This window comes from Heterodontus francisci, chromosome 22, assembly GCF_036365525.1.
Source record: "Heterodontus francisci isolate sHetFra1 chromosome 22, sHetFra1.hap1, whole genome shotgun sequence".
Classification (NCBI taxonomy): Eukaryota; Metazoa; Chordata; class Chondrichthyes; order Heterodontiformes; family Heterodontidae; genus Heterodontus; species Heterodontus francisci.
In genome coordinates this window covers 34,152,520-34,296,698 of record NC_090392.1, presented here as the reverse complement: position 1 = coordinate 34,296,698, position 144,179 = coordinate 34,152,520, and the positions used below count along the sequence as shown (strand labels likewise).

The following is a 144,179-nucleotide window of genomic DNA, read 5'->3' as shown; positions in this document are numbered from 1 at the left end:
CTCCTGTTAATCACATCCAGGACTGATCCATGTTCATTCTGACAGTTGGAGATTGTTACTGCTGATGTTCATCGCCTGAATAACTGGGCTGGTGTTTAATATTGTGGATAAATGTCAAATAAATCAGCTTTGTTTTAAACACACTGTTGTAGATTTTTGTCTTTCCCACCTAAGTGTTTAGCATCACCTGGCTCGTGCTCAGAAAGGACAATCTGGGGGAGGATCATATGGCAGGAACAGAACTTCAGACCAGACACACACCTTCAGGGTCACACTGAGGGGCAAATGGTACTTTGGTCTTTGTCATCCAACTTCACTGATAGCAAAGTCCCCGTGTGGGTTAATCCTGAGGTGTGTAAGAAATGTGTCCCAGGTGCTCTCCTCCATAGTTCAGAGCTCCTGAGTATGGAACAGAAGGCTCTACAACTGTGTTTAGAGTTAGGAAGAACAATGTTGGAGTGGCGCAGTGGTTAGCACTGCAGCCTCACAGCTCCAGAAACCCGGATTCAGTTCTGGGTACTGCCTGTGTGGAGTTTGCAAGTTCTCCCTGTGTCTGTGTGGGTTTCTGCTGGGTGCTCTGGTTTCCTTCCACAGCCAAATACTTGCAGGTTGATAGGTAAATTGGCCATTGTAAATTGCCCCTAGTGTAGGTAGGAGAATGGTGGGGATGTGGTAGAGAATTATGGGGTTAATGTAGGATCAGTCTAAATGGGTGGTTGTTGGTCAGCACAGACTCATTGGGCCGAAGGGCCTGTTTCAGTGCTGTATCAGTAAGTAAGTAACAGTGAATGCTGGAAACATGCTGTAAAATCAGAGATCGGTGTAGCACTGGGATCTGATCCTGACTGAAAGTGAAATGGCAGGTTTAAGTTTCCAGCCTGAAAATTAGTCTGCTAATTATTCTAGAAAGATTTAACATATTTATGTGACAGTCTTGAGTATAATATTTTAAAACAGGCATTATTTAATTTAAAATAAAGTGTTGAAAATAAATAAATTGAAGTCTAGATTAAAATAGCAGAATGAGGTGTTCACAGGAGTCTGTTAACTGCTGGTACAATTGTACAACAGACATTTGATCTTCAGATTAAAAAAAGGACCTGCAGTGTATTTCAAGGAATTCTTTGTTTATTGATATGTGTCTGTGTGTGTGTTAGACACCAGAATAACAAAAAAATACATGACCTGTAATGTCCACGGGGATGCGATCCTGACAGTGACTCTGGGATCACTCCACTGTGGAACTCCACCATTGACCCTGCTGAAGATTGTAGGCATAGGGAGGGGGGCTTCCAGGAGTGGACTGTAAGAAAAATGGGTTTCAGTATCCTGACAAATATATGGTGAGGAACCAGAGGAATCCTCAGTAAGGAACATTCTGGGGTTTTACCTGCCAGTGCAGGTCGAGGTGTGAATGGAACTTGACTGCTATTTTACCAGCAGCTGATGGGAGCGTCACATGGGGAGGTCATCCAGTGAAACAAGGCTTGAGGTGGAGAGTCCCCAGGGCAAAGGCCGCTCTTCTGTGAACAACCCCCTGCTTTTCATCCCCCCACCCCCCCCCACCCGATGCCTACTGCACTGGCCCTCGCAACTCCTCCACATTTAGAGATCTGGAGACGGGATCTCCATGCTTAAATGTTGTTGCTGTTAAATGGAGCTGGGTGGGGGGGGGGGGGGGGCGTGAGGAGGGGAGGAGTTTCCAAAGGGCCAAGGCAGGGCTCCCTTGCTTTTTGGGTCCAGTGTCAGGACCCCTAACGACTCCATAAAAATCCAAAACAGTAACATAAGAGTTACAAAGAATGACATTAGGTACATAGAGTCACATTGAATCAACAGCAGTGCTTTTTTAAAATTCATTCAGGGGATGTGGGGGTCACTGGCTAGGCCAGCATTTATTGCCCATCCCTAATTGCCATTGAGAAGGTGGTGGTGAGCTGCCTTCGTGAACCGCTGCAGTCCATGTGAGGTAGGTACACCCACAATGCTGTTAGTAAGGGAGTTCCAGGATTTTGACCCAGCGATAAGTCAGGATGGTGTGTGACTTGGAGGGAAACTTGCAGGTGGCGGTATTCCCATGCATTTGCTGCCCTTGTCCTTCTAGTTGGTAGAGGTCGCGGGTTTGGAAGGTGCTGTCTAAGGAGCCTTGGTATGTTGATGAGGTGCATCTTGTAGATGGTACACACTGCTGCCACTGTCGGTGGTGAAGGGAGTGAATGTTTGTGGATGGGGTGCCAATCAAGCGGGCTGCTTTGCCCTGGATGGTGTCGAGCTTCTTGAGTGTCGTTGAAGCTGCACCCATCCAGGCAAGTGGAGAGTATTCCACCACACTCCTGACTTGTGCCTTGTAGATGGTGTACAGGCTTTGGTGAGTGAGGAAGTGAGTTACTCACCACAGGATTCCTAGCCTCTTACCTGCTCTTGTAGCCATGGTATTTATGTGGTTATTCCAGTTCAGTTTCTGGTCAATGGATGTTGATAGTGGGGGATTCAGCGATGGTAATGCCATTGAATGTCAAGAGGAGATGGTTAGATTCTCTCTTGTTGGAGATGGTCATTGCCTGGCAACGTTTTGGTTGAAGGATCCCTTTTCAAATGGACCCCCCCCCCCACCTAAATTATACAATAAACCCCTTGTACATTTACATTTCTGAATGTAAAGTTCATCAGTGTCCTGTTAAAGGGACTTGCAGGAATGTTTGCCAGTGCTGTCCGATATAGTGAACATTGATCTGATTGTTGAAGTGGAAACTTTTATCCTCCCTTCAGCTGGAAGGTAACCGGACAGGTTCAGTCACCTGCCTGTTGAATACTTCAGCACACGGCATCTCCCTGCTCTTCCTGGAGTGGGATTAGGCTCAGTGGCTCCTGTTGGGAGTTTCAGGTGTAATCCTCCAGCACCCTCCTACTCACTGCACAGTTGCTGAGTGTTTCACGGTGTTTTCCTCCCCGCTCTGCTGTTTCCCAGACTGTGTGAGCTGGAATATCACTGACTCACTGCCTGGTGTGCAGCATTCCTGCCATCGGGACTCCACCAGTAACTGGGACCGCAGCTTCAGTCCGGGTCCAGCTGCTGTCCTCAGTAAATGAAGCTCAGCTTGATCGTCATTCCAGGCCCCTGGACAAGGCTGACGTGGCGGCTGCTTCCTAATATCCCCCAGCCCTAGGCCGAGTCCTGCAAGTCCATTCCCGGTGTGTCTCAGACCTCCCATCTCCTCACTCTGGATTCGCAGTCAGTCCGAGGCCTCGCTAATCCGGTTACATGTCCATTTCTAGAGTTGCCTCAGGATCTGTGCTGGCGCAGTGTCTCACTGGAAATGTGTCCCATTCACGTTACTCCACAGACTCCCTGGAGAGTCTGTACGGATCCCCGGCGGGGTGGGGATGGGCACAGACCCCAGTTTGAGAAGCACTGGTTTATAGGAATATTCTCCAGCATCAGTGACATCCTGTCCCAGTTCCAGACTCGCGCTGCCTTCAGATGATAAATCTCTGTTCATGTCCTGATGTAGGTTTTTTCAATGAGAATGAGTCTGAGCAATGATAGAATGTGAAGTAAATCGATGTTAATGCCTGTCTGACAATAATAGTTTAAAATGTGTCTCAATGGACTCAGACCAGCTGCTTCCCGGGTGCACAGAGGGAGAGAGCACTTTCCACCCTCTCCTGCTCTGTAACAGGGCAGCTGCTTCTGAAGATCAGACAGAGGACCAGACAGTGTGACCCAGACGGAGGTGCAGATATTCTCTCCGTGGACAGAGTTCCAGACGTTCTGTTCCTGAACAGAGGACCGGATGGATGTCCATGAACTCAATCCATGTTTTCTTTTTTTTTCTTCTTTGGCCTCGTTGTCTCGAGAGACAATGGGTAAGCACCTGGAGGTGGTCAGTGGTTTGTGAAGCAGCACCTGGAGTGGCTATAAAGGCCAATTCTAGAGTGACAGACTCTTCCACAGGTGCTGCAGATAAAATTGGTTGTTGGGGCTGTTACACAGTTGGCTCTCTCCTTGCGCTTCTGTCTTTTTTCCTGCCAACTGCTAAGTCTCTTCGACTCGCCACGCTTTAGCCCCACCTTTATGGTTGCCCGCCAGCTCTGGCGATCGCTGGCAACTGACTCCCACGACTTGTGATCAATGTCACAGGACTTCATGTCGCGTTTGCAGACGTCTTTAAAGCGGAGACATGGACTGCCGGTGGGTCTGGTACCAGTGACGAGCTCGCTGTACAACGTGTCCTTGGGGATCCTGCCATCTTCCATGCAGCTCACATGGCCAAGCCATCTCAGGCTTAGTATATGCTGGGGATGTTGGCCACCTCAAGGGCTTCTGTGTTGGAGATACGGTCCCGCCACCTGATGTCAAGGATTCTCCGGAGGCAGCAAAGATGGAATGAATTGAGACGTCGCTCTTGGCTGACGTACGTTGTCCAGGCCTCGCTGCCCTCGAGCAAGGTACTGAGGACACAGGCTTGATACACTTGGACTTTTGTGTTCTGTGTCAGTGCGCCATTTACCCACTCTCTCTTGGCCAGTCTGGACATAGCAGAGGAAGCCTTTCCCATGCGCTTGTTTAATTCTGCATCGAGAGACAGGTTACTGGTGATAGTTGAGCCTAGGTAGGTGAACTCTTGAACCACTTCCAGAGTGTGGTCGCCGATATTGATGGATGGGGCATTTCTGACGTCCTGTCCCATGATGTTTGTTTTCTTGAGGCTGATGGTTCGGCCAAATTCATTGCAGGCAGCTGAAAACCTGTCGATGAGTCTCTGCATACGCTCTTCAGTGTGAGATGTTAATGCAGCATCATCAGCAAAGAGGAGTTCCCTGATGAGGACTTTCCGTACTGTGGTCTTCGCTTTTAGACGGGCAAGGTTGAAAAACCTGCCACCTGATCTTGTGTGGAGGAAAATTCCTTCTTCTGAAGACTTGAATGCATGTTTAAAGTTTTATTAAGTGCCTCTATTTCTAACTATTTCATTGAAATTAACAAATGTGTGAATTGATTTGATTTACTGGATGTCTTTAACCAGCACATTTATTGAAGGGACATTTCTGAGTCAGTGAATTGTTGACAATTAGTGAACGATGAGCGGTTTCATTCAAGAAGCTGTACCTTGAACTCCATGGTCTGTTCTCAGTGCCCTGATCCTCAGTCATTGCTTCAATCCACCCACGTTGCTTTACATTCACTGTTCCTACTACTCTTCCTCAAACACCACTCACCTCCTAATAGATCAATCTGTCCACAGGGAACTAGATCACCCTCATCGCGGGGTGTCAGAGGTAAATTATTCTCTAAATGGAGAGAAACTTCAGAGTGCTTCGGTGCAGGGGGATCTGGGTGTCCTCGTGCGTGAATCGCAGAAAACTAGTATGCAGGTACAGCAGGTAATTAGGAAGGCAAATGGAATTTTGGCACTGATTGCTAAAGGAATAGAGTATAAAAGTAGGAACGTGTTGCTGCAACTGCATTAGTGAGACCACACCTGGAGTATTGCATACAGTTTTGGTCCCCTTACTTGAGGAGGGATGTAGTTGCATTGGAGGCAGTTCAGAGGAGGTTCACGAGATTGATTGTTTCGGAGGACCAGGGGACTGCTGGGTAAGGGAAAACTATTTATGTGGGCAGTTTTAAAATCATTTTCTTTTTGCGAGGAGCAGCTTTGACAGAACGAGGTGCGGAGCGAGCTTACAGCTGAGCGGTCAATTTCAGTGTAAGTTACAAGTTAATCCCCTTTTGTTCCGGAGGACCAGGGGACTGCTGGGTAAGGGAAAACTATTTATTTGGGCAGTGGCAGTACCCGAGACACTACACGTGTAGTGTCTCCCAACCACCCTCCTCCTCTAACCAAAAAAAAAAGGACTCTGGTGTGTTGATAAGGTAAGCTTTTTATTTAAAAAGTTCAGTCCGTCGGATTGCTAAGCGAACAAGTTTTGACTTTTGTTTTTTTCGTTTGGTTTTTCAGTAGATTTGTTGGGAATCTAGAATAGTGGGAATGGAGGTAAAGGCAGTTGTATGTTCCTCCTGCAGAATGTGGGAGGTAGGGGTCGCCAAGAGTGTCCCTGCTGACTGCATCTGCGGGAAGTGCACCCAACTCCAGCTCCTCGAGAACCGCGTTAGGGAACTGGAGCTGGAGCTGGATGAACTTCGGATCATTCGGGAGGCGGAGGGGATTATTGACAGGAGTTATAGGGAGGCAGTCACACCTCAGGTAAAAGAAGTAGGTAGATGGGTTACCGTCAGGGGAAGGAAAGGGAACCAGCAGGCAGTGCAGGGATCCCCTGTGGCCGTTTCCCTCAACAACAGGTATACCGTTTTGGATACTGTTGAGGGGGACGACTTACCAGGGGTAAGCAATGGGCTGCAGGTCTCTGGCACAGAGTCTGTCCCTGTTGCTCAGAAGGGAAAGGGGAAGAGGAGCAGAGCATTAGTCATTGGGGACTCCATAGTTAGGGGAACAGATAGGAGGTTCTGTGGGAACGAGAGAGACTCACGGTTGGTGTGTTGCCTCCCAGGTGCCAGGGTACGTGATGTCTCTGATCGTGTTTTTGGGATCCTTAAGGGGGAGGGGAAGCACCCCCAAGTCGTGGTCCACATAGGCACCAACGACATAGGTAGGAAGAGAGATGGGGATTTAAGGCAGAAATTCAGGGAGCTAGGGTGGAAGCTTAGAGCGAGAACAACCAGAGTTGTTATCTCTGGGTTGTTGCCCGTGCCACGTGCTAGCGAAGCGAGAAATAGGGAGAGAGAGGAGTTGAACACGTGGCTGCAGGGATGGTGTAGGAGGGAGGGTTTTGGTTTCCTGGATAATTGGGGCTCTTTTTGGGGTAGGTGGGACCTCTACAAACAGGATGGTCTTCACCTGAACCAGAGGGGTACCAATATCCTGGGGGGGAGATTTGTTAGTGCTCTTCGGGGGGGGTTTAAACTAAATCAGCAGGGGAATGGGAACCTAAATTGTAGTTCCAGTGTACAGGCTGTTGAGAGTAGTGAGGTAAGGGATAAGGTTACAGGGACGCAAGAGGGCACTGGCAAGCAAGAACTTGGTTTAAAGTGTGTCTACTTCAACGCCAGGAGCATCTGGAATAAGGTGGGTGAGCTTGCAGCATGGATTGGTACCTGGGATCCTGATGTTGTGGCCATTTCGGAGACATGGGTAGAGCAGGGGCAAGAATGGATGTTGCAGGTTCCAGGATTTAGATGTTTCAGTAAGAACAGAGAAGAGGGTAAAAGAGGGGGGGTGTGGCATTGTTAATCAAGGAAAGTATTACAGCGGCAGAAAGGACGTTTGAGGACTCGTCTACTGAGGTAGTATGGGCCGAGGTTAGAAACAGGAGAGGAGAGGTCACCCTGTTGGGAGTTTTCTATAGACCTCCGAATAGTTCCAGAGATGTAGAGGAAAGGATAGCGAAGATGATTCTCGACAGGAGCGAGAGTAACAGGGTAGTGGTTATGGGGGACTTTAACTTTCCAAATATTGACTGGAAATACTATAGTTCGAGTGCTTTAGATGGGTCTGTTTTTGTCCAGTGTGTGCAGGAGGGTTTTCTGACACAGTATGTGGACAGGCCAACCAGGGGCGATGCCACATTGGATTTGGTACTGGGTAATGAACCCGGCCAGGTGTTCGATTTAGATGTAGGTGAGCACTTTGGCGATAGTGATCACAATTCGGTTAGGTTTACCTTAGCGATGGGCAGGGACAGATATATACCGCAGGGCAAGAATTATAGCTGGGGGAAAGGAAATTATGACGCGATTAGGCAAGATTTAGGATGTGTAGGATGGGGAAGGAAACTGCAGGGGATGGGCACAAACGAAATGTGGAGCTTATTCAAGGAGCAGCTAATGCGTGTCCTTGATAAGTATGTACCTGTCAGGCAGGGAGGAAGTTGTCGAGCGAGGGAGCCGTGGTTTACTCAAGAAGTTGAAGCGCTTGTCAAGAGGAAGAGGGCGGCTTATGTTAGGATGAGACATGAAGGCTCAGTTAGGGCGCTTGAGAGTTACAAGCTAGCCAGGAAGGATCTAAAGGGAGGGCTAAGAAGAGCAAGGAGAGGACACGAGAAGTCATTGGCGGATCGGATCAAAGAAAACCCTAAGGCTGTCTATAGGTATATCAGGAATAAAAGAATGATAAGAGTTCGAACAGGGCCAATCAAGGATAGTAGTGGGAAGTTGTGTGCGGAATCAGAGGAGATAGGGGAAGCGTTAAATGAATATTTTTCGTCAGTATTTACAGTAGAGAAAGAAAATGTTGTCGAGGAGATTACTGAGATACAGCCTACTAGGCTAGATGGGATTGAGATTCACAAGGAGGAGGTGTTAGCAATTTTGGAAAGAGTGAAAATAGATAGGTCCCCTGGGCCAGATGGGATTTATCCTAGGATTCTCTGGGAAGCCAGGGAGGAGATTGCAGAGCCGTTGTTGTTGATCTTTATGTGGTCATTGTCGACAGGAGTAGTGCCGGAAGACTGGAGGATAGCAAATGTTGTCCCCTTGTTCAAGAAGGGGAGTAGAGACAGCCCTGGTAATTATAGACCTGTGAGCCTTACTTCGGTTGTGGGTAAAATGTTGGAAAAGGTTATAAGAGATAGGATTTATAATCATCTCGAAAAGAATAAGTTCATTTGCGATAGTCAGCACGGTTTTGTGAAAGGTAGGTCGTGCCTCACAAACCTTATTGAGTTTTTCGAGAAGGTAACCAAACAGGTGGATGAGGGTAAAGCCGTGGATGTGGTGTATATGGATTTCAGTAAGGCGTTTGATAAGGTTCCCCACGGTAGGCTATTGCAGAAAATACGGAGGTATGGGGTTGAAGGTGATTTGGAGCTTTGGATCAGAAATTGGCTAGCTGAAAGAAGACAGAGGGTGGTGGTTGATGGCAAATGTTCATCCTGGAGTTTAGTTACTAGTGGTGTACCGCAAGGTTCTGTTTTGGGGCCACTGCTGTTTGTCATTTTTATAAATGACCTGGATGAGGGTGTGGAAGGGTGGTTTAGTAAATTTGCGGATGACACGAAGGTCGGTGGAGTTGTGGATAGTGTCGAAGGGTGTTGTAGGGTACAGAGGGACATAGATAGGCTGCAGAGCTGGGCTGAGAGATGGCAAATGGAGTTTAATGCGGAGAAGTGTGAGGTGATTCACTTTGAAAGGAATGCAGAGTACTGGGCTAATGGGAAGATTCTTGGTAGTGTAGATGAACAGAGAGATCTTGGTGTCCAGGTACATAAATCCCTGAAAGTTGCTACCCAGGTTAATAGGGCTGTTAAGAAGGCATATGGTGTGTTAGCTTTTATTAGTAGGGGGATCGAGTTTCGGAGACACGAGGTCATGCTGCAGCTGCACAAAACTCTGGTGAGGCCGCACCTTGAGTATTGCGTGCAGCTCTGGTCACCGCATTATAGGAAGGATGTGGAAGCTTTGGAAAGGGTGCAGAGGAGATTTACTAGGATGTTGCCTGGTATGGAGGGAAGGTCTTACGAGGAAAGGCTGAGGGACTTGGGGTTGTTTTCGTTAGAGAGAAGGAGGAGGAGAGGTGACTTAATAGAGACATACAAGATAATCAGAGGGTTAGATAGGGTGGATAGTGAGAGTCTTTTTCCTCGGATGATGGCAAACACGAAGGGACATAGCTTTAAGTTGAGGGGTGAAAGATATAGGACAGATGTCAGAGGTAGTTTCTTTACGCAGAGAGTAGTAGGGGCGTGGAACGCCCTGCCTGCAACAGTAGTAGACTCGCCAACTTTAAGGGCATTTAAGTGGTCATTGGATAGACATATGGATGAAAATGGAATAGTGTAGGTCAGATGGTCGGCGCAACATCGAGGGCCGAAGGGCCTGTACTGCGCTGTAATGTTCTAATTCTAATTCTAATTGATTCCAGAGCTGAGGGGTTTATCTTATGAAGAGAGATTGAGCAGTTTAGGCCTTTACTCTCTAGAGTTTAGAAGAATGAGAGGAGATCTAATTGAGGTATAGGAGATGATTAAGGGGATTGACAAATTAGACGTAGAGAGAATGTTTCCTCTGGTGGGGCAATCTAGAACGAGAGGTCATAGTTTCAGGATAAGGGGTATCAAATTTAAAACAGAGATGAGGAGAAATTACTTCTCTCAAAGGGTCGTGAGTCTGTGGAATTCACAACCCCAGAGTGCGGTGAATGAGTAAATTTAAGGAGGAAATAGACAGATTTTTGATTCGTAATGGGTTGAAGGGTTATGGAGAATGGGCAGGAAAGTGGAGTTGAGGCCGAGATGAGATCAGCCATGATCATATTGAATGGCGGAGCAGGCTCGAGGGGCTGAATTGCCTACTCCTGCTCCTAGTTCTTACGTTCTTACTAACGTACTGATCCCATCCTTTATTATCAGCGCAACACCACCTCCTTTTTGCCTGTCCTTCCTAAATGTTGAAAATTCTTGAATATTCAGTTTCTGTTATGGCAATTAGATTATAACCATTTACCTCTATTTGGGCCTTTAAATCATCTACCATGTTGTGAATGCACATGTTGCGAATGTTCAGGACAAGAGCAGGAAACGGCACCGATAGTCATCAATGTATCTGAGAAAAAGGTGAGGGAGGGGGCCTGAGCAGGACTGGAACAAAGAATGTTCCGTATATCCCACAAAAGACAGGAACAACTTGGACCTATCCGGGTATCCATAACAACATCTTTTATTTGGAGGAAGTGAGTGGAGTTAAAGGAGAAGTTGCTCAATGTGCATACCCCGGATTCCTGGAGTGACAGAATGTGCCCCATCAATGGCTGCGGAGCAGAGTGTAAATGCTCAGCACTGGACTTTACTCTGAGCCTGTGCAGTGTGATTCTCACTCTACTCGCATGTGATGTACGACTGAATCCAATTAGAGCAGATGGAGAAGGAAACTGGGAGTGGAGGAAAGAAATGATGGAGATGGTGCAATGCGTTTGGATTTCAGCACAGGGAGGAGGGAGTGTGTGTGGAATGGGGATTTACAGCTTTGGGGGAACAAGAGATGCACGATTGTTCTTTTGGAAAGGTGGCTAAAGTATTGTACAGGGGAATGTCTATGTATTTTATTTATATGGACTTCTGGAAGGTACTTGATAAACTCCCTCAAAAAAGACTTAGATAAAATTGAAGCCCCTGGAATAGAAGACAAATTATTAACCAGGTTAGGAAATTGGCTAAGCAGCAGGAGACAGACAGCATGATCCACTTTAATAGAAAAAATAGAAAGACAGGGTATTTCTTAAATGGTGAGAGGTTGGGAAGTGTTGATGTGCAAAGGGACCTAGGTGTCCTTGTTCATGAGTCACTGAAAGCTAGCATGTAGGTGCAGCAAGCAATTAGGAAGGAAAATGTTATGTTGACCTTCGTTGCAAGGGAATTTGAGTACTGGAGTAAAGATATCTTGCTGCAATTGTATAGAGTCTTGGTGAGACCGCACGTGGAGCGTTGTGTACAGTTTTGGTCTCCTTATCTAAGGAAGGATATACTTGCCATAGAGGGAGTGCAACAAAGGTTCACTAGACTAATCCCTGGGATGTGAGGATTGACTTATCAGGAAAGATTGCAGAAACTGGGCCTGTATATTCTGGAGGTTTGAAGAATGAGAGGTGACCTCATCGAAACTTACAAAATTCTTACAGGGCGTGACAGGGTAGATGTGTATAGGGTGTTTCCTCTGGCTGCTGAGTCGAGAACCAGGGGACACAGTCTCAGAATAAGGGAAAGGCCACTTAAGACTGAGATGAGGAGGAATTTCTTTACACAGAGGGTGGTGAATCTTTGGAATTCTCTACCCCAGAGGGTTGTTGAAGCTCAATCATTGAGCATGTTCAAGACAGAAATCGATAGATTTCTGGATACTAATGACATCAAGGGATATGGGAATAGTGGAGAAAAATGGCATAAATGTAGATGATCACCCATGACCTGTTTGAATGGTGGGGCAGGCTCAATGGGCCGTATAGTCTGCTCCTATTTCCTATGTTCCTATAATGGCAAGTGCTCAAATGAGACTTCCCGCCAGAACCTGTGTTGGGGCTTCAACTATTCACCATATTTATTAATGACATAGATGATGGAATAGAAAGCTATATACACAAGTTTGCCAATGATACAGAAATGGGCGGCATTGTAAGCACTGTGGACGGAAGCAGAAGATTACAAAGATTAAGTCAATGGGCAAAACTGTGGTCAAAGGATTTCAATATAGGCAGATATGAGGTCATCCAATTTGGACCTATAGTGGATAAAACAGAATACTTTCTAAATGGGAAAAAGCTGGAAACTGTGGAGGTCAAAAGAGACCTTGGTGTCCAGGTACATAGATCATTAAAATGTCATCAACAGGTACAGAAAATACTCAAAAACACTAATGGAATGCTGGTCTTTATATCGAGAAGACTAGAATACAAGGGGGTAGATGTCATACTTCAGCTTTACAAAGTCCTGGTTAGATGACACCTGGAATTACTATGAGCACTTCTGGGCACCACACCTTAGGAAGGATATACTGGCTTTGGAGGGAGTGCAGGTAGATTTACCACAATGATACCTGGACTTCAAGGGTTAAATTTCAAGGATATTACACAAACTAGGGTACTCCCTGGGGTGATTTGATAGCAGTTTTCAAGATATTAAGTGTGACAGATAATGTAGAGAAACAGAAACTATTTCTACTATTTGGGAAGCCTCGGACTGGGGGCATAGTCTAAACATTAGAGGCAGACCCCTCAGACGTGAAATTAGGAAACACTTCTACGTGCAAAGAGTGGTAGAAGTTTGGAACTCTCTTCCACGAATGGCTTTGGTGCTAGATCAATTGTTACTTTTAAATCTGAGATCAATGGATTTCTGTTAACCCAAGGTATTAAGGGATATGGGGCAAATGCTGGTATACAGAGTTAGGTCACAGATCAGCCACTCATTGAATGGTGGAACAGGCTGGAGGGGCTAAATGGCCTCTTCCTATGTTCCATAGAAACTAGAATTGTCTGTTCTGAATTTGTACCCTGTACTTAACAGTGATGACTTTTGTAAATTTCTTTTATAGGGAATTCGAAGGAGAGGATTTATTTATTTATTTATTTATTTATTTAGAGATACAGCACTGAAACAGGCCCTTCGGCCCACCGAGTCTGTGCCGACCATCAACCACCCATTTATACTAATCCTACACTAATTCCATATTCCTACCACCTACCTAAATAGGGGCAATTGCTAATGGCCAATTTACCTATCAACCTGCAAGTCTTTGGCATGTGGGAGGAAACCAGAGCACCCGGAGGAAACCCACGCAGACACAGGGAGAACTTGCAAACTCCACACAGGCAGTACCCAGAATTGAACCCGGGTCCCTGGAGTTGTGAGGCTGCGGTGCTAACCACTGCGCCGCCAGATGGGAAACTCAAACTAAACATGACAGTCAAGATCTGAGTGTCACTGGATTAATCAGAACCTGAATATCATTGGATTTTGAGTATGGAAGGCAAAAGCACCATTCACAGCAGGGAGTAACCGTGCATATGCTCAACCTGTGGACGAGGCTTCTGCCAATCATCCGGCCTGTCAAGACACAAATGCAGTCACTCCAGGGGGAAACTGTGGAAATGTGGAGACTGTGGGAAAGGATTAATTTCCCCATCCAAACTGAAAACTCATCACTGCACTCACACCAGGCAAAGGCTGTTTACCTGCTCCGTGTGTGGGAAGGGTTTCAATAATCCAGCCTGCAGTAGCGTGAGATACTTTGCACTGAGAGACAATTTGAGTGCTCTCAATGTGGGAAGAGGTTCAGGCAGTCATTCCACCTGTGAACACACCAATGCACTCACACATAAAAGAGGCCATTCACCTGCTCAGAGTGTGAGACGGGATTCACTCAGTTCACTAACCTGGTGAAACACGAGTGGGTTCACAGGGGAGAGAAACCAATTAAATGTTCCATATATGGGAAGGGTTTCAGTCATTTCTCCTGCTTGTTGGTTCGGCAGTGAGTTCACACTGGGGAGAGGCCATTTAACTGCTCACTCATTCCTCCAACCCAGAGAGACACCAGCTGGTTCACAAGTGACTGCAGGGTTTGGATTCTGCTGTTAATCATATCCAGGACTGAATCATGTTCATTCTGATAGTCAGAGTTTGTTTCTGCTGATATGTATCCAGAATACTAAACTGCAGCCCAGTTAAGGGGTTATTAATATCAAATAAAGGGTGAAGGGTCACTTTTTAAAAAGGCTTACTTCCAGTAATGTAAACTACCGTGAATGTGGTTAATCTGTGTCAAACAATTGGAAAATAAATGTAATGTTTGTAGTTGGACATCGCGTTTGGATTACTGTGGGAAATAACTGGCACAGACACGACTGAGCCTGTAATACGGCCCGTGTCAGAGGGGGCGGTCCCTCCTTGAAATTCCTTCTGAGAGGAGAGTGACCGCCCCCTGGAGCAGGATGAATGCGGGCAACTCGGGATCAAACACTGAACATACTGCACCCCACAAACTGCCCCCTCCCTGGGAAAGCTCAGGATCGGACACTGAACACACTGCACCCCACAGGGACATCACAACCTGCCCCCTCCCTGGGAAAGCTCAGGATCGGACACTGAACACACTGCACCCCACAGGGACATCACAAACTGCCCCCTCCCTGGGAAAGCTCAGGATCAGACACTGAACACACTGCACCTCACAGGGACATCACAAACTGCCCCCTCTCTGGGAAAGCTCAGGATCAGACACTGAACACACTGCACCTCACAGGGACATCACAAACTGCCCCCTCCCTGGGAAAGCTCAGGATCAGATACTTGATATCTGCTAAATAATTCTGACACACAGCAGGTTCTCTTAAATAAGAGATTAATTGATACAAAAACAGAAAATGCTGGAAATACTCAGCAGATCAGGCAGCATCTGTGGGGAGAAAAATATTTAATATTTCCGGTCTGTGACCTTTCATCAGAACAGGCAGAAAGATGCAGGGGGAATATGAGGAAGCACTTTTTTACTGAGCGGGTGGTAATGACCTGGAACTCGCTGCCCGCAAAGGTGGTGGAAGTGGAGACAATCAATGACTTCAAGAGGAATAGACTTGCAAGGCTACGAGGATCGAGCCGGGGACTGTGACTGACTGCATAGCTCTGTGGAGAGCCAGCATGGACTCGATGGACGGACTGGCCTCCTCCTGTACCATAAATGACTCCATGGGGGAAGCACATATCAACAAAACAAGGAATTCATGGAAACGCAAGACAGGTTCTTTATTATCTACAGATCAAATGTCTGTTGTATAATTGTACCACTAATTAACAGGCCCCTGTGAACTGCTCAAACTGCTGTTTTAATGCAGACTTTAACCAATTTATTTTAAAGAAGCGTTAAAATGGTGGACTCAGATCTCTCACACAAATATGTTAAATCTTTGTAGGATTATTGAGTCATTTTCGACTGGAAACTTAAACCTGCCATTTCACTTACAGTCAGGAACAAATCTCTGATTTGACAGCACATTTCCAGCATTCACTGTTGGTCTTCCTGACTCTAAACACACTTGTAAAGGAGCCTTCCTTTCCTTGCCTAGGAGCTCTGAACCATGGAAGAGAGCGGCTGAGAAATTTCTTACACACCTCAGGATTAACTCGCACGGGGACTTTGCTGTCAGAGAGACGAGAAAGACCAAAGTGCCGTTTGTCCCTCTCAGATGTGACTCTGAATGACTGTGTCCGGGCTGAAGTTCTGTTCCTGCCGTACGATCCTCCCCCAGATTGTCCTTTCTCTGCACCAGCCAGGTGATGCTAAACACTCAGGTGGAAAGACAAAAACTGACAACAATGTGTTTCAAACAAAGTTGATTTATTTGACATTTATCCAGAATATTAAACTCCAACCCAGTTATAAGGATTAATATCAGCAAAAACAAACCCTGACTGTCTGACAGGGTGGGAGATGCAGAAACTTTCATAACATTTAAAAGTACTTGGATATGCACTTGAAGTGCCCTAACCTACAAGGCTGCAGACCAACAGCTGGAAACTGGGATTAGGCTGGCCAGCATGGACACGATGGGCCGAATGGCCTCTTCTGTGTAGTAAATTTCCATGATTCCTATGTCAGAATGAACATGGTTCAGTCCTGGATGTGATTAACAATCGCAATAACAGCAGAATCCACCCCTCCAGTCACTTGTGACCTCGCTGGTGTCTCAGCAGGATGAATGACCGAGTAAATCCCTTCCCGCACACAGAGCAAGTAAATGGCCTCTCTCCAGTGTGAATGCGCTGATGTCTCAGAAGGTTGGATGAACAAACAAATCCCTTCCCACACACGGAGCAGGTGAATGGCCTCTCCCCAGTGTGAACTCGCTGGTGTCTCAGAAGGTTGGATGAACAAATGAATCCCTTCCCACACAAGGAGCAGGTGAAAGGCCTCTCCCCAGTGTGAACTCGCTGGTGGATCAACAGGTTCGTTGAATCAGTGAATTCCTTCCCACACAAGGAGCAGCTGAATGGCCTCTCCCCAGTGTGAACTCGTTGGTGTACCAGCAGGTGGGATGAACGGCCAAATCCCTTCCCACAATCAGAGCAGGTGTAAGGCCTCTCCCCAGTGTGAACTCGCTGGTGTGTCACCAGACGCTTTTTGCTTTTAAAGCTTTTCTCACAGTCAGAACAGTTAAATGGTCTCTTATCACTGTGAACAAGTTGGTGTGTTGTGAGCTGGGATGAATGAGCAAACCCCTTCCCACACACAGAGCAGGTGAACGGTCTCTCCCCAGTGTGAATACGCTCATGTACAGTGAGGTCAGCTAATCGCTTGAACCCAGTCCCGCAGTGAGAGCACCTGAATGGTCTCTCGTCAGTGTGAACACGTTGATGACACGTCAGTTCCCCAGAACTTTTATAGCACTTCCCACACTCTGGGCACTTGAAAGGTTTCTCGTCAGTGTGAACTCGCTGGTGCTTCAGCAGGGCAGAGAAATGAGTGCATCCCTTACCACAGACAGAGCAGGTGAATGGCCTCTCCCCAGTGTGAATGCGCTGGTGAATTTCCAGCTCAAATGGGTAACTAAAACCCTTCCCACAGTCCCCACATTTACACGGTTTCTCCCCATTGTGACTGCGCTTGTGTTTTGACAGGCCAGAAGAACGGCTGAAGCCTCGTCCACACACAGTACATGTGTACGGTTTTTCCCCATTGTGAACGGTGCTTTTCCCTTCCATGTTCAAAGACCGATAATATTCACAACCCGATGAAGTGAATGACTGTCAGATCTTGAAGTGATGTTTGGTTTGAGCTCCCCATCTGCAAATCCTCCCCTTCTAATACCTGTAAGTAAATTTAAAACAGAGAAAAGGGAGCATGAGAGAGAATTTTTAAAAACCCACAAAAATATGTTGTGAAATTGAGCTGAATGAATCTGGTAATTTTTGGGGTCGGCACTAGAAAAGTGACCATGAAAACTGCCAGACTGTCGTAAAAATCCAACAGGCTCCCAGCCCTTCAAACCTGATAGAATCACCATCTATTCTGACAATTCCATTGTAATTCTCTCACAAAATATCAACCTCTTTGACAAAAACACAGTTTCTCCACAGCAGAAAGGAAACTGCTCACCCACCACTCCGAATGCCCAATGATCTAGGATATTGCAGCTAAGCGTCCAGGACAAATTGCTATGTGTAAGGTGAAGATACAACAGGAGCAGGAGTTAGTGAAGAGGGTGACAGTAATAATCAGACAGACTTACTCACCAGGAAAGCTGCTATGGAGAGGATTCAATGGGATCCACCCAAAGCACAATCACTGGCACCGGTATAACAGACTCCAGTTATACCTGATTTAAAAACTTGTCAGGACACTGACCCTGATGTGACTATTGTCAAAGAGGCCGTACACCACGGGAAAGACTTTCCCTCGTCTCTCTCACCAAGTAAGGACTCACTCGTCCTACATGAGGGTTTGTGTCACAAGAATGGCTCGAACTTGATTTGGCTCACACTTTATGCCTTAGAAAAGAATTAATTTTGTTTATGCATCAAACTGGGGGCATGTTTCTGTTTCTTGAGTTCTCGATATGTTACATAATTATTACTGGTGGCCGATGATGCACCGGGCTGTGCAGCACCACCTGAACCTATGTCTCATCTGTGCCCAAATGAATCCAGCCCACAACAACTTGTATTTATATAGCGTCTTTAACGTCATAAAGCATCCCAAGGCACTTCACAGAAATGTTATAAAGCAAAATCTGACACCAAGCCACGTAAGGTGACATTAGGTCAGGTGACCAAAAGCTTGGTCAAAAAGGGAGGTTTAAAGGAGCATCTTAAAGGAAGAAAGCAGGGTAGAGAGGCAGAGTGGTTTCGAGAGGGAATTCCAGAGCTTAGGGTCCAGACAGCTGAAAGCACTGCCACAAGTGGTGGAGCAATTAAAATCAGGGATGAACAAGATGCCAGAATTAGATGAGCACAGATACCTACACAAGAACATGAGAAATAGACCACTCGGCCCCTCAAGCCTGCCCCACCATTCAATACGATCACGGCTGATCTTCTGACTCAACTCCACTTTCCCGCCCACTCCCCATATCCCTTGATTCAGTGAAAGACCAAAAATCTGTCTATCTCAGCTTTAAGCTATATTGCACAATGGAGCATCCACAACCCTCTGGGGTAGTGAATTCCAAAGATTCACAACCCTCTGAGTGAAGAAATTTCTCCTCATCTCAGTCTTAAATTATTGGCCTCTTATACAGAGACTGTGGCCCCCTGTTCCAGATTCCCCAGCCAGAGGAAACAACCTGTCAACTTGTCCAGCCCCTTCAGAATCTTGTATGTTTCAATATCACCTCTCACTCTTCTAAACTCCAGCTTATTATCATAGGACAACCCTCTCAACCCAGGGACCAATCTAGCAAACATTTGCTGTACTTCCTTCAAAGCAAGTACATCCTTCCTTAAATGTGGAGACCAAAACTGCGCACAGTACTTTGTAAATTGTAGTCAGACTTCCTTATTCTTGTCTCTGATCCTCTTGTAATAATAGCCAACATGCCATTTGCCTTCAAAATTGCTTTCTGTAGCTGCATGCTAATTTTCTGTGTTCCTTGTACAAGTACACCCAAGTCCCTCTGAACATCAACATTTACAAGTTTCACGCCTTTTAAGAATAGAAAAGCAGAATTTTTGCTACCAAAGTGAATAACCTCACACTTCCCACATTATACTCCATCTGCCACCTTGTTGCCCACTCACTTAACCTGTCTCTATCTCTTTGCAGCCTCTTTCTGTCCTCCTCACAGCTTACATTCCCACCTAGCTTTGTATCGTCAACAAACTTAGATACATTACTATTGGTTTCTTCATCAAAGTCATTAATATAAATTGCAAATATTTGAGGCCCTAACTGGTGCAGTTATTGGATTTTTCTTCCATTTGATGCATATAATTAATTTGAAAAGATTTTGAATTCCAAGCAATTTTGTTAAATATTAAGGCCTTGAGCAGGAATCATACCCTGGCCACTGTAGAGAGAGCATCAAATTGAAAATGGTAGACTACCTGATAACACAGTGCAAGCTGATCAACTTGTTTACATTTCTTACCTTTGCTCCTCTTATTCAGTTCTCAGAGGGTTGTGGGGCTGGAGGAGATTACAGAGATAGCGAGGGCAAGGCCTTGGAGGGAATTGAAAACAAGGATGACAACTTTAAAATCGAAGTGCTATGTAACCATGAACCAGTGTCGGTCAGTGAGCACACGGGTGATGGGTGAACGGGACTTAGCATCAGGAAGGAAACGGGCAGCAGAGTTTTGGATGACCACAAGTTTACAGAGAGTAAATTGTGGGAGGCTGGGCAGGATTGCATTCGAATAGTCAAGGTTTCAGCAGCAGATGTGCTGAGGCAGGAGTGGAGTCGGGCGATGTTACGTAGGTGGAAATAGGTGGTCTCAGTGATGGTGTGGATATGTGGTTGGAAGCTCATCTCAGGGTCAAACGTGTTACAAACAGTCTGATTCAGCCTCAGATAGTTGTCAGGAAGAGAGATGGAGTCAGTAGCAAGGGAGCGGAGTGTGTAGCAGGGACTGAGAAGAACATAAGAAATAGGAGCAGGAATAGGCCATACCACTCTTTGAACCTGCTCAGCCATCCAGTAAGATCATGGCTGATTTAATCTTGGTCAAACCCACTTTTCTGCCTGTTCACCATAACCCTCGACTCCCCTGTAGTTCAAAAATCTGACTATTTCAGGCTTGAATATATTCAATGACAACCTCTACAGCTCTCTGGAGTAGAGAATTCCAAAGATTAATGACCCTCGTCAGCTTCCTCGTAAATAGGCCACTCCTTATTCTGAAGCTATGTCCCCCCACTTGTTCTAGATTCCCCCATGAGGGGAAACATCCTCTCAGCATCGACCCTGTCAAGCCCCCTCAGAATCTTATACATTGCAATAAGATCACCTCTCATTATTCTAAACACCAATGTGTATAGGCCCAACCTGCTCAATCTTTCCTTACAAGACAAAACCCTTCATCCAGAGTTAAAGTTTCAGATCTGTGACCTTTCATCAGAACCTTCAAATACCCTGTCTGTGACCCTTCCCTGAAACGTTAACTCTGTTTCTCTCCACAGATGCTGCGAGACCTGCTGAGTATTTCCAGCAATAAAAACAAGAAATGCTGGAACCACTCAGCAGGTCTGGCAGCATCTGTGGAAAGAGAAGCAGAGTTAACGTTTCGGGTCAGTGACCCTTCATCGGAACGGTCATTTCGAACAAGTATTTCCAGCACTTTCTGTTTTTATTTTTGACAGTTGGGGCTTGTTTCTGCTGATGTCAATAATCCCTATAACCGGGTGGAATTTAGTATTCCGGGACCCGACGACGTGTCAGATTCAGGTTGGGTCGGGTTGCACTTCCGGGTCCAGGATTCCGGCTCAGGTTAGGCAGGGTCAGACACGCTCTATCACAGGTCAGTGGCTCCAAGGTCAATTTAATTTTTGGACTAGAAAAGCAGTTTTGTTAGTTATTTTAAGCTTGTGCAGATCAACAACAAAGTGAAAAACGGAAGGTCAGTTAACTGATGGTTGAGTTGGGTCGGGTCGGGCGCAGGAAAAAATGGAAGGTCTCGGGCCAGGTCACATGTGGTTCTGTTGGGCTCGGGTTGGGGTTTTTTTTGCAGATCCGAGCAGGCCTTTATGTGGGACTAAACACGACTGGTCTTTCAAAGAGCCAACACAAACACGACAGGTTGAATGGCCTCCCTCTGTGCTGTAAGTTTCTATGATTCTAGGAATTAGCTATTTAACCCCTCGAGCCTATTCCACCATGCAATGAGATCATGGCTGATCTGTGACCTAACTCTATATAGCCACCTTCACCCTATATTCCTTAATACCTTGGGTTAACAAACATTTATCAAGCTCAGATTTAAAATTAACAACTGCCCTAAATGATCTGCTGCTTGTAGAAGAGAGTTCCAAACTTCTACCACCCTCTGCCTGTAGAATTGTTTCTTAACTTCACTCCTGAAAGGTCTGGCTCTGAGGTTTAGATTATTCCCTCTTACCCTAGACTCACCAAACAATGGAAATAGTTCCTCTCTATCTACCCTATCTGTTTCAATTAATATACTGAAAACTTAGATCAAATCCCCCACTTCATCTTCCAATTCCTGGGATGACAACCCTAGTTTGTGTAATCTCTCCTTGTAACTTAACCCTTGGAGTCCAGGTATCGTTATGGTAAATCTGCACTGCACCTCCTCCAAGGAAGATATATCCTTCCTGAAGTGTGCGATCTGCAACTGAACACAGTTCTCCAGGTGTGGACTAACCTGGGATGTGTATCCCGGTGATTTCCAGTTATAGTGAGGTTTGAAATCATTTCCAGACAGAATGGACAAACCTTTTTCCTTCCATATTCAAAGGCCGATGATATTCAAGTCCTGATGAATTGAGTGACTCTGTCAGATCTTGATCTATTGCTTGGTTTGAGTTTCCCGTCTCCAAATCTTCCCCTTCTGATCCCCTGTAAAAGGAGTTTACAAGAGCCATCACTGTCAGTCCAGGATAGAAATTCACAACATTCTCTCCTCCTGCTTCCTGCCCAGGATGGCTGCACATGCGCCCTGTTGCACATTGCCCTCCAGGAAGATGGCAGCCATTAACCCAGGCCTGTCACTGGGAGAAGCTGCTGCCCTACTTGGTGCAAACATAGGACCAGTAGTTTCTTGTTCAGGGTTTGAGACCTACACTGGGTGTTTGTAAATTGGATAATGTTCCCTGTTTTATACTGGGATCTGGAACTGCACTCTGCGGGTGTGTGAAGCCCAGTTGCCCTGGGATTTATTAATCCCTCCCTTCAGCCTCCTCCTTCCTGTTCCATTCCATATCCCCCACTTTTTCTCTCAACCCTTCCCCCTCTCCCAGAAACACTACTGGATTCCCCCTGCCTTTACCTTCCACTCCAGCAGCCTCCACATTGAACACATCATCCTCCATCATTTCCCTCTAGTGTGATGCCACCACCAAACAGGTCTTCCCCTCCCACTTCAGTATTCTGGTGGGACATTCCCTCCGCAACAGTCTGGTCCAAACCTCTATCACATCCAACACCCACTTCCCTTTCCATGCAAGCACAGGAGTTGTAACACTGCCTTTTAAGTCCTCCCTTCTCACTGTACAAGGCCCTGAACACACTCTCAAGGTGCAACAGTGATTTACTTGGACTTCTTTGAATTTAATATACTACATTCACTGCCCGCGATGCGGTCTCCTATACAAAAGGGAGACCAAACACAGATTACGCAACCACTTTGTGGAATACCTCCCTTTAGCTCGTGAGCATAACCCTGAGCTTCTGGTCGTCTGTCTTTTAATTCTCTTCCACTCTCACTCTGCCCTCGGCCTCCTACAATGTTCCAATGAAGCTCAAGGACAGCAGCTCATCTTTCAATTTGGCACTTCAATCTTCCGGATACAACAGTGAGGTCAACAATTTCAGTTACAATTCAATGGGATGCAAACAATAACCCCAGCACTTACCCGCACCATCAGGAGAGATGGTGAGAAACCCACGGCGTGCAGAGTGAGAATAAAATCAACGAGTCAATGAGTTTCTCTCCTATAATTAAAGTAAAATACTGCAGATGCTGGAAATACTCAGCAGGTCTGGCAGGATCTGTGGAGAGAAGCAGGTCAAGAACTCCTTTCATCAGAATGTTCTCTTCTGGTCACTGGGAGCCTGAAGCCCCGCCCACTCTGTGCCGTCACCAAGATAGACGCGCATGCGCTCTGCTCCCAGTTCAACAAGATGGCGGCCGTTAACCTGGACCTCTCCCGAATGAAGCCACGGAACAGCAAACCTGGGACCGAGAAGTTTTCATTCGGTGCGCGAGACCTACAGCAGGTGTTTATTGAAGCCTCCCAGTCCACCCGCCGGCTCCATTCCTCCAATGCGCTCTCACCCGCTGCAAAAGCGACTGCAGCACTCCCAGGGCTCTGATCAATGTGACACTGAGCCTGCGCACTAGACTCCATTGGCGTGTGAATCGAATCATAGAAAATTTAAGGCACAGAAAGAGGCCACTTGGCCCATCGTGTCTGTGCCTGCGGTAAAAACAATCCACCTATTCTAATTCTGCCTTCCAGCATTTGGTCCGTAGCCCTGCAGATTACAGCACTTGAGGTGCATATCCAGACTCCTTTTGAATGAGTTGAGGGTTCCTGCCTCAACTACCCTTTCAGGCAGTGAGTTCCAGACCATCTCGCCCTCTGGTGAAAAAGTTTTTCCTCATCTCCCCTCTAATTATTCTACCAATCATTTTAAATCTATGCCCCCTCGTCACTGACCTCTCTGCTAAGATGAATAGACCCTTCACCTCCACTCTATCCAGGCCGCTCAAAATTTTGTACACGTTAATCAGATCTCCCCTCAGCCTTCTCTGTTCCAAGGAGAACAATCCCAAGCTGCATTTTTTCAGTCCCAGCAACAACCTCATAAATCTCCTCTGTACCCTCTCTAGTGCAATTACATCCTTTCTGAAATGAGCTGACCAGAACTGCACACAGTACTCAAGTTGTGGCCGAACCAATGATCTATGCAGTTCCAGCATAATGTTCCTGCTCTTATATTCTAAAGCTAGGCTAATAAAGGAAAGGATTCCATATGCCTTCTTAACTACCTTATTCACTTGTCCTTCTACCTTCAGGGATCTGTGGACATTCACTCCAAGGTCCCTCACCTCCGCTACACTTCTCAGTATTTTCCCATTAATCGTGTATTCCTTTGCCTTGCTTGACTCCCCCAAATACATCGCCTCACATTACTGAGTTAGAGTGACTGGCCTGTAATTATTCAGTTTATCCCTCACTCCCTTTTTAAACAGAGGTTAACAGTCCTCCAATTGGACAGGGAGCCGTGGTTTACTAAAGAAGTTGAAGCGCTTGTCAAGAGGAAGAAGAAGGCTTATGTTAGGATGAGACGTGAAGGCTCAGTTAGGGCGCTTGAGAGTTACAAGCTAGCCAAGAAGGATCGAAAGGGAGAGCTAAGAAGAGCAAGGAGAGGACACGAGAAGTCATTGGCGGATAGGATCAGGGAAAACCCTAAGGCTTTCTATAGGTATATCAGGAATAAAAGAATGACTAGAGTTAGATTAGGGCCAATCAAGGATAGTAGTGAAAAGTTGTGTGTGGAATCAGAGGAGATAGGGGAAGCGTTAAATGAATATTTTGCGTCCGCATTTACAGTACAGAAAGAAAATGTTGTCGAGGAGAAGACTGAGATTCAGGCTACTAGGCTCGATGGGACTGAGGTTCACAAGGAGGCGGTGTTAGCAATTTTGGAAAGTGTGAAAATAGATAAGTCCCCTGGGCCAGATGGGATTTATCCTAGGATTCTCTGGGAAGCCAGGGAGGAGATTGCAGAGCCTTTGTCCTTGATCTTTATGTCGTCATTGTCGACAGGAATAGTACCGGAAGACTGGAGGATAGCAAATGTTGTCCCCTTGTTCAAGAAGGGGAGTAGAGACAGCCCTGGTAATTATAGACCTGTGAGCCTTACTTCGGTTGTGGGTAAAATGTTGGAAAAGGTTATAAGAGACAGGATTTATAATCATCTTGAAAAGAATAAGTTCATTAGCGATAGTCAGCACGGTTTTGTGAAGGGTTGGTCGTGCCTCACAAACCTTATTGAGTTTTTCGAGAAAGTGACCAAACATGTGGATGAGGGTAAAGCAGTGGATGTGGTGTATAAGGATTTCAGTAAGGCGTTTGATAAGGTTCCCCACGGTAGGCTATTGCAGAAAATACGGAAGTATGGGGTTGAAGGTGATTTAGAGCTTTGGATCAGAAATTGGCTAGCTGAAAGAAGACAGAGGGTGGTGGTTGATGGCAAGTGTTCATCCTGGACTTTAGTTACTAGTGGTGTACCGCAAGGATCTGTTTTGGGGCCACTGCTGTTTGTCATTTTTATAAATGACCTGGAAGAGGGTGTAGAAGGGTGGGTTAGTAAATTTGCGGATGACACTAAGGTCTGTGGAGTTGTGGATAGTGCCGAAGGATGTTGTAGGGTACAGAGGGACATAGATAGGCTGCAGAGCTGGGCTGAGAGATGGCAAATGGAGTGTAATGCGGAAAAGTGCGAGGTGATTCACTTTGGAAGGAGTAACAGGAATGCAGAGTACTGGGCTAATGGGAAGATTCTTGGTAGTGTAGATGAACAGAGAGATCTTGGTGTCCAGGTACATAAATCCCTGAAGGTTGCTAACCAGGTTAATAGGGCTGTTAAGAAGGCATATGGTGTGTTAGCTTTTATTAGTAGGGGGATCGAGTTTCGGAGCCACGAGGTCATGCTGCAGCTGTACAAAACTCTGGTGAGACCGCACCTGGAGTATTGCGTGCAGTTCTGGTCACCGCATTATAGGAAGGATGTGGAAGCTTTGGAAAGGGTGCAGAGGAGATTTACTAGGATGTTGCCTGGTATGGAGGGAAGGTCTTACGAGGAAAGGCTGAGGGACTTGAGGTTGTTTTCGTTGGAGAGAAGGAGGAGAGGTGACTTAATAGAGACATATAAGATAACCAGTGGGTTAGATAGGGTGGATAGTGAGAGTCTTTTTCCTCGGATGGTGATGGCAAACACGAGGGGACATAGCTTTAAGTTGAGGGGTGATAGATATAGGACAGATGTCAGAGGTAGTTTCTTTACTCAGAGAGTAGTAGGGGCGTGGCCCTGCCTGCAGCAGTCGTAGACTCGCCAACTTTAAGGGCATTTAAGTGGTCATTGGATAGACATATGGATGAAAATGGAATAGTGTAGGTCAGATGGTTTCACAGGTCGGTGCAACATCGAGGGCCAAAGGGCCTGTACTGCGCTGTAATGTTCTAATTCTAATTCTCCGGCACTGCACCTGTATACAGTGAAGACTGGAAAATGATGGTCAGACCTTCTGCTAATGGCCTGCTCAGGTCTGCAAATGAGACCCAACCCGAGCTCGACAGAACCCCATCCGACCCTGAGTCCTTCCATTGTTTCCCGCGCCCGAGCTGACCATCAGTAAACCTACCTTCCGTTTTTCACTTTGTTCCTTACCTGCACAAGCTTAAAATAACTGTAGTAAATTACCAAAAAGTAAATTAACCTTAAAGTCACTTACCTGAGGTGGTGATAGAGCGTGTCCCATCCGGCCCGAAAGGACCCGAGCCCGAATGCCAGATCTGGAAGTGCGACCCGAGCCCGGCACATGTCGTTGGGGCCTGTCGGGTTCAGGTCTGGTAGCAGGCCTTTACCTTCCGCTATTTCCTCTCTTGCTTCTTTTAACAGCCTGAGGTACATTTCATCCGGCTCTGGTGACTTATCAACTTTGAAGGATGCTAAGCCCGTTAATATTTCCTCTCTCCCTATGTTTATCACATCCAATACTTTACACTCTCTTCCCTAACTATAATATCTGCATTGTCCCCCTCTTTTGTGAAGACAGACTGTTGGAGAATTTTCTGAGCTTTGCTAATTATTTCTTAACTTTGTAGAAATAGAGAAACAGGACGCAGCTTGTAGCGAACCTAACCAATGATCAGGAAATATAGACAGAGCAACTGACCACAATCATCTGGCTTAGGAAGGGACAGAGCTCATGATGGGTTTTGGGGAAGTGAAAGCAGAGTGTTCGTCACTGACTCTTCCGCTTTTATCATGTTTGTGCAACCTAGCCAGAAGTAACGGCCAAATATAGTACCTGGAGTGTGTACGTTAAATAGGGAACAATAGCTTGTTATGCTCGAACTAACGCTCTACTGACCTCGGACATTGCAAAGGGCACAGAGCTGCAGGTGGTCTTGTGGTTGTCCTGTGGTTTATGCTTAATTGTGAAACCGCTAGCTCTGCTTCTTTTATACTATACAAGTCCACGACGATTTGTAGCTCGAGGGAGCAGCACTGGACCGCATTTAGATAAGGTGTGATTCCCCATGATATCATGCAATAAAGTGTTTGATTCTCAACATCTGAGTCTGGAGAATTTGTTCAACAATTGGGCACAATCTGGATTTTCTCCAGCAGTTTGGCGTAGTCGGCAGGATCCCTGAGTTCACGGGATCCAAAAGAACCTAGTGAAGAAATAATTGACAGGATCAGGGATAAGTCAACTTTTCTGCGACCCTTGTGTCTCAATCACCGAGCTGAGCCGGAATTAAGAGGGCGACTGGGCCCCACGTGAAGGCCAGATAACTGGGAGAGGGGGACTAGAGGGGTCAAGGAACAATTGGCTGAAACTTGATCAGAAAAGATCTAAAATTCCGCGAAGGGAAGTTGAAAAGGAGATAAGTAGAAAATCCAGTAAAATGTGGCGAATTCGGTGTAGTAGTAGTACCAAATTCCGGGAATTTGGTGATCCTAATTTGAGTTTGCACGAGCTGTTCCTCCACCGGGTGGAGTAAAGAGGCTGTGGGACAAAAGGAGTTAGGACAACCGTTTGGGACGGTGAATGACTGGGGCTGTAACTAAACTACCAAATTGACCCGACAGGCACGTGATCGTTGCTCCTGAGTCCACGAGCCGGAATCTGGCCCGAGAGAGAGAGGCTGTGGGACGGAGGGAGAACGAAAGAGCGTTGGCCTGAGAAACAGGGGTGTGCCGGTTAGCTGACCTTGAGAATTTAACATTAACTGCGCCTGTTCGTATCCTTGTGTCTATTCGTTTTGTTGTGTCTTGTTTGTTTTCCTTTGTTTTAATGCTACTTGATTCATAGAAAAGAACTCGTAAATTTAGAAGGTTTTGGGAAAGTAGAAGTAAGAGTGGACTAAATGGCTTCCAAGAAGCAAGGGTTGCCCCCGAGGACAAGTAAACCATGTCCTCTGGAGAAAGGCGACCCACGTCCATTTGCCCCCTCGAAGAAGACGCAGAAGCGCCACGGTAAATATGTGTTTTAAAGATAGGTATGTTTTGGAGTAAAAACAAGTAACTGTGTCTTTGATTCGACTGTGAGAATGTCGGACTCACTCATATAACATCGGCAGTTTTGATTTTTTTTTAATATTATTGCAGTGAATTGGAATTGGAATCATCTTTGTTGTAAAAAATCCTTGGATTAGGAACCTCTTACAAGTGATACAAAAAGTTTGGAAACAATTGGAGTTTAATCTAAAATGCTGTCTTTCCTGATGAAGATGCTTTCCTTTGAAGTTGAAAATGTTACACATGATTTTGTTGTTTTTAAACCCCAAGGATACCAAAAGGATTGAAAAGGTTTAAGATGGATAGTCCTTTTCGATCAGAAAAGAAAGGTTTCGTAAAGTGACGAAGCTGAGAATGTTTTGCTCCGCCCCCTTGGAGACAAACAAAGAACTTAACTCGCTGCAGCTTTTTGCATAGCTGAGAGTCAAATTTATACATATTGGACATTGTTAAATTTTACATTTCTAAATAGACAGATAGAATTGGACAAATTAACCCATTGGGCTCAGGGGCAGAGCCACAGTGGATTTTTTAAGCAGGTGACGGCAAGTTCCAAGGCCACATGAGAACTGATGCCACAACAAGAGTTCCAGCAGCTTTGAGAATTTAAAACTTAATTGCAGACATCAAATATCATAGCATCTTTATCAATAAGACAAAATGCTTGAGAAGGAAAGATAGTTGCAAACATTTCTGTCCTTAACGTACAAAAAGTACAACCAAGTTTGGGCATAAGAAATTGAAATCAATAAACAAAATTTAACTGATATGAGTGGTTATTTAAAGCACTAAAAAGGAAATTTATCTCATATTTAAGAGGACAATCAAAGTTTTAGAAAATAACAAATCAGTGGTTTACTGTGTTGGACATTAGCAATGGGTTCTGGTCCATACAGTTGGCACAAGAGTCAATATAAATTTGCGTTTACGTTCAAGGGACAACAGTACATCTGGACATGTCTCTCCCAGGGATTTTATAATAATCCATCGATATTCCACCTTCCTTCAGAAGGTTAGAGTGAAAGTTAAGCTGAAAATGGCACCGATAATGAAGGAAAAGGTTTCTTATTTGGGAATAATAATAACACAGGGAAAGCATGAGACAGAGCAAAAGTGAGTGCAGACAATCCTCGAACTCCCCCTAGCGCTAGATATTAAAGCTCTAAGATAAAAAAAAAGGACAGTTCCTATTTCAGGTTGTGAGATTAAACAGACAAGAAGCACCAACCCCACGGTTAACCCCACATTCTAATTACTGACGAGTAAGGTTACGACCCAACAGCCACAAGTGACTGGTCTCCCTTGCCCGGTCTTGACTACAGGACTAGAAAATGGACTTGCGATAATAAAAACTAATAAAATTGTATATGATAATATAAAGCTTGAGTTGGTACGGTAATATTGATTTTCTCAGATATCCAGCTACCTGACTGGTGCCCTGAGAAGACCCGAGAGTTGTACAAGGTATTACTGTAACAATTGTTGAGACAGGAATTTGGTAATGAGAAAATAATAAAGGGAAAGAGCCATAAACGCAGTTTAGTGAATGACGCAGCCACAGTCCTTAATACAGGAACTTCAATTGTCAATACTGTAGATTTGGAAAATGTGGACCAGAAGGTTAGAACTCTCAGTCAGCTAGTAAAGGATATTTTTTTTAAAAAGGAACAAAAGGCACAGAAGTGGTTGGTATTTGTGGGTTGAAACAAAACGTACTGTTGTTCACCGGACAAGTCCGGTTATGTCCATACTGGTACTCCTTCGTTGTGGTGGTTAAGCAATATCTCCCCTTTCCCATATAGGCCACATGGGTTAGCCCTGACAATGCTTTCCTAGTTTCCATGCTGCAATTTACAGTGGCATTAAACCCACATTTTGATTCTGCCGTTTTATATATAGGATGAGGACATATGACCACCTGGTTTTCCAGACTACACTCAGACAATGTTGTTCCAACTACCTCTTTTCCAATTTCCATAATGTAGGGTAAAATATCATAGTATTTTATATAATCTTTTCCTCTTATCACCCCTATATTTTCTACTTCATGTAATTGTATCCCTAACTTATCTCTCAGAATTACAGGTATTCCCAACACTACTCCAATACTCATAGATCCTATATTTACACATTCCTGACCTTTCCATACCTTAAGCTTTCTGAGTTGGCACCTGATAATTTTATCATTTGTGTGACTAGCTAAGTCCTCCAACTGGGTGTAATTGATCCAAACTGGTACCTGTCCTGCAGCAATTTGCCTCCAATTTTCCTTCGTTTGTTCTAACATCCACGGACCATATGTACTACAAACACTTTCATTATTTGAAATGTCGTGGACCTCCTTTACCTTTTCTATGATATCATTAATAGTATGAGCATGACCTTCCCGTACTCTCACCAGTCCTGTCACTGTTTTTGACTGATCCTGTCCTACTTTAGCTACACCACTTCTGTGCCTTTTGTTCCTTTTTTTAAAATATCCTTTACTAGCTGACTGAGAGTTCTAACCTTCTGGTCCACATTTTCCAAATCTGTAGTATTGACAATTGAAGTTCCTGTATTAAGGACTGTGGCTGCGTTATTCACTAAACTGCGTTTATGTCTCTTTCCCTTTATTATTTTCTCATTACCAAATTCCTGTCTCAACAATTGTTACAGTAATACCTTGTACAACTCTCGGGTCTTCTCAGGGCACCAGTCAGGTAGCTGGATATCTGAGAAAATCAATATTACCGGTACCAACTCAAGCTTTATATTATCATATACAATTTTATTACTTTTTATTATTGCAAGTCCATTTTCTGGTCCTGTAGTCAAGGCAGGGCAAGGGAGACCAGTCACTTGTGGCTGTTGGGTTGTAATCTTACTCGTTAGTAATTCGGATGTGGGGTTAACCATGGTGATTGGAGCTTGTTGTCCGTTTGATAAATTTTGAATGCTGGTTTGATTGTTGGCTCCTTCCCTTGTACACCCCCCAATGATTTTGACACAAAAGGTCCCTGGAGGGCCTTTGCTGTCAAAATCTGACACACCTGGTAGATTAAATTGTCCACTAAAATAAAAGCAAAATACTGCAGATGCTGAAAATCCGAAACAAAAACAAGAAATGCTGGAAATACTCAGCAGATTAAATTGTCCGCCAGGCATATAGTAGTTCTTTTCAGGATATTATATAAAGGGGCTGGCTTTAAGTCAAATCCATCAGTAAGGTTCCTGCAATACCCAACAAGGCCCAAAACTGATCTCAGAGCCTTAGTATCTTGTGGTAGGGGGAGTTGGAAGTTTGAGGATTGTCTGTACTCGCATCTGCTCTGTCTCACGCTTTCCATGTGTTATCACTATTCTCAAATAATAAACCTTTTCTTTCAATATCTGTGCCTTTTCCGGGTTAACTTTCACTCCAACCTTCCAAAGGAGTTGAAGGAGCGCCTCCAGTAGGTCAATTGTCTCATTGATAAAGATGCTGTGACATTTGATGTCTGCAATTAAGTTTTTAAATTCTTAAAGCTGCTGGATCTCTTGCTGTGGCATCAGTTCTCATGTGACCTTATATATAAATTTTACTCTCAGTAATGCAAAATTGTGTGGTGGATTAAATGGAAAAACAGTAGCTGCAGCGGGGTTTTTTTGTCTGCAAGGGGGCGGAGCAAAATCTTCTCAGCTGCGTCACTTTACAAAATCTTTTCTTCTCTGATCGAAAAGAACTACACTCCATTTTAATCTATTTTTTTCTCAATCCTTTTGGTATCCTTAGGGTTGGAAAACAACAAAATCATTTGTAACATTATCAACTTCAAAGGAAAGCATCTCCATCAGGAAAGACAGCATTTTAGATTAAACTCCAATTGTTTCCAAATTTTTTAGCATCTTTTGTAAGAGGTTTCTAATCCAAGGATATATTTATATAACAAAGATGATCCCAAATTCAAATTCACTGCAATAAATATTTAAAAATGAAAACTGCCAATGTAATATGAGTGAGTCTTATGTCCGGAACTTAAGACTCCCCCAAAACTTGACATGCTAAACTTGAAAATTCATTGTGGTCATAAATGAAATTTCCAGGGTTTTTTTCAACTTAACAGGTCAATTAACCTTAATTGTATAAACTTAACTCAGACTTATTAATTTATAATACTTATTAACTACACACAGAACAGAATAGCATGTGCTTTTTTAAAAAAAAGATATATAAATTACGTGATTTTTCTTGTTCTTTCTTCAGGTGCCTTTTCAAATGTCTGTAATAAAACCAAAAACTAAAGAAAAAGTTATTTAACATTCTTAACACAAAAGATTTAACAACAACTCCTTACACAAACTTTAAACAGACAGAATCTTTCCTATCTCTCCTTTGTTTATCCTTCTCTTCCTTAAACCAATATCCAGTTCCTGACATTTGCTACTTAAAACAGTCAGTAAAACATGTCTTTAATTTAAACTCCAAAAAAAAAACTAGAACAAATTTTAAACTGGAACTCCAATTAAAGCAGTGTTTTAAACTTCAAATTGGATTTCTGCCAAACCTCTTCAAACCTTCAAGGCTGAAGCTTATCTCTTACAAAATTGTTCATTGCCTTTTCACAGTTGCAAAACCAACTTTTAAAATCAAAATAAAATTTTAACTTAAAATATAATTCAATTTTATATCCCATTCCTGGGTGCACAATCTTAAATTGAAATAAATACACTCAACTATCACTTTTCACACTCATTCAATTCCAAACAACTTAGAAAATTGATTCCTGTAATGGGTTATGAATTCAAAGTACCAAAATCTCTGTCAAATTCCCTGTCCCGATGTCAAGCTTCAACTAATTCACAACCAAAATAGGTTCCCACAAAATATACACGTGTAAAAATAGAAAAAGTAACAGACTCATTAAGGCCAGACAACAAAGAGTTAACGACAAGTCGGTTCTACAGAACACAAGCTGCACATCCCACATTTATGGAAGCTTCCAACATTCACACATTCGAATCAAAAGACACAGTAACTTGTTTTTACTCACTTGAAATTTCCTCCTCCTGCTCAACAGGAGGTTCAGACTTCTTAGGAGCCGGCCTCTTTTGTGTTTGCGCGACCAGGATCCTGGCTTTGGGTGCCTGTCTCACTTCCTCAGACTTTCGTGCAATTTCCTGACTCTTCCTCCACGACTCATCTAAGTGCTTCTGCATTTCCCTCTGCCAGTTGAGATACGCAGACCAACCTATGTTCATTTTGCCACTTTTCTCTATCTCACCCAAAACACATCCCAAACTCTCAATTCGGTCCTTATTAAAGGTACCGTCGGGCGGGAACATCTTTTCCCTACCCTACGTCCACTTCACCCATCTCAGGACATATAGAATGCTTTCAGGCCCATAATGTATGTACATATATGCATTAGGTGTTCCCTTGGGGGGGGGGGGGGGACCCCAGTCCCCTTTGTTAACGAATTTCCCATAATTACAACAAAAGCTAATCAGACTTTACCTTGCCGGCCGGCTTCCGAATTACCTACCAATCTCGTCAACCTGGTTCTGACGGGGCCTCTAACCACCCTCAAACTTTTCCAGATCCGGACGGGGACTCTAACCCCGAGGGGGACTCTAACCACCCTCTGAGGGGGACTCTAACCTCCCTCAAACTCTTCTGACTTACCCCGGTAGTGCTACACAGGTGAGCGTGTGCGTTTCCTCGGTCAAAACCTCGTATTGCCGAAATCATGCAGCCGCGGTCATCGAGCCGTTGACCCGCGAGGCACCACGCTATTCTCCCGTGCTAGCAGTCCGGGGGTTCATCATCTCGGTGGAACCTCCAAGAAACTGTTGTGGAATAATCAGACTTGGCACGGGGCGTACTCGCAACCGACTTTTATTAACTTGTGCACAAGGAGAACAAACACAGTAGAGCTCACATTGAGACTCAGTGCGATATTCTGAAGAATTTCAGTAAAACAATGGCAATTATACTATTCTGCAACCAATAATCTTACAACAATAGTTCAATCCTTAATTTGCATTCTAAAGCACCAATAATATTACAATTCAGTTTTTGCTCTAAACGAATGAGATACAGTAATATTTCAATCCTTCGTTTACATATCTATCTCACCATTGGCCTTGCAGCTGGTACAGCGCAATAACAGAAAGGTACATAATGCTTCAACAACATTCTTCTTATCTCATCACCCAGACATGACACATTCCTAAGGAACAGTTAGTGTGAGAAATATACTGACCAGGCAAACCCACACCTCAGGATCCACACCATCACTCTCATCAGCATTCAGAACTGAATACCTGTTGGAGAGTGAGATGCCCTCCGGTCTCCGCACTACCTGCCTGTTTCTTTTTGACTTCTTGGTGGTCACCTATTCCTTCTCTCATTGTATACTGTTAAGCTGTGGGGTGACCACATCCATAAACGTGCTATCCACATTGTTCTCATCCTCATCAGTGCACTGCAATCTCACCGGCAGCTGTTAAAGTTCCAAAACCCAGAGCTCAAGCTGCTGCAACTGACGATACTTCCTGCACAAATGGTTCTCAAGGAAACAGGAAGTATCCCGGAGCTACTACATAGCACAGGAGGTGCAGTCTCAAGGTTGAAGCAACTCTGCCATTCCTTTATTTATTCGTTGACCCTTGAATAGGGCACATTCATTTCCACGGGGAATACTGGGTAACAGCTTTGTCATTGGAAGACCTGGTAAGTGATTGAAAATAATTTTCCGTGATCCTATTGAAATGAAATTAACTAAAAAGTCACAGAGAAAACCAACTTCAAACTGTGCTTCAGTCACGGATGTGATTAATAACAGCCAAATCCAATTCCTGCAGTTCACAGATAAACTCATTGGTCTCCCAGCAATTGGGGCGAATTTCTTCCCACACGCAGGATATTTAAAGAGCCTCTCTCCACTGGGAGAATGCGCTGATCGTGCATCAACTGCTTTGAAAATTTGAAGATTTTTCCACAGTCAGAATGTTCAAAGCAACTGTTCTAATGTGGAAAACACTGCCAGGGCAGGTACAGCATCAGTTTGGTACAGAGTAAAGCTCCCTCTACACTATCCCATCAAACACTGCCAGGGCATGTAAAGCACGGGGTTAGATACAGAGTAAAGCTCCCTCTACACTGTCCCCATCAAACACTCCCAGGACAGGTACAGCAAAAAAGAAAAAAAAAAAATGAGGGTTACATACAGAGTAAAACTCCCTCTACACTGTCCCCATCAAACACTACCAGGACAGGTACAGCACAGGGGTTAGATACAGAGTAAAAAAAAAACGGGGTTAGATACAGAGTAAAGCTCCCTCTACACTGTCCCTATCAAATACTCCCAGGGCAGGTACATCACGGGGTTAGATACAGAGTGAAGCTCCCTGTACAAAAAAAAAAATGGGGTTGGCTGCTGCCTAATTGGATTGCAGAGTGCTGATTGCAGCAATTGGAGGAATTGCTGCTGAGGAGAGGAGCTGCCACAGGAGAAGCAAGTGCTACAAGTTTTCAACAACTTTTATATCAAGAGACTTTACAATCAGGCTGTCTTTGGAGATGGGTGAGAAGTACCTGAAGTATTTTTTGTATTGGACTGCTGGGGGAGGTTGCAGAGGCTGGAACGACAAGGGGTGGAGCTGCCAATTCCTGAAGGAGCTGTGCATTTTCACTAAGCACACAGGCAAGCTCATTCCTCACCCCAATTGCCCAGCTTGGGTCAGCAGGAGTTGCCTGGCTAAGGAAAGAACAGAAGAAGGATAGTTACTGGGCAGCTTTGAGCTGACCCAGGTAAAGACGCCTCCCCTAACCAGAAGAACAGAAAACCAGAAAACAGGGAGGTTTTTCACAGACTGTTTGCTATCCTCACCACAGCCAAGCCATCACTCCCAGACTGTCTCTTTCTTGCACTCCAACAGCCTCTCCCCTAATTTGTTTATTTATTATTTAGTTTATAATTATTGCTTTGTTTTGTTTCTTTTGTAAAACTTCGGAATTGGTGGGCCTACTATTGGGGTTGGGCGTGGCTTGTGAACCCATGGCAAGCCCTCCATCACTGGTGGCAGGGTCCTCAAACACTTATGCGGCTGCAGCCTCTGTGGGCGCCCACGTGACCCCGTCACCCTTTAAATGAATAACATCTAGCCATGGGGTAAAGAGCTATGCCCACCCCAACATGTGTATAGAGGCCTGCATTAAGACAATGGCCGAGGTTGTCGGCCCCTTGGCCATTGTCGCAGCCTCAAAGATGTACGGGAAGGCAGTGTTTTTCCTGAAGACCGTGTGGGCAGTGACCCTGGCCCTGGCCCTGAGCAGAGGGCTCACTGTGGGCGGGACATCCCTGCCAGTGGATCCTCTGGAGGACACTGCACAGCGTGTAATTCTATCAAACGTTCCGCCCTTTATTCCCAATGAGCTCCTCCTCCCCCACCTGGGGGAGGTGAGGTCCGGGGATCACCCCAGTCCCGCTCGGTGTTCGAGACAACAGCCTCCGACATGTCTACTCCGTCTGCCGCCAGCTGTTCATGCAGCTGGCATGGGAGGAGGTCACGGAGGGCCATTTTGCTGTTGAGTTCCAGGGGACGGCCTACACTGTTTTTTGGACCTCGGATGTGGTGCCACACCTGCAAGGGGGTGGGGCATGTTTGAAAGATCTGCCCCAACCTCCCGGCTGCCAACTCCACCTCAGCGGCCAAGGATGGCGCCACTGTACCTCCTCTCACTCCTCCTACACCTCTAACAAACACCGTTCAGTCGGTTCCGGAGGCTGTGATTTTTAGTGGAAGGAAGACACGGAGGAAAGATAAACACCGAGAGACGCGTCCCTTGGACACTGTAGCACAACCCGAGCCTGAGCTCAGCCCAAGGCCCGCTCCCGGGAAACCCACCTGCCCCAGGGCTGTAAAGCCTGAGCAGGAGCTCCCTACCCCTCAGGATGGAGGGGAGGGGGAGACCTCCGTACATGCACCCCCTCCTGAAGAAGCAAGTGGAGCCCTGCTTGTGGTGGGAGAGCCTGGGGACGCTCCTGAAGAAGCCTCTCATTCTGCCACTGGGTCGGGTGCCCTGAGTGAAAGGGAGAGCAAGGCCGAAAAGGATCAGCCCTCCCAGCCAAAATCCATTCCCAACCAGGATGTACCCGATCCACTTATGCGTGAAAATGAAGCCCCGTCTGCTGGGCCTGCGGGCGCTGGTGGGGCGGGAGATGGCCTCCTCTCTCCACCTCTGTTCTCAGCTCTGGCTGGATTTCCAGAGTCGGAAACTTCCATCTTCCCTGAGCTGCTCACTGGCCTGGGAATGGAGGTGGAGGGGGTTCCTGAACCGTTGGCGCCCATGGGCTCCAATTCCATTCAAGATCCCAGTGATCACTTCTCCGCCATCGATCCTGGGGGTGAGATCATGATGGAGGGCGGGACCAGCTGGCAAGGCCGGGACGTCTGCCCCACTGTCTGGTAGTTGTGTCGGCCGCTGGCACTGACAATCCGGAGGAGGATGGGGACTCGGTGTGGGGCATGGAGGATGATCTTGAATCCATCGCCAGTGAGGTGGTGGACTCCCTCATGCCTCCCACTGAGTCTCCTCAAATCCTTACGGCGTAACTCCGGGACTTCCTCGCAGCACGCAGGGGTTGTCGCAGTAAAGTTCAGCTGGCCCTCGGCCGATGGTCGAATCTGGCGCTGATCATCCAGTCCATCCGTGCCACCCTCAAGAAAGCGGGGAAGGGCACGGGCACGAAACTGGTTGAGAGGCGCCAATTTAAAGCGTTCCTCAATGGGATGCTGGGGGAGTGGAAGGCCAGGTGCACTTCTGCCTCCGCCTCACAATGAGGTGTTGGTGACGGGTTTCTAAGTACTTTTGACATGATGATAACTATAGCCAGCATCAACATCGACAGCAACAGGGAGTCTCACCGCAGATTTCACAATCTCTCAGTCCTCAGTGAAGGGAGATATGCGGTGAGCTTTCTGCAGGAAACTCACACTGTTCGGGGAGACGAAGCCACCTGGCTCCTGGAGTAGCAGGGTGAGGTCTACATGAGTCACCTCACCCCTATTTTTAGTGGGCTGGCTATCTTGTTGGCCCCGACTTTTCAGCTGAAGATCTTGAGGGTCAAGGAGCTTGTCCGGGCTGCTTGCTCCACCTCGCTGTTCGCCTGGGTAACGTGCCGCTCCACTTTGTGAATGTGTACACGCCCAGGCCGGGAGCGTTGCAAGCGCACTTCTTTGAAGAGGTATCCGTTCTCTTGAGCTCTATCGATAGCTGCGACTGCATCATCCTCAGGGGGATTTTAACTGTACCCTCGAGGTGAGGGATTGCTCCAGTCCCCAACACAGCCAAGTGTCAGTGGAGAAGTTGAGGGAACTGATCAGCTCCCTCAACTTGGTGGATGTCTGGCGAAATCTCCATCCCGACTCCAGCACCTTCACATGGAGGTCTGGAGGAGGAGGGCCCCGAATCGACTGCCTCTACTTTTCGCAGGCATACGTCTGCCGCGTCTCAGCCGCCTCCATGCGGCTGGTGCCGTGCTCGGACCAGCACCTGGTGTGGGCGGAGCTCACTCTGCTCCGCATGCAGGCGGGGTCCGCGTACTGGCACTTTAACAACCAGCTGCTGGAGGACGAGCGATTTCAGGACTCGTTCCATCGATTCTGGGCTGATTGGAGAAGGAAGCAGGGGGCTTCCCCTCCTTGAGGCGGTGGTGGGATATGGGCAAGACTCACATCCGTGTCTTCTGTCAGGAGTAGGTGAAGGGGTCGATCAAGAGGCGGGAAGCCGAGAGCAGGTTCCTAGAGAGGGAGGTGCTTGACTTGGAGTCCCACTTCAGTCATGCTGTCGCGGACCCGGCCCTGTGGCAGGCATACAAAGAGAAGAAGGGTGTGCTGAGGGACCTGCAGCTCATGGGGACCCGAAGCATGTACGTGAGGCTGCGGATCCAGATCCTGGAAGATTTGAACCGTGCCTCACCCTTCTACTAGCTGGAAAAATGGCGTTGGGGGGGGTGGGGGGGGGGTGGTCCATAAGCAGCTCGTTGAGCTGCTGGCTGACGATGGATCCTCCATCACGGATCCGGAAGGAATGGGCCTTTTGGTCCATACCTATTACAGTGCGTTGTTCTCTCCGGATCCGTCCAGCGAGGACCTGCCGAAGGTCAGCCCAGAGGGCACGTTGGTGGATCTGACCGGCGCCCTCCACCACCACTTGAGGGTCAAATCCCCGGGGCTGGACGGGCTGACCGTGGAGTTCCTCAGGGCATTCTGGGACGTCCTGGGGGACGATTACGCGCAGGTCCCGGGGGAAAGCTTGGTGACCGGGGAGATGCCCCTCTCGTGGCGCAGGCCAATCATCGTCCTGCTGCCGAAGAGGAGCGATCTTCGCCTGCTTAAGAACAGGCGTCCGGTCTTCCTCCTAAGAACGGATTATAAGATCTTTGCCAGGCTATGTCTACCCGCCTGGGCTCCATGCTAGCCCACATGATCCACCCCGACCAGTCCAACACGGTCGTGCCGGTCCATCCAGGACAACATCCATCTGGTCTGGGACCTGATCCATCTTTCCCAGAGGACTGGTCTGTCAGTCGCCTTTCTCTCCCTCAGTCAGGAGAAGGCATTCAACAGGGTGGATCACGAATACCTTTTTGGGACTCTGCGCACATTTGGACTCGCGCCACATTTTGTGACCCAGGTCCGACTTTTATAACTATTGCAGAATGTCAGGTCAAAGTTAACGAGTCCTTGACGCCGCCCCTTCACTTTGGTAGAGGCATGCGTCAAAAATGCCCCATGTCTGGCCAATTGTATACCATCTGCTTCGAGCCATTCCTGTGCCTGCTTCGCAGGAGGTTGACAGGTTTGGCTCTGTGTGGGCTGGGCATGCAGGCCGTCCTCTCAGCTTATGCTGATGACGTTGTCCTCACATTCACAGATCCCTTTGACTTCCGGAGGATGCACGAGTGCCAGCAGATCTTTTCTGCCTCATCCTCCATCAGGATCAATTGGGAGAAATGTTCTGGACTCCTGGTGGGTGGACTCTGTGCCGGAGGAGTTAACACCTTCTGTGTAGAGCACCACGCACCTCCTCTATCTGGGAGTCCACCTTAGCCCCGCTGAGGAAGCCTGGCCGGCAAACTGGCAGGAGTTGGAGGTGAAAGTCACCACTCGGCTGGGGCGCTGGACAGGACTGCTCCGAGTGCTCTCCTACAGGGGCCAAGCGCTGGTCATAAACCAACTGGTGGCCCGGCCCCCTGCATTTGGCACCAAGATCCAGAAGAAGCTCCAAAATAAAAGCAAAATACTGCAGATGCTGGAAATCTGAAATAAAAACAAGAAATGCTGGAAATGCACAGCAGGTCTGGCAGCATCTGTGGAGAGAGAAGCAGAGTTAACATTTCAGGTCAGTGACCCTTCTTCAGAACTCCAGAAGAAGCTCGTTGATTTCTTCTGGGGCAAGAGGAAACATTGGGTCACTGCCGCAGTCCTGAGACTCACGATTTAAAAAAATATTTTTAATGCATTCATGGGATGTGGGCATTACTGGCTGGGCTAGCATTTATTGCCCATCCCTAATTTCCCTTGCGGAGGTGGTGGTGAGCTGCCTTCTTGAATCGCTGCAGTCCATGTGAGGTAGGGACACCCACAGTGCTGTTAGGAAGGGAGTTCCAGGATTTTGACCCAGCGACAGCGAAGGAACGTCAATATAGTTCCAAGTCAGGATGATATGTTATTTGGAGGGGAACTTGCAGGTGGTGGTGTTCCCATGCATTTGCTGCCCTTGTCTTTCTAGTTGGCAGAGGTTGCGGGTTTGGAAGGTGCTATCTAAAGAGCCTTGGTGCTTTGCTGCAGTGCATATTGTAGATGGTACACACTGCTGCCACTGTGCGTTGGTGGTGGAGGGAGTGTATGTTTGTGGATGGGGTGCCAATCAAGCGGGCTGCTTTGCCCTGGATGGTGTCGAGCTTCTTGAGTGTTGTCGGAGCTGCACTCATCCAGGCAAGTGGAGAGTATTCCATCACACTCCTGAATTGTGCCTTGTAGATGGTGGGCAGGCTTTGGGGAGTCAGAAGGTAAGTTATTCGTCACAGGATTCCTAGCCTCTGACCTGCTCTTGTAGCCACGGTATTTATATGGCTACTCCAGTTCAGTTTCTGGTCAATGGTAGCCCCTAGGATGTTGATAGTGGGGCATTCAGCAATGGTAATGCCATTGAATGTCATGGGGAGATGGTTAGATTCTCTCTTGTTGGAGACGATCATTGCCTGGCACTTGTATAGCATGAATGTTACTTGCCACTTATCAGCCCAAGCCTGGATATTGTCTAGGTCTTGCTGCATTTCTACATGGACTGCTTCAGTATCTGAGGAGTCGCGAATGGTGCTGAACATTGTGCAATCATCAGCGAACATCCCCACTTCTGACCTTATGATTGAAGGAAGGTCATTGATGAAGCAGCTGAAGATGGTTAGGCCTAGGACACTACCCTGAGGAGCTCCTGCAGTGATGTCCTAGAGCTCAGATGATTGACCGCCAACAACCACAACCATCTTCTTTTGCGTTCGGTATAACTCCAACCAGCGGAGAGTTTCCCCCCTGATTCCCATTAACTTCAGTTTTGCTAGGGCTCCTTGATGCCATACCCAGTCAAATGCTGCCTTGATGTCAAGGGCAGTCACTCTCACCTCATCTCTTGAGTTCAGCTCTTTTGTCCATGTTTGAACTAAGGCTGTAATGAGGTCAGGAGCTGAGTGGTCCTGGCAGAACTCAAACTGAGCGTCACTGAGCAGGTTATTGCTAAGCAAGTGCTGTTTGATAGCACTGTTGATGACACCTTCCATCACCTTCCTGATGATTGACAGTAGACTGATGGGGCGGTAATTGGCCAGGTTGGAATATCCTGCTTTTTGTGTACTGGAGATACTTAGGCAATTTTCCACATTGCCGGGTAGATACCACTGTTGTAACTGTACTGGAACAGCTTGGCTAGGGGCTAGTGTCCTCTGGGGGAGCTGGTTTGATCATGGCTTGATCCACTACACATTCAGGGTCTCTGCAGGGGACCATCTCCTCCCACTGCCCTGACTCTTACCTCCTGTGGTCCTTCTTTCACTAATGAGGGGGCTACCACCTTCACCCCTGCAGATCATTACCGAGGAGCAGGTCAACTCCGTCCACAGGCACTAGGGCCAATCCGTATGGTCACTGGTTCCGAAACTAGGTCGCAGTTCAGGTGCACCTGGTGTACAGGTACAGACATACACTGCCCTCCAATACCATTCACCACCATTTTGATGTTCACTGCACTCTCTGGGGGAAAGGTCAGGCCTTTTCCCAGTAAAGGGGATCTAGTGGCCCCTGTGTCTCTGAGAATCACTATGGGCTTGCTTGCCCCACTCGAGGGGTATGGGGTTACTTTCCCTTCAGACACAAAACCCTGATAACCTTCAGGAATCCTATTAACTTTTCCTGCACTGGCCATAATAAGCTTGCTGGGTTGCACTCTTATTGCAGTTAAAGCCACAGCTTGCTCTGTGTTTTCCAGCAGGGTCCCGTCTTCACTGAGCGGGTGTGCCCTGATTAACCCGACCAGTTTTCCCTTTAGTATCCTACAGTCAGCTTTTAAATGCCCTGCCTTATTACAATGGAAGCACACAGGTCTCCAGGTCTCACTCTTGCTCACAGCACCTTCCTTTTTGGCTGGAGGAGTGCCCCCTGCGTCTCCTGCTTTGCTTTCCCCCCCCAGGACTGCTTGGGCTCCTATCACCTTCCCACCCTTTGGCCTTTTTGGGTTTGTGGGGGTGACTAGGAAAGGTTCTCCCGTGGGAAACCGACTTATAAATTAAAGCAAACTCATTCGCCAGAACGGCCGCTTGCCGGGCTCCCTGAACCCGTTGCTCCTCTACGTGGGTCTTTATGGAGAGTGGGAGAGAGTTTTTAAATTGCTCTAACAGGATTTCTTCTCTGAGAGTCTCAAAGCTGAGCTGTATTTTTAAAGCCCTCACCCACTGGTCAAAAGCCAGCTGCTTGCTTCTTTCAAACTCCAGATAGGTTTGATTGGCTTGCTTTTTGAGGGTTCTACACTTTTGGCGTTAGGCGTCAGGTATTAATTCATATGCCCCGAGGATAGCATTTTTGGTCCGTTCATAATTTGATGAACTCTCCTCTGGCAACAAGGAATAAACCTCCTGGTCTTTTCTGGTTAGTTCGCTTTGCAATAAGAGAGACCAGGTCTCAGCTGGCCATTTTAGCTGCCTTGCCAGTTTCTCAAAAGACACAAAAACGCTTCCACATCTTTTTATTGAATTTTGGAATTAGTTGGGCGAGTTTTAGCAACTTTGTACCCAACCCTCAATTCTGCTCCTCCATATTGGCCATGATTTCACTGAGGTTACTCTGTCACCCCCTAGTTAACTCAAGCCGCTTCAGCTCTCTTTCTTTGGATTCTTTCTGGAATATTCTTTCACTTTCTCTCTCCTCTTTCGTTCCTTTTCCTGTCGTTCTCTTTCTCTCTCCTGCCTTTTATTTGCTTCACGTTCCTTCTAGAAGGCTCTCTCTCTCTCTCCTGCCTCTCTCTCTCTCTTTCTCTAATTCAAGTTTCCTTTGTTCCAATTGTATCTTTGCTAGCAGTACCCTGTCTGGGTCTGCTTCTAACACTGCTTCGGCTTCTTCAGATTCAAGGGAAAAATGGTTGGCCACTAGCCTTAGGAATTCAGACTTCCTAGCCTTGCCACTTACAGTGATCCCACACTGCTCAGCCATTTTTCGCAACTCCTCCTTATTGCTTTTAATTTATCCCAAGTTACTTCACCCTGGCTTGGGGAGCTAGTAGCTTCAGTTGCAGACATGTTAGTATTCAATCACACACAACCACAAGAAAACCTGTATTATTCTTGCTGTTTTTTTTTTTGTTTGGGAACAAATTGGCTTTCCACTTCCAATTTCTCTTGTTTGTTTGTGGATAAAATCCCGGATGCTAGCACCCAAATTTCTGTTACGATCAAGTGATCAATGTGTCTAGGGATTTTTTGCTGTCTTCACCTGGTCTTATTGTAACAGGGTTTAATTTTAAACACACTGTGTTTTGAGCTCCCCCGGGTGAATCCTTGTTCACCACTTTCCAAATATAAGGCAAAGAAATGAGCATAAACAGGCTTTCTTAGGTTTAAAGAAGAAAAGTGACATTTTATTAAACCTTAAACTTAAACTCTAATTCAGTTAACGCCTATGGATACATGCCACGCCCGATGCTAGCATGCATACGCAATACGCACATGCAAATAGAGACAGAAAAGAGCAGAAGAAAAATAAAGTAAAAGGTTTGAGGCAATCTCTGAAGTGGGGGCTTTACTGTGCTTCAAGCTCGCTGTAGTCCTTGATTGTAGGTAATCTTGCTTTTCGTTGGGGCCCAGTATTCTTCTTAAATCTTGTTCATTGTAGGAGACTTTTCTCTCTTGGGGTTCATGTGTCTTCAGTGGATCTTCAGTTCTGTGAGAAAGAGATGGGAGCAGACAGGAGAGAGGTTTTCTCAGTCCAGGAGAAAAAAGCTTTCTGAGTTTCAAACACTCTGTGGCAAGTTCAAATTCAAACAGCCAGTTAGTCATGTGACTAAACTGGCCTGACTAGGTCTTCTATGTATTGGAGAAGCAGGGAATGGATCCTTTGTTCCAACACTGTCTGCTAGTATGCAAATGTCTTTCCAGCCATGGGCTTGGCAATTCCTTGTGATAGGCCCTCTTTTCTTCCCAGCCACAATTTTAAGTTTTAATGTTCATGTGGTGAAATAATGTGTGCCTCAGTCTTGGCAAATGGGCGCCTGCATAGATGGTACAGGGCATAACATACAGGTAAATATTGAATGAAAATGAGTGTGTAAATATGTTATAATTTTTAAATATCTTTTTGGCCATACATTATAATAAAACGCATTTAGAAATGGTGTTTCATTCCTCCAAGGGTGGAGGTGTCATGAAGGTGCTTCCATTATTAATATTTTTTGAGGACTCATGTTTAAAAGATTGTGAAAATTTGTTCATTTGAACGACTGAGGAGATGCCTGGATTTGTTTTTTTTAAAGATTACTGGACGGACACTTTGGATTTTTTTTTTAAACACTTACTGGAAGAGACAATGAAGTAAAATAAACATAAGGAGCCTTGCTGGCTATTGGAGTGTCACATGCCTAGGTTTATGGTTGTCAGAAGATTTTGGTTTTCCAACTTGGGGGCTGGGACTGTTTGAATGTTCAGTTGTGGTATAGCCTGCTAAGAGAGAAGCCACTCAGCTCATCCCTTTCCACCTGTTTTGAAAAATCTTCTGAGAATCCAGTGTGATAGCTAAAACCACTGATGCAGTAATTCTCCCTGCAAGACAACTCCTCAGCGTTCTGAACAGAACTGCTCCAGAAAGATCCCGGTGACATGCACCTGGATGCCAGATCAAAAGGCCATCTGAAACATTCCATATCTTATCCTTTTTCTTCAAGAATTGACAATAACTTGGCCAAAGTATTTTTTTAAAGTTGATCTCTGCAGAGCCAGTTTTTTTTTCATTTTTCTTTATTTTTTTCTTTAACCAGTGTGTGTGTGTCTGTTAGGTCATTTTAGAAGGGTAGATATTTATACTTTCATATTTCAAACTGTTTGTTCATAAGCTTTGCATTTTTATTGATAAATCAATAATTGTGTTGTTTGTTAAAGAAACTTGGTTGGTGGATTTTTATTTTGAAATTAATAGATAAAGTATATAATTGGCCATATCAGTAACTGATAAAACATTTAAATATATGTTGTGATCCATGGAGTAGCGAAACTAGAGAAAGACAGTGCATTGCTCCAACCTCAGTCATAACAATATGCTCCAGAGCAGTGAAAGGCCACTGGATCCCAGCACATGCTCAGCAGAAATCCCAGGTTCGAGACTAACCCAATGTGCCCACTCTAAACCGGGATTGCTGCTTGCTCTGTGCCCAGCATTGCCTGCACCCGTGCCACATAGACATAGAATTTCAGCCTCAGTGTTACAAGCTTCATTGGTTACAGGCTGGAGAGAGGAATAATGGAGCTGGGTGATTGGTTCAGTCTCGTCTCATATTGACAGTCAGAAATGTCCAAGATCCAGTGCTCCCACAGGAACAGGAATTCACAGAACTACCTAGAGTCTGCAACACAGGAACAGGCCATTCGGCCCAACTGCTCTGTGCTGCTGATTATGCTCCACAACAGCCTCCTCCCACCTCTCTTCATCCAACACTATCAGCATATCCTATTCTTTTCTCCCTCCTGTGTTTAACTATTTTTTCCTGACATATATATTCGCCTCAACCACTCCATGTAGTAGCGAGTTCCACATCCTAACTATTCTCTGCCTTATGATGAGAGACTGAGGAAATTGAGTTTCTGGAGTTTACCAGAATGAGAAGTGATCTCATTGAAACATACAGGATCCTGAAGGGGCTTGACAGGGTAGATACTGAGAGGTTGTTTCCCCTGCTGGAGAATCTAGAACATGGGAACACAGTTCCAGGATAAGAAGTCGCTCATTTAGGACTGAGATAAGGAGAAATTTCTTCACTCAAATGGTTGTGAATCTTTGGAATTCTCTACCCCAGAAGGTTGTGGATGCTCCATCATTGAATACATTTAAGTCTGCGATAAACAGATATTTGGTCTCTCACAGAATCAAGGGTTAAGAGGAACTGAAATAATCTGGAGTTAGAAAAGAGAAAAGGCCCAAGAATGAAGCAGTTGGTTACAGAACATCAATTTGTCTCCTCTTACTTATCCTGGAGAAATCAAATACCCAACACACTATGTGTTTGGCACAAAGCTGATTTATTTGACAGGTATCGAAATATTAAACTCCAGCCCAGTTATCGGGATTATTAACATCAGCAGAAACAAACCTCACCTGATGTGATTAACAGTAGCAATAACAGCAGAATCCCTGCACTCTTACATGTGAACTCACTGGTGTCTCAGCAGGGTGGATGACTGAGCGAATCCTTTCCGACAAACAGTGCAGATGAATGGATCCTCCCCATATGAACTCACTGGTGACTCAGAAGGTTGGATGAGCAACAGAATCCCTTTCCACACTTGGAACAGGTGAATAACCTCTCCCCAGTATGAACTCGCTGGTGTGTCAGCAGATCCCTTGTACTTTTAAAGCTGGAATCACAGAACATTGAAAAGGTCACATCAGTATGAACAGGTTGGTGTGATGTGAGGTTGGTTAAACAAGTGAATCCCTTCCCACACACAGAGCAGGTGAGCGGTCTCTCCCCAGTGTGAACACTCTTGTGTTGATAGAAGTTGGATGAACGCCCGAACCTCTTCCCACAGTGAGAGCAAGTGAATGGTCTCTCTCCAGTGTGAACTTGCTGATGTTCAGTGAGGGTGGATGATTTCGCAAATCCATTTCCACAGATGGAGCAGGTGAATGGCCTCTCCCCAGTGTGAACTTGCTGGTGTGTCAGCAGGATGAATGAATTAGCGAATCCCTTCCCACACACAGAGCAGGTGAATGGCCTCTCTCCAGTATGACTGCGTCGATGAGTTTCCAGCTGGGATGGGTAACTAAATCTTTTCCCACTGTCGCCACATTTCCATGGTTTCTCCGAGTTATGGGTGTCCTCATGCCCCTCCAGGTTGGACGATCAGCTGAAGCCTCATCCATACTTGGAACATGTGTACATTTTCTCCTGACTGTGAATGGTACACTGTTTTTTCAGGTTGTGCAACTGGTTAAAGCTCTTTCTACAGTTAATGCACTGGAACACTCTCACTCGGGTGTGTGTGTCTCGGTGCTTTTCCAGTTACACTGATGTCTAAAATCTTTTCCCACAGACAGAACAAACATTTCACATTCAAATGCAGATAACATTCAGCTCCTGATGATTCGAGTGACTCTGCCAAATTTGATTTGAGTCTCCCCTTCTAATATCCTGTAAAAGGAGTTTACAAAAGTCATCACTGTCAGTACAGGATAGAAATTCACAACAGACAATTCTAGTTTCTATGGAACATTTTTTTCCTCTCTTGTTCCCCCAAAGCTGTAAATCTCTGTCCCACACACTCTCCTTCCTCCCTGTGCTGAAATCTAAACCCATGGCACCATCTGCACCATTTCTTTCCTCCACTGCCAGTTTTCTCCCTCCCTCTATTCTGGCTGGGTTTAGTTCTCCAACCCCCGAGTGCAGAGTAAGAATCAAATCAATGAGTCAGTGATTTTCTCTCCTGGTCACTGGAACTTGAAGCCCCGCCCACTCATTGTTCCTGTCCCAGGATGACCACACATGTGCCCTGCTGCACATTGCCCCCTGATAAGGATGGTGGCCATTAACCCGGGTCTGTCACCATGAGAAGCCCTGCAGCTGCCACTCTGGTGGACACACGTGACCCCAGTGGACCAATGGTTTTCTCTCCTAGGCACCAGGAGCAGTTGGGAACAGGAGCCTGAAGCCCTGCTCAATCAATGATCCTGCACCAAGCTGGTGACTGTTAATCTGGGCCTGTTACCGGGAGAAGCCCCGCTCGGTGCAAATTCTGGACCTGCATCTTATTAATGCCCCTCTAGATCCTTCTTCCCCTTCACTTCCCTCTGACCCCTTCTGATCTGACCCCTGGCCGTGTATTCACGATACCCTCTGACCTTCCCCTCTCTGGCACTGAATGTTCTGTACTCAGCAAAGGACTCAGTTTTATCCCCTTATGGCCCCACCTCAATGAATTCCGCACTCGGCATGATGTTGAGCTCTTCTTCCATCGCCTCCACCTCTGGGCTCACTTCTTTGACCAGGAGTCCTCCCCCCGACCAGCAGACCCATTCACCTGCCTCCAGCATTCTCCCTGCACCTGGACCCCTCCCTCTGGCCTCTTACCCGCTATTGATCTCTTCATTGAAAACTGTCGGCAAGACATTGGCTGACTCAATTTCTCTGCCCCCTTAGTCACTCTAACCTGTCTCCCTCTGAGCTTGCTGCACTCCATTCTCTCTGGTCTAACCCCAACATTGTCATCAAACCTGCAGATAAGGGTGGTCCTGTTGTTGTCTGGCTTACTGACCTCTACCTTGCAGAGGCTCAGCGCCAACTCTTAGACACTTCTTCCTACCTCCCCTGGACCATGACCCCACCACTGAACATCCAGCTACTGTGCACAAGACCGCCACTGACCTCATCTCCTCTGGAGATCTTCCATCTAAAGCTTCCAACTTCATAGTCCCACAACCCCAGACAGCCCGCTTCTACCTCCTTCCCAAAATCCATAAACAGGACTGTTCTGGCAGACCCACTGTGTCAGCCTGTTCCTGCCCCACTGAACTTATTTCTTCCTATCTTGACTCTATCTTTTCTCTCCTGGTCCAGTCTCTTCCCAACTACATCCGTGACTCTTCTGACACCCTGCGTAATTTTGACAATTTCCAGTTTCCTGGCCCAAACCACCTCTTCTTCACTATGGAAGTCCAATCTCTCTACACCTCCCTCCCCCACCAGGATGCTTTGAGGGCTCTCCGCTTCTTCCTTAAACAGAGGCCCAACCAGTCCTCATCCACCACCACCCTCCTCCGCTTGGCTGAACCTGTTCTCACATTGAACAACTTCTCCTTCAACTCCACTCACTTCCTTCAAGTAAAAGGTGTTGCTATGGGTACCTGCATGGGTCCTAGTTATGCCTGTCATTTTGTGGGATAAGTCGAGCATTCCTTGTTCCAGTCCTACTCAGGCCCCCTTCCCCAACTCTTTTTCCAGTACATTGATGACTGTATCAGTGCCGTTTCCTGCTCCTGCCCCGAACTGGAAAACTTCATCAACTTTGCTTCCAATTTCCACCCTGCTCTCACCTTTACATGGTCCATCTTCAACACCCCTTCCCTTCCTCAACGTCTCTGTCTCCATCTCTGGGGATAAGCTGTCCACTAATATTCATTATAAGCCCATCAACTTCCACAGCTACCTCGACTACACTTCTTCACACCCTGCCTCCATTCCATTCTCCCAGTTTCTCCATCTCCGATGCATCTGTTCTGACAATGCAACCTTCCATGACAGCACTTCTGATATGTCTTCCTTTTTCCTCAACCAAGGATTCCCCCCCCACTGTGGTTGACAGGGCCCTTAACCGTGACCAGCCCATTTCCCACACATCTACCCTCACCCCTTCCCCTCCCAGAACTTTTATTTATTTTATTATTTTTATTTATTTAGAGATACAGCACCGAAACAGGCCCTTCGGCCCACCGAGTCTGTGCCGACCAAGAACCACCCATTTATACTAACCCTACAGTAATCCCATATTCCCTACCACCTACCTACACTAGGGGCAATTTACTATGGCCAATTTACCTATCACCTGCAAATCTTTGGCAGTGGGAGGAAACTGAAGCTCCCAGCAAAAACCCACGTGGTCACAGGGAGAACTTGCAAACTCCGCACAGGTAGTACCCAGAATTGAACCTGAGTCCCTGGAGCTATGAGGCTGCGGTGCTAACCACTGTGCCACTGTGCCGCCCTAACTGTAACAGGGTTCCCCTTGTCCTCACTTTCCACTCTACCAGCCTCCACATCCAAAGGATCATCCTCCGCCATTTCCGCCACATCCAGCATGATGCCATACCAAATGCATCTTCCCTTCCCCTGTCAGCATTCCGAAGGGATCGTTCCCTCTGTGAAACCCTGGCCCACTCCTCCATTACCCTCAACACCTTGTCCCCTTCCCATGGCACCTTCCCATGCAATCACAAGAGGTGTAATATCTGCACTTTTACTTTCTCTCTCCTCACTATCCAAGGCCCCAAACACTTCTTTCAGGTGAAGCAGTGATTTACTTGTACTTCTTTCAATTTAGTATACTGTATTAGCTGTTCACAATGTGGTCTCCTCTACATTGGGGAGACCAAGCGCAGACTGGGTGACCGCTTTGCGGAGCACCTCCGCTCAGTCCGAAAGCATGACTCCAAGCTTTCAGTTGCTTGCAATTTCAACACACACCGCTGCTCTCATGCTCACATCTCTGTCCTGGGATTGCTGCTGTGTTCCAGTGAACATCAACACAAGCTCGAGGAACAGTATCTCATTTATCGATTAGGCACACTACAGCCTGCCGGACTGAACATTGAGTTCAATAATTTCAGAGCACGACGGGCCCCCCTTTTTATTTTCAGATATTTTTCTCTTTTTTTCTTTTTCTTTTATTTTATTTTAGTTTGTTTCATCATTCATTTTTCTTACCATGTGCCTACCCACTGCTTTTTTCATGTTTGTGCTTTGGGCCAGGGCTGTTCATTTTCCTGTCCATTAACTGTTCATTCCTGTCCACTCTGCACGAACACTGTCTTTCAGCACACCATTAACATACCATTTGCCTTTGCTCCATGACCTTCTGGTCAGTTATTCTCTGTGACCCTCTGTCCTATCAACACCTTTACTTTTGTTATCTCTTGCCCCAACCCCACTTTATTTGCTTAAAACCTATTACATTTCTAACCTTTGCCAGTTCTGATGAAGGGTCACTGACCTGAAACGTTAACTCTGCTTCTCTCTCCACAGATGCTGCCAGATCTGCTGAGTATTTCCAGCATTTCTTGTTTTTATTTCTTATTAATTGGGGTTTGCGGCCTACAACAGGTGTTTCGGAAGCCTCCCCCCGGCCCTCCCACTGGCTCCATCGCTCCCTCCGCCACTTACCAACTGCAAAGGCGACTCTTAACCACCTCCCCATCGTGCATATATTAATATATTAATTACAATAATTGTTTCGATGTAATTTGAAATAGTTTAGTTTATAAACTGAATCCTGTTTCTCTCATTGTATTTCCCATCTCAAATTTATGGCCTTATTTGTTTTCTTCCTCTGAGTCCTTAAACTCCCTCTGGCAGGGTCATGTTGCCGAGAGCTGATTGATTGTCCTGGGAAATAACAGGAAGAAGCTCAGAGGCCGGACGAGCCGAGGGAGCAGCGGCTTCTGTCAGCAACCGTGGGCTTTGAGGGCTGCAACCTGAGGTGAGTCAATGTGAACCCCTGGCAAACAATTTATCCTTTCAAATTTAAATCAGTGTTTCTTTGATCAACAAAACCGTTTCACATTTGTCACTATTTTTTCCTGCAATTCCTATTCTGAGTTTCAGATGCTTGAGTGCCAAGTGGACCAAACGTTTAAAGGTCATTCATTTCCCTCTCCGCTGTCAGTTCGAGATTGATTTCCGCCTCATTATGTATCCCTTTGTGATATTTAGAGGGAGAAACTCTTTCCTTGCTGCGCATTTATTAGTTAAAGAAACATCCTTTTCGTTACCAGTGAGCCACATTCTGTACAGGAGGAGATGCCTAGTGGCTTCAGCCTTTAAAATTCTCATGGTTTTGTTCAATTCCTTCCATGACCTCACCACACCATATCCCTGTGACCTGTTACAGCCCTCTTAATTAGGAAAAGCAGTTTCCAGTGTCAGAAGGATCAGTAAGCAGATGACACAGATTTAAGGTAATTGGCAAAAGAACCAGAGATAACGTGAGGGAAAACATTATGCAGTGAGCTGTTAAGATCTGGAATACACTGGCTGAAAAGGTGCTGGAAATAGATTCAAGAGTAACTTTCAAAAGTTTATTTCCCTCAAGTGCCTATCAAATTCCCTTTTGAAATCATTGAACATCACCAATTCTGCCACCCTGTAGCAGCAAATTCCAGGTCATTACCACTCGCTGTGTTAAAAAAAAAGTTCTTCCTCACATCCCTCCTGTATCTTTTTCTCAAAATTTTATTTCTCTGACCCCTAGTCCTTGTACCATCAGCTCATGGGAACAGCTTTTCCTTATCTAAACCTGTCATTATCTTATACACCTCGATCAGATCTTCCCTCAAAATCCTTTGCTTCAAGGAGAACATGAAGTGATCTATGACTTGAATCCCTTGTTGGGACAAAACCAAATCAGGAACACATCCCCATGAATCTCCTTTAATCGAGTTCAAACCAGACAAATTCTCAGACATTTATTTGAGTCCAAAGAATGGCACGAGCTTTCCCTCAAAGAAAGAAAACCAACAGAGAATTTTACTATCTTTCGGATAGCCAATTTCTAATATTTTTATGGCTAAGTCATAAATAATCCAGATATTGTAAGGATCTGGGAAACTAGCTTCATTACGCATCTCTCCACTTAAAGAGACACAGAGAAGGGGTTCTTGTAGTTGTATACAGAATACTACATGAGATGATTTATTAACTTTTATATATTTATTGAAGAATTTAACATGCAATAAACTTCTTAAGTGGATAAGTATATCACAATATCAAATATTACTAAGAGATGTAACACATATTCTTATTTCTAACATAGAATCCAAAAGCCTTGCTAATGTTGGAGCAAAATTATCTTAGAATATCCAGAATATCCAACAAAATTTAAAGTAAACTTGTACCTTAAATCCCCGAATAAGACATGGATGAGAAGAGTTGTTGAGGATTCAACACTCCTCAGTGTTTGCTGCAAAACCTTGTATTTATATTATTTCGAAGGTGTCATATGACTTTTGCATTAAATGTGACCTTCTTGTGTTCCCTTTTAAAATCTATATCTTTAATTTACTGTTTTACTGGAATTTGAAGTTTGTGAGCTTTTATCTGGTCAAAATGTTCATAATTGTGTTTATTTGACCTCTCTTGTTCCTGTGAGTACATTCCATTTATTGTTAATTTCCCTTTCCATGGTACCCACAGCAACCTCCGGAGCCAACCTGTCTGAACAACATAAACCAATTAAGTTTTATTGCTACCACTTACTGAAGTCACACAGAATATTTCAATGTTTGTGTTTATCTCCCAAGCCCGTGATAACAGCAATTCTGTTCTAACAGAGACCCCTGGTAACAGATTCTATTCTAACAGAGACCTTGAAATGTTTAACTCTACCATCATAAAGGGGAACTTCAGGGAGCTCTGAAAACTAACCACTTATACGATCTTGAACTCGAAAGGCATAATAAACTAACTAGTTCCAAATTCTACTTCATCAAGCCTACTATACCTATTCTGTCTTTGGCCTCCTTGTCTCGAGAAACAATGGGTAAGCGCCTGGAGGTGGTCAGTGGTTTGTGGAACAGCGCCTGGAGTGGCTATATAGGCCAATTCTAGAGTGACAGACTCTTCCACAGGTGCTGCAGATAAAATTGGTTGTCGGGGCTGTTACACAGTTGGTTCTCTCCTTGCACTTCTGTCTTTTTTCCTGCCAACTGCTAAGTCTCTTCGACTCGCCACGCTTTAGCCCCGCCTTTATGGTTGCCCGCCAGCTCTGGCGATCGCTGGCAACTGACTCCCACGACTTGTGATCAATGTCACAGGACTTCATGTCACGTTTGCAGACGTCTTTAAAGCGGAGCCATGGACGGCCGGTGGGTCTGGTACCAGTGATGAGCTCACTGTACAATGTGTCCTTGTGGATCCTGCCATCTTCCATGCGGCTCACATGGCCTGGCCATCTCAGGCGCCGCTGGCTTAGTAGGGTGTATATGCTGGGGATGTTGGCCACCTCGAGGACTTCTGTGTTGGAGATACGGTCCTGCCACCCGATGCCAAGGATTCTCCGGAGGCAGCGAAAATGCAATGAATTGAGGTGTCGCTCTTGGCTGACGTACGTTGTCCAGGCCTCGCTGCCGTAGAGCAAGGTACTGAGGACACAGGCCTGATACACTTGGACTTTTGTGTTCTGTGTCAGTGCACCATTTTCCCACACTCTCTTGGTCAGTCTGGACATAGCAGAGGAAGCCTTTCCCATGCGCTTGTTTAATTCTGCATCGAGAGACAGGTTATTGGTGATAGTTGTGCTCTCGAAGTGGTTCAAGAGTTCACCTACCTAGGCTCAACTATCACCAGTAACTATACCTAGATTCCATCACAAACAATCCCAGCTTCTCCAAACTAACCTTGTAGCTAAATTCCCTCATTCCTGGAACCATTCTGGTAAATCTCCTCTGCACCATCTGAAGGGCCTTCACATTCATCCTAAAGTGTGGTACCCAGAAATGGACACAGTACTTTACTTGTGGCATAACCAGAGATTTATAAAGGTTCAGCATAACTTCCTTGCTTTTGTCCCTGCACCACCATTGCACAGTGGCAGCAGTGTGTACCATTGACAAGATGCACTGCAGAAACTCACCAAGCCTCCTTCAACAGCACCTACCAAACCCACGACCTCCACCACCTAGAAGGACAAGGGCGCCAGAACACCACCATCTGCAAGTTTCTCTCCAAGCTGCACACCATCCTGACTTGGAACTATATCGCTGCTCCTTGGCTGTCGCTGGGTCAAAAACCTGGAACTCCCTCCCTGACAGCACTGTGGGTGTACCTATACCACATGGACTGCAGTGTTTCAATGTTTCAATAAGGTGATTCACTACCACTTTCTCAAGGGCAATTAGGGATGGGTGGCAAATGCTGGCCTTGCCAGCGACACCCAGATCCTTTGGCAGATTAAAATAAGTACTAAATATTTCTATTTATGAAGCCTGAGATCCATATGCTTTGCCCACCACTCCCTTAGTATGTCCTTTCACCCGCAACGATCTATGTGAATGAACCCCCAGGTCCCTCTGTCTCTGCACACTCTTGAGAACTGTGACATTAAGTATATATTGCCTCTTTCTATCCCTTCTGCCAAAATGCATCGTCTCATTGGAATTTAGAAGATTAAGGGGTGATTTGATTAAAGTTTTCAAGATATTAGTTGGAACTGATAGGGTAGTTGGTGAGAAATTATTTCCACTGGTCGACGAATCTAGGACTAGGGGGAATAATCTAAAACCTAGAGGCAGATCCTTCCGGAATGAAGTTAGAAACACTTCAACACACAAAGGGTGATAGAAGTTTGGAACTCTCTTCCACAAAAAACAGTTCATACTAGAACAATGTTAATTTTAAATCTGAGATTGGTAATCTTTTGTTAGCCAAAGGTATTCGGAGATATGGGGCAAAGTCAGGTACAGAGAGTTGGATCACAGATCAGCCATGATCTCAGGCTCGAGGGGCTAAATGTCCAATTCCTCGAATAAAAGAAACTTAGAGCACAGAGGGAGGCCATTCAGTCCTTTGTGCTTATGCTGGCTTTTTGAAAAAGCAAGCGTGCTTAGTCCCACACACTCACCTTTTGTTTGTAATCCTGTCAGTTCCTCATTCTCAAATACCTGTCAATTCCCTTTTCAAATTACTGATAGAAACATAGAAAATAGGAGCAGGAGTAGGCCATTCAGCCCTTCAAGCCTGCTCTGCAATTTATTATGATCATGGCTGATCATCCAACTCAGTAACCTGTTCCTGCTTTCGCCCCATACCCTTTGAACCCTTTAGACCCAACAGCTATATCTAAATCCTTCTTGAAAACATACAATGTTTTGGCCTCAACTGCTTTCTGTGGTAGCAAATTCCACAGGTTCACCACTCTCTGGGTGAAGAAATTTCTCCTCATCTCAGTCCTGAAAGGTTTACCCCGTATCCTTAGACTATGACCCCTGGTTCTGGACTCCCCCACCATCGGAAACATCCTTCCTGCATCTACCCTGTCAAGTCCTGTTAGAGTTTAATAGGTTTCTATGAGATCCCCCCTCACTCTTCTGAGTGCCGGGGCGGCACAGTGGCGCAGTGGTTAGCACCGCAGCCTCACAGCTCCAGCGACCCGGGTTCAATTCTGGGTACTGCCTGTGTGGAGTTTGCAAGTTCTCCCTGTGTCTGCGTGGGTTTTCGCCGGGTACTCCGGTTTCCTCCCACCACCAAAAGACTTGCAGGTTGATAGGTAAATTGGCCATTATAAATTGCCCCGAGTATAGGTAGGTGGTAGGAGAATATAGGAACAGGTGGGGATGTGGTAGGAATATGGGATTAGTGTAGGATTAGTATAAATGGGTGGTTGATGGTCGGCACAGACACGGTGGGCCGAAGGGCCTGTTTCAGTGCTGTATCTCTAAATAAAATAAATAAATAAAAGTCCAGCGAATATAATCCTCCAAAGCACTCTCTCAATAGCAAGAACATCCTTTCTCAGATAAGGAGACCAAAACCGCACACAATATTGCAGGTGTGGCCTCACCAAGGCCCTGTATAATTGCAGCAAGACATCCCTGTTCCTGTACTCGAATCCTCTCGCTATGAAGGCCAACATACCATTTGCCTTTTTTACCGCCTGTTGTACCTGCATGCTTACCTTCAGCAACTGGTGTACGAGAACACCCAGGTCTCGTTGCATATTCCCCTCTCTCAGTTTATAGCCATTCAGATAATAATCTGCCTTCCTGCTTTTGCTACCAAAGTGGATAACCTCACATTTATCCACATTATACTGCATCTGCCATGCATTATCCCACTCACTCAACTTGTCCAAATCACCCTGAAGCCTCTCTGCATCCTCCTCACAACTCACCCTCCCACCTAGTTTTGTGTCATTTGCAAATTTGGATATATTACATTTAATTCCCTCATCTAAATGAGCCAGGCCAGGTGGTTGACGTTTCAGTAGGGGACTACTTTGGGAATAGTGATCACAATTCCGTAAGTTTTAGAATACACATGGACAAAGATGAGAGTGGTCCTAAAGGAAGAGTGCTAAATTGGGGGAAGGCCAACTATACCAAAATTCGGCAGGAGCTGGGGAATGTAGATTGGGAGCAGCTGTTTGAAGGGAAATCCACATTTGATATGTGGAAGGCTTTTAAAGAGAGGTTGATTAGCGTGCAGGAGAGACATGTTCCTGTGAAAATGAGGGGTAGAAATGGCAAGATTAGGGAACCATGGATGACAGGTGAAATTGTGAGACTAGCTAAGAGGAAAAAGGAAGCATACATAAGGTCTAGGCGGCTGAAGAAAGACGAAGCTTTGAAAGAATATCGGGATTGTAGGCACAATCTGAAACGAGGAATTAAGAGGGCGAAAAGGGGTCATGAAATATCTTTAGCAAACAGGGTTAAGGAAAATCCCAAAGCCTTTTATTCATATATAAGGAGCAAGAGGGTAACTGGAGAAAGGATTGGCCCACTCAAGGACAAAGGAGGAAAGTTATGCGTGGAGTCAGAGAAAATGGGTGAGATTCTAAACGAGTACTTTGCATCGGTATTCACCGAGGAGAGGGACATGACGGATGTTGAGGTGAGGGACAGATGTTTGATTACTCTAGGTCAAGTCGGCATAAGGAGGGAGGAAGTGTTGGGTATTTTAAAAGGCATTAAGGTGGACAAGTCCCCAGGTCCGGATGGAATCTATCCCAGGTTTCTGTGGGAAGTGAGAGAGGAAATAGTTGGGGCCTTAACAGATATCTTTGCAACATCCTTAAACACGGGTGAGGTCCCAGAGGACTGGAGAATTGCTAATGTTGTCCCCTTGTTTAAGAAGGGTAGCAGGGATAATCCAGGTAATTATAGACCGGTGAGCCTGACGTCAGTGGTAGGGAAGCTGCTGGAGAAGATACTGAGGGATAGGATCTATTCCCATCTGGAAGAAAATGGGCTTATCAGTGATAGGCAACATGGTTTTGTGCAGGGAAGGTCATGTCTTACCAACTTAATAGAATTTTTTGAGGAAGTGACAAAGTTGATTGATGAGGGAAGGACTGTAGATGTCATATACATGGACTTCAGTAAGGCGTTTGATAAGGTTCCCCATGGTAGGCTGATGGAGAAAGTGAAGTCGCATGGGGTCCAAGGTGTACGAGCTAGATGGATAAAGAACTGGCTGGGCAACAGGAGACAGAGAGTAGCAGTGGAAGGGAGTTTCTCAAAATGGAGACGTGTGACCAGTGGTGTTCCACAGGGATCCGTGCTGGGACCACTGTTGTTTGTGATATACATAAATGATTTGGAGGAAAGTATAGGTGGTCTGATTAGCAAGTTTGCAGACGACACTAAGATTGGTGGAGTAGCAGATACTGAAGGGGACTGTCAGAGAATACAGCAGAATATAGATAGACTGGAGAGTTGGGCAGAGAAATGGCAGATGGAGTTCAATCAGGGCAAATGCGAGGTGATGCATTTTGGAAGATCCAATTCAAGAGTGAACTATACAGTAAATGGAAAAGTCCTGGGGAAAATTGATGTACAGAGAGATTTGGGTGTTCAGGTCCATTGTTCCCTGAAGGTGGCAACGCAGGTCAATAGAGTGGTCAAGAAGGCATACGGCATGCTTTCCTTCATTGGACGGGGTATTGAGTACAAGAGTTGGCAGGTCATGTTACAGTTGTATAGGACTTTGGTTCGGCCACATTTGGAATACTGCGTGCAGTTCTGGTCGCCACATTACCAAAAGGATGTGGATGCTTTGGAGAGGGTGCAGAGGAGATTCACCAGGATGTTGCCTGGTATGGAGGGCACTAGCTATGAAGAGAGGTTGAGTAGATTAGGATTATTTTCATTAGAAAGACGGAGGTTGAGGGGGGACCTGATTGAGGTGTACAAAATCATGAGAGGTATAGACAGGGTGGATAGCAAGAAGCTTTTTCCCAGAGTGGGGGATTCAATTACAAGGGGACACGAGTTCAAAGTGAAAGGGGAAAAGTTTAGGGGGGATATGCGTGGAAATTTCTTTACGCAGAGGGTGGTGGGTGCATGGAACGCTTTGCCAGTGGAGGTGGTAGACGCGGGCACGATAGCGTCTTTTAAGATGTATCTAGACAGATACATGAATGGGCAGGAAGTAAAGAGATACAGACCCTAAGAAAATAGGCGACAGGCTTAGATAGAGGATTTGGATCGGCGTAGGCTTGGAGGGCCGAAGGGCCTGTTCCTGTGCTGTAATTTTCTTTGTTCTTTGTTCTAAATCATTAGCACTGATCCCTGTGGTACCCCACTAGTCACTGCCTGCCATTCGGAAAAAGACCCATTTATCCCGACTCTTTGTTTCCTGTCCACCAACCAATTTTCTATCCATCGCAATACACTACCCCCAATCTCTTATGTGGGACTTTGTCGAAAGCTTTCTGAAAGTCCAAATGAACCACATCCACTGGCTCCCCTCATCAACTCTACTAGTTACAGCCTCGAAGAATTCTAGTCGATTTGTCAACAGTGGCGCAGTGGTTAGCACCGCAGGCTCACAGCTCCAGCGACCCGGGTTCAATTCTGGGTACTCCCTGTGTCTGCGTGGGTTTTCTCCGGGTGCTCCGGTTTCCTCCCACAGCCAAAAGACTTGCAGGTTGGTAGGTAAATTGGCCATTATAAATTACCACTACTATAGCTAGGTGGTAGGGAAATGTAGGGACAGGTGGGGATGTGGTAGGAATGTAGGATTAGTATAAATGGGTGGTTGATGGTCGGCACAGACTTGGTGGGCCGAAGGGCCTGTTTCAGTGATCTGTCTCTAAACTAAACTAAACTAAATCCATGCTGACTCTGTCCAATTCTACCTCTATTCTCTAAGTTCTCTGCTATAAAATCTTTGATAATGGACTCTAGCATTTTCCCCACTACTGACGTCAGGCTGACTGGTCTATAATTCCCTGTTTTCTCTCTACCTCCCTTTTTAAATAGTGGGATTACATTAGCGACCCTCCAATCTGTAGGAAGTGTTCCAGAGTCTATAGAATCTTGGAAGATGACCACCAATGCATCCACTATTTCTAGGGCCACCTCCTTAAGTACTCTGGGATGCATACCATCAGGCCCTGGGGTTTTATCGGCCTTCAATCCCATCAATTTCCCCAACACTATTTCTCGACTAATACTGATTTCCTTCAGTTCCTCCCTCTCACTAAACCCTGTGTTCCCCAAAATTTCTGGTATGATATTTGTGTCCTCCTTTGTGAAGACAGAACCAAAGTATGCATTTAGTTGGTCAGCCATTTCTTTGTTTCCCATAATAAATTACTCTGTTTCTGACTGTGAGGGACCTGCATTTGTTTTCACCAATCTTTTTCTCTTCACATACCTATAGAAACTTTTACAGTCAGTTTTTATGTTCCCCGCAAGCTTGCTCTCGTACTCTATTTTCTCCTTCTTAATCAATCCCTTGGTCCTCCTTTGCTGAATTCTAAACTGCTCCCAATTCTCAGGTCTGTTGTTTTTCCTGGCAAATTTATACGCCTCTTCCTTGGATCTAATGCTATCTCTAATTTCCCTTGTAAGCCATGTTTTGGCTACCTTTCCCGTTTTACTTTTGCGCCAGACAGGGATAAACAATTGTTGCAGTTCATCCGTGCGCTCTTTAAATGTTTGCCATTGCCTATCCACCGTCATCCCTTTAAGTAACATTTCCCAATCCATCATGGCCAATTCGCGCCTCATACCTTCGTAGTTTCCTTTACTAAGATTCAAGACTCTAGTCTCAGAATCAACTCTCCATCTTGATGAAGAATTCTAACATATTATGGTCGCTCATCCCCAAGGGGTCTCACACCACTGGATTGTCAATTATTCTTCTATCATTACACAATACCCAGTCTAGTTGGTTCCTCAACGTATTGGTCCAGAAAACCATCCCGTATACACTCCAAGAATTCTTCCTCTATGGTATTGTGACTAATTTGATTTGCCCAATCTATATGCAAATTTAAGTCACCCATAATTACAGATGTTCCTTTATCGCATGCATCTCTAATTTCCTGTTTAATGCCATTCCCAACATTACCACTACAGTTTGGGGGTCTATATGCAACCCCCACTAACGTTTTTTGCCCCTTAGTGTTTCTCAGCTCTACCCATACAGATTCCACATCGTCAGAGCTAATATCTTTCCTCACTATTGCGTTAATTTCCTCTTTAACCAGCAATGCAACTCCACCGCCTTTTGCTTTTTGTCTGTCCTTCCTCAATACTGAATATCCCTGGATGTTCATTTTCCATCCCTGGTCACCTTGCAGCCATGTCTCCGTAATCTGACTATATCATACCCGTTTACATCTATTTGCATGATTAATTTATCCACTTTATTGCAAATGCTCTGTGCGTCAAGGCACAAAGCCTTAAGGCTTGACTTTTTAACATTACTTGTCCCCTTCCCACTATGTTTCACTGTGGCCCTGTTTCATTCTGGCCCTTGTTTTCTCTGCCTATCACTTTTCTTATTCCCCTTACTGTCTTTTGTTCTTGTCTTTGATCCCCCCTCCTCTGACTCCTTGCAAAAGTTCCCATCCCCCTGCCATTTTAGTTTAAACCCTCCCCAACCACTCTAGCAAATACTCCCCCTAGGACATCAGTCCCGGTCCTGCCCAGGTGTAACTCGTCCAGTTTGTACTGGTCCCACCTCCCCCAGAACCGGTCCCGATGTCCCAGGAATCTGAAACCCTCCCCCTCACACCATCTCTTCAGCCACATATTCATCTGATATATCCTGCTACTTCTATTCTGACTAGCACGTGGCATTGGTAGTAATCCTGAGATCACTACCTTTGAGGTCCTACTTTTCAACTTACTTCCTAGCTCCCTATATTCTGCTTTTAGGAACACATCCTTTTTTTTACCTATGTCGTTTGTACCAATGTGTACCATGACCACTGGCTGTAAACCCTCCCCCTTCGGAATGTCCTGTAACTGCTCTGAGACATCCTTGACCCTAGCACCAGGGAGGCAACATACCATCCTGGAGTCTCTTTTGCGGCCACAGAAACACCTGTCTATTCCCCTTACAATTGAATCCCTATAACTATTGCATTCCCACACTTTTTACTCCTCCCCTGTGCAGCAGAGCCAATTGTGGTGCAACGAGTTGGGTTGTTGCTGCTTCCCCCTGAGAGGCCATTCCCCCCAACAGTATCCAAAGCAGGATATCTGTTTTGCAGGGGAATAGCCACAGGAGATTCCTGAACTGCCTGTCTAGTCCTCTTGCTCTGCCTAGTGGTCACCCACTCCCCTCCTGCCTGTGGGGTCTGAGCCTGTGGTGTGACCACTTCTCTATAGGTGCTATGCACGATACTCTCCGCCACGTGGATGCTCCACAGCATCTCCAGCTGCCGCTCCCCAGCTCCGAAACCCGGGCTTCCAGGAGCTGCAGCTGGATACATTTCCTGGTCCCGGGCACTGGAAATGTTCCCGCCTTCTGACATAGAGCACGAGGAGCACACCATGGCTTTGAACTCTCCTGCCATGACTTAACCCTTTAAATTAAATTAAACCTTCTTGAAGATCTTAATGTCCAACAATATCAGTTATTCTAGAGCCCTTCTTCCAAGGTCCTTGTTACTACAGAACTCCCTAAAAAAAAACACTACTTACTATATTTGAAGCAAACTTTAAACTTTTAAACTTTTCTTGCCTGAGATACTTACCCAGCTATTTAGAGCTATTCCCCAACAGCAGTGACTCACCAACCAATCACCTTGCAGCTCTCCTGTGACGTCACTGTTGGCTTTGTTTTTCAAAACTCTGGTGCGCTCGAGGTCCGACTGCTCTCACACAGTCCGATTGTTCTCCGCTCCTGAAGGTAAGTGAAGGCCCCGAGCCTCACGCTGGATTTATCTGCTCCCGGTTCTGGTTGCTTCCACACAGGTTCGACTGCTCTCCACTCCTGAAGGTAAGTCCTGAAGGATAGAATCAGGGTCCACCACCTTTTCAGGTGAATTGTTCCAGATTCCGTACAGAAACTGCTGAACTCAATGTTTTTATTTATTTTTTATTTTTATTTTTTATTTAGAGATACAGCACTGAAACAGGCCCTTCGGCCCACCGAGTCTGTGCCGACCAACAACCACCCATTTATACTAACCCTGCAGTAATCCCATATTCCCTACCACCTACCTACACTAGGGACAATTTACAATGGCCAATTTACCTTTCACCTGCAAGTCTTTGGCTGTGGGAGGAAACCGGAGCACCCGGCGAAAGCCCACGCGGTCACAGGGAGAACTTGCAAACTCCACACAGGCAGTACCCAGAATCAAACCCGGGTCCCTGGAGTTGAGAGGCTGCGGTGCTAACCACTGCGCCACTGTGCCGCCCCGTTGGGTCTGGAAGGTTGTAGAGTGCCTCATCGAAAGATGAGCTGCTGTTCCTCGAGCTCCCATTGAGCTTCATTAGAACAGTGCAAGAGATTGAGGACAGAGAGTTCAGAGTGGGAATGGGACAGAGAATTAAAATAGCAATCAACCGGAAACTGAGGGTCACGCTTGCAAACTGAACAGAGGTGTTCTGCAAAGTGATCTGTGTTTGGTCTCCCCAGTGGGGAGCAGACTGCATCATGAGCAGTGAATACAATATAATAAATTCAGCAAAGTACATGTAAATCACTGTTTGGTTTCATCCCACAAAACCTTGGGCATAACCCAAAGGGAGAGACTTTTTGAAGAGTAAAGGTTACAAAGTAAAGCAAATAGATTGCCGGAATATTAAATTCCAGTTATAGGGATTATTAATATTAGCAGATATAAACCCCGAATGTCGGAATTAATATGGTTCAGTCCTGGATGTGATTAACAGCAGAATCAGTCCATGCAGTCACTTGTGATATTGCTGGTACAATTAAACCCCTTTCCACACACTGAGCAGGTGAACGGCCTCCCCCAGTGAACTCACTGGGGTTTCAGCAAATCCCTTGTGTTTTTGAAGCGCCTATTACAATTGAAAAATGGTCTCTAATTACTGTGTTTTGAGTGTGACAGAAGGTCACATTCAGTACAGGCGAACAGCCTCTCTCCAGTGTGAACTCTCTGGTAAGTATAGAGGCTGGGTGACTGAGTGAATCCCTTTCCACACACTGAGCAGGTGAACGGCCTCTCTCCGGTGTGACTGCGCCAATGAGTCTCCAGCTCAGACAGGTAACTGAATTCCTTCCCACAATCCCCATATTTCCACTGTCATGAAGACCCCACCTGCCAAGAATGAGGCATATTAATTTCATCATATGAACATTAATTTTAAACTGTTGCTGGACTGAAAAGCTAAATTGTTTAAAGAAATCACTGCAGTAGCTGGAAAACATTTGCACACTAAGAGACCATTGCCTGGAGAGACAATAGAACTGCTCCCTGATCCAGTTAATCTGAATGGATTTTGATCACCAGACATTGAATGTGGCACAAGCCAGCATTCCATTCCCCCCACCCACCCCCAACTGTGGGTGTCTGCCAAGATGAAAGGAATACACAAAAACAAAGGATAATTTGATTTAAAAAAACGAGTCAAATGACTATAATAAAAGCAGGAAATGCTGGAAATACTCAGCAGGTCTGGTAGCATCTGTGAAGAGAGAAGCAGAGTTAACGTTTCAGGTCAGTGACCCTTCATCAGAACACTCTCCACAGATGCTGCCAGACTTGCTGAGTATTTCCAGCATTTCTTGTTTTTATTTCAGATCTCCAGCATTTGCAGTATTTTGCATTTAGTCACATGATTAACATGCTGGCCCAGGTTTGGTTTTGAACTGCTCACTGGACAGTTTGGGACAGATCGCAACTGAACTTGGAAGAAGAGAGCCTCTCTCCTGGCTAGTTCGCTCTCTCTCTCTCACACATGAATCTCTGAATCCACTGAAGTCACTGAAACCTCAAGAGAGAAAAGACTCCCACATCAGAACAAGTTTTAAAGCGTGCACTGGGCCCCAACAAAACAGCAAGACTTACTGGCAATCAAAGACTCTACATCGAACTCAAAGGACCGTAAATAAATCCCAGCTATTGCCTCAAACTTTTCCCCTTTATTCTTTCTACTTCTCTGTCTCTATCTGCGTGTGTTTTTATCGCGTATGCATGCTAACATGGTCGAGTATTCGTAGTCGTTAACCGAATTAGAGCTTAAGGTTCATAAATTTCCACCTTTCTTGTTTAAATCTAAGAAAACCTGTCTGGTTGATTTCTTTGTCTTACAATTGGAGAGCAGTGAACAAGGATTCACTGAGTGGGGGGAGCTAAAAACACGGTGTTTTTAAAATTAAACCCTGTTGCGGTTAAACCAGGAAAAGGCCCACAAGTGCTCTAATAATTGATTCATAAATTTCTCATGGGTTAGGGCAGTTATCTCAGGTTGAGAAAGATCTAACCCCAGCAATGTTTCTATCCCTCGCATTTGTCGTCCCGTCATTAGGGCATGGGGGGTAAGTTCAGTCGAGCTGGATACCGTGTTTCTGATTACCATCAGGATGTAGGGTTGGACCGTATACCAGGTGGAATTATTTTGCTGCACTGACTTTCTCAACATTCCCTTTAAAGTCCTGTTCATTCTTTCTACTATCCCACTTGACTGAGGGCGATAGGCTTTATGGAATTTCTGATCAATCCCCAACATAGCCATCAAACTATGCATCACTTCAGCAGTGAAGTGAGACCCTTGATCCGATTCTATGCTTCGAGGCAACCCCCATCTAGTAAAAACATTCTGCACTAAAATATCAGCAGTTACCCGTGCTGTGTTAGTCTTTGTGGGGAAAACCTCTACCCATTTAGTGAAGGTATCAATGATCCCAAATACATATTTAAATCCTCCCTTGCATGGAGGCAATGGCCCCACATAATCAATCTGCAGATTCATCTACGGCCCTTCTACTCTGGAATACTCTTCTGGCCATTTCTCTCCCTTCTGTATCTGTTTTAGTATGGGATCTTGGCTTTGTGCCTGGACCAGATCTTTAATCTTAAACTGGGAGACTATCACCACACTTATAGGGTTTGTGTCATCTCCCCTCGGATCCCAATATTTCCATGCTTTTGCTCCCATCTTTGCTAACTCATCGACCCTCTTATTTCCTTCGAGGCTCTCTTTGCTATGAGCCTTTACTTTAATGATCCCGTACAGACCTTCCCCTTTTCTTGCTGCATTTACTATCCTCTGCAGTAAGGGGGCAGACGGCAAAGGTTTTCCATCTACCGACACAAAACCTCTCGCTTCCCACAGAGGTAGGCACTCAGTTAAACTGTTACACGCATACATACTGTCAGAATAAATGTCAACTGGTGGGGGAAACATGTATGGTTGTGTCACCACAAAAGTGACCGCAGCTAGTTCTGCACCCTGCGTACTTAAACTCGTTGGTAACTGTAAGGCAATGTCTTTAATAGGTGTTCAATTCTGATCCTGTACATGTAATCCACATCCTGTCTGCCTAATCCTGTCCTCCACGTTCGAGGAACCGTCAACAAAAGTTTTGAGTGCTGGTTTGATTGCTGGCTCCTTCTCTTGTACATCCCCCCAATGATTTTGACACAAAAGGTCCCTTGAGGGCCTTTGCTGTCAAAACCTGACACTCATGGGGTTCACCCTGGTAAATTAAATTGTCTGCCAGGCACATAGTGGTCCTTGCCTTTTTTACTGAAATGTCTGTATCTTGCAAGAGTAAGGTCGACCGAGCAATACAATTCTGACTAACATCACCGTCCTCAGTCGTCCGTCCAGTAACAACTGGATAGTTACAGGGCTGAGGCCGACAATATAAGTAAAATTTTGAATCGCCCAGAAGGTGGCCAGCAAATGTTTTCACACACCATAAAAGCTCGTTCTACTGACGTTAACAAGTGCGATGCGTACGCCACTGGACAAAATCGACCATGTTTTTCCTGAAGCAATACCTCTGATAAGGTAGTATCTGTGGTCGGAACCTTGAGGGCAAAGGGTAGGGATGGGTCCGGCACCTGTAGTGCCGGGGCTGTGGCTAGTGCCTGTTTTAATTCTGCAACTGCTGATGTACACTCTGGTGTCCATACCCACTCGGAGTTCTTTTTCAGGAGGTCATACAAAGGAGCTGCCTTTAAGGCAAATCCATCGATATGGTTCCTGTAATACCCAACAAGGCCCAAAAATGATCTCAGAGCCTTAATATCTTGCAGTAGGGGGAGTTCAAGGGTTGTCTGTACTTTTGCTCTATTTCATGCTTTCCCTGTGTTATCACAATTCCCAAAGAGGAAACCTTTTCTTTCAATATCTGTGCCTTTTTCGGGTTAACTTTCACTCCAACCTCCTGGAGAAGTCAAAGGAATTTCTCCAGTAGCTCTAAATGCTCTTCCTTCCTCTCCGTTTGGAGTAATAGGTCATCCACATATTGGATCAAACATTCTGATCGGGAAAAAGGACTTAACCCCTGTGCCAACCACTGGTGGAATATTGACGGACTATTATGAAATCCCTGGAGGAGACACATCAGGTGTACTGTTATCCCTGGAACGTAAATGCAAATTTATATTGACACTCTTGTGCCAGCAGTATGGACCAGAACCCGTTACTAATATCCAACCCAGTAAACCACTTAGACTGTGGGAACTGCTTCATTATCATTGCAGGGCTCAGAGCAACAGTAGGTGCTGTCAAGGGTGCGATCTTATTTAATTCTCGATAGTAGTAAATCGCCATGATCCATCTGGTTTACAGACTCACCAAATAGGAGAGTTATTGGTGGTTGCCACTGGTCTTAACAGCCCCTGTTGTAGGAGGCTGTACCTCTATCTCCGCCTGTTTGGGGAACCCATACTGTTTCTGGGGTCGATGATCCGGCCCCTCAACTGGGATGTCCCCTGTCATCGGTCCGCAATCATGCTTGTAAGTTGCAAACACCGAATGGTGCTGCTCAATAAGTTGTTGCGCTGCCGTGTCAGCAGTCATATCCTCCGGTTTTAACTACAATTCTGCCATCGCGCAGATTCTCTCTGTGTATTGACCCGTTTGGATCATACCAGAGAAACCCTGCACGTTCGGCATGTTCCAGATGCAACAATTCACCGGATCAAAAGACAAGCCTTGTTCTCTCATTACATCTGATCCCAAAATGTTCTTCGTCGATCATCCCAACTTGACGATTGCACATGCATGCTTAAACCAATAGTATTCAAATCTGAATAGTCATGGTTTAGTTTCAATCCCTGTCTGAACATGGCCTATAAAGCCACTTAACATCACTTTATTCTGGGTATGCCAAGAGGGGTCTGTTCCTTTAGATTGGTTCAGGACCATCCGGGAACCACTGATATCCCACAAAAACATAGTGAGGTGGCCTCCTACCTCATTTTTCACCACTGGTAGCCCAAACGGATCCCACCCCACCTTTGCAAACCCACTCCACTCAGGCCTGAACCATCAATCTTCCCAGTTGGTATCTAGATCAGAATTTCAGGTGACCGACTTGGTTGACACTTCCTTCTGTCCAGCCCTTCTCCGGATTTCACCAACAGGAGCCTGTTGCTCGTGCTCCTGCTGCTGAGCCACCGGTCTCCTGGCCCCTTCCAAAGGCAACGGAGGGTACAGGGTTGGTACTCCCGGTTCCCCTTCCCTGGAATGTCGCCAGGGTGCATTACAATCACGAATGAAATGTCCTTGCTTCCCGCAATTATAACATCTGCCGATTGTGGGCAGAGGGGAATTGTTTCTGGCCATCGCTCTACCTCTCCCTACTTGTTCATCATATGTGGGTGGTGGTGGTGCCCTAGCCGTGCCGCTCAACCTTTCCTGGGTCCCTCATTTCTCCACATTGCTCCCGGCCCCCTCAGGTGGAAGGCGCTGATTTTGCCCTTTCCCTTGTCTTTATCTTTTTCCCGTTTTCCCAGGCCTCTTTCCCATACATGGGTCATATGTCGGAGAGCCCACTGTTCAGTGTGGGTTTGGTCTTCTGGATCATAACTCTCACATGCGTTCTGACTACTCTCATTAAAATGAGCTATCAATGTGCGCACCCATCTAGATGTATTATTCCCAAGATTAGCTCTGTCCAGTCCGGGCCCATAAACTCCACTGAAATTATTCCATAATTGATAGGCAAATGCCACCAGATGCTCATTCGACCCCTGCCAGCACTTGTGCAAGCCTTCCGTGGGATCCACTTTATTGCGCCTCAATGCTGCCAGTATTGCTGCCTGCATTTCATCTGGGGTACCCCCACCCCCTTGCTATGCCTGTGGCAATGCAGAGAAGAGTATGGGATTTAGATTTAGAGATACAGCACTGAAACAAGCCCTTCGGCCCACCGAGTTTGTGCCGACCATTAACCACCCATTTATACTAATCCTACACTAATCCCATATTCCTACCACTTCCTCACCTGTCCCTATATTTCCCTACCTCCTACCTATCTAAACACATTTCCAGTAATTTAATCTCCTCTCTATTGTCCAATCCATGCCGAGCCCGTAAATGGGTTATAGCGCAAAGGTAATGTGGGGTCCCCTGTTCCGTTATACTTAGGGACCTCCTTCTGCATTTCCGCCAATTGAGTGATAGTATACAGAGTAGTATATGTTAGTGTCTTTCCCCCTTGGACCTCATCTGTTCGATTAGTTATCAATGGTGCCATAGGTAAGGCCAGGGTGGGGGCCGATGGCTCAATTGGGGGTTTGGGCGGTTCAGGAGGTGGATCATCCCATGAATCATTTTCATTGTTGTGGTACCTAATGGCCTGGTCTGCCAAGTCGGTATAATTAACCTATCCACAAACACTCATATTATGCCCCTTTGTGCTGAGAGTTGAGACTGTAGTTTACTTATCTCCTGCTGACATTCGATATGATCCGCTGACCGGTACACCTGCTCCGTCTGTGAGCGGTGCATAACTGTCATTGCGGTCTGTCAGTCAGAGCATTTCTGTTCCGCTCTTGTGAGCTGTTCCTTTGCCTTGTCCACTTCCCTCTCAGCCTTATTACAACTGTACTCAGACTTTTCGACCTGAGACTGGGATGGCTTAAAAGCACCACCTGTGCTGCACTAACTGTTTGTGCCTTCAGGGCCCTATGTTGCCATTCATTCTTCCTTTTCTAACTTCTGCAACTCCTGCTTTAGACTTTCAACTTCATTCTCTTTTTCATCTAATTCCCTCATACAAGACACTATAGCAGTGGCTTTCACTAACTTAGGTGCCCGTTTGGCTGGGTGGGTACGTGCATCCTCCCAATGCTGTACTCCAACGGACCCCTCGCCCGTGTACTGCTTAACTGCAAACTCTATCCATGAGGGCCACTTGCCCTTCAAATACTTCCGGAGTTCCAACTCCCACTCTGGCCTGGCCAGGGCCATAATTACTCAACCGTTGTCCTGTTTTGTCTATTCAATTACTCACTGTTCACCAATCCGATCCGTCAGACTTGTAACTTTTTTTTAAAATTAGTTCGGACTCGGTGAGGCTATCCAAAATAACTTGAAATAGCACTACAACCGAGTCCCTGTTCGGGCGCCAATTTTGTTGTGCCTAATACGCACTTTTAAAGAATCCATGGAAGCTGATTGGTGAAAGGTATATCAATATTTTATTCACACACTAAATCATCAAGGACAAGCTCTCACTACTTGCACAGTATACTACCCGTCAAGACATGAGGTGATCAGTCTCGGACTTGCAGCTGCTCTTCTGTTCTCTGAGCCCTTTGTTCAGGGGTATCTTCTCGAGTGTTCTTCCCCGGGGTTCTAGTACCTTCCCCAGTTTTAGTCAAGACCCTCCCTTCTTACTCATCGGGGTCTGGTATAATGACATAATGATAATTCCTTATTTGGCTCAGTTCAACACTTTACAGTTTCCCATTGTCTACTATGAGTCTAATCATATCTGGTGTCCATGACGACTCCTTTATCTACTATGTGCAAGGACAGTGTCTGGGATCACAGTATGTCTTTTCTATACCGTCTACTATTCCTTGGCCATCTTTGTGCTGTGGCCCCTATGCTTTAACACACTGTTCATTGTTGTGTGACTAGCCCCTTTGTTTCAACTAAGTTCTTATGTGTTTTTACGATATGTGTTTTTACTGGGTCTGCAAAAGACCCGGTCAACTTTGCACTGAAGTGACTGAAACTAAGAATAGGAACTCCAGGAAAACAAAATACTGACAAGTGTTAAACTGTTTTGTTGATTAAAGCAATTTAAATTCAACTATTAAAAGATAAATTGTCGAACGTGAGGGAGAGAATTGTTTGCTCAAGTGACTGTCCAAACTAGGTTCCACCGCTCAAGCAGCGTGATTGGTTACCGAACACGCTGCTGCCTTGGCCCTCCGGCCTTCCTGTTGGTTCCTCGGACAATCAATCACCACTCGCCAACATTACGCTGCCAGATGAATTTCAGGGGCTCAGTAAGAAATAAAGAGGCCGTGAATCTGACTTGGGAAATATAAATAGAAAAACATGACGCAATTTTTAAAATAACTATTTAAAATCAAATCAAATGAATTGTTGCAATTGATATATTCATTTTGAGCGACTCTGGTGGGGAGTGGATAATGTACACTGTTCTATACCATTGTATTTTTCTATGAGTATGAAACATGAACTGCGTGCCAGTCTATTACATATCAATGGCAGATATTATACCCAGAAGGCTCAGCGAGGGTGAATACGACCTATCTCCATCAGAAGGACGACAAACACGCAGGCGCAGGAAAGCCTTGCTCCTGGAGATGCTGAGCACGGAACATGCGCGCTGCGGCTCCAGGAAGCTGAGCGGGCGCGGTCTCAGTAACACAGAGTTTCAGTGTCTCTCAGGCCTTGAATCAGAGTTGTCGAGTGCGGCGGACGTGCGGCGAGGGACCCGGTGGGAAAAAGCGATGGTGCAGCGCCTTCTCCATCCGAGCGCTGCTTCCGGGTTTTTTCTTCCGTTTCCACCGAGTCAGGAAGCTGTGAGTTGATTGGCTGCTAAGTATTGTCGCTTTGTTTCCCTTGCTGCAAAGTGAGGGAGTTAGTGCAAGGAGTTGAAAATTGAACATTCCACATTCCTTCAGAATAAGGAGGACCTTTCCTATATTCAGGTGACGCCAACAGGAGGGAAGTTAGGAAAGCAAAGAGAGGACATGAAAGAATATTGGCAAGCGAAATCAAGGTGAATCCAAAGATATTTTATCAATACATTAAGAGTAAGAGGATAACTAAGGAGAGAGTAGGGTCCATAAAAGACCAAAAAGGTAACCTATGTGTAGGAATGGAAGATATTGGTACGGTTCTTAATGAATACTTTGCGTCTGTCTTCACCAAAGAGAGGGACGATGCGGATATTGTGGTTAAGGAGGAAGAGTGTGAAGTATTAGATGTGTTAAATATAGGGCGAGAGGAAGTATTAAAGGGATTAGCATCCTTGAAAGTTGATAAAATCACCAGGGCCGGATGAAAGGTATCCTCAGCTGTTAAAAGAAGCAAGAGAGGAAATAGCAGAGGGTCTGACCATCATTTTACAGTCCTCACTGGATACAGGTGTGGTGTCGGAGGATTGGAGAATTGCTAACGTTGTACCTCTGTTTAAAAAGAGCGAAGGATAGACTGAATAATTACAGGCCAGTCAGTCTAACCTCAGTAATGGGCAAGTTATTGGAATCTATTCTGAGATACAGGATAAACTGTCACTTAGAGAAGCACAGGTTAATCTAGGATAGTCAGCATGGATTTGTTACGGGAAGATCTTGTCTCACCAACTTGATCGAATGTTTTGACGAAATAACAAGGAAAATAGATGAGGGTAGTGCCGTTGATCTGGTCTACATGGATTTTAGCAAGGCTTTTGACAGGGTCCCACATGGCAGACTGGTTAAAAAAAAATCCCATGGAATCCAGGGAAATGCAGCAAAGTGGATACAAAATTGGCTCTGTGGCAGGAAACATTGGGTAATTGTTGTCGCTGTTAAAGCGACTGGAGGGCTGTTTCCAGTGGCATTCCGCAGGGTTCGGTACTGGGTCCCCTGCTTTTTGTGGTGTATATTAATGACTTGGATGTAAATGTAGGGGGCATGATCAAAAAGTTTTCAGATGACGCAAAGATTGGCTTTGTGGTAGATAGCAAGGAGGATAGCTGTAGGCTGCAGGAAGATATTGATGGTCTGGTCAGATGGACAGAAAAGTGGCAAATGGAATTCAACCTGGAGAAGTGTGAGTTGATGCATTTGGGGAGGTTAAACAAGACAAAGGAATACACGATTAATGGGAAAATACTGAGAAGTGTAGAGGAAGTGAGGGACCTTGGAGTGAATGTCCACAGATCCCTGAAGGTAGCAGGTTGGACAGGTTGATAAGGTGGTTAAGAAGGCATATGGAATCCTTTCCTTTATTAGCCGAGGTATAGAATACAAGAGCAGGGAAGTTATGCTGGAACTGGATAAATCAGTGATTAGGCTGCAACTTGAGTACTGTGTGCAGTTCTGATCACCTCATTACAGAAAGGGTGTAATTACACTGGAGAGGATACAAAGGAGATTTACAAGGATGTTTCCAGGACTGGAAAAATGCAGCTATGAGGAAAGATTGGATAGGCTGGGATTGTTCTCCTTGGAACAGAGAAGGCTGAGGGGAGACCTGATTGAAATGTACAAAATTTTGAGGGGCCTGGATGGAGTGGAGGTGAAGGGTCTATTCACCTTAGAAGAGAGATCAGTAACAAGGGGGCATAGATTTAAAGTGATTGGCAGAAAAATTAGAGGGGAGATGAGGAAAAAACATTTTCATCCGGGGGTGGTGATGGTCTGGAACTCACTGCCTGAAAGGGTAGTTGAGGCAGAGACCCTCAGCTCACTCAAAAGGAGTCTGGATATGCACCTCAAATGCCGTAAGCTGCTGGGCTATGGACCAAATGTTGGAAGGTGGGATTAAAATAGGTAGATCGTTTTTTGGCCGGCATACAGACGATGGGCCAAGTGGCCTCTTTCTGTGCCTTAAACTTTCTATGATTCTAAGTGAGTAGCTGGTGATTTTTTATTTTGGGTTCAGTTTGGGTTCCGCCAGGGCCATTCGGCTTCTGACCTCATTACAGTCTTGGTTCAAACATGGACATAAGAGCTGAACTCCAGAGGTGAGGTAAGAGTGACTGCCCTTGATATGAAGGCATCATTTGACAGAGTATGGCATCAAGGAGCCCGAGCGAAACTGGAGTCTGGGGGAAAAACTCTCCACCGGTTGGGATCATACCTAGTGCAAAGGAAGATGGTTGTGGTTGTTGGAGGTCAATCATCTGAGCTCCAGGATATCACTGCAGGAGTTCCTCAGGGTAATGTTTGAGGCCCAACCATCTTCAGCTGCTTCATCAATGACCTTCCTTCGATCATAAGGTCAGAATGGAGATGTTTGCTGATGATTGCACAATGTTCAACACAATTCGCGACTCCTCAGATACTGAAGCAGTCCATGTAGAAATGCAGCAAGATCTGGACAATATCCAGCATTACAATCGCTGAATCTCACACTATCAACATTCTGGGGGCTACCATTGACCAGCAAATGAACTGCAGTAGCCATATAAATACCGTGGCTACAAGAGCAAGTCAGAAGCTAGGAATCCTGTGGCGAGTAACTCACCACCTGACTCCCCAAAGCCTGTACGTCATCTACAGGTCAGGAGTGTGATGGAATACTCTCCACTTGCCTGGATGGTTGCAGCTCCAACAACACTCAAGAAGCTTGACACCAACCAGGGCAAAGCAGCCTGCTTGATTGGCACTCCCTCCACCACCGATGCACAGTGGCAACAATGTGTACCATCTACAAGATGCACTGCAGCAGTGCACCAAGGCTCCTTAGACAGCACCTGCAAACCTGCAGCCTCTACCACCTAGAAGGACAAGGACAGCAGATGCATAGGAATACCACCACATGCAAGTTCCCCTCCAAGTCACACACCATCCTGACTTGGAACTATATCGTTGTTCCTTCACTGTCACTGGATCAAAATCCTGGAACTCCCTTGCTAACAGCACTGTGGGGTACCGACCCCACATGGACTGCAGCGGTTCAAGAAGACAGCTCACCATCACCTTCTCATGTGCAATTAGGGATGGGCAATAAATGCTGACCTGGCCAGCGATGCCCACATCTCATGAAACGAATAAAAAAAAAATTTAGTAAGGGTTTTAAGGTACTTGTGGATAAGGATAAGAATAGACCTCGGGTGAAGGTGCGAAATTGGGGGAAGGCTAATTATAACAATATTAGGCAGCAACTGAAGAATTTAGATTGGGAGTGGCTGTTTGAGGGTAAATCAACATCTGACATGTGGGAGTCTTAGAAACGTCAGTTGATTAGAATCCAGGACCGGCATGTTCCTGTGAGGATGAAGGACAAGTTTGGCAAGTTTCGGGAACCTTGGATAACGAGGGATATTGTGAGCCTAGTCAAAAAGAAAAAGGAAGCATTTGTAAGGGCTAGAAGGCTGGGAACAGACAAAGCCCTTGAGGAATATGAAGAAAGTAGGAAGGAACTTAAGCAAGGAGTCAGGAGGGCTAAAAGGGGTCATAAAAAGTCATTGGCAAACAGGATTAAGGAGAATCCCAAGGCTTTGTAAAGAGCAAGGGGGTAGCCAGGGAAAGGGTTGGCCCAATTCAAGGACAGAGGAAATGGGTACTTTGCATCAGTATTCACCAAAGAGAAGGACTTGGTGGATGATGAGTCTAAGGAAGGGTGTGTAGATAGTCTTGGTCATGTCGATATCAAAAAGGAGGAGGTGTTGGGCGTCTTGAAAAACATTAAGGTAGATAAGTCCCCTGGGCCTGATGGGATCTACCCCAGAATACTGAGGGAGGCAAGGGAAGAAATTGCTGCAGCCTTGACAGAAATCTTTGTATCCTTATTGGCTACAGGTGAGGTCCCAGAGGACTGGAGAATAGCCAATGTTGTTCCTTTTTTAAGAAGGGGAGCAAGGATAATCCAGGAAATTACAAGCCGGTGAGCCTTATGTCAGTGGTAGGGAAATTATTGGAGAGGATTCTTCGGGACAGGATTTATTCCCATTTGGAAACAAATGGACTTATTAGCGAGAGGCAGCATGGTTTTGTGAAGGGGAGGTCTTGTCTCACTAACTTGATCGAGTTTTTTGAGGAAGTGACGAAGATGATTGATGAAGGAAGGGCAGTGGATGTTGTCTACATGGACTTCAGTAAAGCCTTTGACAGGGGCCTCATGGCAGACTGGTGCAAAAGGTGAAGTCACACGGGATCAGAGCTGAGCTGGCAAGATGGATACTGAACTGGCTCGGTCAGAGAAGACAGAGGGTAGCAGTGGAAGGGTGCTTTACTGAATGGAGGGCTGTGACTAGTGTTCCGCAGGGATCAGTGCTGGGACCTTTGCTGTTTGTAGTAAATATATAAATGATTTGGAGGAAAATGTAGCTGGTCTGATTAGTAAGTTTGCGGACGACACAAAGGTTGGTGGAGTTGCGGATAGTGATGAGGATTGTCAGAGGATACAGCAGGATATAGATCGGTTGGAGACTTGGGTGGAGAAATGGCAGATGGCGTTTATTCCGGACAAATGTGAGGTAATGCACTTTGGAAGATCTAATACAGGTGGGAAGTATACAGTAAATGGCAGAACCCTTAGGAGTATTGACAGGCAGAGAGATCTGGGCGAACAGGTCCACAGGTTGAAAGTGGCAATGCAGGTGGATAAGGTAGTCAAGAAGGCATACGGCATGCTTGCCTTCATCGGTCGGGGCATAGAGTATAAAAATTGGCAAGTCATGCTGCAGCTGTACAGAACCTTAGTTAGGCCACACTTGGAATATTGCGTACAATTCTGGTCGCACTACCAGAAGGATGTGGAGGCTTTGGAGAGGGTACAGAAGAGGTTTACCAGGATGTTGCCTAGTCTGAAGGGTATTCGCTATGAGGAGAGGTTGGATAAACTCGGATTGTTTTCACTGGAACGACGGAGGTGGAGGGGCGACATGATAGAGGTTTACAAAGTTATGAGCGGCATGGACAGAGTGGATAGTCAGAAGATTTTTCCCAGGGTGGAAGAGTCAGTTACTAGGGGACATAGGTTTAAGGTGTGAGGGACAATGTTGAGAGGGGATGTGCGAGGCATGTTTTTTACACAGTGGGTGGTGAGTGCCTGGAACTTGCTGCCAGGGGAGGTGGTGGAAGCTGGTACGATAGCGATGTTTAAGAGGCATCTTGACCAATACATGAATAGGTTGGGAATAGAACATAGAACATTACAGCGCAGTACAGGCCCTTCGGCCCTCGATGTTGCGCTGACCTGTGAAACCATCTGACCTACACTATTCCATTTTCATCCATATGTCTATCCAATGACCACTTAAATGCCCTTAAAGTTGGCGAGTCTACTACTGTTGCAGGCAGGGCGTTCCACGCCCCTACTACTCTCTGAGTAAAGAAACTACCTCTGACATCTGTCCTATCTCTATCACCCCTCAACTTCAAGCTATGTCCCCTCGTGTTTGCCATCACCATCCGAGGAAAAAGACTCTCACTATCCACCCTATCTAACCCTCTGATTATCTTATATGTCTCTATTAAGTCACCTCTCCTCCTCCTTCTCTCTAACGAAAACAACCTCAAGTCCCTCAGCCTTTCCTCGTAAGACCTTCCCTCCATACCAGGCAACATCCTAGTAAATCTCCTCTGCACCCTTTCCAAAGCTTCCACATCCTTCCTATAATGCGGTGACCAGAACTGCACGCAATACTCCAGGTGTGGCCGCACCAGAGTTTTGACAGCTGCAGCTTGACCTCGTGGCTCAGAAACTCGATCCCCCTACTAATAAAAGCTAACACACCATATGCCTTCTTAACAGCCCTATTAACCTGGGTGGCAACTTTCAGGGATTTATGTACCTGGACCAAGATCTCTCTGCTCATCTACACTACCAAGAATCTTCCCATTAGCCCAGTACTCTGCATTCCTGTTACTCCTTCCAAAGTGAATCACCTCACACTTTTCCGCATTAAACTCCATTTGCCATCTCTCAGCCCAGCTCTGCAGCCTATCTATGTCTCTCTGTAACCTACAACATCCTTCGGCACTATCCACAACTCCACCGACCTTCGTGTCATCCGCAAATTTACTAACCCACCCTTCTACACTCTCATCCAGGTCATTTATAAAAATGACAAACAGCAGTGGCCCCAAAACAGATCCTTGCGGTACACCACGAGTAACTAAACTCCAGGATGAACATTTGCCATCAACCACCACCCTCTGTCTTCTTTCAGCTTGCCAATTTCTGATCCAAAGCACTAAATCACCTTCAATCCCATACTTCCGTATTTTCTGCAATAGCCTACCGTGGGGAACCTTATCAAACGCCTTACTGAAATCCATATACACCACATCCACGGCTTTACCCTCATCCACCTGTTTGGTCACCTTCTCGAAAAACTCAATAAGGTTTGTGAGGCACGACCTACCCTTCACAAAACCGTGCTGACTATTGCTAATGAACTTATTCTTTTCAAGATGATTATAAATCCTATCTCTTATAACCTTTTCCAACATTTTACCCACAACCGAAGTAAGGCTCACAGGTCTATAATTACCAGGGCTGTCTCTACTCCCCTTCTTGAACAAGGGGACAACATTTGCTATCCTCCAGTCTTCCGGCACTATTCCTGTCGACAATGACGACATAAAGATCAAGGACAAAGGCTCTGCAATCTCCTCCCTGGCTTCCCAGAGAATCCTAGGATAAATCCCATCTGGCCCAGGGGACTTATCTATTTTCACACTTTCCAAAATTGCTAACACCTCCTCCTTGTGAACCTCAATCCCATCTAGCCTAGTAGCCTGAATCTCAGTATTCTCCTCGACAACATTTTCTTTCTCTACTGTAAATACTGACGAAAAGTATTCATTTAACGCTTCCCCTATCTCCTCTGATTCCACACACAACTTCCCACTACTATCCTTGATTGGCCCTAATCTAACTCTAGTCATTCTTTTATTCCTGATATACCTATAGAAAGCCTTAGGGTTTTCCTTGATCCTATCCGCCAATGACTTCTCGTGTCCTCTCCTCGCTCTTCTAAGCTCTCCCTTTAGATCCTTCCTGGCTAGCTTGTAACTCTCAAGCACCCTAACTGAGCCTTCACGTCTCATCCTAACATCAGCCTTCTTCTTCCTCTTGACAAGCGCTTCAACTTCTTTAGTAAACCACGGCTCCCTCGCTCGACAACTTCCTCCCTGCCTGACAGGTACATACTTATCAAGGACACGCAGTAGCTGCTCCTGAATAAGCTCCACATTTCGATTGTGCCCATCCCCTGCAGTTTCCTTCCCCATTCTACGCATCCTAAATCTTGCCTAATCGCATCATAATTTCCTTTCCCCCAGCTATAATTCTTGCCCTGCGGTATATACCTGTCCCTGCCCATCGCTAAGGTAAACCTAACCGAATTGTGATCACTATCACCAAAGTGCTCACCTACTTCTAAATCTAACACCTGGCCGGGTTCATTACCCAATACCAAATCCAATGTGGCATCGCCCCTGGTTGGCCTGACTACATACTGTGTCAGAAAACCCTCCTGCACACACTGGACAAAAACTATGCCATCTAAAGTACTCAAACTCTCGTATTTCCAGTCAATATTTGGAAAGTTAAAGTCCCCCATAACAACTACCCTGTTACTCTCGCTCCTGTCGAGAATCATCTTCGCTATCCTTTCCTCTACAGCTCTGGAACTATTCGGAGGTCTATAGAAAACTCCCAACAGGGTGACCTCTCCTCTCCTGTTTCTAACCTCGGCCCATACTACCTCAGTAGACGAGTCCTCAAATGTCCTTTCTGCCGCCGTAATACTCTCCTTGATTAACAATGCCACACCCCCCCCCTCTTTTACCATCTTCTCTGTTCTTGCTGAAACATCCAAATCCCGGAACCTGCAACATCCATTCCTGTCCCTGCTCTACCCATGTCTCCGAAATGGCCACAACATCGAGATCCCAGGTACCAACCCATGCTGCAAGCTCACCCACCTTATTCTGGATGCTCCTGGCATTGAAGTAGACACACTTTAAACCAAGTTCTTGCTTGCCAGTGCTCTCTTGCGTCCTTGTTACCTTATCCCTGACCTTACTACTCTCAACATCCTGTACACTGGAACTACAATTTAGGTTCCCATCCCCCTGCTGAATTAGTTTAAACCCCCCCGAAGAGCACTAGCAAATCTCCCCCCCAGGATATTGGTACCCCTCTGGTTCAGGTGAAGACCATCCTGTTTGTAGAGGTCCCACCTACCCCAGAAAGAGCCCCATTTATCCAGGAAACCAAAACCCTCCCTCCTACACCATCCCTGCAGCCACGTGTTCAACTCCTCTCTCTCCCTATTCCTCGCTTCGCTAGCACGTGGCACGGGCAACAACCCAGAGATAACAACTCTGTTTGTTCTCGCTCTAAGCTTCCACCCTAGCTCCCTGAATTTCTGCCTTAAATCCCCATCTCTCTTCCTACCTATGTCGTTGGTGCCTATGTGGACCACGACTTGGGGCTGCTCCCCCTCCCCCTTAAGGATCCCAAAAACACTATCCGAGACATCACGAACCCTGGCACCTGGGAGGCAACACACCAACCGTGAGTCTCTCTCGTTCCCACAGAACCTCCTATCTGTTCCGCTAACTATGGAGTCCCCAATGACTAATGCTCTGCTCCTCTTCCCCCTTCCCTTCTGAGCAACAGGGACAGACTCTGCGCCAGAGACCTGTACCCCATTATTTACCCCTGGTAAGTCGTCCCCCCCAACAGTATCCAAAACGGTATACCTGTTGTTGAGGGAAACGGTCACAGGGGATCCCTGCACTGCCTGCTGGTTCCCTCTCCTTCCCCTGACGGTAACCCATCTACCTACTTCTTTTACCTGAGGTGTGACTACCTCCCTATAACTCCTCTCAATAACCCCCTCCGCCTCCCGAATGATCCGAAGTTCATCCAGCTCCAGCTCCAGTTCTCTAACGCGGTTCTCGAGGAGCTGGAGTTGGGTGCACTTCCCGCAGATGCAGTCAGCAGGGACACTCTTGGTGACCCTTACCTCCCACATTCTGCAGGAGGAACATTCAACTGCCTGAACCTCCATTCCCACTATTCTAAATTCCCAACAAATCTACTGAAAACCAAAAAAAAAAGGCAAAACTTGTTAGCTTAGCAATCCGACAGACAGAAGTTTTTTTTTGGTTAGAGGAGGAGGATGGGTGGGAGACACTACCCGAGTAGTGTTTCGGGTAAAGCAACCACCCAAATATGTAACCTCACTTACCCAGCAGTCCCGCGTGCGCTCCGCCTATACACGAGAAATGCTCTACTCCCGCTGTTCTCTCTCTCTCTCGAGATACTCGATTCATCAGGACCTGAATATCATCAGCTTTGAACGTGGAAGGAAAAACTCTGTTCTGTGTTGGGGAAAAGATTTCAGGTGTTAGTGTGACTGGAAAAGCACTGAGATACACCAAGCCCTGTTTAGACCACTCCTGGAGTCCTGTGTTCAGTCTGGGCACCACACCTTAGGCCTTGAAGGGAATGCAGCATAAATTTACCTGAATGATACCTGGGCTTGAAGGGTTAAATTACGAGTGGAGATTACACAAATGAGTCTCATTACGGCACAGAAGGAGGACATTCAGCTTTTTGATTCCATGCCAGCTCTCTGTAGGGCAGTCCAGTCAGTCCCATTCCCCCGCTCTATTCACATAGTCCTGCAGATTTATTTCCTTCAAGTGTACATCCAATTTCCTTTTGAGATCATTGATCATCTCTGCTTCCATCACCCTCATAGGCAGCAAGTTCCATATCATTATCACTCGCTGTGTAAAAGAACTTCTTCACATCCCTCCTGTATCTCTTGGCCAGAACATTAATCTGTGTCCCCCTTGTCCTTGAACCATCAGCTAATGGGAACAGCTGTTCTTTGTCTACCTTATATAAACCTGACATAATTTTGAACACCTCGATCAGATCTCCCCTCAATCTGCTTTGCTGCAAGGAGAACAACCCCAGTTTCTCCAGCCCACACCCTCTCAGTGACCTTCACATCCTTCCTAACGTATGGTGACCAGAACTGGACGCAATACTCTAGTTGTGGCCTAACCAGAGCTTCATAAAGGTTCAGCATAACTTTGCTGCTTTTGCATTCAATATCTCTATTTATGAAGCCCAAGAACACAAATCCTTTACCAACTACTCTCTGTTTGTCCTTCAACGATCTGGCCCTCTGTTCCTGTTACACTCTTTAGAATTGTACCATTAAGTGTATGTTGCCTTGCCTTATCCCTTCTGCCAGAATGCATCACCTCATTATGAGGATTATAGTCCCTGGAATTGAGAAGATTAAGGGGTGATTTAATCAAAGTTCTCAAGATAATAATTGGAACTGATTGGGTAAATAGAGAGAGACTATTTCTGCTGGTTGGGGAACCCAGTACGCGGGGCATAGTCATAGAGAGATACAGCACTGAAACAGGCCCTTCGGCCCACCAAGTCTGTGCCAACCATCAACCACCCATTTATACTAAACTTACATGTAATCCCATATTCCCTACATCATCCCCACCTTCCCTCAATTCTCCTACCACCTACCTACACTAGGGGCAATTTGCAATGGCCAATTTATCTATCAATCTGCAAGTCTTTGGCTGTGGGAGGAAACCAGAGCACCTGGCAGAAACGCATCTGGTCACAGGGAGAACTTGCAAACTTCACACTGGCAGTACCCAGAACCGAACCCAGGTTGCTGGAGCTGTGAGGCTGCAGTGCTAACCACTGCGCCACTGAGCCACCCAAAACTAGTCTAAAACTTAGAGCCAGACCTTTCATTAGTTCACCCCTGGACCCTGTAAACTCGAGCATTAATCCATCCCTATAAATCATAATATCATAGGTTTAGTTCACAGAAAGAGGCCAATTCGCCCATTGTGTCTGTGCTGGCCGAACAACGAGCCACACAGCCTAATCCTACCTTCCAGCATCTGGTCTACAGGTTACGGCACTTGAGGTGCATATCCAGGGACTTTTTAAATGAGTTGAGGGTTTCTGCCTCAACTACCCTTTTAGGCAGTGAGTTCCAGACCCCCACCACTTTCTGGGTGAAAAAGACTTTCCTCATCTTCCCTCTAATCTTTCTACCAATTACTTTAAATCTATGTCCCTGGTCATTGACCTCTCTGATAAGGTAAATAGGCCTTTCACCTCCACTCTATCCAGGCCCCTCACAATTTTGTACATCTCAATCAAATCTCCCCTCGGCCTTCTCTGTTCCAAGGAGAACAACCCCAGCCTACCCAATCCTTCCTCATAGCTGCATTTTTCCAGTCTTGGCATTATCCTCGTAAATCTCCTCTGTACCCTCTCTAGTGCAATTACATCCTTTCTGTAATGAGGTGACCAGAACTGCACACAGTACTCGAGTTGTGGCCCAATTAATGACACACAGTTCCAACAAAACCTCCCTCCTTTTATATTCTATGCCTCGGCTAATAAAGGAAAGGATTCCATATGCCTTCTTAACCCCTTATCGACTGTCCTACCTTCAGAGATCTGTGGACATTCACTCCAAGGTCCCTCACTTCCTCTACACTTCTCAGTATTTTCCCATTAATCATGTATTCCTTTGCTTTGTTTCAACTTTCCAAATGCATCACCTCACACTTCTCCAAGTTGAATTCCATTTGCCACTTTTCTGCCCACCTGATCAGTCCATTGATATCTCCTACAGCTATCCTCGCTATCTACCACACAGCCAATTTTCATGTCTGCAAACTTCTTATGCCCCCTACATTTACGTCCAAATCATTAGTATATACTACAAAAAGAAGGGGACCCCGTACTGAGTCCTCCGGAACGCCACTGGAAACAGCCCTCCAGTTGCAAAACCACCCGTCAACAATTATCCTTTGTTTCCTGCCACTGAGCCAATTTTGTATCCACCTTGCTGCATTCCCCTGGATCCCATGTGCTTTTATTTTTTTTAACCAGTTTGCCTTGTGGGACCTTGTCAAAAGCCTTGTTAAAATCCATGTAGACCATATCAACTGCACTACCCTCATCTATCTTCCTTGTTACTTCTTAAAAAATTCAATCAAGACGCTAAGTATTCATCAAGAACCAGACCAACATCTTCCACCCCTACACATAGGTTACCTTTTTGGTCCTTTATGGGCCCTACTCTCTCCTTAGTAATCCTCTTACTCATAATGTATTGATAAAACATTTTTGGGTTCACCTTGATTTTGCTTGCCAATATTCTTTCATGCTCTCCCTTAACTTTCCCAATTTCCTTTTTTATTTCACCCCTCCACTTTCCATACTCCCTTCAGATTTCTGTAGTATTGTTTTTAGTGTCGGACATAAGCTTTCCTTTTCTGCCTTATCTTATCCTGTAGGCTCCTTGACATCCATGGGGCTCTAGATCTGGCCATCTCACCCTTTTTCCTTGTGGGAACATGTTTTCTCTGAACCCCTTGAATCTCCCCTTTGAATGCCTCTCACTGCCCTGACACTTATTTACCTTCAAGTCGCTGTTTCCAGTCCACTTTCAACCTTCACTCCCTTCACCATCGACACACAGTGCCAGCAGTGTGTACAATTTACAAGATGCACTGCAGCAACTCACTAAAGTTCCTTGGACAGCACCTTCCAAACCTGCAACCTCTACCACTTAGAAGGACAAGGACAGCAGATGCATGGGAACACCACCACCTGCCAGTTCCCCTAGAAGCCACATACCATCCTGACAAGGAACTATATCGTCGTTCCTTCACTGTCACTGGGTCAAAATCCTGGAATTCCCTTCCTAACAACAATGTGGGTGTGCCTACACCCCAAGGACATTTTTATAATCATTCGTGGGATGTGGGCATTGCTGGATAGGCCATAAATTGTTGTCCATCCCTAATTACTCTTGAATTGAGTGGCTTGTAGGCCATTTCAGAGGGCATTTAAGAGTCAACCACTGTGGGTCTGGGGTCACATGTCGATCAGGACAGCAAATTTCCATCCCTCGTAACCCAGATGGGTTTTTACAACAATCGACACTGGTTTCATGGTCATTTTGTTTAGCATTTTTTTCCAATTCAGATTTTTATTTTTAATTGAATTCATAGTTTACCATCTGCCATGGTGGGATTCGATTCCATGTCCCCAGAGCACCAGCCTGGGCCTCTGGATTACTAGTTAAGTGACATTACCACTACGCAACTGCCTCCCCTGTAGCGGTTCAAGAAGGCAGCTCACCACCACCTTCTCCAGGGCAATTAGGGATGGGCAATAAATACTGGCCTAGCCAGCGACGCCCACATCCCATGAACGAATTAAAAATATTCACACCTCAGCTTAGTAAAATTAGCCTTGCCCCACTTGAGAACTCTAAGTCCTGTTCTACCTCTCTTTTTCCATAATAATTGTTAAAACTGACTGAATTGTGATCACCACCATCATAATGTTCTCCCACTGCCACTCCTTCCACCCGCTCAGTTTCATTTCCTAAAACGAAGTCCAAAACTGCGCTTTCTCTTCTTGGACTTGTTGCATACTGGCCAAAGAGGTTCTCCTGAATGCACCTGAAGAATTCTGCTCCCTCAATTCCTTGAACCCGAGCATTAATCCACCCCCAGGCCCTGTAAACCGAAACATTAATCTACCCCTGTGCCCTGTAAACCCGAGCATTAATCAGCTCCTGGGCCTGCAGAATTAAACATTAATTCACCCCTGCTGTATATATGAGGAATTATAGCCCAGAAACATTTGGCCCCACCCTGCCCCCACATCCCTCTATTCCCTTCTTCCTTAAATGTATTGAGCCTCCACTTAACACATCATTGCTCTCTGCTTCAACCACTCCACGTGGCAGCGAGTTCCACATTCTCACCACTCTGAGTAGAGAAATTCCTCCTGAGTTCTCTATTTGACCTGTTAATGTCTGTCTATATTGCTGCCCCCTTGTTCTGACTCTATTTTAATTTTGAAGAGCTCTATCAGATCTCCTCCTAGTCTTCTCTTTTCCAGAGAAAGGAGCCCCAGCCTGCTCAATCTTACTGGATGGTAGCATCCTCTCTAGTGACATCTTTGTAAATCTGTTCTGCACTTTCTTCAGTGCTTCAATATCCTTTTTTAATCTGGAGACCAGAACTGCTCACAGTCCTCCCAAGTGAGGTTCTCTATAAATTTAAGATTCCATCCCTGCTGTTGCATTGTATTCCTCTAGAAAAGAACATCAGCTCTTTCTCTGCTCTTTTATCGACTTGTGTTGCTCCGTTTAGTGATTTATGTGACTCTGTTCCTAGATCTCTTTGCTCCTCTGCTCCATTTAATTTCTTACATTCTAACCAATAACTGGCCTCCTTATTCCTCCTCCCAAAATGAACCAGCTCACATTTCGCTCTGTTGAATTTCATTTCCTGTTTATCTGTCTAATCTGCTGGCCTGTTTATGTCTTCCTGGGTTTCAGTGCAGTCCTCCACAGTGAGTTCCAACATCCAATTCGATGTCCTCTGCAAATTATGAAAACATCCCTCTAATTCGTGACTCCGAATGTGGGTGCAGAACAGAAATCTCATTGTACTTCGCACCATAGTCGATGGCTCTGACATTTGGGTTTCTGTCTAATTTATTTAATAATTTTGATCATTGTCTCTCTGACCCCAGTCTCAATGGGATGACACAAAAATAATGATCATTCAACAATTAGAGCTTTCAATGGTAGGTTAATTACCCAGGATCCCCCATGGGTCAGAAAGTCTCCGATCCATGACTACAGGAGCTCAGTGTGCTTTTTGCTTTTTGTTTGATTGGACCACAGATCATGATCCAGAACCAGAGGCAATTGTAAAAAGAAGCAACAGCGACAGGAGGAAAAACTTTTTTTTTATAAATACAGTGAGCGGTTTGGTTCTGGAATGCACTGCCTGAGAGTGTGGTGGAGGCACATTCAATTGAGGCATTCAAAAGAGAACTGGATAATTAACAGAAGAGAAAAAAATGTCAGCGCTATGGGGAAAAGGCGGGGGGGGAGTTGGACAAAGTGAGTTGCTCTTGCAGAGAGCCAGCACAGAGGGTGGGCCGAATGGCCTTCTGTGCTGTAACCATTTTATGATTCTATTCTATATGGGGGAACAATGTTCTATAGAAACTAGAATTGTCTGTTCTGAATTTAGATCCTAGACTGACACTGATGACTTTTGTAAACTCCTTTTACAGGGATAAGAAGGGGAGGATTTGCAGATGGGAAACTCAGACCAAACCATGTCAAGATCTGATTTGATTCATCAGGACCTGGATATCATCAGCCTTTGAATGTTTGTCAGTTCTGCCTGTGCAAAAAATTTTCAAATATCAGTGTGACTGTGGAAAAGCACTGAGACATACACACTCGAGTGAGAGTGTCCCAGTACACTGACTGTGTAATGAGCTTTAACCAGTTAAACAGACTGAGAACACATTGGCACCATTCACATATTCCATGTGTGGTTGAGGTTCAACTGATCTTGCAACCTGGAGAGACAGAAGGACTCCCACACCATGGAGAAACCGTGGAAATGTGGGGACTGTGACAAGGGATTCAATTACCCATCCAAGCTGGAAATTCATCAGCGCACTCACACTGGGGAGAGCCCATTTGCCTGTTGTGTGTGTGGGAAGGGATTCATTCAGTCATACCTTCTCCGGAGGCACCAACTTGTTCATTCTGATGAGAGATATTTTGTATGTTCTGAATGTGAGAAGATCTTCAAAAGGAAAAGTGATCTGCTGACACACCAGCGAGTTCACACTGGGGAGAGGCCATTCACCTGCTCCATGTGTGCAAAAGGATTCACTTGCTCATCCAATCTGCTGACACACCAGCGAGTTCACACTGGGGAAAGGCCGTTCACCTGCTCAGTGTGTGAGAAAGGATTTACTCAATCATCTGACCTGCTGAGACACCAGCGCATTCACACTGGGGAGAGGCCGTTCACTTGCTCCATGTGTGGGGAGGGATTCACTCAGTCATCCCATCTCCTGACACACAAACTTTCTCACTCTGCTGAGAGGTATTTTCCATGTTCTGAATGTAAAAAGAGCTTTAAAAACAAAAATGATTTACTGATACACCAACGCAGTCACACTGGAGAGAGGCCGTACACCTGCTCCGTGTGTGGAAAGGGATTCACTCACTCATCCACCCTGCTGAAACACCAGCGAGTTCACACTGGGGAGAGGCCGTTCACCTGCTCCGTGTGTGGGAAGGGATTCACGCAGTCATCCACCCTGCTGAGACACCAGCGCGTGCACACTGGAGAGAGGCCGTTCACCTGCTCTGACTGTGGGGAGGGATTCACTCAGTCATCGCACCTGTTGACACACCAGCGAGTTCACACTGGGAAGAGGTCATTCACCTGCCCCATATGTGGCAAGGGATTCACACATTCATCCCACTTGCTGAGACACCAGCGAGTTCACATGTGACCGCAGGGGTTGGATTCTGCTGTTATTCATATCCAGGACTGAAACATGCTCGAGTTTGTTTCTCCTGATGTAAATAACCCTCTAACGGGGCTGGGGTTTCATGTTCTGGATTAATGTCAAATAAATCAGCTTTGTTTCAATGCACTGTGTGTTGAGTATTTGTTTTCTCCAGGATAAGAGGAGACTAATTGAAATGCTGTTATCGGCTGTTCCATTTATGGCCCTTTTCTCTTCTCTTTAAGAAAGACGTGCACTTTTGTGGGGCCTTTCATGACATCAGGACGTCTGCAAACACTTTACAGCTAATGAAATTCTAGTGAAGTGCAGCTACTGTTGTAATGCAGGCAATACAGCAGCTAATTTGCACACAGCAAGCTCCCACAGACAATAATGTGATAATGCCCTGATGTTCTGTGCTGGTGATGTTCATTAGGTTATGAATATTGGCCGAGACTCTGGGGAGATTTCTCCTGCTCTTCAGAATAACATCAATGGATCTTTTATACCTGTCAGTTGAAGAGGTCATCTGAATGATGGGATCGCTGACAGTGCAGCACCCCCTCAGTACCGCATTGGAAAATCAGGCTAGATTTTATTCTCAGATCTGTGGAGGTGCATTTGAACCCACAACCTACTGACTCAGATGAGATTGTAACCACTGAGCCACGACTAACAGTTGGTCTAGATCTCTATTTCAATTTTCATACCTTTGTTATTCTCATAGATTAGTCAACTCCCCAGAGCGCCTCTCCTGGCCTTGGTATCCAGGAAAGGGAACATGCCCAAATCTGTCCTGGACGTGTTTGATGGGATAGTGTAGAGGGAGCTTTACTCTGTATCTAACCCTGGAAATATTTTTCCTCATTTACCTGATGACATTTTGAACCCCTCCCTCAGATCTCCAATGACCCCTTGTTCTAATGAAAAGAGCCCAGTTTCTCTAATCTCTCCTGATAACTAAAGCCTCTCTTCCCTGGAATCATCTCAGTGAATCTCTTCTGATCCCTCTCCATGGCCTTGACATCCTTCCTGGTGTAAGATCCCAAAATTGACCCAATATTCTAACCGCAGCCTAACCAATGATTTGTACAAGTTTACTTAACCTCTGTCCTTTTGTATTCCACACCCTGAATTATAAAACCCAGGATCCCATGTGCTTTTTAACCACTTAATCAACTTGTCCTCTCACTTTTAAAGGTTTGTGTCTCTGAACCCCTTGTAGGTTTTGGAGATGTTAACATAACATGGCTAAAGTACATTGACATCAAATGTCTGATATAATATATATTATGGGAAGGAGAAATTTAGCCTGAATTAGAAACTCAAACAGATGTTTCACTGCAGACGGGTCACCATGGCAACACTGATCAGATATTTCATTCCACAGAATCATCTCATTGGAAACTCTAATCAGGTCAGGGAAAAGGAGAGGGTTTGTCTGTTATTAACCACAATCTGTGTCATGCAATAGATTAAATGAAATGTGTGATGTTTATCCTTATAATAGTTAAAATATAAGAAATAACAGAATTAACATTAGCAGGGTTGTTTAGGGATAATAAGAAAATTATTGAAGAAATGTAACTGCTGGGAACCAGGGAATGTGTCCTTGTAATACACATAGGAACTGTTATGGGATTTCCATTTTTTTTTGAGAATCTACATTTAAAAAGACAATTCATGGACATTGAATCATCTGGAGATGGCTGAACTGTGTTTTTTTTTAAAAAAAGGTTTGGGACTGAATTTGACCCACGAGTGGAATGTAAACTGGAAAACACCTGTTTGTAAAGAACTCAACAGGAGGGTTGTTTTCTGACTTGAAGGGACAAATGTTTACAAGCAAGTGACAGAGGAGTGATTTATGGTGGCCAGGTGACTTGTTTCAGGAAAAATCTGAACCATTGAAACAGTCAGTTGTTTGTTTCTGCCTGAAGAGGAGAAAAACTGCCCACCTTTCTCTGAAAAGGAATCCTGCATCTTGAGAAGAAACTGTGAATTTCCTCCTGGCTCTGAAGAATCCCTGTGTCATGCAGACCCCCACCTGCCAAGAATGAGGCATATTAATTTTGTCATATGAGCATTGATTTTAAACTGTTGCTGAAGTGAAGAAATGACTTGCTAATGAGATCACCAGACCTTTGACTGGAGGACATTTGCATACTAAGAGACGGTGCTTGCGGAGACAAAGCACTACTCCCTGATCCAATAAATCCAGATGGATTTTGATCACCAGACATTGAAGGTGTAAGGAAGCACATTCCAGGGACTGCTAAGATGATACAATCCACAAAGACAGAACTGGTTAAACCAGCTGGTCACATGACTAACCGGCTGGTCCAGGCTTTGAATGAGATGCAGGACAGTTTGAATTCAGACCAGAGTTTGTAACTGAAGCTGGAACAAGAAAGCTTCTCTCCTGGCTGTCTCTCTCTCGCTTTCTCACAAGCCACTGGACCCACAGAAGAATTACTGTGTGTCCCACAGCATCTCTCTCACCTTCGATGTGTGAATAGAGCATCATGCCTGCAAACCTGGTTTTAAGTGTTAATCCACTCAGGAAATGTATCTAACAGGAGCATTTAGGCCAATGAGACTCTCTGAAGGTGCCAACATTATAAACCCACAGATAAACATGTAGCAATTAGTTCAAATCTTTTCATTCACATGTTTAAAATTAAATTGGGTTTATATTGGGACAATTTTTACATTTCCGGATAAATCAGGATTTCTGCTGCACTCAAGTCAGCCTTTTCGTAACGCTCATAGTAAGGAGACAGTGATATCACACAAATGGAAGATCAGTGGAGCTTTAAGTCAGCAGCTGACTCACGCTAGATTGAGTCCAATTTCCTTCCACTCTGGTTAATGTTGTCCTTATTCACTGTCAGCTTCACGCACCCTGATTGGAAATGACTGGGAACATTGGTCCAATTGTCTTCTGTATGAGGTCACAGTCCTGGGTTCACCTTGGGTGTTGTACTGACCTTGGAGTGGCAGCTACTCTGTGTCTGAGGTAGAGAATAAATATCAGCGGAATAGAAAATGAGACTGAGAAAGATAGACCGAGATAAAGAGAGACAGAAAGAGGGTGAGAGATCGACACAGGTAGACACAGAGAGAGTGAAAGATAGAGAGAGATTGACAGAGTGTGAGAGTTAGAGTATGTGAGACAGACAGGGTGAAAGAAAGAGAGTGAGAGAGACTGACAGTGAGACACAGTCGGAGTGAATGTTCAAAGTTGAGCTTGATGTATTTTTGTTGGGTAAGGTTGTTAAGGGATAAGGAACCAAACTGAGTAAATGTAGTTGCGATACGGTGGAACAGGCTTAAGTGGCTGACTGGCCTCCTCATGCTCACATGTTCCTCTATTTTGCAGAATCAATGAGACTGATGCCCTGAGGCTCCTCACAATGCCAGGACCATATTTTCCTGGCAGTTATGGAGCAAGGGTATTCAGCGTGGTCTAGACAGGATAACAACCTCCCCTTCATAGACACACGACCCCGATGGTGAGGTGATAGAGTATCTGGAAGAACACAGTGTATGTTGTCATTTTTAATAATTTTACCCTCAATAAATTAGATTGGGAGTGAAATGAGGCCCTTCAATTAAACAGGAAATTTAATTTGGAGCAAATCAGATCTGAGATTGTCTTTCTCACACATGGATGTCGAGATGGGCCATGTTATTGGGGCTTGTGGAACTGGACAGGGGCTGACACAGGACAGGCCCACTAGGAGGTGATATAAAGCTGAAATAAACTCAAATGTATCATTTTCATTATTTAATTAATTTTACAATGAGACTCAGTAGATATTTCCTGTTGGGTTACTTTTCAGCTGAAGGGAGGATAAAAGTTTTCACATTTCCAATCACATCAATGTTCACGATATCAGACAGTCCTGATAAACTTTAAGTCCCTTTAACAGAACACTGGTGAACGTTACATTCAGAAATGTAAATGTGCAAGAAGTTTATAGTATAATTTAGGGGGGGGGCGAGCAGTTGGGGGGGGGGGGGGAGGTTTTTGATTACTTATCCATTGAAAAAGAGGTCCTTCAACCCAAAAATCTTTGCAGAGTGTGCAGATATGAGTTTGGTGAGTGGGGATTTTTAAGTGTCAATATCTTTCTAAAAATCTAAAGTAAGTTAATAAAGTAAAATAAGTTAATCAAGAAAATTTCTTCCAGCCTTAGGCAGGAATTAACAAGCTCTACTGCAGAGCAGCTGATTAATAGCTAACCAGTCCAATCGGGTTGCTACAGTTTCAGCATTACATATAGTATAAATACAGAGGTCTGGGTGCAGCTTTCAAATGGAGTGCAGATTTTAAGCAGAGCTTTACAATACTTTGCCTAATTTAGACAGTAAATATTTGTTAAATGCTAACTGTAGACCAGAGTTTTAGAAAGATATTGACACTTAAAAATCCCCACTCACCAAACTCATAGCTGCACACTCTGCAAAAGTTTTTGGGTTGAAGGACCCCTTTTATGAGTTTGGTGAAGGTGGGAGGAAGTGCTCATTTTTCTATTTTTTTCACCCTCCAGTATTTGGTTCTTCAAGTGCAGTGGAATGAGCTGGTTGGTTGGGAAGATATATAAATAAAAAGAACTAAAACATTAAAATAAACGCCTAAAACATATATCTACGTAACTAAGAAATGTGTAACTCTTAGTTGTAGGTGGTACTAACATTTAATAAGCACAGTAAATTGTGGTATACATCAGAATTATTCTAAGTTAATTAAGAAAGTAATTAAATTAAATTAACTAAATAACATAAGTAACAAAGGCAGGACAGGTGTTGTGTTGCAGCTGTGGAATGTGGGATCTCCTGGATGCCAACACGATCCAGGAGAAGCATGTCTGCACTGGGTAGGCGGTGGTGTAGTGGTACTATCACTGGACTAGTAACCCAGAGACCCAGGGTATTTCTCTGGGGACATGGGTTCGAATCCCACCACAGCAGAAGGTGGAATTTGAATTTAATTAATAAATCTGGAATTAAAAAGCTAATCTAATGATGGCCATGAAACCATTGTCGATTGTTGTAAAAACCCATCTGGTTCACTAATGTCCTTGAGGGAAGGAAATCTACTGTCCTTACCTGGTCTGGCCTACATGTGACTCCAGACCCACAGCAATGTGGTTAACTCTTACATGCCGTCTGAAATGGCCTAGCAAGCCACTCAGTTGTACCTAACCGCTACAAAGTCAATAAAAAGGAATGAAACCTGACGGAACACCCGGCATCGACCTAGGCACCGGAAACGACAACGGCAAACCCAGCCCTGTCGACCCTGCAAAGTTCTCCTTTCTAACATCTGGGGCTTTGTGCTAAAGTTGGGAGAGCTGTCTCACAGACTAGTCAAGCAACAGCCTGACATAGTCATACTCACGGAATCAGACATAACAGACAATGTTCCAGACACTGCCATCACCATCCCCGGGTATGTCCTGTCCCACCGGCAGGACAGACCCACCAGAGGTGGTGGCACAGTGGTATACAGTAGGGTGGGAGTTGCCCTGGGACTCCACATCGACTCTGGACCCCATGAAGTCTCATGGCATCAGGTCAAACATGGGCAAGGTAACCTCCAACTGATTACCACCTACCGCCTTCCCTCGGCTGATGACTCAGTACTCCACCATGTTGAACACCACTTGGAGGAAGCACTGAGGGCAGCAAGGGCACAAAATGTACTGTGGGTGGGGGACTTCAATGTCCATCACCAAGAGTGGCTCGGTAGCACCACTACTGACCGAGCTGGCCGAGTCCTAAAGGACACAGCTGCTAGACTGGGTCTGCGGCAGGTGGTGGTGGAACCAACACGAGGGAACAACATACTTGACCTCGTCCTCACCAATCTGCCTGCCGCAGATGCTTCTGTCCATGACAGTATTGGTAGGAGTGACCACCGCACAGTACTTGTGGAGACGAAGTCCCACCTTCACATTGAGGATACCGTCCATCGTGTTGTGTGGCACTATCACCGTGCTAAATGGGATAGATTTTGAACAGATCTAGCAATGCAAAACTGGGCATCCATGAGGCGCTATGGGCCATCAGCAGCAGCAGAATTGTACTCATCCACAATCTGTAACCTCATGGCCCGGCATATCCCCCACTCTACCATTACCATCAAGCCAGGTGTCTAACCCTGGTTCAATGAAGAGTGCAGGAGGGCATGCCAGGAGCAGCACCAGGCCTACCTCAAAATGAGGTGTCAACCTGGTGAAGCTACAACCCAGGACTACTTGCATGCCAAACTGCGTAAGCAGCATGCGACAGACAGAGCTAAGCGATCCCATAACCAACGGATCAGATGTAAGCTCTGCAGCCCTGCCACATCCAGCCGTGAATGGTGGTGGACAATTAAACAACTAACTGAAGGAGGTGGCTCCAAAAATATCCCCATCCTCAATGATGGGGGAGCCCAGCACATCAGTGCGAAAGATAAGGCTGAAGCATTTGCAACAATCTTCAGCCAGAAGTGCCAAGTTGATGATCCATCTCGGCCTCCTCCTGAAGTCCCCAGCATCACAGATGCCAGACTTCAGCCAATTCGATTCACTCCGCGTGATATCAAGAAACGACTGAAGGCACTGGATCCTGAAAAAGCTATGGGCCCTGACAATATTCCGGCGATAGGACTGAAGACCTGTGCTCCAGAACTTGCCGCGCCCCTAGCCAAGCTGTTCCAGTACAGCTACAACACTGGCATCTACCCTGCAATGTGGAAAATTGCCTGGGTATGTCCTGTCCACAAAAAGTAGGACAAGTCCAACCCGGCCAATTACCGCCCCATCAGCCTACTCTCAATCATCAGTAAAGTGATGGAAGGTATCATCAATAGTGCCATCAAGCGGCACTTGCTTAGCAATAACCTGCTCAGTGATGCTCAGTTTGGGTTCCGCCAGGGCCACTCAGCTCCTGACCTCATCACAGCCTTGGTTCAAACATGGACAAAAGAGCTGAACTCAAGAACTAAGGTGAGAGTGACTGCCCTTGACATCAAGGCAGAATTTGACCGAGAATGGCATCAAGGAGCCCTAGCAAAACTGAGGTCAATGGGAATCAATGGGAAAACCCTCCGCTGGCTGGAGTCATACCTAGCGCAAAGGAAGATGGTTGTGGTTGTTGGAGGTCAATCATCTGAGCTCCAGGACATCACTGCAGGAGTTCCTCAGGGTAGTGTCCCAGGCCCAACCATCTTCAGCTGCTTCATTAATGACCTTCCTTCAATCATAAAGTCAGAAGTGGGGATGTTCGCTGATGATTGCACAATGTTCAGCACCATTCGTGACTCCTCAGATACTGAAGCAGTCCGTGTAGAAATGCAGCAAGACCTGGACAATATGCAGGCTTGTGCTGATAAGTGGCAAGTAACATTTGCGCCACACAAGTGCCAGGGAATGCCCATCTCCAACAAGAGAGAATCTAACCATCTCCCCTTGACATTCAACGGCATTACCATCGCTGAATCCCCCACTATCAACATCCTAGGAGCTATCATTGACCAGAAACTGAACTGGAGTAGCCATATAAATACCGTGGCTACAAGAGCAGGTCAGAGGCTAGGAATCCTGAGGTGAGTAACTCACCTCCTGACTCCCCAAAGCCTGTCCACCATCTACAAGGCACAAGTCAGGAGTGTGATGGAATACTCTCCAGTTGCCTGGATGGGTGCAGCTCCCACAACACTCAAGAAGCTCGACACCATCCAGGACAAAGCAGCCCGCTTGACTGGCACCCCATCTACAAACATTCACTCCCTCCACCGCCGACGCACAGTAGCAGCAGTGTGTACCATCTACAAGATGCACTGCAGCAATGCACCAAGGCTCCTTAGACAGCACCTTCCAAACCAGCGACCTCTACCAACTAGAAGGACAAGGGCAGCAAATACAAGGGAACACCACCACCTGCAAGTTCCCCTCCAAGTCACACACCATCCTGACTTGGAACTATATTGCTATTCCTTCACTGTCGCTGGGTCCAAATCCTGGAACTCCCTTCCTACAGCACTGTGGGTCTACCTACCCCAAATGGACTGCAGCGGTTCAAGAAGGCAGCTCACCACCACCTTCTCAAGGGCAATTAGGGATGGGCAATAAATGCTGGCATAGCCAGTGACGCCCACATCCCCTGAATGAATTTTTTTTTACGTGTAAGCAGCTAGAAGCATTCTGGACCAGGATTATTGATCTGGAAGCTGAACTGCAGACACTGCACAACATCAGGGAGGGGGAAAGATACCTGGACACTTTGTACCAGAAAACGGTCACACCCCTTAGGATTAGGTCATTTGTTTTGGTCAGCGGTGAGGGACAGGAGGGTGTAACTGTGAGTGAGGTAGGTAAAAGGGCCAAGCAGACAGTAGTGGAGGAGCTTTAGCTTTTGCAATTATCAAGCAGGTTTGAGGTGCTTGCAACCTGTGTGGATGAAAGTGAGGTCTGCAGAGTGGATGAGGAGACTGGCCATGGTACAGGAAGCCATGCAAGCTAGGAAAAGGTGGAGGGGTGGCTCTGTTAATTAATGATGATATTAGCACAATAGAGAGGGATGACCTAAGGACAAGTGGGGAGGAGCAAAAAGGAAAGTAGCAAAAACTCAAAATATAATAATCAGTATAGTGAGGGGGATTGACACTGTTCTCTACAGCAAAGAGAGAGAGACAAGAAGGCTCTGTTGCCTGCCCGGTGCCAGGCTTCTGGACATCTGCTCAGGGCTGGAGAGGAACTTGTGTGGGAGGGGGACCATCCATGAAGGTACCAATGACATAGGCAGGACAAGGAAAGAGGTTCTGCATAGTCAGTATGAGGAGCGAGGCATCAAATTAAGAAGCAGAACCTCAAATGTAATAATCTCTGGATTATTACCTGAGACATGTGCAAATTGGCATAGGGCAAGTAAGATTAGAGAAATGAATGCGCCACTCGAAGGCTGTTGTGGTAAAAGTGGGTTCCGGTTCGTGGGGCCCTGGCACCAGTACTGGGGAAAGTGGGCACTGTACCATTGGGATGGTCTACACCTGAACCATGCTGGGACCAGTGTTCTAGCAAGCTGCATAAATGGGGAAGTAAAGAGGATTTTGAACTGAATAGTGGGGGCAAGGGATCAAATTTGAGAAGATGTGGTAAATCAAAGAGTAGAGACAAGGCAAGAGAGAAAGGTGTTAATAAGGGAAATGATAAGCAGACTGTGACAGGAAGGGACAGAAAGCACATATCTAAGAGTAAATCAGCAGATAAGGCTGGAGGTTGCAAAAATAATAAAAGGACAAAACTAAAGGCTCTGTATCTGAATGCATGTAGCATTCAAAACAAAACAGATGAACTGAGAGTGCAAATAGAAATAAATAAGTACGATCTGATAACCATTACAGAGACATGGCTGCAGGATGACATAGATTGGGACCTGAATATTGAAGGGTGCATGACATTTAGGAAAGACAGGAAGCTAGGAAAAGGTGGAGGGGTGGCTCTGTTAATTAATGATGGTATTAGTACAATAGAGAGGGATGACCTAAGTTTACGAAACCAGGACATGGAAGTGGTTTGGGTAGAGATGAGAAATGATAAAGGTAAGAAGACACTTCTTGGAGTGGTGTACAGGCCACCTAACATTAACCACACTGTAGGATCAGGTACAAAGGAAGAAATAGTGGGAGCTTCTCAGAAAGGTACGGGATTTTAATCTACATATAGACTGGAAAAATCAGATGGGCAAAGCTAGATGAAGAGTTCATAGAATGTTCTTGAGATAGTTTCTTCACATTCTGGAGCGAACCAGAAAGCAGGCTATACTAGACCTAGTATTGTGCATGAGATAGAATTAATTAATGACCTCATAGTGAAGGCACCCCTAGGCAGCAGCGATCATAATATGATTGAATTTTACATTCAGTTTGAGGAAGAAAAGAGTGGGTCTAAGACCGGTATTTTAAACTTAAATAAGGGCAATTATGAGGGCATGAATGCAGAGCCAGCTAAAGTGGTTAATTAGGTTAAGGAATAGGTCAATAGAGATGTACTGGCAGACATTTAAGGGGATATTTCAGAATACACAGAATAGATACATTCCAATGAGAAAGAAAAATTCCAAGGGCATGACCATCTGTGGTTAACGAAAACAGTTAAAGATAGTATCAAACTTAAAGAAAAAGCATATAATTGTGCAAAGATGGGTGGCAGGTCAGAAGATTGGACAGAATATAAAAAACAGCAAAGAATGACTAAAAGATTAAGAAAGAGGGAAAAATTAGAGTACAAGAGAAAGCTAGCTAGAAATATAAAGACAGATAGTAAGAGTTTCTATAGATATGTCAAAAAACAAGAGTTAACAAAGTGGGCGTTGGTCCTATAGAAAGTGAGTCTGGGAAATTAATAAGGGAAAATATGGAAATGACAGATGAATTGAACAGGTATTTTGTATCGCTCATCACTATAGAGGATATAAGTAACATCCCAGTATTAGCTGTAAATCAGGAAATGGAAAGGAGGGAGGAGCTCAAAATAATTACAATCACCAGGGAACTGGTACTGAACAAATTGTTGGAGCTGCAGGCTGATAAGTCCACAGGTCCTGATTGATTTCATCCTCGGGTCTTAAAAGAAGTGACTAGTGAGATAGTTGATGCATTGATATTAATTTTCCAAAATTCCCTAGCTTCAGGGAAGGTTTCATTAGATTGGAAAATAGTGAATGTAACTCCTTTATTCACAAAGGTAGGGAGACAGAAAGCAGGAAATTACAGGCCTGTTAGCTTAACATCTGTCATAGGGAAACTGTTAGAAGCTATTATTAACGAGCACTTTGAAAAATTCTGGATAATCAGGCAGAGTCAACATGATTTTGTGAAAGGGAAATCATGTTTAACCAATGAGTTCTTCGAAGAAGTAACATGTGCTGTGGATAAAGGGGAACCAGTGGATACACTGTACGTAGATTTCTAGAAGGCATTTGATAAGGTGCCACATCAAAGGTTATTGCAGAAAATAAAAGCTCATGATGTGCGGGGGTAACATATTGGCATGGATAGAAGATTGGCTAGCTAACAGGAAACAGAATAAGCCTAAATGGGTCAATTTTGGTTGGAAAGATGCAACAAGTGGTGTGCCACAGGGATCAGTGCTGAGGCCTCAACTTTATACAAATTATTTATTTAATTTAGAGATATAGCACTGAAACAGGCCCTTCGGCCCACCGAGTCTGTGCCGACCAAGAACCACCCATTTATACTAACCCTACAGTAATCCCATATTCCCTACCACCTACCTACACTAGGGGCAATTTACAATGGCCAATTTACCTATCACCTGCAAGTCTTTGGTGGTGGGAGGAAACCCGACGAAAACCCACGCGGTCACAGGGAGAACTTGCAAACTCCGCACTGGCAGTACCCAGAATTGAACCCGGGTCCCTGGAGCTGTGAGGCTGCGGTGCTAACCACTGCGCTGCCCAAATAATATAAATTCCGCCCAAATTATATAAATGACTTGGATGAAGGTAGGAAAGATAGGTAGGAAAGTAACTTGTGAAGAGGACATAAAGAGGCTACAAAGGGATAAAGGTAGGTTAAGTGAGTGGGCAAAGATCTGGCAAATGGAGTATAATGCGGGAAAATGTGAAATTGTCCATTTTGACAGGTAGAATAAAAAGCATATTATCTAAATGGTGAGATATTGCAGAGCTCTGAGATGCAGAGGGATCTAGGTGTCCTAGTGCATGAATCACAAAAGATTAGTGTGCAGGTACAGCAAGTAATTAGGAATGCTAATAGAATATTGTTTATTGTTAAAGGAATTGAATACAAAAGTAGGGAGTTTATGCTTCACTTGCACAGGGCACTGGTGAGACCACATCTGGAGTAGCGTACAGTATTGGTCTTCTTATTTAAGGAAGGATGTAAATACATTGGAAAAAGTTCAGAGAAGGCTTAATAGACTAATACCTGGAATGGACAGGTTGTCTTATGAGGAAAGATTGGACAGGCTAAGCTTGTATTTGCTGGAGTTTAGAAGAGTAAGGCGTCTTGATTGAAACATAGAAGATCCTGAGGGGTCTTGACAGGGTGGATGTGTAAAGGATGTTTCCTCTTGTGGGAGAATCTAGAACTAGGGGTCACGGTTTAAAAATAAGGGGGTCGCCCATTTAAGACAGAGATGAGGAGAACTTTTTTCTGTCAGACAGTCGTGAGTCTTTGGAATTCTCTTCCTCAAAAGGCAGTGGAAGCAGATCTTTGAATATTTTTAAAACAGAGGCAGATTGATTCTTGATAAGCAAGGAAATGAAAGGTTATTGGGGGTAGGCAGGAATGTGGAGTTGAGGTTACAATCAAATCAGCCATGATCTTGTTGAATGGCAGAGCAAGCTTGAGAGGCTGAATTGTATGTTTGAGAACCATTGCTGTCGATTCACTGTAACTTTACGTACTCAATGTAATTCTATGTAATTGTAAGTTACTATGTCTCTGATTTCTGACAGAGCTGGAAAAGCTTTCTCTATTATTACAATTGTGCACCATCTTCTTTTCCAAAGATCTTTCAGCTTCTCTCATGGCTGCCTTTGTCTCCCTCAATTGTAGGTGATATTTGTCCCCATTCTCCCAGAAACAGAATCCATCTTGTTCCAAACTAGGTTCAATGCAAGACAGTTCAGGGAATCAGACATCATTGACTCCTGGACCAACACTGGAAAGTAAAGCCCCAAACAGTAAGGATTCCTCTGGTTCCTCACCTTGTATTTGTCAGGATACTGAAACCCAACTTTCTTAAAGTCCACTCCTGGAGGCCCCACTCAATGAGCCTACAACCTTCAGCAAGATCAGTGGTGGAGTTCCACAGGGGGAGTGATCCCAGAGTAACTTTCAGGATCGCACCCCGGTGGATGTTCCAGGTTGTGTATTTTTAGTTATCCTGGTGTCCAACACTCATCAATAAAACAGGGAATTCCTGGAAACATGCTGCAGGTCCTTCTTTATCTGGAGATCAAATGTCTGTTGTATAATATACCAGCAGTTAACAGGCCCCTGTGAACACCTCAATCTGTTATTTTCATGCAGACTTCAACCAATTTATTTTACACAGGTATATTTTAATTAACACCTGCCTTAAAATGGTCAACTCAGAACTGTCACACAAACATGTTAAATCTTTGTAGAACAATTAGCAGAGTCATTTTCAGACTGGAAACTTAAACCTGCCATTTCACTTTCAGTCAGGATCAGATCCCAGTTTTACACCGATCTCTGATTTGTCAGCACGTTTCCAGCATTCACCGTTGTTCTTCCTGACTCTAAACACGGTTGTAAAGGAGCCTTCTGCTCCGTACTCAGGAGCTCTGAACTATGGAAGAGAGCAGCTGGGACACATTTCTTACACACCTCAGGATTAACCCACCGGGGGCTTTGCTGTCAGTGAAGAGAGACGAGAAAGACCGTTGGTCCCTCAGTGTGACCCTGAATGACTGCGTCCAGTCTGAAGTTCTGTTCCTGCCGTACGATCCTCCCTCAGATTGTCCTTTCTGAGCTCCAGCCAGGTGATGCTGAACACTCAGGTGGTAAAGACAAAAATCGACAATATGTTTAAAACAAAGCTGATTTATTTGACATTTATCCAGAATATTAAACTTAATAGAGTTACTAACCTCAGCAGAAACAAACCCCAACTGTCAGAATAGAAATATAGAAAATTTATGGCACAAAAAGGAGGACATTCAGCCTATTCTGGCTTTACCAACTGAAAAAGAGGTATCCAGCTTAATCCCACTTTCCAGTTCACATGAACAGAAATGAACCGTGACTGTGGCTCAGTTGGCACTAATGTTGCCTCTGAGTCAGACAGTTGTGGGTTCAGGTCCCACTCAAGAGAGCTTGCTGTGTGTAATTGGCTGCCGTGTTTCCAATATTACAACAGTGACTAGACTTCAATTGTGCTTCATTGGCTGTAAAGCACTTTGGCATGTCCTGAGGTAGCGGAAGGTGCTGTACACGTGCAGATGTTTCTTTAACAATCAGAATGAACATGGTTCAGTCCTGGATGTGATTAACAGCAGCAAAAGCAGCACAACCCAACCCCTGCAGTCACTTGTAAACTCGATGGTGTCTCAGCTGGATGGATGAACGGATGAATCTGCTCCCACACTCAGTGCAGGCGAATGGCCTCTCCCCAGTGTGAATGCGTTGGTGAGACACCATTTCACGTCTGCTTTTAAAGGTCTTCGCACATTCAGAACATTTAAAAAGGTCTCTTACCAGTGTGAATGTCCTTGTCTGTCAGCAGGGAATTGAACAAGTGAATCCGTTCCCACACACTAAGCAGGTGAAGGGCCTTTCCCCAGTGTGAGTATGCTGGGGTACAGTGAGATCAGATAATTGCCTGAACTCAATCCTGCAGTGAGAGCACTTGTCAGGTCTCTTGTCAGTGTGTGCACCTTGATGGAAGATCAGTTCCCTGGAACTTTTATAGCAATTCCCACACTCTGGGCATTTAAAAGGTTTCTCGTCAGTATGAACTCGCTGGTGCTTCTGCAGGGTGGATGAATGAGTGAATCCCTTCCCACACACAGAGCAGCTGAATGGCCTTTCCCCAGTATGAACTCGCTGGTGTGTATAGAGGTTGGATGACTGAGTGAATCCCTTCCCACACACGGAGCAGGTGTATGGCCTCTCCCCAGTGTGAGTACGCTGGTGTACAGTGAGGTCTGATAATTGCCTGAATCCAGTCCCGCAGTAAGAACACCTGAAAGGTCTCTCGTCAGTGTGAACACGTTGATGGAACATCAGTTCCCTGGAACTTTTATAGCAATTCCCACAGTCTGGGCATTTAAAAGGTCTCTCATTGTGAACTTGCTGGTGCTTCTGCAGGGTGGATGAATGACTGAATCCCTTCCCACACACGAAGCATATGAATGGCTTCTCTCTAGTATGAACTCGCTGGTGTGTATAGAGGTGAGATGACTGAGTGAATCCCTTCCCACAAACGGAGCACGTGTATGGCCTCTCCCCATTGTGAATACGCTCATGTACAGTGAGGTCGGATAATTGCCTGAACCCAGTCCCACAGTGAGAGCACCTGAAAGGTCTCTCGTCAGTGTGAACACGTTGATGGGACATCAGTTCCCTGGAACTTTTATAGCAATTCCCACACTCTGGGCATTTAAAAGGTCTCTCGTCAGTGTGAACTTGCTGGTGTTTCTGCAGGGTGGATGAATGAGTGAATCCCTTCCCACACACGGAGCAGGTGAAAGGTCTCTCCCCAGTGTGACTGCGACGATGAATTTCCAGTTCTGATGGGTAACTGAATCCCTTCCCACAGTCCCCACATTTCCACGGTTTCTCCATGGTGCGGGTGCCCTTGTGCCTCTCCAGGTTGGATGATCAGTTGAAGCCTCGCCCACACAGAACACGTGTACTGTTTCTCCCCGCTGTGAAGAGTGCGATTCTTTTCAGGCTGTGTAACTGGTTAAAGCTCTTTCCACAGTCAGTGCACTGGAACACTCTCACTCGGGTGTGTGTGTCTTGGTGCTTTTCCAGTCACACTGATGTTTGAAATCTTTTCCCACAGACAGAACTGACAAACATTTCTCCTTCCACATTCAAAGGCCGATGATATTCAAGTCCTGATGAATCAAGTGACTTGACGTGGTTTGGTTTGAGTTTCCTGTCTGAAAATCCTCCCCTTCTAACACCCTGTAAAAGGAGTTTACAAAAGTCATCACTATTAGTACAGGATACAAATTCAGAGCAGACAATTCTAGTTTCTATGGAACATTCTTTCCTCTCGTTTCCCCAAACATGTGATACATTCAAACTAAAAGCAGCCAAAAACAGCAACAAACTCCCAACAAACGCAAAGGGAACCTTCCCAACGAAACCAGAATGTTGTTACCAGTATCTATAAGACACCCTGTACCCTGAGGTGCCACTGGTTGCATGAGGTATTCAGCGTGTTCCCTCTCCAGGGCCACCCGGGCACAGACCACAGCAGACAGGCTGGCAGACAGAGTGGCCCCACCATCTCCAACATGGTCCCCACACATCCTGCACCTACACATTGTGTTTTAACCAGGCCCAAAAGCAGGTGCAGGAGAACATCCTCCAACTTAACTAATCCTCCACATCGAGTGACCAAAGGTTAGAAGAGTGAGGCTAAAGTGTAACCAAGGCTTTTGATAAGATCCCACATGGCAGACTGGTCACGAGAGTAAAAGCCCATGGGTCCAAGGCAAAGTGGCAAGGTAGTTCAGAGGCAGGAAGCAAAGAGTAATGGTCGATGGGTGTTTTTGTGACTGGAAGGCTGTTGTCAGTGGGGTTCTGCACGGCTCAGTACGTGGTCCCTTGCTTTTTCTGGTACATATCAATGATTTGGATTTGAATGCAGGAGATATGATTAAGAATTTTGCAAATGATACAAAAATTAACCGTGTGGTTGATAAAGGAGGAGAAAGTTGCAGACTACAGGAAGGGATTCATCGACTAGTCAGGCGGGCAGAACAGTGGCAAATGAAACTCAGTCTGCAGAATTGTGAGGTAATGCATTTGGGGAAGGCTAACAAGGCAAGGGAATACACAATAAATGGTAGGATATTGAGAAGTATAGAAAAGCAGAGGGACCTCAGTGTGCACGTCCACAGACCCTGCCTAAGATGGTCAAGAAGGCATACGGGATACTTGCATTTATTAACCGAAGCATAGAATGTAACAACAGGGAGATTATGCTGGAACTGTATAAAACACTGGTTAGTCCACAGCTGGAGTACTGCGTGCAGTTCTGGTCACCGCACTGCGGAAAGATATGATTGCATTAGGTGGAGAGGAGATTTACGAGGATGTTGCCTGAACTGGAAAATTTTAGTGATGAGGAAAGATTGGATAGGTGAGGGTCGTTTTCTTTGAAACAGAGAAGGCTGTGGGGTGACCTAATTGAAGTGCATAAAATCATAGGCAGTCTAGATAGAGTGGATAGGAAGGTCCTATTTCCTTTCGTTTAGGGGTCCATAACCAGAGGCATAGAGGGGATTCATGGCAAAATGTTTTCACTTAGAGGTTGGTGGGATCTGGAACTCACTGCCTGAAAGGGTGGTAGAGGCAGAAACCTTCATAACATTTAAAAAAGTACTTGTATATGCACTTGAAGTGCGCTAACCTACAAGGCTATGGAACAAGAGCTGGAAAGTAGGATTAGGCTGGATGGTTATTTGCTAGCCGGCATGGACACAATGGGCCGAATGGCCTCCTTCCATGCTGTACATTTCTATGATGCTAAGTTGAGGAGCAGCCCCTTCAGGTAACCATACAGGAACTGCTCACACTGAATATCTACACAGCCCATGGACTCCTCTAGGCTGTTCCACCTCAGTTCGTCTCCACCACCCACCCTGCGTACAGAGCACAGTCCGATCCCGCGCCAGTGCACTGGGCTTTTGTAGTCATTTCTGACCCGTGGGGAGTCGTGGGTAATTAATCTGCCATTGAAAGCTCCAATTTTTCACTGGATGATTATTTTCATGTCATCCCATGGAGATTGGGGCTGGAGAGACAAAGAACAAAATTATATAATAATTTATATAGATACCCAAGTGCCCGGCCCATCAATGATGGTGCAAAGTACAATGGGACTTCTGTTCTTTACCCAAATTTAGACACAGGAATTGGAGGGATGTTTTCGCAATGTGCAGATGACACCAAATTAGGTGGTAGAACCAATAATGTGTAGGACTGTACTGAAATCCAGGGAGACATAAACAGACTTGCAGACTGGACAGATAAACAGGAAATGAAATTCAACTTAGTGAAATGTGAGCTGTTCATTTTAGGAGGAGGGGTAAGGATGCCAGTTATTGGTTAGAATGTAAGAAATTAAATGGAGCAGCGGAGCAAAGCGATCTGGGAACAGAGTCACATAAATCACTAAAAAGAGCAACACAAGTCGATAAGAGAGCAAAAGAAAGAGCTGATGTTCTTTTCTAGAGGAATACAGTACAACAGCAGGGAGGGAATATTAAATTCATAGAGAACCTCGCTTAGAGGGACTGTGAGCAGTTCTGGTCTCCATATTAAAAAAGGATATTGAAGCAATGAAGAAAGTGCAGAATAGATTTGTAAAGATGTCACCAGAGAGGATGCTACAATCCAGCTAGATTGAGAAGGCTAGGGCTCCTTTCTATGGATAAGAGAAGACTGGGAGGAGATCTGATAGAGGTCTTTAAAAGTATCAGCAAGTCAGAACAAGGGGGCAGCAATATAGACAGACATTAACAGGTGAAGTACAGAACTTAGGAGGAATTTCTCTACTCAGAGTGGTAAAAATGTGGAACTTGTTGCCACATTGAGTGGTTGAAGCTGATAGCAGTGATGTGTTGAAGAGTAAACTCAATACATTTATGAGGGAGAAGGGAATAGAGGGATATGGGGCAGGGTTGGATGAGGTAATTAAATTGGGAGGAGGCTCATGTGGATTATAAACACCAGCACAAACTAGGGGGGCTGAACAGCCAGTCTCTGGGCTGTGATTCTGATTATTCACAACGGGGGAGGATTAATATTTAAGACGTCAGACCCAGGGGTGGATTAATGTTCAAGTTTACAGAGCCCAGAGGAGGATTAATGCTGGTGTTTAAAGGGTCCGGGATTGATTAATGCTCGGGTTCTAAGGGCCCAGGAGTGAATTAATGCTCGGGTTCACAGGGCCCAGAGGTGGATTACGAGCATATGAATTAGGAGCAGGAGTAGACCACTCGACCCATCGAGCTTGCTCCGCCATTCAATAAGGTCATGGCTGAACTGATTACTCTACATTGCCACCTACCCCCGATAACCTTCCACCCCCTTATCAAGAATCTATCTACCTCTACCTTAAAAATATTCAAAGACTCTGCTTCCACTGCATTTTGAGGAAGAGAATTACAAAGACTCACGACCCCCAGAGAAAAAGTTTCTCCTCATCTCTGTCTTAAATGGACGACCCCTTATTTTTAAACACTGACCCCTAGTTCGAGATTCTCCCACAAGGGGAAACATCCTTTCCACATCCACCCTGTCAAGACCCCTCAGGATCTTCTATGTTTCAATCAAGTCACCTCGTACTCTTCTAAATTCCAGCGGATACATGCCTAGCCTGTCCAATCTTTCCTCATCAGACAGCCCACCCATTCTAGGTATTAGTCTAGTAAACCTTCTCTGTACTGCCTCCAACACATTTACATCGTTCTTTAAATAAGGAGGCCAGTACTGTGCACAATACCCCAAATGTGGTCTCACCAATGCCCTGTATAGTTGAAGCATAACCTCCCTACTTTTGTATTCAATTACCCTCGCGATAAATGATAACATTCTATTAGCTTTCCTAATTACCTGCTGTACCTACATACTAACCTTTTGCGATTCACGCACTAGGACACCCAGATCCCTCTGCATCTCTGAGCTCTGCAATCTCTCACTATTTAGATATGCTTCTTTTTATTCTTCCTGCCAAAGTGGACAATTTCACACTTTCACATTCCATTTGCCAGGTCTTTGCCCATTCACTTAACTTATCTATATCCCTTTGTAGCCTCTTTATGTCCTCTTCACAAGTTACTTTCCTACATATCTTTCTGTCATCAGCAAATTGAGCAACCATACCTTCGGTCCCTTCTTCTAAGTCATTTATATAAATTGTAAAAAGTTGAGGCCCCAGCACAGATCCTGTGGCACACCACTCGTTACATCTTTTCAACAAGAAAATGACCCATTTATGCCTACTCTCGGTTTCCTGTTAGCTAACCAATCTTCTATCCATGCCAATATGTTACCCCCTACACCATGAGCTTTTATTTTCTTATGTTGCATCTAATCAAATGCCTTCTGGAAATCTAAGTACAATACATCCACTGGTTCCCCTTTATCCACAGCACATGTAACTCCCGCAAAGAACTCCAAGAAATTGGTTAAACATGATTTCCCTTTCATAAAACCATGTTGACTCTGCCTGATTACATTGAATTTTTCTAAATGCCCTGCTGTAACGTCTTTAATAGCTTCTAACATTTTCCCTATGACAGATGTTAAGCTAACTGGCCTGTAGTTTCCTGTTTTCTGTCTCCCTCCCTTTTTGAATAAAGGAGTTACATTCGCTATTTTCCAATCTAATGGAACCTCCCCCGAATCTAGGGAATTTTGGAAAATTAAAACTAACGCATCAACTATCTCACTAGCCACTTCTCTTAACACCCTAAGATGATGTCCATCAGGACCTGGGGACTTGTCAGCCCTCAGCTCCAACAATTTGTTCAGTACCACTTCCCTGGTGATTGTAATTTTCTTGAGTTCCTCCCTCCCTTCCATTTCCTGACTTACAGCTAATACTGGGATGTTACTTGTATCCTCAATAGTGAAGACTGATACAAAATATCTGTTCAATTCATCTGCCATCTCCTAATTATCCATTATTAATTCCCCAGACTCACTTTTTATAGGACCAACGCTCACTTTGTTAACTCTTTTCTTTTTTAAATATCTATAGAAATTCTTACTATCTGTCTTTATATTTCTAGCTATCTTTCTCTTGTACTCTAATTTTACCTTCCTTATCAATCTTTTAGTCATTCCTTGATTTTTTTTAATATTCTGTCCAATCTTCTTACCTGACTCCCATCTTTGTGCAATTATAGGCTTTTTCTTTAAGTTTGATACTATCTTTAACTGTTTTGGTTAACCATGGATGACAGGTCCCACCCTTGGAATTTTTCTTTCTCGTTGAAATGTATCTATTGTGTATTCTGAAATATCCCCTTAAATGTCTGCCACTGCAACTCTATTGACCTATCCCTTAACCTGATTTGCCAGTTCACTTTAGCTAGCTCCGCTTTCATGCCCTCATAATTGCCCTTATTTAAGTTTAAAATACTAGTCTTGGAACCACTCTTCTCTCCCTCAAACTGAATGTAAAAGTCAATCATATTATGATCGCTGCTACCTAGGGCCACCTTAACTGTGAGGTCATTAATTAATCCTATCTTGTTGCACAATACCAAGTCTAGTATAGCCTGCTCTCTGGTTGGCTCCGACGTATTGTTCCAAGAAATTATTCCGAAAACATTCTATGTACTCCTTATCTAGGCTAACTCTGCACATCTGATTTTTCCAGTCTATATGTAGGTTAAAATCCCCTGTAATTATCGCTGCACCTTTCTGACAAGCTGCCATTATTTCTTCCTTTATACCCTGTCGCACGAAGTGGTTAATGTTAGGTGGCCTGTACACGAGCACCACAAGTGACTTCTTGCCTTTATGATTTCTCATCTCTACCCAAATTGCTTCTACATCGTGGTCTCCTGAACTTTGGTCATCCCTCTGTATTGTGCTAATACCATCATTAATTAATAGAGCTACCCCTCCACCTTTTCCTAGCTTCTTGTCCTTCCTAAATGCCATGTATCCTTCAAAATTCAGGTCCCAATCTATGTCGCCCTGCAGCCATGTCTCTGTAATGGCAATCAGATTGTACTTGGTTATTTCTATTTGCGCTTTCAATTCATCTGTTTTGTTTTGAATGCTACGTGCATTCAAATACAACGCCTTTAGTTGTGTCCTTTAATTATTTTTGTAACCTTTAGCCTTATCTGTTGATTTACTCTTAGATTTGCTCGCTCTGTCCCTTCCTGTCACAGTCTGTTTATCATTTCCCATACTAATACCTTTCTCTTTTGCTTTGTCTCTACTCCTTGATTTACTTTATTTATTTATTTATTTAGAGATACAGCACTGAAACAGGCCCTTCGGCCCACCGTGTCTGTGCTGACAGTCAACCACCCATTTATACTAATCGTACATTAATCCCATATTCCTACCACATCCTCACAATTCCCCTACCACCTACCTATACTAGGGGCAATTAATAATGGCCAATTTACCTATCAACCTGCAAGTCTTTGGCTGTGGGAGGAAACCGGAGCACCCGGCGAAAACCCACACAGTCACAGGGAGAACTTGCAAACTCCGCACAGGCAGTACCCAGAATCGAACCCGGGTCACTGGAGCTGTGAGGCTGCGGTGCTAACTACTGTGCCACCCAAACTTTGATCCCTTGCCTCCACTATTCAGTTTAAAATCCTCTCTACTTCCCTAATTAAGTGGCTCGCTAGAACACCGGCCCCAGCACAGTTCAGCTGTAGACTGTCCCAATGGTGTAGCCACCAGTTTCCCCAGTACTGGTACCAGGGCCCCACGAACCGGAACTCACTTCTATCACACCAGTCTTTGAGGCACGCATTCATTTCTCTAATCTTATTTGCCCTATGCCAATTTGCACGTGGCTCAGGTAATAATCCAGAGATTATCACCTTTGAGGTTCTGCTTCTTAATTTGGAACCTAGTTCCTCATACTGACTATGCAGAACCTCTTTCCTTGCCCTGCCTGTGTCATTGGTATCTACATGGACTACGACGACTGGATCCTTCCCCTCCCACTGTAAGTTCCTCTCCAGCCCTGAGCATTAATGCTCGGGTTCACGGGGTCCAGGGGCGGATTAATGCTCGGGTTCACGGGGCCCAGGGGCGGATTAATGCTCGGGTTCACGGGGCCCAGGGGCGGATTAATGCTCGGGTTCACGGGGCCCAGGGGCGGATTAATGCTCGGGTTCACGGGGCCCAGGGGCGGATTAATGCTCGGGTTCACGGGGCCCAGGGGCGGATTAATGCTCGGGTTCACGGGGCCCAGGGGCGGATTAATGCTCGGGTTCACGGGGCCCAGAGGTGGATTAATGCTCGGGTTCACGGGACCCAGGGGCGGATTAATGCTCGGGTTCACGGGGCCCAGAGGTGGATTAATGCTCGGGTTCACGGGGCCCAGGGGTGGATTAATGTCCAGATTTACAGGCGCGGTTTAACGAATGGTCTGGATCTAACTTTTAGACTATGCCCATTAGTACTAAATTCCCCAACAATTGAAAATAATTCTTCTGTCTCTACCTCAGCAGTTTCAATTAATATCTTAAAAACTTTGATCAAATCACTGCTTCATCTTCGAAATTTCAGGGTTTACAACCATCATGAGGTGATGCATTCTGGCAGAATGGATGGGGAGAGGCAATATACACTTAATGGTACAGTTCTAAAGAGCGTGCAGGAACAGATGGACCCAGGGAATTCATGTGCATAGATCATTGAATGTGGCAGGACATACTGAGGGCAAAGCATTTGGGATCTTTGGCCTCAAATCGAAGTATTGAATCAACATACGAATTCGCAACAGGAGTAGGCCACTTGGCCCCTCAAGCCTTTCAACAAGATCATGGCTGATCTGATTGTAACCTCAACTCCACATTCCTACCTACCCCTGATAACGTTTCACCCCGAATGCAAAAGCAGCGCCGTTTTGCTGCATCTTTGCAAAGCTTTGGTTAGGCCACAACTAGAGTATTGCATCCAATTCTGGTCACCACACTTTAGGAAGGATATGAAGGTCATTGACAGGGTGCAGGTTGGAGAAGCTGGGGCTATTCTCCTTGCAGCAAAGGGGATTGGGGAGAGATATGATAGAGGTGTACAAGATTATGACATGTTTAGATAAGGTAGACAAAGAAAAGCAATTCCCATTAGCTGATGATAGAAGGACGATGGGACACAGATTAAGGTTTTGGGCAAGAGATACAGGAGGGATGTGAAGAAAAAGTTTTTCTATGCAGTGAGTGGTAATGACCTACGAGGGTGGTGGAAGTGGAGACGGTCAATGATTTCAAAAGGAAATTGGATGGGCACTTGAGGGATGTAAACCTGCAGGACTGTGGGGATAGAGCAGGGGAATGGGACTGAGTGGATTGCTCTACAGACAGCTGGCATGGAATCAAAAAGCAGAACTTCCTCCTTCTGTGCTGTAATGACTCGATGACTCAATTGTGTAATCTCTCCTCGTAATTTAAACCTTTGAGTCCAGGTATCATTCAGGTAAATCTACGCTGCACTCCCTCCAAGACCAATACATCCTTCCTAAGGTGTGGTGCCCACAACTGAACACAGTACTCCAGGTGTGGTCTAACCAGTGCTTTGCGTATCTCAGTGCTTTTCCAGTCACATGAATGCCTGAAATCTTTTCCCACAGGCAGAACAGACAAACCTTTTTCCTTCGATGTTCAAAGGCCGATGATATTCAGGTCCTGATGAATCGGGTGACTGTGTCAGATCTTGATGTGATGTTTGGTTTGAGTTTACCATCTGCTAAGCCCCCGTAAAAGGAATTTACAAAAGGCATGACTGTCACTCTAGGATAGAAATTCACAACATTCTCTCCTGCTGCTTCCTAGCCCAGGACGGCCATGCATGCACCCTGTCATACATTGCCCTCTAGACAGATGGTATCCAGGGCAGGTATGGGTAACACAGCCTTGGAGTGTTTGATGGAACCGTTTAGAGGTTGCTTTACTCTGAATCTAACCTATGCTGTACCTACCCTGGGCGTTTGATGGGACAGTGCAGTGGTTCAAGAAGGCAGCCCACCATCTCCTTTTCAATGGGGTCCTGGCTCGAGATGCCCATATCTAAGAACAAAATAAAAAAAATCTGTATATGTAAAATGGATTCAAAATCTTTACAGAAATACTTGTTACTAAAACAATACTCTTCTACATTGAATAGCTGGTGTCCATTTTCCAACCTCATCTCCCCTGAAATCTACCTCCCTTGACAGTCTCACATTGGAAATTGCTGGGCCTGACTGGGCTCAAAAGTACATGAGGTTAAACCAAGCAGCTTCTCCTCCATCTCCACGCCAGCTCAAACTGATGCAACAAAAAAACTTACACAGATCAGGGATTGACATCCACATCCAACACCCATTCTGTTACAAAGCAGCTCTTAATTAGTCCATCTGTGATTCTCGACTCAGTTCTGTGAGCAACACCTGAAATAAAACAAAATCAAAATACTGTGGATTCTGGAAATTGGAAATAAAAGGAGAAAATGTTGGAAATACTCAGCAGGTCAGGCAGCATCTGTGGGGAAAGAAACAGAGTTAAAGTTTCAGGCGCATCGAGCCACCGGAGCCTGCAGCCTGGAACTCGACATGGGAGAAGGAAGAATGAGGAGAGGCAATATAGTCCAACACTCACAGCAACCTACAATCCACCTATGTTACCGGGATAAAGTTTAGAAGCACTAACCCACACGACTCCAGTAAAACATCCCAGGAGGAAAAGGGGGAGCAGTGTGTGTACCTGCCCTGATAGCTCCCTCCCCAGGCCTGTCAATCAAACCCCCCACTCCTCCCAGTCCACAGCTCAGCCTATCAGCTTCCTGCACCTTGAGCCAGCCCTGCCCAGGTGTGGCCCAGTCCAAGGGGAGTCTTTGTGGAACCAGGGAGGGGGGACCTCCTGCCCTGTGTCCCAAATGGTTCCCCCCTCCCCCAGGCCCCTTCATAACAGAGATAAATTTCCTTTCAAGTTTTGCTCTTTGATGTTACTGTTTATTAATCCTTAATTTCTCCAAAAGAGCTGGAAAGCTGCCGGCCATTAACCTGGGCCTGTCACTGGGTGAAGCCCGCAGCTGCCGCCCCGCTCAATGTAAATGGGGGACCGTGAGCTTCTTACAGATGCTGTTGAGGCCTCCACCGGGTGTTTCTAAAGCTTCCGTCCCGCCGCTTCCCAGCTGCAGATACTCGCACTGCGCATGATCCAAACAGTGTTCGGCACTACGCCTGCGCACTGGACTCCTATGTTATCGATGGGAACGTTCTCAACGGCGGACAATGTTGCGTAAAAGCTCCGCACTTGAACAGACAAATAGGAGGCGGAGCGAGCGGCGAGTAGTCGGAAGCAGCGGAGACGGAATGCGGTGATTGAAGCGGCGAACGCCGACAATGAGGGGGTTTGGGTTTGGGTTTGGGTTTATATCGCCTTTCTTGTGTTAAATTGAGCAGCGCCATCTTTATTACTGGCAACTCGCGGACAGTGACGTTCCAGTGGATGAGGCTGCATTTGCGCATGTGCCAGTAGTGCGCCACCTCGTGGTTGCTTTGACAGCGGACAAGGATTTCAGCCCCTTTCACAGATATTACTGAGGAGCAAACTGCCACAACTTGTTTCAGCCGGAGTTTCTCCATTGAATCTGAAAGATAGTTTCATTCACTCGTGTATACTGTCAGCTGTTTGGAGGTTTAGTGACTGGGTATAATTTGCCTGCGTTTTCCTGAGCCTGTGCTTGGTGTATGGGGAGATTTGGCCCACGTTGTAGTATTTTGCATCCCAAGGATTGATTGAGGCTGCAGTCGCCACTTGCTGTTGACAGCAGGTAATTGGACAGAGTGGGACAAAATATCACTGCTTGCCCCTGTCTCGCTCACTGTGGAGCTGGGGAAAAGCAAACACTTGACCTTTTTTCCGTCTGAAATGAAGCTTACATCTGCTGTTAGTTACCAAGCCAGTGCTGCAGGATTCTTTGATAATCTGACACATATCAACTGGAATATCCAGGTTTTAGAGTTATACAGCACAGAAACAGGCCCTTCAGCCCATCGTGTCTGTGCTGGCCATCAAGCACCTAACTATTCTAATCCCATTTTCCAGCACTTGGACTGTAGCCTTGTATGCTATGGCATTTCAAGTGTTCATCTAAATATTTTTTAAATGTTGTGAGGGTTCCTGCCTTGACCACCTCTTCAGGCAGTGTATTCCAGATTCCAACCACCTACTGGGTGAATTTTTTTTTCCTCAAATCCCCTCAAAACCTCCTGCCCCTTACCTTAAATCTATGCCCCCTGGTTATTGGCCCCTCCGCTAAGGGAAAAAGTTCTTCCTATCTAACCTATCAATGCCCCTCATAATTTTGTCTACCTCAATCATGTACCCCCTCAGCCTTCTCGGCTCCAAGGAAAACAACCCCAGCCTTTACAGTCTCTCTTCATAGCTGAAATGTTCCAGCCCAGGCAACATCCTGGTGAATCTCCTCTGCGCCCTCTCCAGTGCAATCACATCCTTCCTGTAATGTAGTGACCGGAACTGTACACAGTACTCCAGCTGTGACCTAACTAGCGTTTTATACAGCTCCATCATAACCTCCCTGCTCTTATATTCGATGCTTTGGCTAATAAAGGCAAGTATCCCATATGCCTTCCTAACCACCTTATCGACCTGTGCTGCTGCCTTCAGTGATCTATGGACAAGTACACCAAGGTCCCTCTGACCCGCTGTACTTCCTGGGGTCCTACCATCCATTGTATATTCTTTTGCCTTGTTAGTCCTCCCAAAATGCATCACCTCACACTTCTCAGGATTAAATTCCATTTGCCACTGCTCTTTCCATCTTACCAGCCAATCTATATCCTCCTGTAATCTAGGGCTTTCCTCCTCACTAAAGTGTGAAAGTGTGGCGAGTCGAAGAGACTTAGCAGTTGGCAGGAAAAAAGACAGAAGCGCAAGGGGAGAGCCAACTGTGTAACAGCCCTGACAAACAATTTTTTCTGCAGCACCTGTGGAAGAGTCTGTCACTCTAATATTGGCCTTTATAGCCACTCCAGACGCTGCTCCACAAACAACTGACCACCTCCAGGCGCTTACCCATTGTCTCTCGAGACAAGGAGGCCAAAGAAGATTTACGATATCACCAATTTTCATGTCATCTGCGAGCTTACTGATCATACCTCCTATATTCATGTCTAAATCATTAATGTACACAACAAACAGCAAGGGTCCCAGCACCGATCCCTGCAGTACACCACTGATCACAGGCTTCCATTCGCAAAAACAGTTTTGAGGAGCTTTCCATACCATCAGGGCTGGAAACAGGAGTGAATGTAAGGCATTGTGCAGAATTTGATTGTGCTGAGAATGAGCAAATATGACAGGTCTTTGAGAGATTGTGTTGTGTTGACGTTTACTGGCCAATGTGAATTATTCCATAATAAAAACAAGAAATGCTGGAACCACTCAGCAGGTCTGGCAGCATCTGTGGAAGGAGAAGCAGAGTTAACATTTCGGGTCAGTGACCCTTCTTCGGAACTGATAAATATAAAAAATGTCACAGGTTATAAGCAAGTGAGGTGGGGGTGGGGCAAGAGATAACAAAGGAGAAGGTGTAGATTGGACAAGGCCACATAGCTGACCAGAAGGTCATGGAGCAAAGGCAAACAATATGTTAATGGTGTGTTGAAAGACAAAGCATTAGTACAGAACAGGTGTTAACGGGCTGAATATTGAACAGCAGCAAGTGCAAACATGAAAAAAAACAGTGGGTAAGCAAACTGAACAAACTAACCCCCTCCCTTCCAGAACCGTGACAGGGTTCCCCTTGTCCTCACTTTCCACCCCATCAGCCTCCATATCCAAAGGATCATCCTCCGCCATTTCCACCACCTCCAGCGTGATGCCACTACCAAACGCATCTTCCCCTCCCTTCCCCTGTCAGCATTCCAAAGGGATCGTTCCCTCCGCGACACCCTTGTCCACTCCTCCATTACCCCCACCACCTTGTCCCCATCCCATGGCACCTTCCCCTGCAATCGCAGGAGGTGTAATACCTGCCTATTTACCTCCTCTCTCCTCACTATCCCAGGCCCCAAACACTCCTTTCAGGTGAAGCAGTGATTTACTTGTACTTCTTTCAATGTAGTATAATGTATTCGCTGCTCACAATGTGCAGACTGGGTGACCGCTTTGTGGAACATCTCCGCTCAGTCCGCGAGCAGGACCCTGAGCTTCCAGTTGCTTGCCATTTCAACACTCCCCCCTGCTCTCATGCTCACATCTCTGTCCTGGGATTGCTGCAGTGTTCCAGTGAACATCAACGCAAGCTCGAGGAACAGCATCTCATCTACCCATTAGGCACACTACAGCCTGCCAGACTGAACATTGAGTTCAATAATTTCAGAGCATGACAGCCCCCCATTTTACTTTCATTTTTAGTTGTTTTTTCTTTTTTCTTCTTTTTACATTTTTTACAACCTTTTTTTTGCATTTATTTCATTTCATCTTAGTTTGTTCAGTTTGCTTACCCACTGGTTTTTTTTCATGTTTCCACTTGCTGCTGTTCAATATTCAGCCCGTTAACACCGATTCTGTACTAATGCTTTGTCTTTCAACACACCATTAACATATTGTTTGCCTTTGCTCAATGACCTTTTGATCAGCTATGTGGCCTTGTCCAATCTGCACCTTCTCCTTTGTTATCTATTGCCCCACCCCCACCTCACTTGCTTATAACCTGTGACGTTTTTAATATTTGTCAGTTCCGAAGAAGGGTCACTGACCCGAAACGTTAACTCTGCTTCTCTTTCCACAGATGCTGCCAGACCTGCTGAGTGGTTCCAGCATTTCTTGGTTTTATTTCAGATTTCCAGCATCCGCAGTATTTTGCTTTTATTTTAGTGAATTATTCCATATTTCTTCATAAGTTCCAGTAGTTTTGAAAGCATTTCTACCCGGTTTCAAAGCAGGGGCCTTTAGCCTGTTAGGTGAATGTGATCACCGCTACACTACAGAAACCCCTATGCTGCCGCTATGTCTCAAAATCTTCATATATTATCAAACTGTTCAGTCATGCTTCATTTCAGGTATTTGTTTCATTGAATTACAATTCCACTGTGAAATTTCACAATGTTGTAGAGATATTGATACAGCAATGGAATGTTAGAAAAAGACAGCACATAGAAACCATAGAAAAGTTATGGCGCAGAAAGAGGCCATTCAGCCCATCATGTCTGTGCCAGCTGAAACATTTAGCCGCCCAATCTAATCCCACCTTGCAGCACCTGGTCCATAGCTGACAGCACTTCAGATGCAGGTCCAGGTACCTTTTTAAAGAATTGAGGGTTTCTGCCTCCACCACCGATCCGGGCAGTGAATTTCAGATACCCACCACCCTCTTGGTGAAAATGTTTTTCCTCATGTCCCCTCTAATCCTTCTACCAATCACTTTAAATCTATGCCCCCTGGTAATTGACCTCTCCGTCAGGGGAAACAGGTCTTAGCTGTCTACTCTATCTAGGCCCCTCATAATTTTGTACACCTCAATTAAGTCACCCCTCAACCTCCTCTGTTCTAAGGAAAACAACCTTAGCCTATCCAATCTTTTCTCAGAGCTGCAATTTTCAAGCCCTGGCAACATTCTTGTAAATCTCCTCTTTACTCTCTCCAGAGCAATTATGTCCTTTCTGTAATGTGGTGACCAGAACTGTATGCAATACTCCAGCTGTGGCCTAGCCAGCGTTTTATACAGTTCCAGCATCACATCCCTGCTTTTGTATTCTATACCTCGGCCTTTAGGGACCTGTGGACATACACTCCAAGGTCTCTCACTTCCTCTACCCGTCTTAGTCTCCTCCCATTTATTGTGTATTCCCTCGCTTTATCTGCCCCCACAAGTGCATTACCTCACACTTTTCTGGATTGAATTCCATTTGCAACTTTTCCGCCCACTCAACCAAACCATTGATATCATTCTGAAGTCTACAGATATCCTCCACTATTAACTACATGACCAGTTTTGTGTCATCAGCAAATTTCCCAATCATGTCTCCACATTTAAGTCTAAATCATTAATATAGACCACAAACAGTAAGGGACCCAACACTGAGCCCTGTGGAACATGCGATAGACAGAGCTAAGCGATCCCATAACCAACAGATCAGATCTAAGCTCTGCAGACCTGCCACATCCAGTCATGAATAGTGGTGGACAATTAAACAACTAACTAGAGGAGGTGGCTCCGCAAATATCCCCATCCTGAATGATGGGGTAGCCCAGCACATCAGTGCAAAAGATAAGGCTGAAGCATTTGCAACAACCTTCAGCCAGAAGTGCCGAGTGGATGGTCCACCTCAGCCTCTTGCTGAAGGGGAAAATTCTAGAGTCCATTATCAAAGATTTTATCGCAGAGCACTTGGAGAACAGTGGTAGAATCGGACAGAGTCAGCATGGATTTACAAAAGGGAAATCATGCTTGACAAATCTACTAGAATTCTTCAAGGATGTAACTAGTAGAGTTGATGAGGGGAGCCAGTGGATGTGGTTTATTTGGACTTTCAGAGGCTTTCGACAAGTCCCACATAAGAGATTAATGTGTAAAATTAAAGCACATGGGATTGGGGGTTGTGTATTGCGATGGATAGAAAATTGGTTGGCAGACAGGAAACAAACAGTAGGGATAAATGGGTCTTTTTCAGAATGGCAGGCAGTGACTAGTGGGGTACCGCAGGGATTGGTGCTAGGACCCCAGCTATTCACAATAACCATTAATGATTTAGATGAGGGAATTAAATGTAATAGCTCCAAATTTGCAGATGACACAAAACTGGGTGGGAGGGTGAGTTGTGAGGAGGATACAGAGAGCCTTCAGGGTGATTTGGACAAGTTGAGTGAGTGGGCTAATGCATGGCAGATAAGAACAAAGAACAAAGAAAATTACAGCACAGGAACAGGCCCTTCGGCCCTCCAAGCCTATGCCAATCCAGATCCTCTATCTAAATCTGTCGCCTATTTTCTAAGGGTCTGTATCTCTTTACTTCCTGTCCATTCATGTATCTGTCCAGATACATCTTAAAAGACGCTATCGTGCCCGCGTCTACCACCTCCGCTGGCAACGCATTCCAGGCACCCACCACCCTCTGCGTAAAGAACTTTCCACGCATATCCCCCCTAAACTTTTCCCCTTTCACTTTGAACTCGTGTCCCCTAGTAATTGAATCCCCCACTCTGGGAAAAAGCTTCTTGCTATCCAACCTGTCTATACCTCTCATGATTTTGTACAACTCAATCAGGTCCCCCCTCAACCTCCGTCTTTCTAATGAAAATAATCCTAATCTACTCAACCTCTCTTCATAGCTAGCGCCCTCCATACCAGGCAACATCCTGGTGAACCTCCTCTGCACCCTCTCCAAAGCCTCCACATCCTTTTGATAATGTGGCGACCAGAACTGCACGCAGTATTCCAAATGTGGCCGAACCAAAGTCCTATACAACTGTAACATGACCTGCCAACTCTTGTACTCAATACCCCGTCCGATAAAGGAAAGCATGCCGTATGCCTTCTTGACCACTCTATTGACCTGCGTTGCCACCTTCATGGAACAATGGACCTGAACACCCTCTCTCTGCACATCAATTTTCCCCAGGACTTTTCCATTTACTGTACAGTTCATTCTTGAATTGGATCTTCCAAAATGCAACACCTCGCATTTGCCCTGATTGAACTCCATCTGCCATTTCTCTGCCCAACTCTCCAATCTATCTATATTCTGCTGTATTCTCTGACAGTCCCCTTTACTATCTGCTACTCCACCAATCTTAGTGTCGTCTGCAAACTTGCTAATCAGACCTCCTATACTTTCCTCCAAATCATTTATGTACATCACAAACAACAGTGGTCCCAGCACGGATCCCTGTGGAACACCACTGGTTACACGTCTCCATTTTGAGAAACTCCCTTCCACTGCTACTCTCTGTCTCCTGTTGCCCAGCCAGTTCTTTATCCATCTAGCTAGTACACCTTGGACCCCATGCGCCTTCACTTTCTCCATCAGCCTACCATGGGGAACCTTATCAAACGCCTTACTGAAGTCCATGTATATGACATCTACAGCCCTTCCCTCATCAATCAAGTTTTTCACTTCCTCAAAGAATTCTATTAAGTTGGTAAGACATGACCTTCCCTGCACAAAACCATGTTGCCTATCACTGATAAGCCCATTTTCTTCCAAATGGGAATAGATCCTATCCCTCAGTATCTTCTCCAGCAGCTTCCCTACCACTGACGTCAGGCTCACCGGTCTATAATTACCTGGATTATCCCTGCTACCCTTCTTAAACAAGGGGACAACATTAGCAATTCTCCAGTCCTCCGGGACCTCACCCGTGTTTAAGGATGTTGCAAAGATATCTGTTAAGGCCCCAGCTATTTCCTCTCTCGCTTCCCACAGTAACCTGGGATAGATCCCATCCGGACCTGGGGACTTGTCCACCTTAATGCCTTTTAGAATACCCAACACTTCCTCCCTCCTTATGCCGACTTGACCTAGAGTAATCAAACATCTGTCCCTAACCTCAACATCCGTCATGTCCCTCTCCTCGGTGAATACCGATGCAAAGTACTCGTTTAGAATCTCACCCATTTTCTCTGACTCCACGCATAACTTTCCTCCTTTGTCCTTGAGTGGGCCAATCCTTTCTCTAGTTACCCTCTTGCTCCTTATATATGAATAAAAGGCTTTGGGATTTTCCTTAACCCTGTTTGCTAAAGATATTTCATGACCCCTTTTAGCGCTCTTAATTCCTCGTTTCAGATTACGTCTACAATCCCGATATTCTTTCAAAGCTTCATCTTTCTTCAGCCTCCTAGACCTTATGTATGCTTCCTTTTTCCTCTTAGCTAGTCTCACAATTTCACCTGTCATCCATGGTTCCCTAATCTTGCCATTTCTATCCCTCATTTTCACAGGAACATGTCTCTCCTGCATGCTAATCAACCTCTCTTTAAAAGCCTCCCACATATCACATGTGGATTTACCTTCAAACAGCTGCTCCCAATCTACATTCCCCAGCTCCTGCCGAACTTTGGTATAGTTGGCCTTCCCCCAATTTAGCACTCTCCCTTTAGGACCACTCTTGTCTTTGTCCATGAGTATTCTAAAACTTATGGAATTGTGATCACTATTCCCAAAGTAGTCCCCTACTGAAACTTCAACCACCTGGCCGGGCTCATTCCCCAACACCAGGTCCAGTATGGCCCCTTCCCGAGTTGGACTATTTACATACTGCTCTGGAAAACCCTCCTGGATGCTCCTTCCAAATTCTGCTCCATCGAGACCTCTAACACTAAGTGAATCCCAGTCAATGTTGGGAAAATTAAAATCTCCTATCACCACCACCCTGTTGCTCCTACATCTTTCCATAATCTGTTTACATATTTGTACCTCTATCTCACGCTCGCTGTTGGGAGGCCTGTAGTACAGCCCCAACATTGTTACCGCACCCTTCCTATTTCTGAGTTCTGCCCATATTGCCTCACAGCTCGAGTCCTCCATAGTGCTTTCCTTCAGCACAGCTGTGATATCCTCTTTGACCAGTAATGCAACTCCTCCACCCCTTTTACCTCCCTCTCTATCCCTCTATCCCGCCTGAAGCATCGGTATCCTGGGATATTTAGTTGCCAATCATGCCCTTCCCTCAACCAAGTCTCAGTAATAGCAATAACATCATACGCCCAGGTACTAATCCAAGCCCTAAGTTCATCTGCCTTACCTACTACACTTCTTGCATTAAAACAAATGCACCTCAGAACACCAGTCCCTTTGCTTTCATCATCTGCTCCCTGCCTACTCTTTCCCTTAGTCACGCTGACTTCATTATCTAGTTCCTTACAGGCTTTAGTTACTACCTCCTTACTGTTCACTGACCTCATATAGTTCCCACCCCCCTGCCACATTAGTTTAAACCCTCCCCAACAGCGTTAGCAAAAGCACCCCCAAGGACATTGGTTCCAGTCCGGCCCAGGTGTAGACCATCCAATTTGTAATAGTCCCACCTCCCCCAGAACCAGTCCCAATGTCCCAAAAATCTGAACCCCTCCCTCCTGCACCATCTCTCAAGCCACGCATTCATCCTGACTATTCTTTCATTTCTACTCTGACTATCACGTGGCACTGGTAGCAATCCTGAGTTACTACCTCTGAGGTCCTACTTTTTAACTTGGTAGCAGTATAATGTGAATAAATGTGAGGTTATCCACTTTGGTAGCAAAAACAGAAAGCATATTATTATCTGAATGGCTGTAAACTGAGAGAGGGGAATATGCAGTGAGACCTGGGCGTTCTCGTACACCAGTCGCTGAAGGTAAGCATGCAGGTGCAACAGGTGGTAAAAAAGGCAAATGGTATGTTGGCCTTCATAGCGAGAGGATTCGAGTACAGAAGCAGGGATGTCTTGCTGCTATTATACAGGGCCTTGGTGAGGCCACACCTGGAATATTGTGTGCAGTTTTGGTCTCCTTATCTGAGGAAGGATGTTCTTGCTATCGAGGGAGTGCAGCAAAGGTTTACCAGACTGATTCCCGGGATGGCGGGACTGACATATGAGGAGAGATTGAGTCGGTTAGGATTATATTTGCTGGAGTTCAGAAGAGTGAGGGGGGATCTCATAGAAACCTAAAAAATTCTAACAGGACTTGACAGGTTCGATGCAGGAAGGATGTTCCCGATGGTGGGGGAGTCCCGAACCAGGGGTCATAGTCTAAGGATACGGGGTAAACCTTTCTGGACTGAGATACAGAGAAATTTCTTCACCCAGAGAGTGGAGAGCCTGTGGAATTCGCTACCACAGAAAGCAGTTGAGGCCAAAACATTGTATATTTTCAAGAAGGAGTTAGATATAGCTCTTGGGTCTAAAGGGATCAAAGGGTATGGGGCGAAAGCCGGAACAGGCTACTGAGTTGGATGATCAGCCATGATCATAATGAATGGCGGTGCAGGCTCGCGGGGCCTTTCAAGCAATTATCCAATTCCCATTTTGAAAACTGTCAGTTAAGAAAAATAATATTGAAAGACGTGGAGGAGCTGCTGTGTGTGATCATTGACAAAGATTCCCTGACCCAATGACAGCAAGATTTGGACTCGAGATTCTTGGAAAGGTTTGTCTTGTTTTTTGGTCAATATTTATTGATGGATTTGTTCATATTTGAGTTTTTAACCTGTTTATTCTGATCAAACAAGTCTTTATTTTGATGAGTCACTACATACAATGTAATTCTCCTATCTGTACATTCTATTCCAGAGGCAGTTATATAAAGGAGGTGCAGTTTTGCTGTAGCTATATAATGTCCTGGTCAGGGAACCCCTGGAGGACTGTACATAGTTCTGGCACAACATTTTATAAAGGCTACACATTGGCCCTGGAAACAGGGCAGTACAAATTCAGCAGAATGTTTGCAGGGCTCGAATGGTTATTTTATGAGGTTATGTCCCTCATTACACTGAGACAACTGTCGGTTCCCACCTGGATCTCACCTTCTTCTGAATTTCAAGGTGAAGAACAAAATCGACCAACAAAAGCCCAAGTGTCAATGCATTCTGCTCAATCATTAATAGCATCATTCCCATCTTCCAGTTCTTAGCTACACCTCCTTCCAAACGTTGCAAACCATCTTATACAATAGTTGCTCCAGGATTCAATATTTAATATTAATATAGTAATATTTGTACCCTCATCTTGAAATGAGATTCTCATCAATATTCAACACAAATTAAATTGCAAACCTGATGGGCAAACAAAGGAAAACAAGTCAGCACGTAACACAATCCCATGGTACTCATTTTCAGACGCACAACAATCAGCTCTTAAATAAAATGAAAGAATTTTTTTTATTCATTCATGGGATGTGGGCATGAATTACAGTGAATTGATTTGGAATGTAGGTGTTAATGGTATTTGTGCCTCTTTTTCTTCTAGTTATGCAGCATACTGGTGCCTAAAATCCCATTCATGTCTCTTCTTCCTCTACTCAATATGAAAGGTGCGGTTTGACATTGACCAGACCTGCACTGCATCTCGGTTTCGTTGTCTCATTGTTAGTTTTTCCTGTTCCTCTACTGTGAAGAACGATACAAAGTGATTATTTGGCATGTCGGCCATTTCATTAGCTTCAATTGCAATGTCCCTGTGTCCGTCTTTAAAGGGAGCCAAAATACTCTTAGCGACTCTATGAGACGATGAATAATCATGTGAATTTGCATCAATAAACCCATGAATTCCTGTTACTGACTGAAGAAAATGCTAATATGTCTATGAGTGACAGTCAAAACTAAAATAACTTATTCTGTTCAGCATGTCATGAACTTTTACCCCTTCTCATATTGTGGGCTGTATCATAAGAGCTGAATGGCCTACTCCTGCTCCTATGTTCCTATAGAACATCCATGGGGGTATGATCCGACAGTTACTCTGGGATCATTCCTGCTGTGAAATTCCATCACTGATCCTGCGGAAGGTTGTAGACTCAAGAGTTTTTTTTCATGGGATGAGAGCATCACTGGCAAGACCAGCATTTATTGCCCATCCCTAATTGCCCTTGCGAAGGTGGTGGTGAGCTGCCTTCTTGAATTGCTGCAGTCCATGTGGGGTAGGTACACCCACAGTGCTGTTAGGAAGGGAGTTCCAGGTTTTTGACCCAGTGACAGTGAAGGAACAGCGATATATTTCCAAGTCAGGATGGTGTGTGGCTTGGAGGGGAACTTACAGATGATGGTGTTCCCATGCGCCTGTTGCTGTTGTCCTTCAAGGTGATAGAGGTCACGATTCAGAAGGTGCTGTTGGATGAGCTTTGATGAGTTGCTGCAGTGTATCTTGTAGATAGTACACACTGCTGCCACTGTGCAGTGGTGAAGGGAGTGAATGTTTAAGTTGATCGATGGGGTGTCAATCAAGTGGGATGCTTTGTGCTGGATGGTGTCAAGTTTCTTCAATGTTATTGGAATTGCGCTCATCAGGCAAGTGGAGAGTATTCCATCACAACTTCTTCTGACTTGTGCCTTGTCGATGATGGACAGGTTTTGAGGAGTCAGGAGGTGAATTACTCGCCACTGAATTCCGAGCCTCTGTCCTGCTCTTGTAGCCACAGTATTTTTCTGACTGGTCTGGTTCATATTCTGGTCGATGGTAACCCCCAGGATGTTGATGGTGAGGGATTCAGCGATGGTAATGCCTTTGAATATCAAGGGAAGATGGTTAGGTTCTTGTTGGAGATCCTAATTAAAGGCCTGCTTGGGTCTGCAAAAGAGACCCGACCTGAACCCGACAGAACCCCATCCGACCCCAAGCCCAAGCCAGCCCGAGTCCTTCCATTTTTTCCTGCATCCAACCTGACCCGACCATCAGTTAACTTACCTTCCATTTTTCACTTTGTTCCTCACCTGCACAAGCTTAAAATAACTAACAAAACCACCTTTGAAGTCCAAAAAGTAAATTAATATTAGAGTCACTTACCTGAGGTAATGTTAGAGCGTGTCCGATCCGACCCGACCCGAGCTGAACGCCAGACCCGGAAGTGCAACCTGATCCGACCTGACCCCAAGCTGACACATGTCGTCAGGTCCCGTCGGGTTCGGGTCGGGTAACAGGCCTTTAATCCTCATTGTCTGGAACGTTTGTGGTGCAAATGTTACTTGTGACTGGGTCTCCAGGAATGGACTTTAAGAAAGCTGGGTTTCAGTATTCTGACAAATACATAGTGAGGAACCAGAGGAATCCTTTCATAAGGAACTGTCTGGGGTTTTATCTGCCAGCATAGATCTCGGGATGAATGATTCCTGACTCCCCGAACTGTCTTATATTGAACCCAGTTTGGAATAAGGTGGATTCTGTTTCCAGAATAGGGACAAATATCGCCCACAATTGAGGGAGACAAAAGCAGCCAATAGAGAAGCTGAGACATCTTTGGAAAAGAAGATGGTGCACAATTCATCGAACCCGATCAGCACATCCTTCCATTCCTTTCTCCCTCATGTACTTATCTAGCTTCCCCTTAAATGTATCTCTGCTATTTTCCTCAACTACTCCCTGTGGTAGTGTATTCCACATTCTTCCCTCTCTTTGGAGAAAGAAGTTTCTCTGGAATTCCCGATTGGATTTATTGGTGACTATCTGATATTTATCACCACTAGTTTTGGAATCACCCACAAGTGAAAACATTTTCTCTAAGTCCACCCTGTGTATAACCATTTAATAACCTTAAAGACCTCTATCAGGTGACCCATCAACCATCTCCTTTACCTCGAGAAAAGAGTCCGACCTGTTCAACCTTTCCTGAAAGGTATATCCTCTTAGTTCTAGGATCAACCTTGCAAATCTTCTGTGCACCTTTTGATAACATGGTCAAACCAAGGCTCAATACACGATTAATATAACTTCACTTATTTTCAAATCTATCCATCTAGAAATGAACCCCAGTGCTTCATTTGCTTCTTTTATGGACTTATTAACCAGTGTTGCTACTTTTATTTGGTCTGTGTAGTTGTACCCACGATCCCTGTGCTCCTCTACCCCATTTAGACTCTTAGGCCAGAATTTTACAGGCCAGTGGCGGGGGTGGGTGACCGTAAAAATGAATGGGAGGCAGAGGGGGCCGTTGTCAACGCCCTCACTCCCCTGCTGCAATTTTACGTGGCGTGACGGTGGCGAGAAACAGCCCACTCTTCCCAGGCCAATCAAGGCCCTTAAGTGGCCAATTAACTGGCACTTAAGGGCCTTCTCCTGCTGCCGCTGGTATTTTATCCACAGCAGCTGGACGGCAAAGGCAACACTGCCAGGTAAAACCTAGCTGCCTTCTTGCAGGCTTGGTGGGGGGGGGGGGGGCCTCCTGATCGGGTCCCCACCACACAACACTCCCCCCACCCTCCTAACCAACCCCTCTTGCCTCGCCGGGCCAATTGTTCCCGGTTAGGCCCCAAAAACTTACCTTCATTCTGGGGCCGTCCTTTCTCTTGCAACTGTTGGCTGCTGTAGTCCCAGCAGTGGCCACTGCTCCTGGTGGCGTGGCTGGGACTAAGAGCTGCCAGCCCACTGACTGGCCGGCAGCTCCACTACGCGGGACTTCCTGCCTCAAGGAGGTGTAAGTTCCACCCAAAGACAATTAAAGGCCTGGGGAGTGAAAAATCAACGCGTGGCCCCCCAGGCCAGATGGAGGCGGGCTCACCCCTGGACATTTTGGCCCGTGGAGTGGGGGGGGGGGGGGGGGGCCTTCCGCCCAAAGTTAAATTCTAGCCTTATTTTCCGAGTAGTATTCTTCCGATCAAAACAGATGACAGCACATTTATCTATATTGAAATTCATTTGCCAATTACAATCCCATTCTGCAAGTTTAATGTTTGTGTGCATTCAGGAGCAACTCTAACTCCCAATTTGGTGTCAGCCACAAATTTTGGAAATGTACTTCCGATTCCCAAGTCTAAATTGTTCTGTTGAATGGTGAATAATAGTGGTCCCAGCACCAATCCCTGTGGAAAACCACTTCCCACTTTCCGCCAGTCTGAGGAGCTACTCTTAACCCCGATTCTTTGTTTTCTGTTTTGTAACCAGCTTGCTATCCATAACAGTTTGTACAATCTGCAAGGTGACCAAGATCAGGCTGTGTGGATTGAAGGACCAGGCAGCAGAATGGATGGAAAGATGACTACTAAGCACAAATCAGAAGGTTGGGTTTGCGGGAGTTCATAGCCGTGTCTCCTGGGTGTGACTCCATCCCCATTGTGTGAGCTGTGGGAACTCATCAAACTCTCCCCGTTAAAGACTGACCAACAGATCAGTTGGAATCCAACGGTTCCAGCAATGGAAGGAGTATTTTTTTCCAAAAATATACTTTATTCATAAAATATTTGCAAAAATGCAATGCAAAACAATTCAAATTAGACATTTCATAAAATGCAATAAAGATCAGTTTCTTTCCATACAGAACATGAGGTGCCTCACTACTCTTACCATTTCAGGTTATATTTACAACATACATTTGCATTACATACCAAAAACATTCTCTGGTGCATACTGCCCGAGGGGTTTTACACCGTTTCCAGACCCTCGGTATACTATCACGGGAGGACCTTACACAGTAGCCTTTCCCCATTGAGCCTTTGCGGCAGCTGCTCCAAGCTTTAGTGCATCCCTCAGCACATACTCCTGGACCCTGGAATGTGCCAGTCTGCAACACTCGGTCGTGAACAATTCTTTGCCCTGGAAGACCAGCAGGCTTCAGGCAGACTTTCACCGAGTTGATGGTCCTCCAACAGCAGTTGATGTTTTTCTTGGTGTGCGTCCCTGGCAACAGCCTGTAGAGCACAGAGTCCTGCATTACGGAGCTGCTCGGGATGAACTTTGACAAAAACCACTGCAACTCTTTGCAAAGGCACATGCCAGAAAGAGGTGGACAACGGTCTCTTCCCCACCGCAGCTTCTTTGGGGAAAGTTTGCAGAGGTGGTGAGACTTTGGGCATAAAGGATCTGATGGGGAGGGCCCTGCTCACCACCAGCCTTGGTGCTTGTTTGAAAGTTCTGACGATGAGGCATTCCGCCAAATGAGTTTGACAGTCTGCTCGGGGAACCATCTGACAGGATCCATTTCCTTTTCCTGAAGGACCTTGAGGATATTCCGTGCAGACCACTGCCTGATGGACTTGTGGTCAAAGGTGTTTTTCTGCAAAACTTTTCCACAAGGGACAGGTGGCACGGTCCAACTCAATGGAGCATTCCGCAGCAATGTGGCCAGACCCATCCTTCCCAACATCGGAGACAGATAGAACCTCAGCACTTGGTGTTTGCGTACTGGGGGTCTATGCACAGCTTCATGCAGCCACACACAAAGGTGGCCATCAGGATTAGGGCGACGTTGGGTACAATTTTTTTCTCCCTTTATCTAGAGGTTTGAACATTGTATCCCTGCAGACATTTTTGATCTCCAGATCAAGTCGAAGATGGCTCAGGTGGCCACCACGGAGCAGGAGGGTATGGCCAGACCGATGCCACATACAGCAATACCAAGAGTGCCTCGACCATGGCTGCTCGCTCCTTCCAGTTTTTGGCGCAGGCCCCAACCCCTCCAAACCATATCCTCAGCACCTTCAGGTTGTCTGTAGGGGACAAAATTGAGCCCGAGGATCGAGGCCCAGTCACTTCCCTTCTGCCAGTGCGGCGGACCTGTGGAGAGAACGCCAAGCAAGATAAGAGGATAAATAGAGCCCGAGGATCGAGGCCCAGTCACTGATCTTCCAGGAGCGGAGAGTAGTCCAGGCGCGCCGGAGTTTGAAAAAAAGTCAGTGACATCACAGAAAAGCTGCAAGGTGATTGGTTGGTGAGTAATAGCTGTTAGTGCCTTGGAATAGCTCAAAAAAATCAGGGGTAAGTTATATTTTTAAAACCTACCTTATAAGAAATAAGGTGAGTACTACTAAAATGTGTTTTTTTAAATTAGTGTAATTTATTAAGCACTTTAGATTGTAGTGGGTAGTGTTTGGAGTAGAACAAGACCCCTAGCGTAATTAGTATTTTTAATTAAAGGGAGTAACTAAGTAATCTAAAGGTAAGTCATGGCAGGAGAGTTTGCACCCGTGATATGCTCCTCCTGCGCTATGTGGGAAATCAGGGACGCTTCCAGTGTCCCTGACGACCATGTGTGCAGGAAGTGTATCCATCTGCAGCTACTGACTACCCGCATTACAGAGCTGGAGCTGCGGGTGGATTCACTGTGGAGCATCCGCGATGCTGAGGACATCATGGATTGCACGTTTAGCGAGATGGTCACACCGCAGGTAATGGCTGTGCAGGCAGGAAAGGGATGGGTGACCACCAGGCGGAGTAGTAGCTGCAGGCAGGTAGTGCAGGAGTCCCCTGTAGCTCTCCAAAAGATATACCGCTTTGGATACTGTTGGGGGGATGGCCTCCCAGGGGAAAGCAGCAACAGCCAAGTTTGTGGCACCACGGATGGCTCTGCTGCACAGCGGGCAGTGGGGGCGGGAAGACTGGAAGAGCCATAGTGATAGGAGATTCAATTGTAAGGGGAATAGATAGGCGTGACTGTGGTCACAATTGAGACTCCAGGATGGTATGTTGCCTCCCTGGTGCTAGGGTCAAGGATGTCTTGGAGCGGCTGCAGGACATTCTGAAGGGGGAGGGCGAACAGCCAGTGGTTGTTGTACATGTCAGTACCAACGACATAGGTAGAAAAAGGGATGAGGTCCTGCAAGATGAATTTAAGGAGTCAGGAGCTAAATTAAAAAGCAGGACCTCAAAGGTAGTAATCTGAGGATTACTTCCTGTGCCACGTGTTAGTGAGTATAGGAACAGGAGAATAAATCAGATGAATGCGTGGCTGGAGAAATGGTGCAGGAGGGAGGGATTTAGATTCCTGGGACATTGGGACCGGTTCTGTGGAAGATGGGACCTGTACAAGCGGGACAGGTTACACCCAGGCAGGACCGAAACCGATGTCCTCGCAGGGGCGTTTGCGAGTGCTGTTGGGGAGGATTTGAACTAGAATGGCAGGGGGATGGGAACCTGACCGGGGAGACTGAGGAGGAGGAGGAAACAAGGATAGAAACAAAAGAAAGGAAACAAAAGGCAAAAGTGGAAGGCATAGAAATCAAGGGCAAGAAACAAATAGGGCCATAGTGCAAAATAATGCTAAGATGACTAGGAATGTTAAAAAGACAAGCCTAAAGGCATTGTCATAGAGAGATACAGCACCAAAACAGGCCCTTCGGCCCACGCCGACCATCAACCACCCATTTATACTAATCCTACATTAATCCCATTTTTCCCTCTCACATCCACACAATTCTCCTACCACCTACCTAGGCTAGGGGCAATTTTTACAATGGCCAATTTACCCATCAACCCGCAAGTCTTTGGCATGGGGGAGGAAACTGGAGCACCCAGAGGAAACCCATGCAGTCACAGGGAGAACTTGCAAACTCTGCACAGACAGTATCCAGAACCGAACCCGGATCACTGGAGCTGTGAGGCTGCGGTGCTAACCACTGCACCACTGTGCCACCCGTGTCTCAATGCGTGGAGTATTCGCAATAAGGTAGGTGAATTAACCGCACAAATAGATGTAAATGGATACAATATAGTTGCGATTACAGAGACATGGCTGCAGGGTGACCAAGGATGGGAAATGAACATCCAAGGGTATTCAATATTTAGGAAGGACAGGCAAAAAGGGAAAGGAGGTGGAGTAGCATTGTTAGTAAAAGAGGAAATTAATACAATAGTGAGGAAGGATATGAGTTCAGGGAATCCTGATGTGGAATCTGTGTGGGTGGAGCTAAGATACGCCAAGGGGCAGAAAATGTTGGTGGGGGTTGTATAAAGACCCCCAAACAGCAGTGGTGATGTACAGGATGGCATTAAACAGGAAATTAGAGACACATGCAATAAGGGTGCAACTGTAATTACTGGTGATTATAATCTACATAGAGATTGGGCAAACCAAATTAGCAATAATACTGTAGATGAGGAATCCCTAGAGTGCATATGTGATGGGTTTTTTGGACCAATACGTTGAGGAACCAACTAGAGAACAGGCCATCCTAGACTGGATATTGTGTAATGAGAAAGGATTAGTTAACAATCTTGTTGTGCGGGGTCCCTTGGGGAAGAACGAGCATATCATGATAGAATTCTTCATTAAAATGGAGAGTGAGAGAGTTGATTCCGAGACTAGGGTCCTGAATCTAAATAAAGGAAACTATGAAGGTATGAGGCCCGAGTTGCCTATGATAGATTGGGGAACGTGAATTACAACAATTATTCATTCCTATCTGGTGCAAAAATAAAACAGGAAGGGTGGCTCAAACGTGGCTTTCAAACAAAATTAGGGATAGTATTAGATCCAAGGAGGAGAAATATAAAATGGCCAGAACAAGCAGCAAACCTGAGGATTGGGAGCAGTTTAGAATTCAGCAAAGGAGGACAAAGGGATTGATTAAGAAGGGGAAAATAAAGTATGAAAGTAGGCTTGCAGAGAACATAAAAACTGACTGTAAAAGCTTCTATAGATATGTGAAGAAAGAAAAGAATGGTGAAGACAAATGTGGGTCCCTTACTGTCAGAAATGGGGGAATTTATAACAGGGAAGAAATGGCAGACCAATTAAATACATACTTTGGTTCTGTCTTCACAAAGGAGGACACAAATTACTTCCCAGAAATGTTGGGGAACATAGGGTCTAGTGAGAAGGAGGAACTGTATGAAATCAGTATTAGTAGGGAAAAGGTGTGAGGGAAATTGATCGGATTGAAGGCCGATAAATCCCCAGGGCCTGATAATCTACATCCCAGAATACTTAAGGAAGTGGCCCTAGAAATAGTAGATACATTGCTGGTCATTTTTCAAAATTCTATAGACTCTGGAACAGTTCCAATGGATTGGAGGGTAGCTAATGTAATCCCACTATTTAAAAAAGGAGGTAGAGAGAAAACAGGGGATTACAGACTGGTTAGCCTGACATCAGTAGTGGGGAAAATGCTAGAGTCCATTATAAAAGATGTAATAGCAGAGCACTTGGAAAACAATGACAGGATCGGACAAAGTCAACATGGATTTACGAAAGGGAAATCATGCTTGGCAAATCTACTGTAATTTTTTGAGGATGTAACTAGTAGAATAGATAAGGGAGAACCAGTGGATGTGGTGTATTTGGACTTTCAGAAGGATTTTGATAAGGTCCCACATAAGGGATTAGCGTGCAAAACTAAAGCACAAGGGATGGGGGTAAGGTACTGACATGGAGGATGGGGGTAAGGTACTGACATGGATAGGGAACTGGTTGGCAGACAGGAAACAAACAGTAGGAATAAACGGGTCTTTTTCCGAGTGGCAGGAAGTGACTAGAGGGGTAGTGCAAGGATCAGTGCTAGGACCCCAGCTATTCACAATATATATTAATGATATAGATGAGGGAATTAAATGTAATATATCCAAGTCTGCAGACGACACAAAGCTGGGTGGGATTGTGAGCTGTGAGGAGGATGCAGAGAAGCTCCAGTGTGATTTGGACAGGTTGAGTGAGTGGGCAAATACATGGAAGATGCAGTATAATGTGGATAAATGTGAGGTTATCCACTTTGGTGGCAAAAACAGAAAGGCAGATTATCTGAATGGAGATTGGGAAAGGGGGAGGTGCAACGAGACCTGGGTGTCCTTGTGCACCAGTCGCGGAAAGTAAGCATACAGGTGCAGCAGGCAGTTAAGAAGGCAAATGGTTTGTTGGCCTTCATAGCGAGAGGATTCGAGTACAGGAGCAAGGATGTCTTGCTGCAATTATACAAGGCCTTGGTGAGACCACATCTGGAGTATTGTGTGCAGTTTTGGCACAACCAAACCCAACAACCTCCTGCAAAGCAGGCACAGGAATGGTTCCACACAGATGGTATATAATTGGCTGGACATGGGGCATCCCCGACGTACTCCTCTCCCAAAGGGAAGGGGCACCGTCAAGGGCCCGTTAACTTTGACCAGACACTCTGCGGCAGCTTAGAAAAATCAGTTCCTTCAACTTCTCCAACGCTTGGCTGCGCTGGGGACTGGAGCGATCCCTCACCTCGAGGGCACAGTTAAAATCCTCCCCAAGGGTGATGCACTTGCTGAGCTCAAGAGAGCGTACACGTCTTTAAAGAAGTGCGCTTGCAACGCGCTGGACCTGGGCGCGTACATGTTCACAAGGTGGAGTGGCCCGGCACAAGCTCCTTGACTCCCAAGATCTCCGGCTGAAAAGTCAAGGGCAACATGATAGCCACCCCACTAGAAATAAGGGTGTGGTGACTCTCCAAGAGCCAGGTGACATCGTCTCCCAGAACAGTGTGGGGTTCCTTCAGAAAGCTCGCCACATACCTCCCTTCCCCGAGGACTGAGAGATTGTGAAATTTGCAGAGACACCATGCTACCGTTGATGCTGAGGCTGGCTATGGTTATCTTCATGTCAAACGTACTACGATCCTGTCACCGACACCTTACCGTGAGGGACAAGTGGAAGTGCTCCTCGCCTTCCACTCCCCCAGCAACTCACAGGGGAATGCATTGAAGCAGCGCCGCATTACATTTTTCACGCCTTGCCCCCTTTCTTGAGGTCAGCATGGATGGACCTGATGTTCAGCACCAGCTCCGACCACTAGTCAAAGGCCAGTACAACCGAGTACAACCGCTGCAGGCAGCAAGGAAGTCCCGGAGTTCCGCAATGGGGATGAGAGGAGACTTGGTCGGAGGCACAAGGGAGCCAATTGCCTCACTGGCTACGATTGAGGTCCCTGTCAGCCACAGAGCGGGGGAATCCTCAGTTGAGGAAAAAGGAAGACATGTCAGAGCCCTGTTGTGGAAGGTAGCTGATGAAGCAACCGTATCCAACCCATTTCCCACACTTCTGCCCTCACCCCTTTCCTTCCCTCGAAGAACTGCGACAGGGTTCCCCTTGTTCTCACTTTCCACCCCACCAGCCTCCACATCCAAAGGATAATCCTCCACCATTTCTGCCACTCCCAGCGTGACATCACCAAACACATCTTCCCTTCCCCTCCCAGCATTCCAAAGGGTTCACTCCTCCATCACCCGACACCTAATCCCCTTCCCACGGCACCTGCTCTTTTACATCCTTTCTCCTCACCATCCAAGACCCCAAACACTCCTTTCAGGTGTAGCAATGATTTACTTGTACTTCCTTCAATTTAGTATACTGTATTTGCTGCTCACAATGCGGTCTCCTCTACACCGGGGAGACAAAATGTAGATTGGGTGACCGCTTTGCGGAATGCCTCTGCTCAGTCCGACAGCACGACCCCAAGCTTCAGGTTGCTTGGTATTTCAACACACACCCCTGCTGCAATGCCCACATTTCTGTCCTTGGCCTGCTCCAGTACTCCAATGAACATCAACACAAGCTAGAGGAGTAACACCTGATCTTTTGATTAGGCACTCTACAGCCTTGCAGACTCAACATCGAGCTCAATAACTTAAGAGCATGACTGGCCTTTTTTTATATTTTGCTTTTTTAAAATTATTTTATTTTTTAATCATGCCCGTTTTTCATGTGGACAGCGCTACTCATTATTCTGCCATTAACTCTGAATGGACTAATGCCTTGTCTTTCACCACAAGCATTAACACACTCTGCCCTTGTCCCATGACAGCTCTATTATTCAATCTCACCTGCCCTCTGCCCTGTCACACACCTTCCCTTTTGTTCTCTTCCTAACCAACCACCACCCCCTCACACCCACCGGCTGCCCACTTCACTTGCTTAAAACCTAGTTTTTTTCTAACATTTGCCAGTTCTGATGAAAGGTCACAAACCTGAAACATTAACTCTGCTTCTCTGTCCATAGATGCTGCCTGAACTGTTGAGTATTTCCAGCACTTCCTGTTTTTATTCCACAAAGACTTTCCCTGGCATGTGCTGCACCTGGGCGGCACTGGCTCAAGATGCAGGAAGCTGCAAGCTGCTAGACTGACCTGTGGACTAGAAAGATTGGGGGGTTGAACTGCCAGGCCTGGGGGGATATCAGGGCAGGTACACACACTGCTCCCCCTTTTCCTCCTGGGATGTTTTACTGGAGTCATGTTGGTGAGTGTTTCTAAACTCTGTCTCACTATCCCGGTAATGTGGTGGATTGTGGGTTTCTGTGAATGTTCAACTATATTGCCTCTCCTCAGGGCGCATGCACAGCCATCCTGAGCCAGGAAGCAGGAGGAGAGAATGTTGTGAATTTCTACCTTGGACTTACAGTGATGGCTTTTGTAAACTCCTTTTACAGGGGCTTAGAAGGAGGACTTTCAGACAGGAAACTCAAAACAAACATCACACCAAGATCTAACAGAGTCACTCGATTCATCAGGACCTAAATATCATCAGCTTTTGACTGTGGAAAATAGTTCAGGTGTCAGTGTGACTGGGAAAGCATTGAGATACACAAAGCCCTGGTTAGACTACACCTGGAATATTGTGTTCAGTCCTGGGCATCACATCTTAGGAAGGATATAATGGCCTTGGAGGAAGGGCAATGCAGATTTACCTGATACTTGGACTCCATGGGTTAAAGTACAAGCAGAGATTACACAAATGAGTCATCGAGTCATTACAGCACAGAAGGAGGGCATTCAACTTTTTGATTCCATGCGTGGTCTCTGTAGAGCAATCCAGTCAGTCCCATTCACCCGCTCTAACCCTCTGGTCCTTCAGGTTTATTTTGCTCAAGTGCCCATCCAATTTCCTTTTGAAATAATTTATCCTCTCCACTTCCACCACCCTCGTCGGCACCGAGTTCCAGGTCATTACCATTCTCTACATAAAAATGTTCTTCCTCATATTCCCACTGTATCTCTTGCCCAAAACCATATCATAAAAAAATAGGAGAAGTAGGCAATTTGACCCTTTGAGCCTGCTCTGTCATACAATAAGACTATGGCTGATCGGATTGTTCCTAATAACTCCACTTTCCTGCCGCCCGCCTCCCTCTCACCCTCGACTTCCTTGTAGATCAAAAATCTGTCCGCTGGTCCATCAGCTAATGGAACTGCTTTTCTTTGTCTACTTTATCTAAACCTGTCCTATCTTGTACACCTCATCAAATCTCCTCGCAATCTCTGTTGCTCCAAGCTTCTCCAACCTAACCTTGTAGCTAAAATCGCTCATCCCTGGAACCATTCTGGTAAATCTCCTCTGCACATTCTCCAGGACTTTCACATCCTTCCTAAAGTGTGGTGAGCAGTACTGGTTGTGGCCTAACCAGAGATTTACACAGGTTCAGCATCACTTCCCTGCTTTTGCATTCAGTACCTCTATTTATGAAGCCCAAGATCCCAAATGCTTTGCAAACTACTCTCTCAATATGTCCTGCCACCTTCAATGATCTATGCACATGAACCTACAGGTCCCTCTCTCTCTGTGCACTCTCTTCCTATCCCTTCTGCCAGAATGCCTTACTCACAGTTGTATTCCCTTGAATTTAGAAGATTAAGGGGAGATTTAATCAAAGTTTTCAAGATATCAATTGGAACCGATAGGGTAGATAGAGCGAAACTATTTCCGCTGGTTGGGGAACCCAGTACTGGGAGCATAGTCTAAAACCTGGAGTCAGACCTTTCATTAATCCACCCGAGCTCTGTGAATATCAGATCATAAAAAAAAGTAGGCAATTTGACCCCTTGAGCCTGCTTTGTCATACAATAAAACTATGGCCGATCTGATTGTTCCTTTTAACTCCACTTTCCTGCCGCCCGCCTCCCTATAACCCTCGACTTACTTGTAGATCAAAAATCTGTCTAACTCAGCCTTGAATATACTCAATGATCCAGCTTCCACTGCTTCTGGGGAAGAGAATTCCAAATTCCAATTTCTTCAGAGAAGAAATTCCTCCTCACCTACATCTTAAATGGGAGACGTTTTATTTTTAAACTGTGTCCCCTAGCTCCAGATTTTTCCACAAGAAGCATCCTCTTGACATCTTTGTCAATCCCCCTCAGAATCATATACGTTTCAATAAGATCACCTCTAATTCTTCTAAACTCAAACGAGTAGGGTTTAAACTAGTGTGGCAGGGGGTGGGAACCAGAGCAGTAGGTCAGCAGGTGAAATAACTGAGGGGGAACTAGTGAATAAAGCCAGTAAGACTGAGAGGAAGAGCAGGCAGGGAGATGTTGCTAAGCACAGCGGACTGGTGGTCTGAAGTGCATTTGTTTCAATGCGAGTATAACAGGTAAGGCAGATGAACTTAAGAGCTTGGATTAGTACTTGGAACTATGATGTTGTTGCTATTAGAGATTTGGTTGAGGGAAGGACAGGATTAGCAGCTAAACGTTCCGGGATTTAGATGCTTCAGGCGGGATAGAAGGGGATGTAAAAGGGGTGGGGGAGTTGCATTACTGGTTAAGGAGAATGTCACAGCTGTACTGCGGGAGGACACCTCAGAGGGCTCATGCAGCGAGGCAATGTGGGTGGAGCACAGGAATAGGAAGGGTGCAGTCACAATGTTGGGGGTTCACTACAGGCCTCCGACCAGCCAGCGGGAGGTAGAGGAGCAGATACGTAGACAGATTTTGGAAAGATGTAAAGGTAACAGGGTTGTAGTGGTGGGTGATTTTAACTTCCCCGATATTGACTGGGACTCACTTAGTGCTAGGGGCTTGGATGGACAGAATTTGTAAGGAGCATCCAGGAGGGCTTCTTGAAACAATATGTAGATAGTCCAACTAGGGAAGGGGCCATACTGGACCTAGTATTGGGGAATGAGCCCAGCCAGGTGGTCGAGGTTTCAGTAGGGGAGCATTTTGGGAACAGTGACCATAATTCCGTAAGTTTTAAGGTACTTATGGATAAGGATAAGAGTAGTCCTTGGGTGAAGGTGCTAAATTGGAGGAAGGCTAATTATAACAATTTTAGGCAGGAACTGAAGAATTTAGATTGGGGGCAGCTGTTTGAGGGTAAATTGACATCTGACATGTGGGAGTCTTTCAAACATCAGTTGATTAGAATCCAGGACTGGCATGTTCCTGTGAAGATGAAGAATAAGTTTGGCAAGTATTGGGAACCTTGGATAACGAGGGATATTGTGAGCCTAGTCAAAAAGAAAAAGGAAGCATTTGTAAGGGCTAGAAGGCTGGGAACAGACGAAGCACTTGAGGAATATAAAGAAAGTCGGAAGGAACTTAAGCAAGGAGCCAGGAGGGCTAAAAGGGGTCATGAAAAGTCATTGGCAAACAGGATTAAGGAGAATCCCAAGGCTTTTTATATGTATACAAAGAGCAAGAGGGTAGCCAGGGAAAGGGTTGGTCCACTCAAGGAGGGAATCTATGAGTGGAGCCAGAGGAAATGGGCGAGCTGCTAAATGAGTACTTTGCATCAGTATTCACCCAAGAGAAGGACGTGGTGGATGATGAGTCTAGGGAAGGGAGTGTGGTCTGGGTCATGTCAATATCAAAAAGGAGGTGTTGGGCGTCTTGAAAAACATTAAGGTAGATAAGTCCCCAGGGCCTGATGGGATCTACCCCAGAATACTGAGGGAGGCAAGGGAGGAAATTGCTGGGGCCTTGACAGAAATCTTTGTATCCTCATTGGCTACAGATGAGGTCCCAGAGGACTGGAGAATAGCCAATGTTGTTCCTTTGTTTAAGAAGGGTGGTAAGGATAATCCAGGAAATTACAGGCTGGTGAGCGTCAGTGGTAGGGAAATTATTGGAGAGGATTCTTCAGGACAGGATTTACTCCCATTTGGAAACAAATGGACTTATTAGTTTGACCTGATGCATTGAGAGTTCATGGGGGCAGGAGTCAATGTTGAGGACTCCCAGGGCAACTCCCTCCTGCCTGTAAACCACTGTGCCACCTCTTCTGGGTCAGTCCTGCTGGTGGAATAGGACATAGCTGGGGACAGTGATGGCAATGTCTGGGACATTGTCTGCAAGGTATGATTCACTGAGTATGACTTTGTCAGAGTTGCTGGACTAGTCTGTAGGACAGCTCTCCCAACCTTGGCACAAGCCCCCAGATGTTAGTAAGGAGGACTTTGCAGGATCGACAGGGCTGGGTTTGCCATTGTCATTTCTGGTGCCTAGGCCGATGCCGGGTGGTCCATCCGGTTCATTCTTTTTTATTGACTTTGTAGAGGTTAGATACAACTGAGTGCCATTTCAGAGGGCATGCAAGAGTCAATCACATTGTTGTGGGTCTGTAGTCACGTTGGCCAGACCAGGCAAGGACAGATTTCCTTCTCTAAAGGACATTCGTGAACCAGATGGGTTTTCGCAACAATCGACAATGCTTTCATGACCATTAAACTAGCTTTAAATTCCAGATTTATTAATTGACCTTCTGCTGTGTTGGGATTTGAACCCATGTCCCCAGAGCAATACCCTGGGTCTCTGGGTTACTAGTCCAGTGACAATACGCCACCGCCTTCCTTGTCTTGCTTTTGTACTCTGTCTCTATTAATAAAGTGAAGGATGCTATATGCTTTATTAACTGTGTTCTCAACATGTCCTGCCACAACAGAAACGGCCTGTTTGTTCCTGGAGTTTGACAGAAATTAGGTTTCAAAATGATGCAGAGTTTCAGCCAATGAGGGAGATCTGGCTCAGGCCCACCTACCTCACTCCGATTGATTAGAGGACCAACTTCCGACTTGTTCCTCCAGCCCTTCCCTGCTCTTCCTATTGGTCGGAGGTCCCATCAATTGCCCAGGCAGTCGGAGTTACTGTAAATGAAGGGTAAATAACTATTTTTGGGGTTGTATTGTGTGAACAAATATATCCCTGATTTTACTGAGACTCTTTTCCGTGTCCCAGCTCCTGTAAATACTGGCTGTATAGGAAAGAGATTCCCAGGAGGCTCCACACCGCTGGCTGCTCGTGTGTAAGGGATCTCCTATCAGATTAATGTGCTTCTGCTGTGTGTGTGTTTAATAACGTGCCTGAAAGCCTCACTGTAACACTCTCACATTTCCCAGCTGCAGTGGAATGTCCGTGCTGTGTGCTTCCTCTCCAATATCCCCCTGATCAAACTCAATGAACAATCCCATCTCCAAAGGGAAACGTCTCCTTAAAGCTGACAGTGTCGGCAGTTCTGCAGCTCATTTCACACTGAGTGTGTCAGAATGAAAAGTTTTAACAACAGCTGATGTTTCACAAAGGGAGACCTCACCAGACCAAAGGACATTGGTGGAGTTTAATGGGCTGTGTTACTGGGCTACAGGAGGCTTTTTTAACTGAAGGAATTAAGGGATATAAAGAACAAAGAACAGTACAACACAGGAACAGGCCATTCGGCCCTCCAAGTCTGCGCTGATCTTGATGCCTGTCTAAACTAAAACCTTCTGCACTTCCAGGGCCCCCTATCCCTATCGTATTCATGTATTTGTCAAGATGCCTCTTAAATGTCACTATCGTACCTGCTTCCACCACCTCCCCCGGCAGCAAGTTCCAGGCACTCACCACCCTCTGTGTAAAAGACTTGCCTCGCACATCCCCTCTAAACTTTGCCCCTCGCACCTTAAACCTATGTTCCCTAGTAACTGACTCTTACACCCTGGGAAAAAGCTTCTGACTATCCACTCTGTCCATGCTGCTCATAACTTTGTAAACCTCTATCATGTCACCCCTCCACCTCCGTCGTTCCAGTGAAAACAATCCGAGTTTATCCAATCTCTCCTCATAGCTAATGCCCTCCAGACCAGGCAACATCCTGGTAAACCTCTTCTGTACCCTCTCCAAAGCCTCCACATCCTTCTGGTAGTGTGACGACCAGAATTGCACGCAATATTCTAAGTGTGGCCTGACTAAAGTTCTGTACAGCTGCAGCATGACTTGCCAATTTTTATACTCTATGCCCTGACCGATGAAGGCAAGCATGCCGTATGCCTTCTTGACTACCTTATCCACCTGCGTTGCCACTTTCAGTGACCTGTGGACCTGTACGCCCAATATCTCTCTGCCTGTCGATACTCCTAAGGGTTCTGCCATTTACTGTACACCTCCCACCTGCATTAGATCTTCCAAAATGCATTACCTCACATTTGTCCAGATTAAACTCCATCTGCCATTTCTCCGCCCAAGTCTCCAACCGATCTATATCCTGCTGTATCCTCTGACAATCCTCATCACTATCCGCAACTCCACCAACCTTTGTGTCATCCGCAAACTTACTAATCAAACCAGCTACATTTTCCTCCAAATCATTTATATATACTACAAACAGCAAAGGTCCCAGCACTGATCCCTGCGGAACACCACTAGTCACATCCCTCCATTCAGAAAAGCACCCTTCCACTGCTACCCTCTGTCTTCTCTGACAGAGCCAGTTCTGTATCCATCTTGCCAATCTCACCTCTGATCCCGTGTGACTTCACCTTTTGTACCAGTCTGCCATGAGGGACCTTGTCACAGAATTCCCAGCCTCTGACCTGCTCTTGTAGCCACAGTATTTATATGGCTGGTGCAGTTCAATTTCTGGTCAATGGTAACCCCTAGGATGTAGATAGTGGGGGATTCAGCAATGGTAATGCCATTGAATGTCAAGGGGAGATGGTTAGATTCTGTCTTATTGGAGATGGTCATTGCCTGGCACTTATGTGGCGCGAATGTAACTTGCCACTTATCAGCTCAAGCCTGAATGTTGTTCAGGTCTTGCTGCATTTGGACACAGACTGCTTCAGTATTTGAGGAGTTGCGAATGGTGCTGAACATTGTGCAATCATCAGTGAACAACCCCACTTCTGACCTTATGATGGAGGGAAGATTATTGATAAAGCAGCTGAAGATGGTTGGGCCAGGGCACTACCCTGA

General features: G+C 45.6%; 3 protein-coding genes and 1 long non-coding RNA gene across 31 annotated transcripts in view; 2 read left to right on the top strand and 2 right to left on the bottom strand.

Annotated features, from left to right (window-relative positions):
• The window catches only part of LOC137381600 (uncharacterized), a 3,483-nt gene extending 3,340 nt beyond the window's left edge, over positions 1-143 (top strand). The window contains exon 2 of the long non-coding RNA XR_010977192.1: positions 1-143. This exon is cut by the window's left edge and continues 1,112 nt beyond it. This is a non-coding gene — a long non-coding RNA (uncharacterized lncRNA).
• Positions 144-15,825: 15,682 nt separating this feature from the next.
• On the bottom strand, positions 15,826-34,357 carry LOC137381304 (zinc finger protein ZFP2-like). Of its 13 annotated transcripts, none has more exons than XM_068053652.1 (5): positions 33,452-34,357; positions 32,640-32,698; positions 26,644-27,592; positions 21,897-22,019; positions 15,826-17,314 (listed from the first exon to the last, which is right to left on the bottom strand). In XM_068053652.1, the coding sequence occupies exon 5, from the start codon at positions 17,206-17,208 to the stop codon at positions 16,171-16,173; it is 1,038 nt and encodes a 345-aa protein (XP_067909753.1). In that variant the 5' UTR covers positions 17,209-17,314; positions 21,897-22,019; positions 26,644-27,592; positions 32,640-32,698; positions 33,452-34,357; the 3' UTR covers positions 15,826-16,170. The 13 variants fall into 13 exon arrangements, with proteins under 13 accessions (XP_067909753.1, XP_067909755.1, XP_067909760.1 ...); XM_068053654.1 differs by having other exon boundaries at positions 32,640-32,680; XM_068053659.1 differs by having other exon boundaries at positions 21,826-22,019; positions 32,640-34,357.
• Positions 34,358-52,278: 17,921 nt separating this feature from the next.
• On the top strand, positions 52,279-89,549 carry LOC137381299 (zinc finger protein 774-like). Of its 4 annotated transcripts, none has more exons than XM_068053648.1 (2): positions 52,279-52,408; positions 88,158-89,549. In XM_068053648.1, exon 2 carries the CDS (start codon positions 88,479-88,481, stop codon positions 89,403-89,405), a length of 927 nt encoding a protein of 308 aa, XP_067909749.1. In that variant the 5' UTR covers positions 52,279-52,408; positions 88,158-88,478; the 3' UTR covers positions 89,406-89,549. The 4 variants fall into 4 exon arrangements, with proteins under 4 accessions (XP_067909749.1, XP_067909746.1, XP_067909747.1 ...); XM_068053645.1 differs by lacking the exon at positions 52,279-52,408 and adding an exon at positions 72,665-72,883; XM_068053646.1 differs by lacking the exon at positions 52,279-52,408 and adding an exon at positions 72,665-73,012.
• LOC137381296 (zinc finger protein 229-like) lies at positions 71,540-115,317 on the bottom strand. Of its 13 annotated transcripts, XR_010977129.1 has the most exons (8): positions 114,978-115,317; positions 114,193-114,292; positions 113,843-113,930; positions 102,799-105,105; positions 92,239-92,416; positions 91,361-91,449; positions 82,228-82,360; positions 71,540-72,926 (listed from the first exon to the last, which is right to left on the bottom strand). XR_010977129.1 is itself a non-coding variant. In XM_068053643.1 (4 exons), exon 4 carries the CDS (start codon positions 104,755-104,757, stop codon positions 103,690-103,692), a length of 1,068 nt encoding a protein of 355 aa, XP_067909744.1. In that variant the 5' UTR covers positions 104,758-105,105; positions 113,843-113,930; positions 114,193-114,292; positions 114,978-115,317; the 3' UTR covers positions 102,436-103,689. The 13 variants fall into 13 exon arrangements, 1 of the variants encoding a protein (XP_067909744.1); XR_010977134.1 differs by lacking the exon at positions 92,239-92,416 and having other exon boundaries at positions 71,541-72,926; positions 114,193-114,325; XR_010977135.1 differs by lacking the exon at positions 92,239-92,416 and having other exon boundaries at positions 71,541-72,926; positions 114,193-114,316.
• Positions 115,318-144,179: the final 28,862 nt, after the last annotated feature.

What these genes read in the sequence shown, in the direction of transcription:
- LOC137381304 (XM_068053659.1), bottom strand. Translation starts at nt 17,208, where the DNA reads ATGGAAGGGAAAAGCACCGTTCACAATGGGGAAAAACCGTACACATGT.
- LOC137381296 (XM_068053643.1), bottom strand. Translation starts at nt 104,757, where the DNA reads ATGGAGAAACCGTGGAAATGTGGGGACTGTGGGAAGGGATTCAGTTAC.
- LOC137381299 (XM_068053648.1), top strand. Translation starts at nt 88,479, where the DNA reads ATGGAGAAACCGTGGAAATGTGGGGACTGTGACAAGGGATTCAATTAC.